The sequence below is a fragment of the Aythya ferina genome (genome assembly GCF_964211825.1).
Source record: "Aythya ferina genome assembly, chromosome: 3".
Taxonomy (NCBI): domain Eukaryota; kingdom Metazoa; phylum Chordata; class Aves; order Anseriformes; family Anatidae; genus Aythya; species Aythya ferina.
The window spans coordinates 39366259-39501751 of NC_140298.1; the positions used below are offsets into that span (position 1 = coordinate 39366259).

At 40.3% G+C, this 135493-nt stretch overlaps 2 long non-coding RNA genes across 7 annotated transcripts; both read left to right on the forward strand.

Annotated features, from left to right (window-relative positions):
• Nucleotides 1-40056: 40056 nt before the first annotated feature.
• On the forward strand, nt 40057-54332 carry LOC311434361. 6 transcript variants are annotated; one of them, XR_014691424.1, is made up of 8 exons: nt 40057-41271; nt 46156-46397; nt 46513-47916; nt 51130-51253; nt 51586-51635; nt 52235-52279; nt 52674-53583; nt 53750-54332. It is a non-coding gene; the product is annotated as an uncharacterized lncRNA (long non-coding RNA). The 6 variants fall into 6 exon arrangements; XR_014691423.1 differs by having other exon boundaries at nt 52674-54332; XR_014691422.1 differs by lacking the exons at nt 46513-47916; nt 51130-51253; nt 51586-51635; nt 52235-52279 and adding an exon at nt 42969-43621.
• Nucleotides 54333-72639: 18307 nt separating this feature from the next.
• On the forward strand, nt 72640-86680 carry LOC311434362. The gene is made up of 5 exons (XR_014691428.1): nt 72640-72857; nt 78633-79138; nt 80677-80764; nt 81757-81973; nt 84243-86680. It is a non-coding gene; the product is annotated as an uncharacterized lncRNA (long non-coding RNA).
• Nucleotides 86681-135493: the final 48813 nt, after the last annotated feature.

Here is a 135493-nt window from a genome sequence, read left to right on the forward strand (position 1 = left end):
GCCAGAATTTAGTGACTTCTAATGCTTTTCCTTTAACCCCCAGAAGGCTCAGTGTTACAGTGAGTCCATCATGCCAGCTAATGGCTGGTGTTTTGAGATTCGGAAACTAGCGGCAGAACTAATGTCTGAGACATTTGTAATTTTCTCTAGGGCGGGAAAAAAGGAAAAGATCATTTATAACTTAGGTGAGTCACTGATGATATTCTAAACCATGTCCTGTAAGTGTTTCTATTTAAGAAAAGTTTATATCTGTTCCCCAGGAGCACTGCAGGCCATCTAGCAGCAAAAACAGTATTTCCGCCATGGAGACGGAGGCTCTCCTCCCTGAGAAGCCTTTCTTTCTCCTCCCACAGTATGCATAAAGGATATACAAAGCCAGCTGGTCAGATGGATTAGAAAGCACTGCACCACGTCAATGGGCACCCTTGTTTGTGTTCTTGAGGAGAGATTCTTAGTTCAGAAAGAAAGAAATGCCTCCTCTGTAATCGCCACTAACGAGGAGACCCCAGTGAAGTTTTTGTGTTTTAAAAGGCTTTGGCAAAAGACATTTTGGACTCTCGGATTAGTTTATGTTCCCTCCCCCTCCCCACTTGATCCTTAAGGATTTGCCTGAGTCATGGATTTTTACTGGGCTTGTTAACTCTGTTGTTATTTTTTTTTTCAGCCAGCAGAATAAAGAAATCCTTTAGCGAGAGGCACTCACCGGGGATTAGCTGTGAGTGGACTGAACAACTCGGTGGCTCCCCGGCGGGGTGACCTCTGACTCTTAGGTCGGATGGCGACTCATCTCGTGCCTCCTGGCTGAAGCAAGCTGAGAGCTCCCAACAAGTGTTTTCTCCGTCCTCACTGGTTTCCCTCCATGCAGCAATGGGCAGTGCTGAAGATGAGCTCTGTGTTATCACAGCTGCTATTCCACAAAAGCGGGGGAAAATGATAAAGTATATAGAATATCAAAGGCTACGGTAACTGCTATTGGAAGGAAACCATAACCTCTTTTACCACCTAAAGGGACCTGTCTGCTTTCCTCCTCTGTAACTTCAGAGATGCTTTTCCAGCAGGGGTTTTCCCCGCATAGCAGCAGTGCTTCAATGCACTGAGGAGTTAAAAGGCGGCAAGAGTGGCTTTTGGAAACCTTTCTGCTATGGATGGTAACTCTACCCAGGCCTGATGGTATCACGGATGCTGTGGTGGTGGCAGAGAAAGGTTTCAAGGGAGCCACTTGCACAAACTCTAGATGCTATGTCTGAATTGAACCCATTTACTTCAGCTAGGAAGTTAAAGCAATGTGATTGGGAGGCAAAACACAGTAAGAAGAGAAGCCAAAAATTAAACTGAAACCTTACATGTAACAGAGGTCAGATTTTGTGTGTAAGGCTAATATGTAGATGAGTATCACTGAACAAATGAGTTATGCAGATTAACTCTGCCTTTGAGAAAATTGGTTAAATGCTATGCTATCCACTGTTTTACACAGTCTTTGAAATCCTGGCTGTTTTACAAAGCAGTCAACTGCATCTTTTATCAGGTTATCAAGGGCTTGGATCAATTCATGATGAATAAGTGTCCAACCTACTCTATTGAAAGCTCTGTCAGTCATTGAAGTATACCGGTAGGTTTTCAAGAAACAGCTGTGGAAAAGGAACCTTTCCCTTGTAGCTATTGTTGGAGAAAAAGTAACAAATCGCTTTCATTGTTGGAAGGGAGTGCTGGCTCACACAAAGTCAGGTTAAGTGATGTGTGTTATTTTTTATGTGAATAAACTGGATGGAGTTAGGCAAACCTCCAGTGTATTAAAGCATTGCACCTTAAAATGAGATTTCCAAACAATTCAAAGGAATTAAGCTCCAGTGCAGTTTAGATTGATGCCCTGGCATGCAATGAATGGGGGAGGAAGAAAACAGTGGTATTAAATATATACTATGCATATTTAGGTAAGTATGCATTTGATACATGTTCATGTACAAATACAAACATAATTATGTAAGTGTTAGCTTTTTGCTACTCAGCCCTTAATTAATAGTTGATTTCTTGTAAACACATGGCAGAAGAATGCTTTTGGAGGCTTTATAAAAGGAATAGGCTGAAGCAGCTGTAGAGATATTTAGGGAGGTCTCTGTGCATGAGGAGGTAGGCAAATAGGAGGAAGTTGTGTAGAAGGCTGGCAAGGAGCAGGAGTAGTCAAGGAAGGGCAGGCAATCTGCAATAGGCATAAAAAGAGGAAGACCTTTAGGATGAAGAATATGGCAAACTTTGTACCTTCCTATTAGCTCCTTTGTCCATCACTCTGAACAGACCATTTTTTTTTTATTATTTTTTTTCCCAGTTGGTTGCAGGTGATGATATGGCTTGAAATTGTTAGCCATTAGAAAACAGTCAAAAAGCCGTGATGTGCATTTCTTGAGCAACAGCATCTGTTGTGGGTGCATCAACTTTACTTTGCCCTGGCTTTCCGTAGGGTATTAGATTAGGTTTGAAGTCTCCCTGTTGGTTGTCAGGGTCCGTAATGGCCTGGAGTAAGGGTTTGTGAAAGGCTGCTGAGAGCTTGAGGAGGAGAGCTGCAGCTGGTGGTTTCACTCCTCAGCTGCCATGAAACCTTCTTCAGTCAGGGTCAGATTGCTGAAGGTAAAGCAGCGTGTAACAGCTGGTCATATCTCTGCACTGGGGACATCCTGCACCCCATCCTCATTGCTCCTCTTCTCTGCTCCTGGCTGCCAGCTCCCCCTGGCCTGCAGCAAGTCTAGTGCCTGTCAGGCCCTGAGCAAGACAGATTCAATTCACTGGCCTGGAAGAAAACTAACATGACAAAAAAAGTGAATTGTTTGCTCCTGAGTTAATGAACTGAATCAGCTCAGTGAAGGCTCAGATGAACATTAGAGTCTGATGTAAGAGAAAGGGTGCGTTAGCATGACTGGGACAGAGAGGAAAGGGCAGGGCTGGAATGCAGGACATGCTCCTTTTGGTGGTGATGAACTGCGAGAGTGATTCAACCCTGACATGCAACTTCCCCAGGAGGGTCTTAATGCTGCACCATGAAACAGGAACTGCTTTTAGCACAAGCTGCACCGGTGCCTGCCATTATCATAAATAACCAGTCATATGTAAAACAAATTCATTCACAGGAAGAGCAAAGCACACATGGTAGAGGTTGACCACACCACAATGCACTGCTGCAAGTCACTCTGGCATTGTAATGGTGAAGGGCATATTGGAACTTACTGGGGGAGGGGGCAATAAGTAATCAAGATGAAGGGAGATTCATTCCCAGTCTCCCAAAAACCATTATGAAGGCACAATCCTCCCAAAGAAGAAATGTTGTGCCTACAGAGCATGATGAAAAAGTGTTAATGATAGAGTAATTTCCTTAGGCTGGACATTCAGGGTACTCCGGGATTCTCATTTATTTCAGTTCTGAGAAGCATTTATCGTGGCTTTATTAAAGCTCATGTGACAAGCATTTTGGAAGCTCTGTTTCACATCAGCTAGCCAAGTTCAATTTAGTTGTGTTGTGCTGGAGGTCAGGACTGAGACCTTTGTCTTGGTGTGTCCCAGGAATCTGGGCAGAGAATTCAGTTCTAATTTCTTTAAAATGTGAAGGGGAAAGCTTGCATTTCATGGTGTGTTCACAGCTTCAGTGAGTACAAACAATCTTTAATTAATATCAGCAGTAAAGGAACGGAAAAAGGGTCGGAGGTTTTCTCCATTAATTTTTCTGACCTTTCTGTGTCTTTCTCTTGTCTTTTCATCCCCATCTTGCATGCTTTTTTCTTGACATCCCCTTTTATTCAGAAGATATAGGTAAAACTAACAGAGAATGAATGTTAGAAAGTTTTCTTTGCTTGCAGCGTAAAGTAGTAAAGCATCTTCCAAGTAGTAAACTCTGTAGATCGTGAATTGTGGGAATTCAGATGCTTCATTTACAACTCTGGTCTTTGGCCGACCAGATACGAGTGCTTCAATGCTGGGCTTGCTGCATAGAGAAGCGCAGTACTCATGCTACCCTGCCTTGAAAAGGTTCTGGTACCACATGACATGAATATGATGGGATAGTCTGTGGGCTAGGGAAAGCTCTGTCTGGAGAAACTGCGCCTGTTTGCATGAACTTGCAATCTAGGACTGAAATGGCAGTTGAAGAAGATACAAGTCGCAGCTCCATACTTCAGGCAGATGAAAGGGACATCACACAAAGGTCACTCAGCCTGGAATGGATCAGGGAAGGTATGAACCCCACATCTTTGCATTGGTCACACGTCAAGGGATAGCCCTTACACTTCAAAAATTAAGCATGCACTTTTGTTCATTGTAATACACCAGCCCATCTTCATTACTCTTTCAATTTGATTGTAACTTGTATTAGACTGAATAACTGGAGCAATTAGGGTAAAGACATCAGAAAGAGCCAGATACCATACAGTTGTCCTGATATAGTCATTTGTGGCAACTTCAGGATTTAAGTCTCATCAGATACTGCTGTGGCTTTAGGAAACCTTTGTCTTTGCCAAAGTTGAAAGGCTTTGCCAAACATTTGAAAAGTTCATCAAGCCTCAGAAAGTATTCTGCTCTGACCTGAGCTGGAAGTTAGTTTTCACATGGTGTTGGTATTAGCATTTTGATCTCTCCTGTCTTCAAAAGAAGCAATAGCTTTTACTCACAGAAAGGAGGACTCTATGGAAATTATAAGACTCTCATTTCAGGTTTTTCCTCTTTTAGTTATAAATGCCCTTTGAAATAAATCTGCAAATGTAGGATATAATTCAGATCAGCTGGAGCAATACATTTGGTGGGTCATGCACAGAAAATTGTAGGTGTTCCTCATATGTCATCCAGATTTTTTTTTTAATGTTCTTGGCAAAAACATGATGTTTGTGTGTGGACAGCATTACCAATGTCCCATTGACTGCCCCCAACCCACCGCTAACAACCTGGAATGAAGTTATTTTTATAACTGGCAGACTTTCTATAAGCAAAATGTTTCAGATATAGCAGCTGAATGGAAATGCCTGGCATGCTTTCTGTGGTCATCCTTGTTTGCTAACGTTACAGGGTAAGGCAAATGTGCTACAGAATTGTGGTATGTTTGCATCTTTGCAAAGGGATTGATGACTAGCCTAGCTAAAATACACAGGCATAGGCCACCTGGTCTCCGCAATTAAGCCCTCCCAAAAGATGGGTGTGCTCTAAAGCTGGAAATTGGGTAAATCTGTATTAAATTGGGAGTATCCACAAAATCTGAACTTGGAGCCCAATGGGACTAAGTCTAGCTCATCAGTTTTAACCAAGAATTGCTATGAAATATGTGATGTATGCTGATACTCTTTCCCAAATCCCCTGATGATGTTCTTCCTCAGCTTTGCTAGAGTGGACTTCAGAGTGACAGTCTATATGGGGACCCTTTAGCATTTCCCTCTTTGCAGATGCAAAAATGATCTGTTCTCCTTTTCTGTTTTACATGTTTCTTCCCTCCCTCCCCCCCCCCCCCCATTTTTTTGTTGTTGTTGTTTCACTTGAGCTAAGGGAAACTAAATAGAGAGCATTGTAGTTACCTTCCCCTGGTCCTGCATGCTTTCAGTGACATTATCTAGGTTGTCACCCTTAGGTTTCTATAGGAGGAGAGCAAATTGTGGCTGACTGAAGTACAAGAAAGAAAACCATATAAATATGTACATGTGTGTGTGTTTAACAGTCCACAAAGAATAAGAGAACTTTCACTGCTTTTCTTGATACAAGAAATAAAATCTTGAAAAGAGCTAAGTGCCAACAATATCATCAGTTGTCAGCCTTTTGCAGAGTCCTATGACGGCTTTGCATGAGGTACAGGCCCTTGCAGAGCCTATAGACCTAAATGTCTCAGCCTCGTGGCATTTTACTGCGTATTATTTATGTTAGTCTAGGCCAGGCTTAAATAGTTTTCCTTGCTTCTCTGCATACAGCCAAAATTGTGTGCACAGTCCTGTTTTTGTGAAAAGCCCTGGCAGGCCTTTGAGCATGGGTGCCGTTAATGTGACAGGGCTGGGATTTCACCCCAGGCACTTTTGCATCTGCATATGTAATCTGCTCACAGCAGCTTCAGACAGCACTGTGATTAAAAATGCCTGGGCAGGTCTCCACAAGTGCTGTCCCTGTGCCGCATTTCTCAGTGCTTTACTGGTGTTTTACACAGGAGGCAGGGTGGGGAGAAGGGCGACTTTCAGAGCAGGTATTGAGCAGGGCCTCAGGGCCGCAGGAGCTCCCTTCAGATCATCATTTTAAGTGGTTAAAGAGGGTGTTTGTTGCTTACTGGCCGATGCAGTAGCCGCCTGCCAAAGGCTCCCAACACCTCTTTGATGCATTGCAATCCCCATACAGGCAGTTTTCCCTCCAGCTATCTGCCCTCACTGGTTCTCTGGGCTGCTTCTTTCTTTTCCTTCCCAGTTCCCCCAAGTCCTGCTGGTTGTTGTTCTGTATCCATGCTGCACTGCTGTATCATCCTGCTATGCTAGGAAACACCTAAGCCCTTACCTTCAAGAAATGTACATGGTAGGAAAGATGTTAGTTTCCAAAAACAAACAAACAAACAAAAAACCAGCACAGAGATCCAGACTTGTTCATTCCTTGGGTTTTAGGTCTGGGGCTCCGCTTTGATCCAGCCCCACAAATGTGAGGTCTGAACTTGTGCCAGTGTCTGATCTGACAATGTTTTGATTTGAAGAAACATGTCAGTGTTTCTTTGATTCTGTTTTTTTTTTTTTTTTTTTTTTTTTTTTTTTTTTTTTTTTTTTTTTTTTTTTCCTATGGGAGAAATTAAACTTGAGGGGTTAGAGGGGGAATTTTTTAACTATTTGGAATTGTCTCTGTAGTACAAAAATCACGTGATCGATAGCTGTTGAAATATGACTGGCGGCCAAACTCTGGGCCTTTTGTCCCTGTGATCAGAAAAGGATGTGAGCCAAAGCCAGCTGGGGAATCCTCCCAGGGTTTATAAACAGCTTTGGCTAAGTTCATTATCAAGTAGAACAAATGTAAATCAGTTTAAATAGAAAGCTAGGTTAAGGTTTAAGGTAGTTCCAGAGGCACCCAGGAGAAAGGCATCACAGTCCTTTGGCACTGACCAGAGTTGGTTCCCTATCTCCAGAGCATTCCTGCTGAACCTTGGGCTTTCCACCTTCCACTGATGGAAAGTGCTCAGACTACCGGGAGCAAGGAGACCAGCCACTTGTCTGTAGAGACTCTTGTTCTGGTTGTGGGACTTTAGATATGTTTTGGGCAGATTTTCTAACCTCTTGAAGTGTTGGTTAGGCCCAGCTCTCTGCAGAGGAGGAATTACTTGTACCTGAGTTTTTCCTTAAATAGCTCCAAGTGTTTTGGTGAATATAAATTGTAGCCCAGTATTACTTACAGCTTTTCATTACTGTCTACTCTTGATGGCCATTTCTGTTGAGAGGTACATTTTGAGAATGAAAGGGTTTATGTATATCTGAAAAATGAAAAGCTTCTCTGAGCAGAGAAGTCTATCAGTAAAATTATAAGCAATTTTCTTTTTGGGCAGCTGGTGTGCTTGGGCCGTGTGAAGGCTCTGCAGACAAGAGTTGTACTTGGAGGCTGGAGTAGCAGCAAAATGAGTTGCTGAAAATGTCTGAGATAAATCTGTTTCCCTTGGTTTCTTGCTGATCAGTTTTGTATGCAATGGGAACCTCTGAAGATGAGGGGGTTATCAGAGACCTCTCAACTATAATTTGTTTTTAGGGGCCAAACACAGGTGTTTGGAAGGACTCCTCTTGTGCATAGCAGTTAATTTCTGGCAGTTTTGTTGCTTTGTAATTGCCTGGGGTTGTCACAGTCTGCCAAGTATATGCCCACTGGAGGTCTCTGATCTGCTTGTCTCCCCACAGCCTGGTTCTACATTTTTTTTCTATGTTTTTTTTTTTTTTTTTTTTTTTTTTTTTTTTTCAGAGAAATTCAGTATGGGAGTCTCTGAGGCTGGGACTATGCAATTCTGTGGTTTATAAAACCCCCTTTGGTTCACAATGCCCACAGCCTTCTCTTTTAATCAAGCTTTAGGACACACTCCGTGTCAGGTCTCATCCTTTCTTTACTTCCCCTCTGCAGTAATTCACGATTATCACTTCTTTTGCACCAGCCCCAATGCTCATGTGACTATTGCACTTTTCTGGGAGATGATCCAGCCAAAAAGTAACATGAAAAAGAAGAGCTGAGCTCTGTGAACCTGCCCTGTAGGATCATGTAAGTGATTGTGGGAGAGGGTGAGAACACACATGGTGAGGAAGAGTGCTATAGTTTTTTTTGTCAGAAGAGTTTATACTACCATGCAACCTCAGTGATTTGGATGGGGAATTTATATCTGTGAGAGCCTTATCTGAGTCACTGACTAATTGTTAATATTACCATGTTTGCCCTGCAGTAATATCAGGAGGCTGCAATCATGATAGGACCACTGCTGTGCCTAGCTCTGTGTACGCACCAGAGGAAAATTGCCCAGTGTTTGCAGTCTCCATAGATGTGACAGCCAAACACAAGCAATGACAATACAAATGTACTTCAGTCAGAAAAGCCATGCTATTCCTGACCAAAAGTCCATCTCACTCCTCTTACCCTGTACTTTGTCTTATGGGGGCAACAGCTTTGTGAGGGTGCAGAAGTGGTGTGCACAGTGCTGCTCTTATGAGGTACGCTCTCACAGCTGCAGGAAAACAGGACTTTGGTGCTGTGGGTTGCATCCAAATGGTAGTGGTTACCAGGGGACTTATCCTACAAGGGGATTGACGAAGTCCCATCTTGAATGTCTCTGCAATAACCCATTACAGAGGCTTTTGGTCTTATCCGGTGTTATTTTAAATGTGCTCTTTTAAAAATTAATTAGGTGTACCTTATTTCTTGTATCCAAGATGAAGTGAATGGTTGCTTCTCATTCATCTTCTCTGTAGCCTTTATAAATTTGTGAACCAGTGCTGAGCCATATTAAATTTTTCAAGTGAGAGAGGACCCAGACTGGGCTGTTAGAAGGGGAAAACTGCAGCTGTAGGGGTGGGAACTGTGTACACTCCTTTATAAGAGGGCTGAGTCCTCTTCACCCCTGTGGTATGAGCTGCTTTTGGCACCTCTGAGAGTTGAGATATGTTTGCAGTTTTACACTGCAAGCTGAAGGAAGCGTTCCTCTGCATGGTGCTGCAGGTTTAGCTCTATGACTCTGGAGGAATGCAGCATCACATGGGGAAAAAAACAGGAAGCGTATCAGGAACTGGCAAGTTTGAGAAGGTTAAATCTGTTATGATCAGTTGGCTACCAGGAATCATTTAAGGAGCAATTCCTTGATTTCTGTACAGAGCAGAATTTGAAAGTTTATATATGTCCATGTCATGTTTCCTGGGTAAGTATGAGCAATATAGATCTTTTCTTGAAGACTAATTATTATTTCCTTCCCTCCTTCTTTGGTAACTTTGAGGATGTAATGAGACATTAAATAAACTGGATTTGACGTGAGACAAATTCTAAGAAGTTCCCACTTTCCACCCGTGATGCTTGTTGCTGTTCCTGCACTACTCTGGTTGTGCTGATGCAGTCATTTGCAGGGCTGTGCTGAAGTGATCCAGGTTAAACATCAAGCACAGAAAATCCAGCAGCAAAAACTTTGTTTTCTTATCAGCTGAGATCTGCAAATCCAATCTGTTTTATTGATAACCCATGAAGACGCACTGATACAAGTGAGGCAGCACTGGAACGTGGCATGGAGTAGAGGTGGGTGGCCTTGCACCTGGGGAAACTGAGTGGCAGAACAGGAGACTGAACAGAAGCATGTTAACCAGTGATACTGGTAATTCCTGATGCACTCTGTGGCCTGAACCAGCTTCTGCTTTCAGTTCATATACACGCAGTGACTCCAGATGGAAGTGGCCCTAGCTGTCGAACGACTACCTGTCAGCATGGTAACATTCACCAAACATCACATTTAGGAGATCAACTTCATTTTGAGATGTTTTTATACCTGTTTTATGTTTAGTGAGAAAGCATTTGTGGTCTCTCACAGACTTTTTAAGTGGAAGCAACTGTGTTATATATATATAATCATATATATATATATAATCATATATTATATATATGATTATATATATATAATGCATTGCAGTTCTTTACAGCGACTGGAAGGGAAATGTGAAGTTGAAAAACCAGGCTACTGACTTCAGCTCCATTTCTTTGTATTTAGTTGACTGAGTTCTCCATGTGTGCCACAGCAGCAATGCTAACTTAGATTTTGGAAAGGACTATAGCCTCTGCAGGTAAAAGACACCACATCATATGGAATGCTATTATAAGATAGAGGCAGCTACTTCTGAAGCATTTTCCTGCCCTTTGCTTATTAGTATAGGAAATATGGAATGATCTTAAAGGCATAATGTTTTTTCTCCCAGGCTGTGTAGTTCCTGTCTCTAGTACAGTAAGGTTTGGCTGAAGATGAGAAGCTGGAACACTGCACGCTGGTCCGAGCCTCTGATACTTTGAATTCTGTACTGACATTTGGCCATCAGACTATTGAGGTGGGTTTGGGGCTTTAAATGCAAGGCCATGAAAAGGTGCTAAGTGTCTGCACATTGATGGATTGCATCCTAGTACCCTGGGCCTGCCTGGGAGAGACTTTTACTTTTCCTCTAAACTCCACAGGATCACGTAACTCAGGATAACTCCAGATTTTGTCTCTTCTGAGCAAGCCGGTTAGAATTGATATGTAAAACCTTAAACACTCTGGAGCTCAACCAATTAAGAACAATAATTACGAACTGGGTTGTAGTGAACTCTTATTCACTTGCAGCATTCTGCAGCCTAAAGTTTCTTCAGAGCAGATGCAGGGATAACACACCGGGGTGGGAACACTTCCTTTTTAAATTACTAAGCAGCATTATTGTCTTAAATGTAAATTAGATAATTAGTGAGGTCAAGAGACCACACAAAAGATTTTATTGGTTTGAATAAAATGCAGACTGGCATCAACTTGTATAGTAACAACCAGGTTTTCTGAGTAAGTATGAATCAGCAGATTAGATGTAATTTCACCTTGTGTCTCACTCATGAATCTACTGCGTTTCCAATTTATTATAGGGCTGTAATTATTTAAATGCATCTTTGCTTGCTATAGATACTGTATTACCTATCCCATTTCTACATAAGGGTTTGGTTTGGTTTTCATTTCTGCTCCGTCTTCATTCTATGCCTGATTTTTCTTTGACTTTTCTCTCCTTAGTGCTTTGTTTCTTCTTTTCTCATGGGGGTTTGCTTGGAAGTTATTCAGACTCTTAAACAATGTAAAGACATGAATTTAACAGATTGTAAATTACAAAGCTTGAGTTGCCTTTTTGGCTATTGCCCATGTGTTTTGGCTTTTACTACCTGTTTGGCATGCACTACTTTTTCATTCAGATGTAAGCAGCACTACTGAAGTGAAAAGGCTGTGGCTGTGTGTTAATAGTAATGCTTCAGGTGTTCACTCACTGAATTCTTGCGGTAGGGGCTGTAGATCCTCTCAGCAAAAAGAAACTATTACTTTCCCGATTATATTCAGAGTAGATAAGACAGATGATGAGAGTAAAGATGATCCGGATCGTGCACAAGGGGAGCATGGGTATTGGGAAGATGAGGTGATAACATGTGCAAAGTTTATAGTGAGTTGGAAATTGAACCCAAGTCACCTCGTTCCCGTTTCAGCACATTACAAGTTAGGATTACCTCCCATTGCCATGGCAGGTATATTCCTTCAGGTTTCCCCACCCTCCATTTTGTATTGGCAGGGTTGCTGCAGACTACTTTAAATAACAGTATGTAAATTTTTACCTGAAGAGATCATGGAAAATTTTAAATAGATCCTTATTTTCTGGGCAATGTGGTTAGAAAAGCATTGTCTCTCCTTTATTTACACATGAGAGACAGGGCTCCTGCCAGCCAGCCATGGGAGCAGCGCCTCTCGCAAGCGCAGTGCCCGGTCAGGTGTGTAAAGCAGCAGAGCTGGGAGAGAAGGCAGGGAGGACTGGCTCTGCCAGTAGGGAGAGGCAGCTGAATAAACCGAGTGCTTTGTGCCATGGCAGGACTTGAATCATGGGCCAGGCAAAGCAGACAGCAGGCACAGAGCGCAGTTAGCACCCACCGGTTATTAAGAAATATCTGCCCACAGATACGAGGGGGGGGCAGAGTTGGTTTTTGTTTCATTCTTCCCAGTCCGTGAGGTTGCAGCCTCCTGCTCTTACTTGGACCATGCCCCTCTCAGGCTAGACGCGTGGCACGAGGCTGATGTGAAGCCTCAGCTGTTTTCATGCCTCTCCAGAGCAGTACAGCACCTAGCTCTAGCAGGTGTGCGGGGTGTCCTTGTCACAGTGGGTGTTTGGTGCACTTGATGAGATAGGCAAATGTTATTATCTTGCATTTTATAGACAGTTATTGCAGCACAGAGTAAACAAGCGCCAGAGCCTCCAAGGTACTTTGATGCCTGACTCTAAATGGTTTCAGGGTCATGCAGGCCCAGCATATTTCTGTGGCTCGAGGCCGAGGTGCATCTGTGCATTGACACTGGCTGCGTAGACTGTCACAGGCAGTGCAGGGATTGCTGGTCCCTGGCTGGTGGCTTAACCGCTGGACCAGGCTGCCTTTCCTAATCTTTTGTTCAGATCTCTGCTTCCAACCTGTCTGTTCTGCAGGATGAAAACCACTGTGGTTTTATGCTGAAGCAGTGCCTCCAAGCCTCAAAAGATTCAGTGCTCCTTGGGTACGGGAGATCTGCCTTGTTGAACCTAAGCCTTGTGGGAACATGAAGCCCGAGTTACAGTGCTAGGTGAGCAATATTCAGCACACAGCCACCCCAAACCACTTCACTGCCTAAATACTGTGCTGTGGGATTGCAGTGTAAATAGCACAAATAGCCAGCAAATGTGGCATTTTCAGGCGATGTTTTGCAGGAAGATCTTCAGGAAAGGACTGACACATTAAATACTGAAGTAAAGACAGAAGTGTTTCTACCAACTGTTTCATCATTAATACATGCACATATTACATATGAATATATATATATATATGTATTTGTGTGTGTATGTGTGTGTAAAACCAGAGTTTAATAAGGGCAAAGATGAATTCTAGGTAATTAGCAGACCAGATTTTGCCTGGGTTAGAGAATTCTTATGAAGATGTGTGCTAAATTTTCTGCTTGTTGCCATGTGATTGACTTTAAAAAGTGAGCAAAGTTATCCTTCCCTCACTTTGACTCTGCCTGTGAATTAGAAAAGACAAATGGTAGATATTTTTGTTGAGGATTTAGAAAAAAAAAAAAAAAGCCAACAGGGCACAGAGTATCTCTGTTCCCTCCCACTGCAAGGTTTATTGATGCTGTCTGCAGATTTGTGTTTGCTTTACTGCTGGTAGTTAGAGCTGGTGATCAAAGGCTAGTATAGCCGAACCCATGAAGGGACATAATTGGTTGGACTCTTTGAGTCCTCTGTAACAATACTCAGTTTTGTTGTGTTAGGCAGGGCTCCACAAAGTATAAAACATTGTATGATTGCTGGGGCAGTCGCTCAAATGTTTTCTTCTCGTCTCAATTCCTTTTATACAGGAAACCAATATAGCTGGGAGCCCAGGGATGAAAGCTTTAAACCTGGAGGGTGCCTGGTGCTTCCTGAGAATCTCACGGGGGAAATGTTCAGTCCCAAAACAGCTTCGCTGACAGATATATTTTTATAGCCTATTATTTTCTCTCCTCATTCTTTGTTTCATTTGAATATAATAGGCTCTTTATTTTTAACTGCTCGTCTGTTCCTGCTGTTTATATCCTCACCCAAAAATCATAATTCTTATTTCTTTTGTTTTGTTTTGTTTTTGACATCACATTTGGTTACTGTTGAACATATGTGCTACAATGCCTGTATAGAAGGGACATTGTTTATTTTTCTGAGTAATAAATTTTCCATTTTCCTCTCTGTCTTTTCAAAAGAATCCCATATTTCAATTTGAACCAAAGGATATAGCCCTATTTATAGGTTTTGAATTTTGGCAGTGATGTAAGTGTGTTATGTGGTTGTATGACTTCATGAGAGGGAAGAAAAAAAGGAGTTGCAGATGAATATGTAAAAGTGTCATTTTCCTTTTTATTTCTCTAATACATGAGGTGGAGAAAATAGTTATGATGCTGCTTCTCCTGGCTGTAGCTGGTGTATTCTCAGGGGACCGCTCCAGGGTTCCAGCAAAGAAGCTGGCCGTGTCCTTGAGCTACTGATGCAATTTTACAGTGGATTCAAACATGAGCAGACTCAAATGTTAATTAGACAAAATGTACTGAGTGGTTTCACTGTTTGGAACTGGATACATGCATAATATGAGGCCCATGCTAGTAAAGTTACTTTTTTTCTTTTATACTTTCCAAAATCATATTTTGTTTGGTCATTTAAAAAGAATAGATGCACAACTTCCTGGCATGATAGATTTTAATTTGGACAAATAAGCACGATAAGGTACTTGCTTTCATCTTATACTTGCATTCATCATATAAAATCCATGTTAGGGTGCTGTCTGTGAGAGCCAGTCCCCACGTCGCCCCCCTTCTTACTCCCCTGCACAAACCCACGTCCGCCAGCCACGGGGGACGAAGCAGCAGTGTTTGCTCAAACAGCCTGTGCACGCAGGCGGCTCTGCACAATGCCAGGTCAGCATGACATGAATGCACCACCTCTGACACTTCGCAGGAGACCTCCTTATGAGTTCCAGCCCTGTTGCAGCAAAGCAAGCTGGAGAGCCAGTCAGGCTTTGCCCTCTGTGCTGCCACTGACTCTCGGACAAGTTCTTAAATCTGGGTCTCAGTTTACTCATCTGTAAATTAACAACTGCAGTGCTTGTCTCTGGGAGTGTCTGAGAATAGAACTGGTGGGAAAAATGATTTTTGTCCCAGAAAACCTGTGGAGATTAAAATGTTATACATATGTGAATATAATTATTTAATAGAGAATGTAACTTTATAGATGTATGTAAATATGTAATCTTAGCCTCCAATTTAATCATAATGAAAAAACAAATAATTAAAAATTTCATTACAGAATATTTCCTCTTCTAGAGATCTGTTAATGCTCAGTCATAAAACATCTGATGTATTATGTAAAATGCTTCATTTGGGGTTTTGCTATTCTGTGGAAAAAAAAAAAAGTTTTGCTGAAATGGGATTTGCTGCTGAAAAGCTGTTTCAAGAATGCCTTTCAGTTGCACAACTTAATGTAGTACCTGGAAATGATTTTAAGCTCCTTGCAAAAGAACAGCCAAGGATCTATTACATTATAATTATTAATTATAATGCAATTAATAATTGCTGTTATGATTACTTAACTCTTTTAAGTATGATGTTCTTTTTATGTGCTTTCCTTCTTACAGATTGATCACCTTAATTATGGTATGTCTGTTTGCATGTACTTAGCACCTATTAAAATGAAACCTAAAGTGCATTCTCAAACAAATTAGAAACTGCTTTGTATGTTTGGAGGCCATCTCAGTGGGAACAAACTGCATTTTTCATCTCCCTGAGTTAATGGGGCTTGGACTTTGCAACTGTGTTATTTTCCCAGACCTTTGACAGAAAATACTAGCTCTCTTCTCGGTATTTTGACCATTACTGGTAATAGTCTAATGATTAACTCTTGGAGCAATGGGGAAGTGAGTGTATGCCATCACCCCAATATACTGAATTCTGCCAGCTCCTGAAAGAAAGAAGCCTCTAGAAGTTTGTAGAATGACATGTTTTGTAACTGGATAATATGATTTGTTTTTCATGTTTCAGTCAATATTAAGGTTTTTAGACTCCTCTTTGCTGTTTGCAACCCCTTGGCAATTAGAGAATCCTAAAATCCTCAGTGGATAGAGGTCTGTATGCAAGTCCCCACAGGAAATGTCTGCAAGACTAAGTAGATTACAGATATGGTTTTAGAGATACCTAAAAATGATTATTCTCCAAATTAAGTAATAACTTAAAAGGATAAAACCATCTATATGAGTGGCCTCCAAAATATGGTGAGATTAGGCCTGAGTATGAACATCACTTTGTTGAAGCCCTGCATTACTTGCAAAGTCCTGTCTACACAAGAAAGACTAGTTAAGTTTGTTTGTTTGTTTGTTTGCCTCTTTCCTTTCCTTGGCTGCAGCAGGGTCATCTGAGGCAGTCACTACCCACGCTTACACAGATGACGTTTTGGGCAGAGTGTGCATCACGTCAGCATTTGGGGCAGTGTGCATCCCTGCAGAAGTGGTGCAGGTCTGTTGAGCTGCCCAGCTGGCGTGGCTCTGCCAGGAGAGTCGTGGGTCTGAAGCATCATGCAGCTCTTCCTCTCCATCACGTAAGGCAGGGGCCTTGCCAGCTCTGTTTACGCTGGCATCTCCTGGGCAGTTTTTCCATTCTGCTTCAGCTGCTTCCCTCAGCACAGTCTATTATGGGTAGGTCTCAACACTTTTCCTCTTGGATTCAGATCTATGTTACTGGGGAAGGACAGCAAAGGCTTTGGGATTCAGAAGACCTAAATATTTATTTATTTATTTATTTTCTAGGCTTACTTCTGCACTGAAGTAAAGTATAAAGAGGAATGATAACATTTAGCTGCCCCACTGGTTCGTGCGCTGGTGTTCACAACAGCTTTTGAGGTACTTGAGGAGAGTGTCGTTGGAAAGTAAAATGCTGTTGTTGGTGGTAGTGTGATATTATAATCATGCGTGAATCTTCCATCATCTAAACACAAGCTTTTTAAGTTTTCTGCACCTCAGAAGTGGAATCACTTCTAATATTATCATTGGGGCTCTATGTAAACCAGTGATCTACCGGTTATTTGTGCCTTTTATAGGCTGAAGAACAACAAATAAAAGCAACAGATGAAGGTTTCTGTCCTGGATCAGGGCTGATATTGACCAGGAATTGCTTTCCTCCCCTCACTTTGATAAGCTTTTCCAGTTTCTTCAGTCTAGTTGCTTTTATGTGGCCATATCTATCATTATACGGTTGGGTTTTTTTTTATTGCTGATAATAGCTTATTGAGACTTAAGGAACTTTATTTGCTTAACCTTGGATCTCTGAGAGAGAAGCTCGTTACTTTGAACCTTTCAGCCTCCTGCTATTAAAAGTGTTGAAAGAAGCAACTCTAAATTAGGGCTTTTATTGCAATTTTAAACACACAAATAGATGCCTTCATTCTTACAATCAACATCAAAAGGCCAGAGAGTCTGGAGTGAATCAACCATGTTGGTCATTCACTATTGATCAACATACACGTGCCTATCTCTCCATCAGGATCCCTCCTCCTTCAGATGTGTTCACTCAGTCACGCTGTTGGAGAATTATGAAGTTGGGAGGAATCTTGGTAGTCCTCTGTTGTTACGTGCTGTAAGGATGGACAACTTGGCCTACTGGCATTCTTTGGTATGAACATCGTGTTTTGTGGCATGGATGAGTCTGTGTTTATTTATATGCAATGCATTGTACTTCGACCATGGAGTCTGAATTTTCTGTTCTGCACTTCTCATGAGGATTGCTTAAAATAACAGACGCTAACTGTTGCAGACAGATTAGTTAATTTTATAACTGATAAAAACAATAAACTAATAAACATCAAAGTGCTTAGGTCCAAGGTCCAAGAATGTAAAGAAGGAACAAATATCTAAATGTCTGACAATTAATTTCCAGCCCCTTTGTGTATTTGTATGCTATGACCCTTCCCTTTTGTGTAGTACAGTCTGTGCGTCATCACTGCTTAACTCCAATATGTGTGTTGTGCAATTTGTTTGGGCTTGCATCTTACAAGTCAATATATTGGTTTTTGTCAGTGCTGTGGTTCTGTGAAGTTAGTTCTTTCTTTGGATGGGAAATACATCAAAAGAACAGAGGGGACTGTTGCTTTAGAGGGACAATGTTCTTATTTTATGCATAGGAACAATTTAACATAGGTGTATATTGGACTGCATGCCTTTTTTGTGTTTGCTAAAATACGATTTGATTGCATGTGTAAAACATGAGAGAACTATTTTAGAAGTATGTCTCCACATAAAGCAATGGAATTAAAACATGCTTTCCTCTTCCAATTCTGATATTTCCTCCCAGCCCAGCTATTTTTTGCACTATAGATGAGCAAACTACAGACGAGCCCAACTACTTTTATGCACTACAGATGAGCCCACTCCTAAAATAAATCTACTGAGAAGCAAACTCTGCCCTGAAAAGCTTATGTTAAAGTACAAGAGATCGTATTCTCTCTAGACAAGCCAATTATGTAGAAAAGGAAAAAAAAAAATAGATCACATGTGATCTGCAGTCATACAGGGTGCAAGAAAGAAACACAGAGAATAGCCCAGATCTCCCAAATACCAATCAGTACTTTAATCAAAGAGCATCTTCCATCTATTCTTCCATCTCTCTTGCTCTCATCTTGGATATACGCTTTATTGTGAGAGTCTCCCCAGAAATGCATGGCATCAAGTTAATATATAGAATATCTGGTGAGAAAATGTAAACTCTGTTGTTATTGTTCTGCCAGCAGTCTTTATGGTGGCAGAGGGGCAGAAACTGCTGGGTGCTTTGGCTCAGGAGTGTAACTGAGTGGATCTAGTGGCTTATTTTTGAGAAATTGTTCCTATCCCTCCCTTTCCCTGTTGCTGGCTCTGGTGTACACAGGACACTGTCTTACAGTCATTCAGTTGACGGGTATGGCAGAAGATGAGTCCTTTTTTGGCAGGTTACTGAACCAAACCATTAAGGTGATGGGGTCTACAAGTGCCAAGACAACCCTAGGGTATTTTCTTTCTGATCCACTTTTCTGATTTGCTGCCTTTATTTGTCTCTGGAAACAACCAAGGAACAATTTGTGAGAAATCATTCCATGGTGATAAACGTGGCACAAATGTTCTGTAATTTTGCTGTTTTTCACTAGATACAGATCACTGTTTTTCTTGTCTCCTGTAGTCTCCTTTATGTTGGTGGATTGTCTAATGACAAGCTTTCAAAGGACAGAAACAATATTCTTACGCACATGGAAGACTTCCATTGTTTCCCCTGCTGCTCCTTTGGCCTAATGCTGTATTCAAGGAGTAATTGTAGGAAATCAGTGCTCCTCTTCCTAAACATAAACTAGGTTGAACTCCATTCTTCCTGTCTGCTATTGTTAGCAAGAACATTAGAAAATTTTTGTGCAGCAAGTCAGTCATGAAGGAGAAAAAGTGGGACAATTTGCATTTTGTTTCACAGCTGAATGTAATATGTACCTTTTCACCTGCTGTAAATAGGATTATTTGTGGTATGAATTATGTCAAATAATCTTCATGAGAAGGGTCATTTCATGATCTTCAATGAAATTATATGGTGAAATAAAGCAAGCAAGTTTAGATTTTATTTTTTTTTTCCTCTCAGCATTGACATTCTCTTTCAGACCAGTGTAAGACAATGAAGGCAACAGTTGTATGCTTGCTCAGTAAGCAGGGTAAGAACTTTTTCAAACCTTTATAGTCCCACTGGCTAAGATGATTATTTATGTGTCAGTGAAATATAGTCAAATTTAGAACCAGGTAAGTAGCTTGTTTCTCTTTGCCTCAGTATATTTTATGTTTCATATTGAAATTGTTAAGTGAAAGTATGAGCAAGGAAAAAAGGAAATCTGAGTATTTCTGGGTATATTTATTTGCAACAGTTAGTACAGAATGTATGTCAGGGGAATGCATTACATGGTTGCATACTAGTAAGAAGAACCTTAAATTTGTTCTCCTCAAGCCTGGATAGTTGATATGAAGCTCTCTCTGCTGTAAACATTTCTCCATTGATGTCTCCTGTGGATTTTGTTATTCACAATATTTTTTCCAATTCAAGGAATTTTCACTGAGGGCATAAAAGGTATTGTTTAGGGCAAGTGTGAAATATCGTATGGAAATCCCTAATATGGATGAAATAATTAATTCTGAGTTTGGAATTGAGTCTAAGCTTCTGTTTTAGTTTAGAAGATGCTTCAAGAGCAATAGGAATTTTCAGAGCAACGCGCCTAGTTGCCAAATGTTTTGAAGACTGTCAACTTCTAAGGCATTTATCTTGTGACAGAGTAGTAACATTTTAAAGTCTTAGATAAGGCTGATTTGTGCCCAAGACACTAGTCAATCCAATTTAAAAGTTTTTTTTTTTTTTTTTTTTTTTTTTTTTTTTTTTTTTTTCCCTGCTTCTAATAAGGAAGAAGACTTTTAAGGCATCCTTATAAGGTGGAGGCATGTATCGTGTAATAAAATGATTCAGAGGAGCATTTCATCACTTTGATTAGGGTAAGAAAACTTTCCTTTAAAGCACAAAGGCAGTGTATGATGATAAGTGCGCTGGTAGGATTTTTAGGTTAATGAGGCGTGAGTAAGTGTAAGCTTTCCATGATGAAATGAATAAGTGATTGTATTTACTGTGGCTAAACATTGTATGTATTACTATCTAGTACTGCTATTCAAAAGTGTTCTTTTAATAAGCTTTTTGTGCAGGTGACCTGAGGCCCATGTGAATATCACAGTCAAAAATAAGGAGGCCTTTTCTGCATAGAAGTGCCCAGTGTTAGAACCAGTTTTGAAACAGCAAGACTTCTGCAAAAGAAAGGGAAGACAAGGGTTTGTTTGGCAGAGAAGTGAAAAAGTGTAGTTCTTTAAATGCGAAATGTGAATTAAAGGCTTGTGCTACAACAAAATTTACTGACCTACATGCTCAGTTGACAAGTCTGAATGGATTTGGGATAGATGCCTATCTTAATGTATACTTTCATGTCCTTGTATTCCAGAAAAGTCATTGTGTTGGGATGAAAAATGGTTTAAAAAGTGAAATAAAAAATGTGAAATTAGATTGAATTTACTAAGTGCTAGTACTAGCAAAACCCGTTACAATTTTCTGTCAAGGCAGACAGTTATCAGGTTTCAATCTAGAGAAATCAAAGCCCCATTCAAACTCAAGCATTGAAATTCAGTAAAAGTTTTGAAGCAGAGTCACTCTAAAATACTCTGGCCACTGTGTATGAGGTCAGCAATGTGTTAGAGTGATGCTTGAGAGTCCAGGTTTCATTTTAATCATTCTCATAACAAAACATTCTCATAACAAAACACCAGTCTCTTTCTTATCACTTGTGCTCTGGGGATGCCATTTGGTTTTGCCTATCATTATCACCAAATGTATGATAGGATCTAAAATAAGTATTCAGTGGTTCTGTAGGGGTAAGGAGAAAAATCCTGGCCAAGCTGAAGTCAAAGGTTATATGTCATATATACAATCCATATGTATTGGTGGCATAAATAATTGCTACAGTCTTTCCAAGGTGGTTAAAAAGTCTGTAAACTGAGCTGGAAAAATATTTCTTGACATGGAATGAAGTGCCATCTAGATTTCCTGGCCAAACTGAAAAAAACACGCCATGATAAGCTCTGTGGCTAATGTGGTGCTTCCTGTGGTGCTAAAGTAACACCACGTTTACAGCTATTGGACACATGGGATTACTTGTGAAATCGTCCTGTCATTGGAAGATTTCAACATTATGTAGGTCAAATTTGCATGAGAGCATGGTTTATGTATGATGCCTGTTGTTTTAAAGCACAGGGTAATGAGTCGCCCATTGCCCAGCTGAGGGCTCTTTTTTAATGTTAAACACCCATGCAACTACGGTGGAAGCAGCCTCAGTTGGTCACATTTTTACAAAAAGTGCATTACAATAGCACATTAGTCATCCTTGCTTGATAAAAACAAGAAGTATGAATGAAAAAGCATAGCACAATGTAGTGCTCTCAAGAGCAGCTTATATTGGAAGACTTTTTTTTTTTTTTTTTTTTTTTTTTAAGTGTGTTGAGGGGGAAAACACTGCTGCTACTTGAAAGCCTCTTTGGGATTGCAGGTCTTGTGTAGCAATAGTTGACTCAACCCTTTATTCTTTGGAAGAAGAGAAGCAAAGTTCTGGGTTCTGCTATGGCATAGGGCATTCTGATGAGTCCCTGAGAACAACAACAACAACAACAAAAAGAAAAGGTCTGCCTGTTCTCTATGTAAACACTCAGGATCATATAGCATTTTCTGGATGAGCTGGGTTTTTGCACTGGGTCACTACCTTCTTCCTTCTCCACAACTGTGCAGTTAGCTGCTGACTTCCAGCACATCACACAGCACAGTTGCACTGCATATGAACAGTGTTCAGAGCACATGAAAGACTTTAAATAACAGTGGCCATTGGCACTATATTGCATAAGTGCTGTTAGGCTTTCTCTGTTTCAGGGTTCAATAAAGGACAGTTTGCACCATTTAATCAATTCCTGAAATGCCAGACTTTAGGATCTGTTTGGGTTGTAGTTAGATCTCAGGAAATAGCAGATTTTCTGATTTATGTGAATACTTTTGCTCATAAAAGAAAAATAGAAATGGTTTTATAGTCTCATAGGTTTTGGCAGAACAAATAGAAGGAACTGGAGGATGATTTGAACACTGTATGTTAGCTGGGCCATCAGGTTGAAAATGTTATATTATTTTACAAGCAGAAACAGAAGTCACTCAGATGTTAGCCAGCATTACAGGATAGTGGCAAGAATGTGGTAGGGAAGACGAGACCAGTCTACCTACCAGGTGATGCTTAAAACGTGAAAGGCACCATGCTCACACCTGTTAATTCAAGAGTTTAACACTTGGTCCTTCTTTCCCATGCTGTTCATACAGCCTCTTTGGTTCTGTGGGCAAAGTTTCGTGGTGGTAGTTACTTAAAATTGCCTCACAAATTCATTAAGATATCAGGAGTTCAAGAATACAAAACATTTTTGTATGTAATATGATTTATAAGTTTGCTTTTTGCTGTATGACAACTTCATTATAATTTCAAGCTGTGATGTTTCACAACAGAGAGAATCACCCTCTGCTGTTATAGTCCCTTTGATTCTCTGCTTCTCATTTGGTTTGCCATTGAAACTTTGGGACAAATGCCCCAAGAAATGGTGCAATAGCCTCTCTATGGCTTTAGGCCTGGACAAAGCAATGGAGAGAAAATGCAACATGCAACTTATGCACTAGGGAATCATGAAGAAGACATTCAGTTATTGCTTTTTGTTTTCTGAGTAAAAATACGATTGTAATTAAGTTAAACTGCAGAACTGGGGCTTATGAGGTGTTCAGCACTCTCTTCTCCTTCTGACAGCAGTAGGTCTGAAGAATGGCAGTTCAGAATTTTTTTTCCTCCCCTCCCATGACTTTATACCATAGTGACATTTGTTCCAAGCCTGAGGTTGCATTTAGATTAAACGTTTAGGATGGAAGACTCTAACTCTGCTTAAAAGACTAACTCCAGGAAAGATAATAAGGGTATGAGGATAAGTTGCTGCTTCAAATGAGTGGAAATGTTGTTTTAAAGATACGTAAAGGAATGTTGTTTTATGTGTGTCAAAGAGAATCAGGACTAGATTTGGAGCTTTTTTAACTTCACTTTTACTATTACTGGGTCTATTGGGCATGATCTGTGTTTGTGTTGCGCTTAAATATAATGGACTATAAATGAATTTTGACACATCATTCTTTTTAGGGGGTCACTCCTCTTTAAAGAAAAACATTATTCAGTAAGTTACAAATGATGTATCCTAAAATATAAACTCCCAAGTATGGATTAGACTTTATGTTATAAAATAATTCGTTTTTTGCTCAAGCAAATAAGTTCACTTGTCTAATATTAGGCGTTAAAGTAGGATCAACTTAAGGTGTCTTTTTTTAAAAAAAGGAAAAAAGTAGAAAAAAGGAGTTTTTGAATATAATTTCAGAGGGACAAGGTTTTATACTTTGTGTATGCTTTCTAGAGATTGGATTTTAGATGAGTGACAGTGCAAGAGCAGATTTTGAGAATGTTTAGAGGGACATGTCAAAATTCTGTTCACTTAATTTTGAGAAGACACAAGTCTTAGTTGTGTGTCTTCAGTATGTTAAAATTAGAATGCAGTTGGCTCTGGAATGGAGTTGACAACAAAGAGAGCAATTAGGCAGTATCATTGACCAATTCTTTATGCATCTCACCTTAAAAGTCCATAAGGAGCAAGATAACCTCACCAAGAGTCTGGTCTGAGGCACCCTCTTACAAGAAATGTCATGAATGCAATTTCTTTTTCAGAGGAAATTGAAGGTGAGCCTGGTGCTAGCTGAACAATAGTGTCGCTGGAGGCACCTCTTTACTGCTTTTTATGCCTCTAGCACTGAAAGTGAAAAAGAAGAAAATGGGGGGAAAAAGACTTTTGTCTCACTGCTCTTTGTACTACATTACTTTTCAATACGGATGCTCAGAAAGCTGCAGAAAGACACCAAGACACCATTGCTCAAGCTGGTTTTGTTCTTGGATTCTTCCTCTACTTGGAAACAGCTTTCAGATGAAGAAGAAAACAACTTCCACTAAAATTTAGTAGAATGGAGATAATTGATGATGCAGGTAAAACTACAGAAATCTACTTAATGGAATATACCTGAGTTTCTATGTCCTGTTCAGAAATGAGAAACAAACAAAAAAAAGTGGATATCAAGGTATAGTGATTTGAATATAGGTAATTGATTCCAGAGAATGACTGGCATTTGGGGGGAAGGAAGATTTTTTTTTTTTTTAACCTGAATTGAAATATGAGTGCACTTGCAAAGTTATGTTATATATAATGAAACAAAATGTGGGAACCAAAATCTGGTAGACAACAATGGAAAGAGCAACAATTTGCGACACAAGTACCCTCTGTTGAGAGACCTAAGCATCACAGATGCTTAGATGGATCTTCTCTTGTTTGAAAGGGTAGGCTTTTATATGCCTCTGCAAAATACACAAAAATGGGCTCTCAGAATTTCAGTACTTTGACAAAGCCTTAAAAAGAGCTGAAAATGAGGGAGTCCTCGCTCTAAACGTCAGTGACTTGGCAAGGCTGGGGACAGTTGGCATTAACATCAATGCTAGTATTCAGCTGACATCCTTGTTCAATGTATCTTTCTCACTGCAACTGGCAAGGAACAAGAGCTATTGTGACTGAAACTTTGAAAGTAACATTTAATTAAGTAAATTGATGTGCCCATTGGGAAACTGCAAATCATTTTTATGTGGCCTTTTTTCTCTTTATTAAGGCTCTTGAAGGGATGTTCTTTGCATTCAACAAAGTTGTGTTTTTACAGTAAGTACATAGAGATATGAATGCTTCAGCTTTCTGCCCAGTGGTATCAATGGTGGAGCTTTTCCCTTAATTCTCTGCATTCTCTGTACTTTAAGAAAGAAATACAGCATTAGGTGGTGTTTGGCTTGTGCTCTAGGTACAAATCATCCTTATTGAAGTCTGAAAAATCGATCAGTTCTGCCTGAGGATCTGAATCAGGAAAAAATTACGTTTCAGTGGATCACTTCCCCCCCTGTTTCCAAAAATACTTTTACATACACTCTGCTTGTGGAAATGAAATGGAGAAAAATACTAACATTTTGGAGGGAAAGCAATTCGGAGGGAAAGCCGCTTGTGCAGGGATGGAAATGTAATTAATCATTATCCTCTGCTTGGGGCTCACAGAGAAGAGGGAGAAACCAAAATGTGAACTCTGAAGGGTTAACCACAACATTGAAGGCAATTTGTCTATTTTTTCTCTATTAATATCATTCACCAGCTTACCACTCATCACCTTTTCCAAGTAGTCTCCCTATAGCAACAAATGGCGCCATAGACAAGCCAGATGCAATCTCGTCTCTGTTTTCTTTTCATAAACATTTGAAAATTTGTTTAAAAGAAAAGAAAAGGAAAGTGGGAGGAAAATGTTTATTTTGTAGAAGCTGCATTTAGAACAGGAGACCCTGTTTTTTTCTGTAACTCTCACTGCTATCTGAAGGGCCTCCAAATTTCTGCAATGTGATTTCACTTCCTTAACAGAGTTGTTCCATGCCATTGAAGCAATCCTAGATTCCCTTCACAGCAATCTTGATGATCCTGAGCTTGTATTCTGAGTATTGAAAGCATGCTGTCAGAGCTCTACATACAAAACTGGCTTCAGTTCCTCCCCACCTTTAGCTGGTAGCTAATTTTAATTTCTCTATTTAATTCTATAATAGTTTTTCTCAGTGACATAGCTACACAGAACTGCTACATACATGATGCTTATCTGTCTGCAGTATGATGGGATGAATAGGTAGATGGCTTATTTTCTGAAAATAACTGCTCAAAGTCATTAAATTTTAATCATTCATTTACTAGATAAAGCCATTATTTTTCCTTAAAAAGAAATCCATTGCTTTTCTCCTTTTTTGGTCTCTAAACGCCTTTCAGTTCTAGCTGACTTTAAGAGATGGAAAGCATTTCTCTTTCTTTACATGGAAAACAATCGTGCTTAATTTGTATGTAGCTTATTTCAGTAAAAAATAAAACAAAACAAACAAACAAACAAAAATCCTGCCCCGAAACCAAACTCATGAAAACAAAGTCTCCACAAGAGGCATTTGTATCTTTTTATACAGTTCAACCTGAGATGAGCATAAAGTACCAACTGTCCTTATTATAATAGCAGACTTGTAGGTTTTAACAGGCATGAACAATTGCTTTGTTTACATGAGTTACTTATTTTTTCTTTGATATATATATATTTTTCTGATTTGTGAAATATTTAATGAGCTGCACAGACCAGCCTGTCATACTGTGGGCAAGTGCTCCGTGGCAGACTAGGTAGGATGTCTGGAGTCTGGTAACGTGAAGTCATCTTCCTCCATTCAGCCACTGAACTGTGGCAAAGGTTAGTCAAAATGGATGAAAAACAGTTTTTCTCTGGAGGAGCAATTGCTGAAGTTGTTACAAAGAAAGTTATACGGTCACAAATGGGGAGAAGATAAATCCAGTAACTGAGAATCTTTGCTGTCAATCATTTCTCAGTGTGGAGCCTTGCATGAATGGAATTAACTTGTATTTCTTCAGAAAATAAATTTGGGGCAATATTTTACATTTACCACCAAGATGCAGCAAAACTTGTTAGTAAAAAGAAAATCACTAATGGTCCTATCCTGTCAATTACAAAACAGTTATATCGAAGTTTTTGCCATCTCATTTGATGATTTGAATATATGCATATGCATATAGTCTGTTTGACTTATGTATGTTGTAATGGTGAGACCTGAAAAGTTGATGGCACAATGTGTCAGATTTTTGGAGAAATGCTGTCACCTCTTTGAGCAGTGGGGAGCTTTGTCATTGGTGCTACTGGACTGAGATTTTGTCTTGTGTTGCTAGCCCCTAGCACTGCAAATCTTCCAAAAAGACAGCCTTGTTTCCTGGTTGAAGTTGCATTTGAGGTATCTGTGGCTCTTGGTGTTGAACAGGAGAGAAAACTTACGCTTGGATGGATTTTTCTGACTTTTGAAGAGCATCTTGTCTCCTTATCTGTGGCAGACTGCACTGTAAACACTTCTTTAACTACTTCCAGAGCTTGCTTCCACAGGCACAACATTTGGCCACGCCATCTGATTACCACCAAAACAGAGGAAAACAGCCTTCCACCACCACTTTGTAGCTGGCGTTACACTCTGTTATCGTCCAGCCAGTGTTTACAGAATGCCACAGTTAACGTTGCCCAGATGCTCTATCTGTGGGAAACCCAGACACCAGGCATCAGTGACCGCCTATGTTTTCCAAATTCAACCGTCTTATCCGAGGCCTAGCCTGCCTGTGCAGGCCGGGGTCACCCTGCAGCCCGGCTGTGCTGCCAGTTAGCCTGACGGCAGATAGCGCTGCTGGAGATGGTGATGTTCCTCTTGTTTAGGCCACTTACAGCTTTTCAGCAAGCGTTTTAGAGCAAAGTGATGTGGTTTTGCTGGTCGCTTGTGTACTGAAGAGAATTTTTAATGTAAGAATGTGGTAGGACTACAGCCTCAAACTACAGCAGTGTTTTATGCAGTTAGCAGCAAACCGTATGGATATAGCAAGAGCTGCATGGTTTCCAGGACCTGGAATATCAGTGGTATTTTGCCTGTATTTTACTTTGGTCATCACTTAGTGTGTTGGCATACATTTTTTTCCTTTTTAATGTTTGACACACAAGCTGACAATCACTAAAACCCCTCATGTCAACTTTTTGAGGGTATGTCAATTTCTGAGAAATGTACATAGCTTTTCTAGGGTAGCTTGCTCTTGAGGAACACATGAAGTAACATTTTCTTGTGACAGCTTTTTTAGTGCCTAGCCACTGATCCAAAGAATTGAAGAAGTAAAACCATTTTCAGCTGTGCTTTGGGAATATTTGAGATAAAAAATACAATCAAACTCTGTAGTGTCGTTATAGAATCATGTCCAAGATATGTTAGTGAAAAGAAATACTATTTTTCATAAAATAAACACTTCAAAAGTGATCACATTCCACCAAGCACACATCTGTAGCACCTCCATTCATTTCCCACAAGCTGTGTAAGAGGTACAGAAATTTCTGGCCTAGACAACTTTTAAAAATTGTATAAGTGCTTCTTTTTTTTTTTTTGAAACTTTATTATTATTATTATTATTATTATTATTAAACCACAACTTTGGAGTTCTGTATTTCTTTTTAAGAAAGTTTTCATTTTCTGAGGAATTCATATTTCAGTTCCTATGCATTTTGCCCTTCCCATACAAGGAACTTTTGTGTACACCACACAAACGGCCCCACTACCTGAGGTACTACTCTGCTGTTAAAAGCATGAATAGACATTTCTTCTTTAAGGGCTGGAGGTGAGGTTCTTTTAACTGCTTCATATCCACATTCCTAAACCTATTTAAAAACCTGAGCCCAAAGTCCAGCTGACAATGAACTCTATTTTCAGCTAAAATCCCCTCCTCCCCTGCTTCACCACACGCTGTTTCTGCTGCTGGTCCACTTGTGATAAAGACCAAAACTGTTGTTTGGCTGACATGCAGAAGGAGTTGTTTATCAAAAGGAGGCTATTCTAGGAGGATATGCTCTTTAAACAGAACAATGGGGATTTTGAAGATAACCAAATCAGTACTACATAGGTGTTAGATCTGTTTTAAATTGTTTCTGTGTTGGAAAGTAGGAGGGGGCCCGGTTTTGTCTTTGAATCCCTGGCTTGCAAGTGTGAAATGGTTAAGTCAAAATTAGCTACCAGCTGTGCTTTGTGCTGCAGCTCCAGAGGATCTGTAGGGCATGAGCTACAGATGCTACCAGGGGGCACAGCCCTGGGCGTAAGGGGAAAGGGGCCACACAAAATCCAATTTCACTTTATCCAGCCATCCAGCTATGTGTTTGCTTCACCAGGTCTTTTTTTTTTTAATCCATCCATCCTTGGTGCTGGCGAACTGAACTGCACTTCCTAAAAGCAGATCTACAGAGTCCTCCTTTTTTACTAGTGAGACCCGGTTACAGATATGGACCCACTTGAATGATACAAATCACTTGGCTTTTAGACATGTAGAAAAGTACCAATAGTTGTTCGATAGGTGGGAGGAAAACTGGGAAACCTTATGGAAGAGTTAGTTTCATATAGGAGTTCCACAGACGTATGTGTCTTTTTCGTTGTTTGTGCCTTCTGTAGAGAGAGAACCTCACCAAATAGAAAGGTGACCTTCAAAGAGAAGGGAGGAATGTTATATTTTCTGCTTAGCCCTTAGAAGGCTGCTTCTCTTCTTTCTGAGCTATGACATGCCCTTATATTCTGTAATGAATGCTTTTTCTGTTATTTTTAATTGTGTTATTTTGGTATAACACCCTAATACCTGTCACTATAGGTCCAAGCGAAAATTCCCCTTTATCATTTACTTGTAGTGACCTTTTGTGATACAGTGATCTTATTTAAAACTCTTTCTTTCAAAACTAGGAAAATGAAGATTCTCTATAAATAACCAACTTTTTTTTCTTTTCCTTCCTCCTGGCTAGCAGCCAATACTTCTGCCTGTTTTCATATAATGCCTCTATACATGAAAAGAAAAGGAACAGAAAACCCTTTTCCCCTCTAGTGCTGATCACATGTAAGTGATTTATTTAAGGCCACACAGTGAATTGCTTGCAGGGTGATTCTGCCAGCCATGTGGTTGAAGCTTGGCCTAAACATGCTTGGATATTTGCAGGTTGTTCGGGAGAACATCTGGAGGTGCCCACTTTTCCTGGAATGCCTGTTTTAATTGTTTAAGGAAGGGGGGGGGGGGGGGGGGAGAGAAGTCTTTCCTTTTCAGCTGGTAGACATCTACTGGCCTCAAAATTCAGGAACAATCTGTTTTCAGCTGTAATATTCCTACCTTCTGGGAGCCTTCTTCCTCCTCCAATGCAAATACAAACTTAAATTCTTCTGAGCATGGAAGGAGTATCTCAATGACCTATGCCTAACACCACTGACACAGTTTGGCATCCTGACATGAAGCCTGGATTTGTTTTCTTAAAGACTCCCACTAGGTAAACCCCATGGAAAAACCAACCCTTGACAGCTATTACTGTTTGGCCATCACCTTTTACAGCAAAGTGTGATGGTGTGGAGACTAGGAGGGGCAGTTCTTTTGTTTGTGATGGAGCCAGCCTTGCTGCCTGTTTTTTTTTTTTCTTTTTTTTCTTTTTTTCTTTTTTTCCCTTGATTATTTTATATGTGTATATATATATATATATTGTTCCTGTCCTGAAGTGATATATTTTCAGAAGCTGTATCACACAACTGGGAAGAAAAGGTGACTCCATGGTTATTCAGACAGATGTAGAGATCCACTTTACACAGCAAAGTAGGCAGTGTAGGCTGATTATTGCAGTAAGATTTGCCAGAGGCAGCCCTGGCAAGAGTGGCAAAGAATGAACCCTTTTCACAGGGTGATTATGTCTCAAGGGGACCCAGCTATAGCTCAGCCAACAGTGAGAGCCCTGTCGCTTACTGTGGGGTGCAGTCCTGGTGGAACTATGTGCTGTGCTCCGCTCTTCGAGGTTAGCAGACTGCTTCGTAGTTATGTTCTTGGGATTTAAGCAACATAGATCTTCTGAAACCGAAATGATCCTCTTTAACTGAAATAGATTCCTGACGAGGGACTGGGCTTTAATTAGCATGTCCAAATAGAGATTTAGGGGCCTATTGTTTGCCCTTTTGTTTGAAAATGATGCCCTTTACTTTTTTTATCTTATCCAAGTCCAGAAACCATACTTGCATTTGGCTGTGCGTTTTCTGGCTTTGTTCTAATAATGCTTGACCTGCCCACGTAACTTAACTGACTGGGTATGAGGGTTGTGCCTAGTCATCGCAATAACTCACATGCATTGACAAAGGTGACAGAAACAAGTTTTAATGACAATGTAGAGGGTAGAAACCCTATTCAAGAGGAAATATGTTTCCATATGTCAAACGCCGAGCAATTTAACAGAGGAAGCAATTATACCTTGCAGTGCTGCTGGAGTCCGGCGAGCGCTTCTCTGTTTTGTGGGTACCCACACACCGACGTTCGCCAGCGTATGAACTCGGCGCATTGATTGCTGCCGCTTGAACTCTGGACTTGCCTTTCTCATTGGTTGTTTGCTTTAACCACAGCGCTGAATGGAGCCTTTGGAGACTATCACAATGTAAATAAATACATGTGTGTTTGTTTCTGGCCTGAAAAAAAAGTGTGTGTCAAAGAAGGGGGAAAAGCTGTCAAGCATGCATTTGCATGCCTTTGAGATGCAGGAGGTACAGGAAGCGATGGGTTTAAGGGAGGGCTAGGAAAATCATTCAATAGGGGTATAACAATAGGGAAACAGAGTGGTTAGGTGTTGTTAGATTAGATTAGGGCAGATTTATTTAGAAAGTGCTATTCATTTTGCTATTAATCATGTAGAGGTACTTAAAGCTTACAAAAAAAAAAGTCTTATTCTGCAAATGAGCATGGTTACTTCTTTTTTGTTGTGTTATCATCCATTGAAAGAGATTACATTTATTTATTTATTTATTTTAATTTTCTTTTTGGAAAAAAGGCTAGACTGGAACTAGAAAATGAAAGGTGGCAGTAAAATAGTTCAGTCATACTAAATTGCTCTGCTGCCATGATTGTCCCTAGGCTGGATTTCTGTTCATCTTTTGCATTAGCGATATTTTTCTTTGTGCTTTTGCCCTTGTTGTTATAATTTTAAATGTGATGAAATATGCTGACTCTACAAAGTTTTATGTTTCAGCAAAGGAGAGACTGCAAATAGAAAAGAACAAATGAATTCACAGTTGGCAGGGGCTAATTTTGTGTAGTTACTAGCTTACATCATGGGTTTCTCTGCCAGTTAGCTGTTCGAAAGTAAAATAGGAGGCATGGCATGGCCTGAAACTGAGGGAAAGGTTGGAGTTTCAGAGACAGCCTCTTCACACCATTGCCAAATCACCTCTCATTTACATTACATTTGCAGGCATAAAATAGGACAAGTCTGATGGCTGCAAACAATCCTTCTCGATACTAGTGCTTTCCCTTCAAAGATTTTACTTACTGTAAACTTCTTGAAATTTGCTGTGAGGGAAAAACCTGGCATAAGATGTGGCTGTGAAGCATCACAAAGTCTGACAAAATGTCCTGTGATGAAAGCTCCTCACCTGTCTAATGTACCCACAGCTGCTCGCAGTGCTCCCTAAGAGAGCCTGGTTCTGAAAAGCCACACTGCAGGGTGGTGGGGGTGCCATAGCCAGCAGACACCCTTCTGCTACTTGCTTCTGGTACCTCTCTTTTATTCTAATTTTCTCCTGGGTTAGCTATTCCTTCCTGTCTGAGCACTAAATAGGTGCATGATTGCATCTTGCTTACAGTCTGTTAATCCAGCTGTGTGTGAGGACTTCTTTGCTCCCTTGTACTGCAACTAAAGCCACCATCAGCATAATCTGAAGGCGCAGGAGGTGGTTCGTCATCAGAGCTTCTCCTGGTATCCAGCCTGAGCTGGCCCTGCACACTGTCAGTCACCTCTCTTTAACCTGTACCATTAGTGGACAAACAGAAAAGAGGCTCCTGCATTTCTCAAAACAGGTCTGTCTTGCTGGAAATGGACCTATTTATGATCTTTGGTAAATACAAGTGCTTGTCAATATATTATTTTATTAGCATAGTTTTTCCTTGAGTCCTAAATGCTGGCCTATTAATCCACATTAGTTGACTGTTCTGCTTTCTGTCTATTGATTTCTAAACCAAATTTGAGCCATCTATTAAGTGCTATAAAACTGTGTGAAGACTGGTACTTACTGGCTTAAGTTAAACTTCAGGATGGATTTCTACTTCCCAGCATTTCCTTTGTCCCACTTTGCTGGATCAGTTTCCAGCTTCCCTGAAAAAGAATGTCTTGTCTCCCTTCTGGTTTTGCTATTTCCTTTTGTTGGCTGAAACATTTAATAAAAATGTTACAGCAAGTGAGAGCCATACACAAAAGTGTAAGTGGAGGGTGTTTCTCTGGCTGAACAATACAGAAGGTCAGATTTGGCAACCTTCATTTCTGAATGTATTTTCAGATCTACCTCAATTCTTAGCAGAATACAATCATCAAGATTTTTTTTCCCCCTTTATTTGATTGAATAACTTATTTTAGGCAAGATGAAGAAAAATCCTTTTTGTATTTTTTTTTTCTTTTTTGATTTTTGTGCTGATGTCATCTTATTTGCTCTTTGGTCACCCACAGAGTATTTTGTGGTAGAAACATGGTCGCATGGTAACAAGCCAGTGGACGCCCTGTCCCTGGATTGCTTTTCAAGAGCAGAAAAAGGCAATTCTCCCATCATCATTGTGCACTCCACCTCGCTTTAAAGACGGAAGAGGGGAAAATGAGACGAATGCTCTTCCTGCCCCTTCACAGTCAGTCATCTCTAAGCATGAGGTGCTGGCCTGAGAAAGTTGCTGGCCCAGCAGGGCTGCAGCATGCGTGGAGCTGCCGCTCCTCCTCGCCTGTGCTTGCAGTAGTTCTGAATCATTTAGGCGGGATAGTCCTGAAAATGTGGCACGGTCAGGTACCGGGTTCTGCTCTCCCGAAGGACTTGCCTGTGCTGGTAGGATGGGTGCATGAGAAGGGCGCAGGAGGTGGCTGTGTCAGGTTTTGGTCTCTTTGGGCTTGCTGGAGCTGTGTCAGCGCAAGCTGTGTGTAGGAGGCTAGGACAAGTGTGGTGAAAGCCACAACAGAGGATCCCTCTCATCTCAGCGCGAGGCACCTCTACCAGGGCTTTGTGGTATTGCAGCTACGTAAGTGTGGTTCAAGCAACATGAAGCAAAACCCTTTCAGATATCACAGATCATCCTCGTTTTGAAAGTTCCTTATCACTTCAATCCTCCCCCATCTCCCAGCCTCAAAATCCTCAGCATCACGCTCAAGGCTAAGCATGACAAATCTCACCCTCGTTTTTACTCTTGTTGCACACATGTCCCATGCTATAGAGGCTGTGGCATTCCTTTTGTACCAATTTCCTGCTTTCAGGGTATGGCCACTGTTTAGTGCTCCCCTCATTCATATAGTTACTTGAAAACTGCACCTTTCTCTATTTTGCGTGAATTTGACAAAGTGTGAAACGTGTGCCCCAGAAACCTAACTGTAACCACCTGCCGTTTTCTCCATAGTTACGTGTAAGCAAACCCATTACAAGTATTTGTATCTCTGCATTGGGTGCCAAGGAGACATTGAGCCTTTCTGAGCCAATCCTCTGTTATTCTAGCATGAAAAAAAAGCCGCACTGATGTAGGAACCCTGCCCTCTTGTCTTTCTACTGTGTCAAGAATTCATATTGTAGCTATGACAGTTTGTAAATCACACCACTGTTGGTAGAGATAGATACCCAAATTTGTCCTAGTTCTAGGTCTGGAAGGGGCTTAATTTCATAGACTTAGCAGCTGTAGCTATTTTTGAAAATGTTTAAAGTCTGCATGTACCTGGATAAACTTTAGAGGACCTTTTTTAGCCCTTATTTGAGATGTGTGTTTCAATGGTTATGCTAGTGACCTTTTCCATTACAAGAATTCATGTTAATTCATGGCAAGCCAGAACATTATTATAAACCTCTTGACTGTTCCGTTTTTTAGGGCTTTGAAATGTAATCAGAAGTGGATTTATCTGATACTAGGAGATGAAACAGTTACCAGCCTTAGGTTTCCTCCCTTTTATTTTTCTAGGAGGTTACTGCCAGAGTAAACTGAAATTGGAGGTGGTTTATGTTAATGCTGCAGCCTGCAGACTGCACTTGCTCAGGAGTTTATCCAGCAGGATCAGCTGATCCTGCTACAGGATGGTGACCTCTGGCAGAGACACAGGACAGAGACAGCTGCTTCAGCTCTCCCAGCTAAACCTGCTTAAGGCGGTGAGTGGGAGTTGTTAATACCACTATTTGTTTAATTGTAGGGCTGATAGAATTTTTGTGTGTTTTATTACAATAAAATGCATGAAGTGGAAACAGAGGTAAAATTGAGTGTGCTACTTGGGAGCTGGTTCTCAATTATGATTCCTCTTTGTTAACCAGGCCCTAAAATTAAAAGTAACCAGAAGCATATTTGGCTTCAAATTTTGCAGTGGTGTAACAATGCAGCCCACCCTGAAAGGTCTGGTGCCACTGGAGTGCACAGTGCTTTTAGGAATACAGGGCAAGGGTGAGTTTTTTATTAGCTTAGTCTTCTTATTTTCCTCCAAATATAGATAGGCACTTCTCAGCTTTAGTACTTGAGAAGACACAGCCAAGAGTGCCCTGGAAGCTATTTGCTAGGGAATTCTGTTAGAAAAATGGGAATCCAGAAGACACTTCTACTTTAATGAAGAGAGGATAAAGTTTTTAATGATGATAGCTTTATGGAAGTGGAGACCCTTCCCTTCCTCTCTCTTCCCCCATAGCTCCCATTATAAACAAAACAGAGATAAACCAAATACTCATTTCAAAAGCTACTGCAGGGATCCCATTGGCGTCACGTGCTGACATGTGAAGTGCTGCATCCTTGTTTCAATGCGCCCAAGCCCTGAAACTCCTAGAGACAAACACGTGTGCTGTGGGAGCTCCATCCTGTGCTCAGGCTCACTGCAAATCTGCAAGTAATGGTCCACCAGACAGAGAAGCTGGGGGCACTTGGCAGTGGAAAGTACCTTGCCCATACTGGAGATGGTGACAGAATTGGCAATGAGGAGGTGACTAGTCATTCTGTGAGCCCTGGTCTGGGGCCAGTTTTCATTTTCGTCTTGTTCTCTTTCTGTTTTTCTTTCTCTCTCACTTTTGTTATTTATACCAATGAGCAAATGTTGCTTATTTTTAGCAGCCTTTCCATTTTGCTCAGGCACTGATCCTCAGTAATGGAATGCCTGTGGCCCTCCCCAGGGCACCATCCCATGTCTAATAAGAGCAGACAAATGCAAGCTTTGGTGTAGGGAGTTATTGATTTGCTTCCAGGCAAGTAGGTGTGTGTGATACATGTAAAAGGTGCCCATGCATACTTTATATTAGCAGTCTAACATCTTAGTAAATGGCCTTGCATGATCTGCCTTGGGCTGTTGATGATAAATTATTTCTTTATGTTATATATTTCCATAAAGCAAGCAGACTTGCAACTTGCTTATTTTAAAGCGTGTAAAACCAATAATAAAAAAACAAACACGCCCAAATACCCACACCTATTTCCACAACCAGAGCAAAAGCAAAGTCTCCCTCAAGTGTGGACAGTTTCAGTTCTGGGAGGAGCAAAGGAGGTGGACCAATTCATCAAAACAGATGTAAGAGTTACTTAGACAGGGGTATATGATGTAAGCCCTCCCTTTATTTTTCTGCTTCTCTTCTAGATCTAGTGTCACAGAGTTATTGCAGAGATGCTGACACAAAGGGCTATAGAGGAAGCAGTTATGGGAGGAGTTCCTCTGAGGTGTGCCCAAGGAACCCTTGCCTCACAGATTAGCAGCTGACCAGCAGCACCTTTCAGTTTCCACTGAATGGCCTAGCGGTTTATGTCTACTTTTCTGCTGTGCTCTGGCTGCTGCCTATTGCGGTTCAGGCTGGGAAGAAACCAGGTGGAGAGGTTGTCCCATGCCCTCATGTCACTGGGATCCCACCCAGCCTGAAGGCATGGCTGCACAAGTGCTTGGATCCCTCAGTAGGGCTTAGACTAAATACTTTCCATAGGTTTTTTTTTTTTATTCCTCATTTTCAGGCCTGACTCATCTTGATAGGCTTAGATGCCTACATCATGTGTGCTTAATGCTGGCAGCAGAAACTAATTTGCTGCTGACAGGGGAAGGCTACGATAGAGGGACATTGCTCAGGTACAGCCAGATCAGCGGATGGCCCAGTGCTTAAATTGCTAATGCTGTGTCTACACAACTGCTCTCACTTTTGCCACTGCTAGGGAATTACCACAAAGTGCAATTGAAACATATTGCAGACAGCAGGAGGAGACCAAAGCTTGTTCAGGGAAAAAGATATGCTGCCTTTGAGAGGGACCTGAATACCTTTTCTGCTGTAGGTCTTTGTGGTCTTTCCTTCTTTTGCCTTGCTCCAGTTGCTGCCGGTTTTAGCCTCGCTCTGGTGGATCTTTGTGGCATAGCAGCTCTGTTCTCTGCCTACCCCGTCTTGTTGCTGTCATTCAGGATCCAGCTCTTATTAAATATTCTGAACCTGGTGGAAGTGGGAAGGTATCTTTTCTAAAGCTGCTCTTTTTAAAATTCAGCCCTATTTGTATGCTATGATGTGCATGTCTCTCTGCCCCCAAATTATTAAAATTGCAGCACACTTGTCCGAAGTTTATTTTTCAGTAAATGACTCTTATAACTGGCATTCAGATTGACTACCATCTTAGTCTGAAATGCAGCAAGACATTTAACATGAGTGGGATACGATACCCATCTCAAATACATTCAATACTGCGTCAGGAGATGTTTTCATATTTTCAGGTAAGCTGGCTGGTGTTGGGGAAAAAGGTTAGTCTATTAACACCTCTGCTCAAAGCAAGCCAACTTCCTTTCTACATGGAATAATTATTTTTTCACATAAGCCCTGTAGTGCCTCTGCTGTGTTTGCACTTGTAAGTCTCAAACATTGCAGTACAGATTGCCCTTTATGAGCGGAGTCTGAGGTCATGTGTCTGCGTTTAAAATTCACTTTGCGTGGGATATCAAGCACTGGCCTGCGGATTCTGTAGGTGCAGGGTCTACAGGAGCCTGTATTTCAGGTGTGAAGAAAGCAGAGCCCTTTTTAGTATTTAAAGAACCCACGTGTGCAACTCACAGCTATGCGTACCTTTGGCAAAGCTTTACAAATTCTGTTGATTCATAGCTGGCATCTCGCTGCCTGTAAGGGAAGGATTACATGTAGGTATAGTTGACCTGTACATAATAGGACCATTTAGAGCATCACTAGAGCATAAAGGTAAAGTGAACTTGGGCACAGAAATCATTATGCCTCTGTGGAAGAGAGGAAGACTTGTTGGCAAGAATATTGAAAGGCTTTTTGTCTGCTGTAGCCTAGGGCTCACAAGTGATTTTAGGTGTCTGGTGATCCATGCTGCTGTTTATTCTGTTCCAGCAAGGATTATGAACCCTAAGGTGGTTCAGAAATAGGCGATGGTGGGAGAAGTGGTTGTAACCAGCATGCCAAAGAAATATCAGAGATAGGAAGGCTTCTATCCTGGATTATGAATCCTGGGGCTTTCATGGATAAAAAGTTGCAGCTAGAGTTGAAGAGGGTATAGTGACACACAGATCTTTGGTCTAATAATTTTCTAAAGATTTAGCCAGGGTTGGCTTGCAGAAAGATGAAAAAAAGCTGATGATCCCCGAGGAGGACTGGTCTGCAGCCATCCTCAGTAGCCTTCGTGAAGGAGGTATATTTTTTTCATTGCATTGAAAACTGTAACTGCTGCATGTCAGTGGTTTGAGCAGTGGTGTCGTGGCTACTCCGATATGTTCATTGCTGGAACTCTCTCTTAAAACACTGTGCAGCACCTGAAGAAATATTATTTAAGATGCCATTAGCAGCTAGGCTCCAGCCACAGTTTTGTGCTGCGCACACTACAATGAAGATGTGAGAGCCCATACCCTAGAAAGCTTTTTTTTTTTCTGCCTGCAGACACTTAACTTTGAAAGAGGAAATGGGTAAAGGTTATCTAGCATTTTTAATCCCATATGAGCTGGCTAGACCAGTGATATTCTTAACGGGTGTGAGATTGCAGTAAGATTGGGGCAGGCTGAGCTACAGGAAAATGTGATTAAACAGGAAAATTTTATTTCAAAAAAAAAAATGTTGTCAATCCACACTCAGTAGCTGGGCCTCAGTAGAAGGACCTCAGGAACAAAAGGTAAGACTGAATTTCAGTTTTTCTTACTATCTTTGCCACCAAATTCTTGTGTACCAATATACAAAACCTTTCAATGCTGTGTTAGAGCCAGAATTTACATGTCGTGCTGCTGTGTGCCAGAATCCATTAATCTTGCACTGGTAGCACAACTGGCAAGGGACAAACCCAAGGGTAATAGAGTGACTGTACTGTGCTGGTGCAAGAAGTCCCCGTGTAAGGTGAGTTCTGAGTCATGCAGAGTATGGATCTGTAGGAGCAGATTGTCATCATAACATTGAGAGAAGGAAAAAAAAATAAAAAAGGAATAAATTGAGGTAATATATCCAGCGGCACAGCATGGCAAAAACCAAATGGCTATTCTGCAGTGAGGAAGGCAGTCCACCAGCTTCTGAAATATAACAAGGTCTGAAAGGTGCCTGTCTTTGCTCAGAGGATTTTTTTTTTTTTTTTTTTTTGGTTCCCCCACATTTTTCCAGCACTTTAAAATCAGGAATGTTTACTATGGGAAACTATTAATGAAGCCCAGTGGAATGGTGACAGGAGGGGTAAGTGCATATAAATTCAGGAATTGAACAGGCATATTCACTAGGAAGAAAGGTGCATTACCAACATCTGTTAACTAAAATATGGTAACGAGTTGGAGGTAAGAGTTTAAGGCTGTCCTCTGTGCTAACAGGCCCATGTGGGGAAACTGAGAGAGCCCTGGGGTGAAATTGCAAGCTGTCTGAATGCGGTGCTTAATACTATGGCTGTGTTTTTTTAAAGTACTATAAGAAAGATGCCTTTTTGTCCTAGCAAGGATAAAGCATTAAATGAGATGCTTTGCAAATGTTTAAATGTGGGCTATTTTTTTAATGTATTATTGGCCAGTTAATGTTTTGAGTAAAACTAATCATTGTGAAAGCCGTAAAACTTAACTCCTTGCAACTGATAATTTAATCGTAATTAAAAGGCAGCAAAGGAAACCTGAAACGTTTGGTAGTTTCACCTGAAAAGCTGAAGAAGCTATCTACTGAAACTCTCTTTCTGATGCAAGAAGAGAGGCAAGGACTTTTATTTTAAGAAATTGCTTTTGGAAAAAACATCTTTGCTACTCATTTCCTTTTTTCATTCAAGGGACACCCAGAAGACGGGAAACTGTGTGTGTGTGTGGAAACAAACAACAGAACTGTGTCTCTCTGTAAAGGCGTAAACACGATGCTACTGAGCCGTGGCCTTTCTAAGGAGTAGCTGGCAGTGCTAACACCCATCTGTGCCGAGTGGGATGTGCAGGCAGAAGCCAGGGCTGAAAAGCCCTCCACCTGTTTTCGGAAAGTGCGTGCACGCAGCATGAAGTTACTCAGCGTATTCGTTTCATCTTCGGCAGTCAGGGTGATGTTGTTACTACGACTTTTCTGCTGTCTCATATCTCCCGCGACATGTGCCAGCTGATACGGGAGCTGTGACATACCACACCCCCACGGCCGTGCCGGGGCTCACGTGGTCGGGGCTCATCCAGAGCACTTTAAAGAAACTGATAAGCTCTATCTCGTTTAACTTGGCCTTTGGAAGATGTTTGTGGAAATTTCTGCAAAGGAGGTGACATCAGTTGTTGTCACAGCTGCTGTGCAGGTCTGCAAGTCTGTGTCTGCTTAGTATCTGGCCGGGGTGTGTATGTGTGTGCAAGCAGATATTGTTAATAGATTGTGTTCAAATCAAAAGCCAATTCATGTTGAGTAGGTGAGGAGGTTCGATTGCTCAGAATAGGTGCATTATCATCCAAACTTGAAGCAATGATGGAGAACGTAAATTTAACGAAGCAGAAAGAGGACCAGATTTGGAGGGCCGACGTTGTGTTTGAAACAAACCTTCTCCCGGGGGAATTCCAAGTGTTAGCATGTGGGACATGCTCCAGCTGCTAGCTGCTCAGACTTAAAATAAACCAAGCAAAATCCCACACTCAGCCTCTACCAACTGAGGCAAGCTGCCGTTGCAAACTTTTCATCTCCCTTTTTCCTCCAGTTGGAACACATCTGACTTTTTTCTGAACATATTGAAGAGAAAATAATCTGTCTGTGGAACACACCATAGCAATATTTCAAGGTAGAAGATGGCTGGGAGGTATATGGTAGTTTGTCTGACAACTGAAGTATGAATACCTTTGGGGAGTGCTGAAAAAATGACTACAACAATGTTTGCTTTGTTTTGTGGTTTGAGATTGACTTTTTTTTTTTTTTTTAGATTTTAATAACTCTCTGGCTATAATTTATTTCTAAGGTACTCAGATGCTTGGGAGGGGTGGGAAACAAGCAACCTAGTGCAATCTATGCAAATAATGTCTAAGTTTTTTTTTTTTAACATTTTCCTATGTGAAACTTCATTCATCAAGACTACTCAGTTTTTCTGTGATAAAACCTGTTGAGCAACGTAGTACACAGCATTTAGGAATTTAATGCTCTTATTAGTGTCAAAGCACAGATATCAAACTATACCAGTCAGCTTGAAAAGCGCGCAAGTGGCTGCCAGAACCTACCTGCCTGCTGCAGAGAGAGACAAACACACACAAAAATTTGTGTTCAAATCAGCAAGCGTATCTAGAATTTATTTATAAGAGTGAACTCTGCCATGCTATGGTTAATCACATACAGTGCCAGGAATATCTTCTGAAGGTATCCTGAGTACTGTGACAGAAATATTTGTCACTCAAACTATTTATAATTCTAGAAGTTTGGAGGGCAGACGTGTTTATTTTTTTATATGAAATAGCAGCTCTTCCTTTGTCAAAAAAAAAAAATAAAAATAAAAAAATAAAAAAAAGGCTATCTGTATGGATGTGCCAGGCAGATTTTAAGGACGCTGTTTTCAAAAATGCCATATTTTCACCCTAGCTGCACTGCTGCTTGGCCCATTAGCCTCTCTGTTCCACAGATGACTTTGTAGCTTCATGGTACTCAGCCTGTTGCATGCTGAACTGCTATTATTTGTGAGCTCTTGGAAGAGGTCCGTCCAGGGTGACTCAAGAAATGTAAAGCTGTTGTCCATAGACTTCAGTTTTCCATGTAGCACCTCCACAGAAATATTTCAAGGGCTTCCAAATTGAAACAAGCTGTAAGCCTCTGTTCTACTGTTAACCACATTTTTTCCCCAGAAGGTGTGCAAAACTATACTAAGCCCAATCGGTCTTTGAGAAATAGGAAGAATATTGCCATGGTTGTCAGTCTTATCTTCCTTGCCACCTCAAGCACTTGGTTCTGAGGACTTTTTTGCTGGGGTTTATATCCAGCTCATCTTTCCTTCCTGTTCCTTGTTCCATGTCTTGAATTATTCCATATATTCCATATCTTGAAATATTCTATTTCTGGGAATTTTGGGCAATGTATAGACTCTGTGCTGTAGCAGGCACGCGAGGAATGTTATGAGGGTAGCAAGCTTCCCGTTTCCATGGTCACTCAGAAGATTTATGTGCCAGTATAATGAGAATATATGATGAGCTGCTGTTCACTGATGGGGACCTTATGGGCCGGCCTGTGCTGAAGAGGTTCTGGAAGTTGATAACCTTTGTGCATCAGGTTTCGTTCTGCATAGATAGAAGAGGGGAAAAGAGTTGTTGGTAGATGTGAAAGTGGATGGACAAAGTAAAGAGTGTTAGCCAAGCTCGGGCAGCAAAGCTGAAAATCTGAACTATTTATACAGTTGGAAAGAGAGTTGGGGTATTTTTGTTATTTTGGCACACAGTATTAGTATTGACATTTATAGAGCCAGGAGATGCTCCTGCCTAGAATTCGCCTCCTATTTTTTAGGTCTCTGTGAGACGACGTAATGTATTGCAGATTTGGCCTGAGCACTGTCCGAGTATAACTGAAGGGGCAGATGTCACACTGAAACTGAAAAGTCTCTGGGTCACTCTAAACTTGCTTGGAGACAAGGCACGTAAAAGATTTTCTTTTTTCTTTTCCCTGTTCAAGAGCAAGATAAAATGTCCATAGGCAGAACCACTATTACTACTATATAAGTTATTCACTTCAACACCTTTCTCATATCATATCAGGTTAATGACTATTTTGTGCATCTGGTATACATCCAGAGCCCCTGTTGTAAAGTCAAAGTTGCGTGAGATATCCCAGTTTGTATTAGTAAATGCTATAGCACAGTATTTTATTTTGACAAGTATCATAAAGCTACATAAACAGAAACCATACTTTTAAGATTTTTTTTCCTAAAAGATATGAAGTAAAGATTAAATAGTATACTTTTATTTTTCAGATATATTACCTCTTTCCCCTTCCCCAACCCTCCATATTCTACATAGTAAATTTGTGTGTACCTAAAAGATAATGGAGCCTGATTTTATTTTTGCTTTTATACACCTAAAATGTAGACATCTTGAACAGAATTCTAAGTATTATCTCTACTGGAACGACATTAATTCCAGAAGAAATCTCTGTCTCCTCAGGTATTTATCATTTCATATATCTGCTCTAAAAATTTTGTTTGTCTCAAATGTTCCAACAGTTCCATGTTATAAGCTCTTAAGGCTGATTTAAAATTTCGCCGTGTATTTTTGCAGAAAACTGAAGCCAGGACTTAAGGGCTTAGGTGCTATTCAGAGGTTACCCATGTGCAAAAACATTTTTCTGAAACATATGGGAAAGAACTGGGTGCTCTTTGGCACACGCCTCAGAGATAATTGGAAATAACTGCGCTCCATTTTTCATAAGCAAGTGCCATAAAAAAAGCAAACAAACAAAAAAACAAAACCCAAAAACTTCCTGGAATGACACGAAGCATGCACATTTTCCTTTTGAAAGGCATTAGCGCAATGATTTACGTGTGTCTACGCTGTGGTGTTTGGGATGGAATTTGGAAACGCTGCTCAGCAGTGGGCCCATCGCTGTACTCGTGCTTGCTGCAGTGGAGGCAGGTTGCTATTTGCCCACGCATTGTCCTGAAGCAACCAGGGAAGTTAGAGGCACAACTGCCTACGTTGCTTCACTTTGGCAGCTTGTTCAGGCCAGATAATGGCAGTGGTGGGGAGAGCCTCCTGAATTCTGTGCAAAGCTGTGGGCAGGGACCTTTGTGGGGGCAGAAGGAGCAGCCAGAGTGGCCCTGATCTCTTCCATGAGCAACAGGGGGAGAAAGAATGGGGCAATGCTGCTCCCTTGGGAGTTCCGTCCTTCCTAGGTGCCAGTCTGTGCTTAAGTGATTTCATTCAGCCCTGAGCTCATAATGGAAAATCTTGCAAGATTACAACTTAATATACCACGGTCTGTATTTATGGCTGAGTTGGCTTGAGTTAACAGTACCTGTAGAGATACACTGCTTGCAAAATGCTCCTCACTAGCCAAAGCATGCCTTTTATCAAGATGGGTTAGGAATATCCAGTGCTTCCCTACAGGCGTGTTGCTACCTGTAGCTGTATTTAATAATATGTATATTACGAGATTATTGCAGTGTGGTTTACGCTGGCTTTTTACTTCATTCTTTTGAATCTATTTATTTACACATTTTTCCTGCCATGAAGAATATGCATACTTGGAAAAGCAGGGTCAGATAGTGAGACTGGACTGAAAGGATGTATTTAAGTTCTTAGGACAGTGTTCAAAAAAGGCCTGTGGGCTCAGCTATGCTACACAGCCACGCATGCTATAGAGCTAAAACTGTGATCGGAAGCTCTGTAAATGTTGTTGTGTTCTCCCTGGGCTAATTAACAGGGGTGCCTCTCAGCATACCTAATTAGCCCCATTTCTGCAGCATCCTCAGGGGCCAGGCTAATTAGCGTGGGTGCTTTGCTATACAGACACAGCTATATTGCCTCTGGGATCTAAGCTAGCATCGGTGCATGGCATTGCAATGTGCCGTGTAGACAAGCCAGTTTCCTCAAAGCTACCTCAGGATCTCTAACAGCCCTTTGCTGTGTAGACTTGCCCGGTGTGTTAATGAGACCCCAAAAGTTTATGCAGGGAGAAGGATAACAACTTGGGATATGGGCCAGAGGGTAACATTTCGAGAGACAGATGTTTTAGGGTGAGTCCAGAATTCATTTGCATTTACTTTACCTCTGCATCTACTTGTTACCTTTGGATTAAAGATGGTATTAAAAGTGAGCAGCAGCTACAGTGAGGCAAAAAAAAAAAAAGGCCTGTATTGAGGTGTATGAAGTCTGAACCTGCTACCTTGCATCTTGCTGGTTTTTACTTTTAGGTTCTCAGCTAAATTTGTAACTGCTAAAAGGTAGTCATGAACCAAAGCATTTTAAAAGGATATTTTTCCATTGCTGTGGTCAAATAATAATGGTAACGAATCATCCTGTATGGTTTTACAGACCCTGCTTTCTCTGATCTTGAAGCACTTTGCAAGCATGAGTAAGCACAGCTCCACATGAGCCCTGTGATGAGGCAATACAGCGGTTCCCATAGTACGAGCGGTAAATCTGAGATGCAAAGACCTGCCAAAAGTCAGTTTCATTTATTAGAAGGAACATGTCCTCTCTGGTTTAACTTATTCTTGCACTGTACTCCTTAGAATTTTCTTGTACTGACATTTTCTTATCAGCACTGTTTTAACTTACTGATATCAGGTGATTGCAGGTTCAGTTTAGCTGAGCTGAGCTGAAAACGTTGCACTACACTATACAAGAGCTGCAGAAAGGTGGCTTATTATTCACAAAAGGGCTGTACACTGTGGGGAGCTGATAAACAAAAGATCCACTGTTTCTGTCTTCTTTTACGGTATCAGTAGCAACAGGCTGCACCGATACCTTCCCTGATAGCTCAGCCATGCACAAAAAACAGCACCATTTGTGGCAGCAAATACCAGCCTCTGCATGGAGTCCCCAGCAGCTCTGTGGGACTTTTCCCGCTGAGTGGAAAAGATCCGTCCAAAATGTCCTGATACACCTCTTAATCTTGCTTCACTTTATTCTCATCGTGCTAACAGCCCCACAGATACATAACATACAGCTATCCAATTTTCTCTCCTTCCCACAAGGGAAGCCTGTGGCTACATCTGCATCGTATCTGAACTGATCTTGGGAGCGGTCTGCAGTCTGCAGTGCTCGTCATGGCTTTGCTGCACTGAGTACAGGTTACCTGTGAGTTTTACTTCCTGCAAGCTATGGTGACAACAGTTTATGAAAGACCCTTCCTTTGCTGCAAGGACAGATGGGATATGTGGAAATGAACATACCAGGTGATGAGAGGTCATGGCTGCCGGAGGGAGCCCCTCTGCAGGTATGTATGCTCTGCAGTGCCCTGACATGCACAGGTCAGCCCAGAGCCAGCCCAGAATACTTACCAGCAGGTAAAATAAAATCTAGGCAGTCCCTGAATACATCCTTAATTGCAGGCTCAAGGATGAATGCTACCTAAAACAGAGAGCAGAGGTAGCTTCTGCTGCTTTCCCCTGTTGGAAGGATACTGTGAGCAATGCTGAGCCTTTGCAGCATTTCTTGAGTGCTGCAGGCAGGACGGGGGCTCTTGCAACCAAGTCACCTTGTGGCTGGTTCTACATCCACATGCTGAAAGCAGCAACCTACCAAACCATGCTGTGGTGTGAAAGGGCCTGTCTTCCTATCTTCCTGCTTTGATTATTTATAGTTAGACACAGCAGGTGAGCTCTCAAGCAAGAGGTAAGACCTCCTACTTAGAGGTCTTTACAATACCTGCTTCAGAGAAAAGATTTCTGGTTTTGATATGTGATCACATGCAGCACGAAAACAGCATTGTTTGCATGTGTGAATCCTCCTTCATTGAAATCCAAGAACCATTCTTGCTTGAACTATGTGCAAAAGAAATCTGGGATTAAAAAAGGCCTCGAGCAAAGAGGAACAAGGGACACTGAGAGATGTATGTCTCAGCAAGGCTTCCACAGAGAAGCCTCAACATGTGTGAAAGGTGAAAAAGAATAACGGGATGACTTCAGCATTGGCTTGTGATGGGCAAGGGAGGGCCCTTTTCATCATGGTCTGGCAGAGAAACCTGTAGCCTCAGAAGAGAAAGAAACTATAGACCTTACTTCAGAAATACAAGTCCTTTTCTAATAAATGACTGACAATGTAGGAGTTCCTAAAGAAAGTCAGCATTCCTGATCCTTGTATCTTTAACTCTTTTCCTGCCTGACAGAGTGCTGCTATTGCTTTAACTCTGCTGCTTTACTCAACCTCCTGTACATTTCAGGGACGGGGAGAGCAAGCAATGTTACCTTACACAGAAAGGTCAAAAAACAACTTCACAACCTGTTCCAGCAATAGTGGAAAGCTAGGGCAGTTGCAGAGCTTTCTGTTGCTGGATGACACCAGTGTGAGAGAAGAGCAGGGTAGGGCTGCTGGTGTTAAAGGTGCACACATTCTGAATGAAGCTTTTTTACTGAGGCTTGGTTCCAGTAACAGATGCATCTTGCCTATCTTGAGCAATGCATCTAGTCACCTAAGCCCTGTTTATAGTCAGTGAGGATAAATAAGCATGTCTGGAGGGCAGTTCATCCCACCTGTGCTAATTTGGGGGAGGTGAGAGTGGAGGTGGTGGAAATAAGTGCCCCTGGGAAGGGCCTGCCCATTGCTGCTGACCACACAGGGAGCCCAGGGAACTTTCTGGGGCTGCTTTTTGTCCATGGGAGAAGTCTGAGTAAAGTAGTGCTGCCTATGGTTTTGATTAGTCTGAAACAAGGAAGTACTGGAAAAAACATGAAAGAAGCTGATGCCTTGTTGTTCTCAGGCTGAAGCCCTGAATATTAACCAGATATTGCAAAAGTGTAAGTAAGGGTCCATCCCTTTGAATGAAGGACGCAGGTATAAAGAGAAACACTTGAAACTCACATGTGCTTGTACCAGAATGATTGCTGGCAGGATCTGAACTCAAAAAATGAAGTCAGTAATTGCATGCTGGTTTTGTTCTGGTACAAATTGTGATCAGGTTTTAGAAGCTGTAATAATTTACAGAGACTGTGATACCCTTGAAAGTGATTTTGCAGCATAGATAAATGTAATGAATTGCCTAGTACCGTAGTACAAAATTTTCCATTCCCCTGCTTATGTTCTATTCAGATATCTGCAATCCACTAGTTTAAACAAAACAATTGCTTTTGATTTACTTTGCAAAGTCAAGGCTAATTTTTGCAGAAATATTTAATTTTAGTATCAAGATAAGAGTGGCCAGCCCAGATTCTGACAGACAATTTTATCAGCCTAGCCTAATGTATAACTTTTGTTGCAGTGATGCTTGCCCTGAATAAAGGCAGGTATGCTAGCAGGGATGAGAGCTTTCCCAGCCTAATGTATCCCAGATGACTCTTGTCTGGGCGTATTGTGTATCTCTATAATCTGAGTGAGGCTGGCAGCTGCATCTTGCTCTCCGCTGCAAGTTCTCTGCCTCTTTTGTCAGAGCCAGTGTCCAGATGAGGTGCTCAGCACCCCAATGAGATAGAGTCTGCTGGGCTCTGGGGCAGTGCAGAATTTGGCTGAAAATTAAAAAACAAGCAAACAAAAAAATCACATGAGAGTGACTTGGTTCTGTGCTTTTCCATCAGGGGATTGCTATGCTGATTTTAGCAAAACTGTCCTTAGCAGGTGTGTGTGGGAGGGCAGGCAGTTCCTCTTTAAATCACTCTGCTTTGTGTAAAGCCACATCCAGAGCAGTGATTTTTCTATCCCTTCTCTCTTTTCTAATGTCTGGTGCCCCATGGGGGAAAAAGTAATACTTAAAGAAATCTGGGGCTTATGTGAAGGAGCAAATATAAATAGGAAGCAGGTTAGCAGAAAGTTTCTTGCTGAAACTTGAAACTATACTGAAACATTAGGTCTAATATCCCAGAGTTGTTGTCTCTTTGTGACCTGATTTGTCAATTTACATGTGCCTAACCAGTATAGACCAGGCCTGGGACGTGTATTTTGGTTCAGATGCTAAAGCCTTCATGTCTCCTCTCCCACTGCTCCTGTTCCACATGGCCCAGAAAAATTAGGACATGTTTGTAAAGGTGCTGTTTTCTTCCTTGGCCCATGTGCTGGCTGGATGATTCATAAACCAAACATTGATAGTATCAGTTGGCAGTTACTTAAACCTGAGGTTTCAGGTTAAGGAGCAACAATGAATGCAAATATAGCTGGCGAGAGACTGTGATGCATGCACTAGAGCTTGAAACTTTTTAAGGATTGGTATCAGAAAGCCCTATAAGACAAAATCTTAAGATGCTCTGCAGAGAGTCTGTTCTAGGGTGTCTGTTTTGATGATGCAGAAGTGTATCTACTTCTCAGGTACCTCACTCCTAAAACTGCAGCCTCTCCCTGGGCTCAGCAGAGAGGACTCCTATCATTTTCCTTGTAGATACCACTTGCTAACAGCAGAGGATTGCCAGTCACTTGTGACAGCTTCATAAGGCTCCACGTGTAGATGTAAAGTAGAATATGCCCCAGAGAGTAAAGTATTTGTATAGTAGTTTAAAAAGACAGTGCTGCATATGTATGATGAGTTAATTCCCATTTCCTGGGAATGTTCCCATGTGCTGGGACATTGTCATCTGACTGTGGCCCATTAGAGCACCCACTGGAGGTAGGGCATCCCACAGACCATCTCCAAGAGACAGGTTGTGCACAGCCACCCAGTCTCATGGGCTGAGAGGTTACTGATGTAGGCATGGACCATTTGGAGGACAATTGGCCACAGCTCTCAGAAATGTCCACTGACAGATTTCATTCACTGATACAGATGTAGTCTAACAGCTGGTCTCATAGTCAATATTGCTGTGTTGAAGCAATGATTTGGTCAGAAATATTTTAATTTAGACAATGCCCTCCTTATTCTATTAGGGGAAAATTGCAAATGGTCCCTTACACTGTTTTTTTCGCTGTGTATGGGTAGGTGTCTTGAGATTTTCTGGCACCCATTCCTTTTCCTTTTCTCCCCTGCTGAAAGAACTGCCTTGCTGCTGGTGATTCATTTCTTTGTGGTGTTAACTGATAATAACCAATATGGAGACCTGAGCAGGAAAGCTCTTACTGAGCCCTACACTGAAGTAATGAAATAGCAGTGAATGCACAAAGTAAGCCAGCAGCAGACAGGAGCTGTCTTAGTACTTGTCCTTTCCTAAAGTGGTGGCAGGAAATATAAGACCCTCTGGGATGCATCCATACTCTTCTTATGTTTATGGCAAAGTCTCTGTATCTGTTTCCAACAGTTGTTCACACCCCACGGTCCCAGAAATTTAGAAATACTTTTTTTTCCCCCTCCCCTCCTCCCCCCCCAGAGAAACCTGAAAGAATATAGCCTAGATAGTTTTAAACTGTTAGCAAGACAGCTTAATTTAAATATTGAAATACTTTTTTTGGATGCTTTATGGTGAGAGGTGTTTTTTTTTTTTCTTCCTAGAAGATCCATCTGTAATATTGATACTAATAATGCTACTGTGGACAAGAAAAAAATGAGAAACAACAAAAAAACAAACCTAATATAAAGTGGGATTCTGCTTATGTAGCCGGGTAGGCTCCTTTGTGCAACAGAGGGGCTGGGGATTTTATTTTTTAGTTTTGGGAAATTCTGGTCAGATGTGCAGGATGATATTGGGAAGAACAGCTGGGTCTTCTACCTGTGGGCCTTCTCTTGGGTTTGTGATTTGTTGGCTTACACCACTTGACAGAGCTGATTTCATTGTGTTAGTTATATAGCACTGAGTTGTATATTCATTCAGGAAGAGAGACTTTTTATCACATCAACATGTATTGCCTTTAGGCTTAGTCTTTAGTGGGGATATTAAACTACTTAAAATCCTTAAGTAACATTTGTGAACGAGGCATATAAACACATTAAAACATCCTAGAACAATTTACAAATAGTTTAATTAGTGTTTAGAGTAGCTTACCTTTAGCAGATTTAATGGCCAGCTGAAACTTTAGTGTTTGATACTGAGCTTTAAGTGCCAAACTGGACAAAGGAATTAATTTTGATCACCTATTCTGTCACTATGTGCTCACAGTTCCTCAGAAGCCTCATGGAAGATTCATAATTCCCAGGAATTGGAATTTCTTAGAAAAAGATGGGGCTGAATATTGGAAGTTATATGACAAAACTTAAATTTCATCATGTCTTGTTTACACAAGGTCAGTTCAGCCGATTCAATTGCAAACCATTCATTCCTGTTGTGTAAGCATGACCCAACTCAGATATGAGAGTGGAGTTATTTTTCTGAAACCCCATCCCACCGTATATCACAGCTGCATCTTTTTATCTTTCTATGTGGTTTTGGACAACCATAAATAGAAAGCATACAGACCTCCATCTCTGCTTGCTAGCTATAACCTAGCAAAGGCTGTAAAGGGGTGCAAAACCTGTGTACAGCTGAATCTGAGTTCCTCCATATTATCTACTTTACGTTGTGTTTTCACAATGTTTTCTAGTTTTTGAAACTGATCCTGTTAGTGTCACCTTGCAGGAAAAAAGCCACAACACCTGAAAGCAGGGAGGCAAAGTTTCTCATGGAAGGTAATTGCACCTTTTTTGAAAATGAAATGTTTTGTGTGTCTTTAAAACTTGTGAGGAAAAGCTCTTCCCAATGACTTCATAAAATTCTGCAGTTCTCAGTCTGCATAATGATCAATAGAAGGGGGGTAAACTTTATTGACCTGGAGGTCATCAAAGTTCTTTATCCAAATAAAGATCAGCTGGCTGAGTTGTTACATGGAATAAAAGATAAGAATGGTGTGTTCAGCCCAGGTGCTTTGAACAAGTGAAATTATGTCTTCTCCCCCCTGCAGCATCAAACAGTTATGCTGTAATCCTCGCTTCCTCTTCCAAAGTGCTCTGTTTTTGTGTGCCATGCAATTAATTGGTAGGGCATTCTGTCTCTGTGGTGGGAAGGAAGTTTTTTGTATAACTCATGCTTTCTTCACAGGAGTTTAGGCTGTGTGTAAAGTCTGTGAGACTGTGGCAACAGCACACAGTATTAGTAGAGTATTCATACTGGATTTCAGAGACTCTGTGTAAATGTGTTCAGATAGAGAAGGATTTACTCAAACTAGGAGGTGTTTTTTTCTTCAGAAGATTAAAAAAAAAAATAAAAAAAGTTTTCCATTCATATACAGCCGAGCATGCAAATACAGAAAAAGAAGTGGAGAAGTCTAGATAAGGTGAGAAGGTTCAGTGCTTATGTCTGGTTTGACAGATACAATATGTTCTTGTAAGCTTAATTTCTAAACCAAAGGAAACTGCAGACATTTGGATAAACAACTGATGATATCTGAAGCTTCATTAACCCTGTTCATTAACCTGTTTCTGTACCTCTGATGCAACTACCTCTGCATGCTCTTCTAAAATATGTCTACTGTCTCCTTTTCAAGAGCTACTTCTTCAGAAATACCCTTAAGAAGTGAGTCAGTAAAGTATTTACCAAAACACCCCTAAACAGCTATCATCTCTTGGTGTGTAAATACCATTGCTCAATGTCTGTGCGATGTTACTGATGATAACTTGTTTTATTTCACTGTTTCAAACTTTTTCTTGTCTTTTTGTTGCATTCTTTAGGACTCAGATCATGAAGCCTTCCTAGCAAGATCCATATGCGAGTTCCTGGGAATTGCTCTTTTTCATTATTCCAGTTCTTTGACGGGGAGAGTCTTTCTGTGTGACTTTGAGCCTCTTAACTTTCTTCACTGAAGGCTAGCAGGGATGCTAAAACAGGGGTGTAACTATTCATATGTTTAAATGGGGAAAAAAAAAAGTTTAATTTTTAATAAATCTCCTCAAAAACTGCTACTCCTCTGCCTAGCCAATGTGTTAACACAAGTGGTAGGCTTTCCCCAGAAATGGTAGCTCTTCCAAGGTAATGGTAGGGTTATTGTGATAATGTGGGGCTGGATTCAGAGTAGCCTCTGGACAGAATCCTGCTGGTGCTAGTGGAATCGGCTCCTTTTTCTGCATGGGAGGCAAGGAGGAGAAGGAAAGGGCATGGGATCAAGGACAAAGCAGGAGGAGTCAAGTAGCACATAACAGGACTGAACTTGGCCCAGAAACAGAAATGTGAACCAGGACTCTCCTAAACACTCTGTCAATGTTGTTTACGTGTGTAGGAGCTCAGGTACAGGAGCAGTGTCCTTTCTGTACAGGGGGCTAGAATATACTTCCTATAACAGTTGAGGTAGAAATGAAAGTGTAGTTTGCCCACACTAGTGCTAAAATAACTCTGCAATAAAAGAGTCAGGGGGGCAAGGAGGACCTGAATGAAAATGAGCTGGTTGTTGATTAGAACGTAAGACGTGGGATGTAAATAAACCAGAATGCTGCATAAAACAGTGAATGCCACCAAGCGCACAAGAAAGACTTCAGTGTTGATGGCACAACACAACTGCATTGTGTCTAGCAGATGCCTGCTATCCTACCACCTGTAAATTTGCCACTGATGTAAAATCTGAGAAGAGATGAAAGGATGGTGTCCGTAAGTGTTCTTTTTAGGAAAGTAAGACTAACACTGAGTTATTTACATCTATTTAATGTAGTTTCCAAAATATATTGTGTGTCTTGTAAGATGATATGAGACAAAAGAATAAATCCAGCTTTTAAGCCTAAAAGATTAAAATGCTGTTTCTTCTGACCTTTTCTAGCTCTTCAACATGTATGTTACATCGCTGAACACCAGGACCTGACCAAATCCTGTTCATGTCAGTCAGGGTGACTTTTGTTGACTTGACTGAAGTTTCTACAGGAGTGTGCCTTGTACCTGATAGGAATCAAGACATTACCCATCAACTTTTAAACATTCATGTATCAACCTGAATTCTGATCCTCGTTTTTATCCTTTCATGTCACATACAATAATGCTGAGTGACTACTGTATGCCCCATCTGCAAGTGCTGTAGTTTGTTCTTAATGGTTCTTCTAGTCTGTGCAATGATTTATTAAGGTATGTTCCACATTGGAGAGATTACAGATCAGAAGTAGTCTGATTAAAATATTTGGCAGGCTATGTTTGCTTGAAGATATATTAAGAGAATGATCTAAAACCCAAAAATCACAACTCACTGTAATGAGTAAAGTAGTTTTTCTTCTGAAGTTTCTAAGAACTTTGTCTAAGTTATCCATTTAACATCTTCAAAGATTTAAGAAATTACATAAACTCCTGGGTATTTTCCCTTACAGCAAATTCTATGGTAAATGAATTCCAAATAAATCCTTCCTGTTTTTCCATATTTCGTTGTGTGTTAAGATGATAGCTAGCATATAATGATGCATAGTTTGCTCTGTGGCTCGTTTACCTCTAAGAGATAAGCTGGCATGAAATTAAAACCGTAGCAAAACCTGATAACCCAGATGCAAAATACTGCTCTTCAAAAAATTATGAAAGGTGCTAATAACTTGGTCTGTATCTGTATGTATATCTGTATCCACCTGAATTTAGGTGGCATCAAGGCCACCTAAAATTATAAAGAGCTCTGAGTTGACTCAAGATATTTACCCAACTGCCCTTAAACTTGCGTTGCCTAGATTCAGTGCAACAAACCTTGGAGCATATGGTCATAGTTTAAAAGACTTCTGCAGTTCATCAAGAAGCCAGGGCTTTGGCCATGTGTCCTCAGATGACTGATTAGTCATATTTGTACACCTCTACAGAAAAAAAATATGAGTTTGTATAGAGCACTTTGTAAATATTAAGTTTTATGGTTATTATCTTTTCCTGACCAAAGTAATCTGTTAAATTGTTAAATTTACTGTTGAATGTATTTAGCAGGCACTCTAGATCAGTGCTTGGGGGGTCCCCTCCTCTGCAGCATCTGAGGTCTTCACGTTACTTTAGAGATCCTTCAAATCTGGAACATGGTATGGTCCTTTTTTAAGGGAAAAGCTGAGATTCGGTGTGCATGCTAACCCAGCATTAGTGCTGCTGTTTTATGCTTTGCAGCGGGTACCTGGAGCTGCCCTGGGGTCCCTGTGCTGCACCCTGGTCTCCAGCAGGGCTGGCTGTAGGTGAATTGCCCATGGTTGCACAGGGGCACTGGGTGGGGAATGCTTGTGGGGAAGCTTTGATCTTTTCTCCTGAAGTATGGCATGGACTGACCCCACTAGGCATCCACCAAGCCTGGAGGAGAGTCTGCCAGGTTAAACATGGCTTACAAACTTGGTTTTGTTTGGGCTGGTAGCAAGGTTGGGATGTTGTGGGCTGCCTGCCTGCATGGGCTAAGAGGGCCTGGGGTGTGTCTGTTGGCCATGTACCTCCTCCCTGGCTGCTGGGGGCTTTTCAGGGAGTGATACTCCCAGCAGAGCCTCTCTTGCACCTGCCTTGCCCTGGAACCAGGCATTTCTGTCCTGTGTCAATAGTCCTTAGTTTAATATGGTTGGCAAGTGTTTACAGATTATACCCTCTTCTTAATAAGGCTTCTGTGACAGCTGTTTTGTCCAGCTATCGTCCCGATGTAAATGTTTTCACCCAATGATCCTTGGATACCTACTAATATACTACACTTTCTCATGTGTTTGATGATTGCTGTTTATTTGCCTGAGAAACTTGCTGGATTCATAAAGCATATTTTTTCCACTCTGCTTCTGTTTCAGGGTAATGTTTAATCCCTTACCTGAAACAGCTTTTTCATTCTCTTTGCTATAATAAATTACTAAATGGAAAGAAATGGATCTAAGCTCCGTTAGCTTAAACTCGACGAGCTTTTGTTTCGAGGCTGAACAGTGAATCTTAGAAAGCTTGTTTTTCACTTGTCCTGAAACCTTCCCCTCCTGCCTCCCCCCTTTCATGCCAATAAAAGGTAACCAGAGACAGCTGGGGGCTCGCTCTCTGCCTCCTTTGAATGGGAGCGTCTTCTCAATGCCTCTTTCATGTACCTGCAGAGACCCCGCTCTGCTCCCTGCAGCGACCGAGGTTCTCAGAGGTTGAATAGGTTTTCATTGCCCGCATTTCTGGTCTGAAGCAGACTGAGAGAAATGAGTGCTAAGTAAACACGGTGGCAGCCGTGCCCGTGTCAGCATTCCTGCCCGCCGCTGCTCGTGCCGGCAGTGTAGCACTGTCGACATGGGCTTCTGCACAGCCAGCTGTGTGGGGTGTTTCATGTGCCAGCAGCTGAGGAGGGGTGTGAAGCAAAGCAAGGAGTGGAGAGTCTAATTTTTATGAGGCTGTTTATTCTTTCTGTAACAAGTGTGTGGTGCCTGACTGATGTTGAATGGGAATTTAATGCAGTGATAAAGTAAAACTATAAACTTACCAAGTCTGCTTTCAGCTGTCTTTGTTCTGTATCTCTAAGCGTTTGCAAAAAATATGTTCAACAGCGCTCAGACACTTCTGTGAAAGTACATGTGATCGTATTCAGCACCTCTACAGAGCACTGATCATCCTGCTGCAGCTGATTGAAGTTGATAGAAAATGAACATGTCTCTCTCTTTTACCAGGCCTTTCTCATATGAAGTCAGTGTCTGTAGGCTTTTAGGTTTCTTTTCATTTTTCTATCACGAGTGTTCTACAAATACTCTATTGTGGTCTAAAAACTGAGTTTCAGGAAACACTAATGTTTGATAACAGAATTTTGCACTTGCCATTTTATTTGTCAGGGCAAACTCCAAGCACCATAAATGCCCAGCTTGCAGTGGAAGTTACACGTGGAAGGATTGTGCATTCATAACTTGCTAATAACAGCATCAGAGCATTGTCTGTTGTAGCAGGCGAAAGAATCTGAATGACATGAATTAGGGCTTTGTTTCCACGAACACCTAGGCATTGTGTAGACAGGAAAGTTTCCCCTTTCTACCAGAATAACCCTATTCCTTACCACACGTAGGCACTCTTATACCAATTCAAGACCTTCCTAAGTAAAGACAGCTTTATTCAGGCATGGTAACTGTGTGATCAAGGATTTATCTTCTGTAAATATAGCATGGGTTATGCCGATCCTTCTAGTTTGCTTTCTTCCAGTTGCCACTTCCTGAGATAGAGGTGTTACTCCCATCCCAGCTGCTTGTTTAAGGTCTTTTGCTGATGATACTATTCATTCAAACTGTTGGGTGATACTATTCCCTTATCTCAGCCATGTAAATAACTCGTAAGCTAATTTGGGAGATATTCCCCTTCCTGTTTCAGTTCCAGTGAGCTGGTGGCTATAACCATGTTCAGGGCTTCTTGAGACATCTCATCATTTGCTGATTAAGGTACCTAGTGTGGATATACTAACAATGGCCAGAGTAGTGCTGTGGTGATGTTAGCGTTGACTTTTCAACACTGACTGTTGGATGCTCAGTAACATGAGCTGGAGTACTTCACCCTAATAATTTTGAACGATGAATTCCTGTGAGCATCTGAAATCACTTTTGCAGAAATGTGCCCGGAGTGTCTTCGGTTGTTAGTCCCAGAGGAAAATTCATGTGCTGGCTTAAAAGTAACTACTGATACAGAATGCTTTGACTTCTTTCCTGGAAATTGGGTGTAAAACATCTTCAGAAGGGCATTCTCTCTGTATGCTCAGAATCAGGCCTGATGCACCTTAGATTTAAGGTAATGTCAACTACAGGTTCTTGGAAATGAAGACCCTCTCCTCCTCTTTTTCCCCCTTTCTGTTGTTGCGAATACATGTTACCACTGTCATTAGTTTATTTTTAATCGTGATTGATAGCACTGTGTAATTTCCATAGTAATTATTCTCAGGAGTTTTGTAGGTAGCAGTTTGTCAATTCATTGAAATGAAGGGCTATCCACACACCCTGTTCAAAGCAAAAAGCATGAAATCCCACGCGTTGCACTTTTGAGAGCATCAACAATGAAGCCAAACTTTCACCCTTGACTTTCTGGTAACGTAATTTTGAAAGACAGTAGCAAACAATTCAGCTACCTTCTTAAGTGCAAAAATATTCAAGCTAGCTCGATTGTAATGCGATGTCCTTTTCAAGTGAGTGGGAGAGCTTGGAGTGATGCATACAAATCTAGAGGCTGGTAAGTTCATTACTTTAGAGTTTCTGGTGTGGCAACAGCAGTGAACTGGTTAAAAGGTTGGCTTTAAAGTGGTCACAATTAGGCTTCAAAGTTAACACCCCACCCCACTGAGATGAATGGGAGCCGTTGACATTTCTTAGTGCTATTGTTTCAGTCTGGCTTGCTACAGCTTCTAAAATAAGACAACAGTACATCTGTTTACATTCTGCTTCCGCAAACCCAGATGGGCTAGAAACTTCATTGTTTTTTAAGTGGAAGCTCAGATTCTGGAGAATACAGCAATATCCACGGGGTATCTGTAGGAAGAAGAGCTGAAAGCCTTCTTAATCACAGACATCTCTCCCTTCCCTGTAAACTTCTATTGTCCTGGGACAAATCTGTAAGCCACTGGGGTGAAAAATAAAGCTATGTATATTTGAAGTACTTTTTACTTGCTACATGACATGCACACAATAGCTGCTCAGCAAGTCTTTAACGTGTAGATTTTCATAAATGGGTGTGGAGTTTTGAACTTTTTTCTTTTTGTCGATAGTATGTGCCATAAAGGTCTTGGTTTTGCTGAACGCTGGTAGCTTCACTTAACCTCTCCTAACTAAAAAAACTTGTCTCCAGAGAAGCCAGGGCTTCTTCTCAAAGCATTTGGGACCATGTGGTACTCTATGTTCACATGAGTAGAATCCTTTAATTTTGCTCTGAGAGTGATGGAAAAAGTCATAGGATTCTTGAAAGGTATGTTTTGTGTTTTCCTGGTACTCTAACACAGCAGTTACATTAACTTCAGTAAGATCTTAGGAGTTGGGGTGGATTAATAAAGGTTCAAGAGGGGCCAAAATTTGTAGCAGATGGTCTCTATTACCCCATGCCTCAGTTCGTGTCGCGAGTACACAGTGTCCTCTCTGACTTTTGTTGAGGGGTCTGCACGGTGGCAAACTGCCCTCGGTAGCAGCCAGAACCCTATGAGAGCTTCTCTGATAAAGGCGGCCCATTAGATATGCTTAAGCTGTGGATTGAAACCAGCTGTGAATCTGTCGGAAAGATTTTCCTCATTGTGCTTTCATCAGGGTGGAAAGTTTGTTGCTCCTTCTGCATATACGTATTTTGGGCTTTGTTGCTCTGACTTTGCAAGTCCAGGAGTCTGCCAGTGATAAGGGCTCTCATGCATGCAGGCTCCTTTTGTACATTGGCAATCAGAGACCCTGTCTGCCTGCCTTTTGCCCACGGACAACACAGCTTGTGCTTCAGAAGGGACATTGTGGGCTCTTCCAACTGGGCTCTCCCAGATTTCAGCCGTATCATGCAGGCAAGCATGCCATCTGTGCTTTGGGCTCGTGAAGCTCCCTGCCTGTTGTACAGGAAAATGAAAAATTTCTGTTTGTTAGGAGGAGCAAGTACATAAGGGAACAAGTTTGCATGGTGTATATGCCATAGGCAAGTCGAATGAAGTTTTCCTTTTTCTGCCGTTTGTGACAGAGGAGCATGCTGTGGGGAAATGTTGAGTGAAGGGAAGGGCTGTTCCACTGCCATAACTGTGATTTTTGGGGTGATGCTAGGGAACAGGATGCTAGTTATACCCATCCATGCCTGCTCACTTCTCCTTCCCTAATACAAAATGCAAAACTGGAGCACGTCTAGCTTGTTTCCTGCCCAGCTTCAAGCAGCATTTTCATCTGACTGAAAAACAGAGCAGCCCTGAGCCTCAACAGGCCTGCAGATTGTTTGAAACAACCGTGGGCATTTCAGTGGTGTAAGCTGGCTCCTCTCATGTCCATCACTTCAGTTCCTGTGCTGAGTGGGGGCGTGCAGCAATCTGGTCCCTCTGAAGAAAACAACAAGAAAACCCAAGAGGAATACTTATTTTGAAAATTTCCCTCATGAGTTTGTTTTGTCTTTGTATTTAAAAACATTGCTTTACAACTGAAATAATGTTAAAATGCGCTGGAGAATAGCAAGTCAAATGTGATGGAACTGCTACAGTGTGCAGCAAGAGCCACTCAGTATAGTTGCAGGAGGAAGAAGGGCATGCTATTTAATAAAACAGAGGGTTAAAGAATGGGATCAAATATGTATTTGTAATATATGCTTCCACTTTCCATTTCCCTTGGCCATTTCTGACTCTAACGAGGATCTCTGAAGTATTATGCAGACATAAGTTACACATCTTGTTCAAAGGAGCAGATATCCTATTACACCTTTCAAAGACAGTCAAATGACTTCTGCAAAGCTGCAATGGGTCAGTGGCAGAGCTTGGCAAAGAAGTTAGGAGACCTGTTGGCCAGTTCTGCACATTAATTGGCAAACTCCTCTGTTTCCCTGCATTGCAGCAGCATTGTGATAACTGTGTTAAGGAGTCCAAGCTCCACATTTTTCCCTAATACAGAGTTTCCTGAATAAGGAAGAAAATCTGAAGAAAATATTACTAGATCTTTTCCACTACGGTGCCCTAACCTTCTTTATGCCTCATATTAAAATGTGATTTTGATAATAGTATTATCTTTTAGAGTATATAAAACACAGGGGATTCAAAAAGCTCTAGTCAGGACAGGAATCTGCCATCAGGATGACATTATAATGCAACTTCTGGAAAATTTAATATGTTATGAAAAAGAAGGAAAAAGTTGTCTTAATTTTTCAACATTGTGGGTTTTAGTTTTTGTTGTTTTGAGAGAAGAAAATGGAGCCTTCTATTTTGGGGCTGTTTAGTTTTTGTGTCAATTCTGCATTTCCAGTTTGTGGTGTATTTTCTTAGACAATTTATAGTTTGTGCTTGCTGCTCCCAGTCTCCTTGCTGGTCTGACCTTGCTTGCTAACTGGTATTTTGCCACTAAGTAGCAGAGCCTTAGTTCTCTGAGCAGCTTGGTACATTATGGCTGTCATTATCCCCTAGAAGAGGATGAGTGATGCAGACAGTCCCTTATGAGAACTGGCCGGCAATACAAAAAGAACACAGCAAATAGAAACAAAATTTTTCAATTAATGGATAGTAAAAAATGTATTTTCTTCCCAAAATACTCTCAAGGCTTTATTTTTTTTTAAATCTGAAAAAAAAATACCTATTTCTAGTTTATGAAAAAAATGGTATTATGTAGGATTAAAATCTCATATTTTTTCACCATCTTTTATGATAATAACATAAAAGGAATTTCTTTTTCTTCTTTTTCTCCTTCCTTTTTCCACCCTAGACAATGAAAATAGATTAATCTAACAGCTTTTTACATTGTGTTCTGTGGACCAGAGCTTGCTTGTAAAACTTTTTCTTTCAGCAGTTTTATTGTTCAAGAACTGACGCTTCCTGCTACTTCTGGCCACGCTTTTTGGTTTTGTGAACAAGTACGCTTAAAGAAAAGAAGAATACTAATTGAGTGTATACCTTTTGTGTACAGCTTTACATTCGCATTAGAACAAAAATGATGCCAGAACTGCAAAGGTAACAACTCCTCCGGAAGGTAAAGCCACTTGAGAAAGACAGAAATGGCAGCAGTCAGTGAAAGAAATCTGGGATTTCTATGCTTCAGGGATTCGGTAAGGACAAGGAAGCAGCTCAGGTAAAACCTAACACAGAATATTGGCTCTGACTGCACATATTTTAAACTCAGTGGCGTAGGAACTGTGTTTTGGTTTGCTGTTCAAGTTGCTGGGGTTCTGGTTCATAGCAGGGGCTAACAAACCAAGTAATGAACAATTATGATTGAAGTAGATAAATGAGAGCTACATGATCTTAGCTACTGCATCTTACTGAACTTTTTGTTTCCATATTGTCTGTCGTGGTTTTAGCATTTTAATGCTTCATTTTTGTGTAGCTTGAAGGTGGTTGTGTACGTGACTAGATTCACTCCCTACTGGGATATAGGCCAAGATTTTCAAAGTGATTGTTTATTTTGAGTGCCTCCATTTTTTTTTTTAACTGAGAAATTTTAGAGAAGGGTGGCTTTAAAGGAGCACAGAGCATGTGTTTCTAAAACTTGGCTGTCTGTGGTGTGTCAATATGGGAAGGAAAAAATTGAAGGAAAAAAAGGAGGCAATGAAAATCCTTATTCATTCTCCATAATTTCAATGCCTGGCCTTCAGTTTGCAGAACTGAGGCTAGCAGATTTAGGCACGGTGATGTGGGAGCCCTGAGCACGTACCCTGCTGTGGAGCAGGCTGCAGGCAACAGCAAAGTGACTTCTCTGCTGTCACCTCCCCCTGGTTCTGTGGCTTTATCTAAGTTTTGTGTGGTCTTACAATGGTGGCAAGATGAGTGCTGGCTGCATTAGATGGGAATAGATATGACAGATATAAAATATGTATTATACTACATACTTTATGCATTCCATCTTTATGTCCATCAAGCAGGTGAATCAGGCCAATGCAGGGTAACAAGAGGACAGGGTTTTTACAAGGGCAGCATGAGCATGGGTGCTGTCAGGACAGTTGGCTTAGACTTACCTTTTTCCCTCACATTCCTTCTTGCTAGTACAGAGCAGTACTGTTTGTGTTGCAGAATAAAGAATAAATACTTCTTCTTAAAAGAAGTACTGGTGTTGAATTAAAAAAAAAAAAAAAAAAAAAAAAAAAGAAGAAGAAAAAAGAAAAAGAAAAGAAACTCCTGGAAGCATGCCTATAGGTTTTAGCTTTTTGAATGCCTATTTTTAAGACTAGATGTCAGCTGACATGGCTCCTTTAAAAATGCACTTTAGATTCAAGGAAAGAAAATACTGAAGCATAAGCTGTGAAGTCTTAATTGTTAAAAGTGCAACAATAGCTTAAAAACAGGCTGCAAAGCCTGCTCTCACAGCTGGAGGAAGGGACACTATTAATAGTTGCAAGGAACGGGTGGATAGGGCCTGAAAGAGGCAGCAGGGGATATAAAAAGAAGCCTTGTAACATGAAACCATTGCCAAAAACCCCTTTACTAAACAACTTAGGGCAGAGCCTGCCTCACAGAAGCATCACAGTACCCCAGTACCCCAGGACGAGCAGGGCAGACCTCACCAGAAGCTGAGGTGTGCCAGTGCTGCTCCCCAGCCCTGCTGCTATTGATGGCCAAGCAGGCTGCGGAGGAGCATGAGAGGCTTGCTTGGCAGCAGCCCTGCTCTGCAGGCCTTGCAGTTTCTGCTATGTCCCTCAGACATCCACAGCAGCTGGTAGGCAAGCTGCTCTGCTGCTGAGACCAGGGACAAATAACTCCTGCTACCTGCTACCTGCTGGTGGGCAGGATGCCTCTCTGTGGAGATTTCACTTAGTGGTAACTCCCCCACCCCACAGCCCAATTTAGGCACGACTGCATGCTTTCTGTGGCCAAGAGCTGACTGCATGGGAGGCAAGAGGACTGTAAAACCCCTCCTGTTGCTCCATCCCCCAGCAGAGCAGTGTCCCACGTTTGACAGTGACCGGTTTTTTATGACAGATCCAGGCTGCGGTAGTTTTCAAGTTACCCTTTAAAAGATGTCCTTAGACAACTGCCAACAACCCCCAGAAGCTGTGAGAGCCTTGGGAGCTGCAGAAAGGCTGCAACACTGGGGACGTTTTGATTTCATTTGAAAGCATATGTCCATAAAATCGCTTTAGCACTGACTCCCCTTCTTGTGCTGTGCTGGCTCTAGTCTCTGCATGAGATCTGACATTGTTCTCAACTCTTTAATAATGACAGCTCTGCTGGGGAGGGGGTAGAAGTAAAAGCAAAACTCCGAGCTTGATTTTACTTATTTATTTATTTATTTTAACCATCATACGGATTTAATCCAAGTTGCCTGTGCCAGTCATAATCCCTCCTTTCAGGTTTGTCCTGTCCATGTGGGTCAATGGCAACTCAATGCCTGATGCATCAAATCCACAAACTTGCTGAGGCTGCCAGTATCCCTGGCAGTGTCACAGAGTGCAGATGACACTTATTTTGACTGTGGTACATGGCAGTCTATTCTCAGGGCAGGTCTTTGCAGCGGGCATGTATTGGTGTGTCTTCCCTGCTTCACTACTGCTCCCCTCTGTTGTAGGTGTTGCACAGGCAGAAAGCATGTTTGCCTTCACCTAAGTTTTAACCATGTTATCAAGTTGGTTTGTTTGCTGTTTTGCTTTTCCTATGAAGGAAGTTTTCCTTTTTCATTTACCAGTGATCTTAGCCAGCTTCACTGGAGTTAATGGGAATCTCTGCTCCTACTATGCTGTTGCAATTGTCCCTTCTAATTTTTTTTTTTTTTCTTTCTGTTTACTGGACAAAGTATGTATAACCTTTAATAGCTACTGTTTGTTTGCAAGGGAAATTAACAAGGTAGGTATTTCCTTGAAGCTTTCCCTGTACATAATTTATTTTGTCCATCATTATTGCCCTCTCTGGGCAGCACCAGAGAGCAACAGAGGGAGTGTGAGGACACAAGCTGTCCTGTTGTTTAGATCTGTTTTGGGACACATAAGCAGTTAGGTAGTTAGAAAACCAGTCCTCCATTCATACAATTATTTCTGGGGTTATATGTGAAGTAGAAACACAAAGGTGGTGTTGCTTGTGGCACTGCTGAGGAGAGTAGGTGTTACTAAGGTGGGAGAGGAGTTGTGTTCTCTGAAGATGCTCAGGATTTTGTCTGCTGAATTCTTAACTTTTCCTGCACTGTGCCAGAGAAATGTTTAAGAGATTACCCTTTTACACACTGTGTAAGAACTTGTCCAGTCTAGTCATAAAAAGGTGGGTGATTGCAACTTCATTAATAATTTCCAGGTTAAGAATCCATTGTGTTGGACTTTGAAGAACATGACCAGATGGAAAGGCAAAGACAAAGGCTCTTTGTTGCAACCACTGATAGGATGAATACCTATGGTTTTCTTGTCAAAGCCAAGCTGGCATGTGACAGAAGGAGGGAGAACCCCACTCCTCTTCCTGTCCAAATGGTTATGCATGATTTTTTTTTTTTTCTATTAGCACAGCCCACAGTGTGGTTAGGTTGGCTCCCTCTGCTCAGGTATGCTTTTGGAAAGAAGGAGCTCCCTTTATTTTGTCCATCCCAGCTGTAACAGCAAAATCAGGGTTTGATTCCATGTTTCAGCTGCTACATACTCAAATATGCCCATCAGAAGTTTCAGTTCAGTCCCAAGGAAGACTTATTTCTAGTTTTCTAAGTGATTGAAAATTGATATTAGAAATACTGCTAGTCATGCATCTGATCCATAAAAAATGTCATTTATGTTAAAGGAAATCACATAAACTCCTTTGTTCTTTTTGGTCTCTGGCTTGAAGAGCATCAAGCATCCTAGCTATATTAGAACACATTATTTGCCATTGTATCTCATTAATGTTCTGTTGCAGGGGAAATGCATTGCTTCAGGACCTACTCCTTATTAGATAATCTCTAGGGACAAGAAGGCTGATGGGGTTGAAAATTGTAGCCCAGCTGTTGGGAGAATGCTTGCTGCTATGGGAGAGGCATGGTGATGCCGTGCTTCCTAAAACAGCAAGGCTATTTCTTCCAGGGGCTGAGGCACATTCCCAGTGTGCAGGGGCCCACACCATCATTCGTGAGGTAGGCAACTTTGGAAGCAAGTTTCTCTCTCTGCCTTTCCTTTACTGGCTTCCTTTACCCCCTTTCAGGCATCGGTTGCCTTCATGAGCCATTTTTTTTTTTTTTTTTTTGTGATAAGTTACTAAAAAATGTAACTAGTTTGGGTTCCCCACCTAAATACCTTAACAGAGATCCTGTGATACTTGCCTTTCTCCCTCTTCTGCAAAGCTTTGCCGTGATTAATGAAAAGTTCAAGTGATTAATGAAAAGTTCAAGTTTAATGACTATTATTTTTTTTCTGAGATTCTTTTCTCTTCACCCTCTCAGCATGTGCGACCTATGCAGTTTCCTTGTGCTTTGTTTCTTTAGACATTCTTCAGAATAAAAAATAACTTTGCTCCTGACTTGGACTTTGAACCCTTTGCAATGAAATCAAGTTAGTTTGCCTGTACTTAACTGGTTGGGATCTTAGGAGCTTCTACTGTTTTCCATGTAGGACATACCATAGCTGATTAAAATAGATTTGATATTTTTTGAGGGGGTCTAATCCTTGAGATCAGCAGTTTAATTTTGATCTCTGATCTATAGCAGTATCACAAAGTTGTAAGGTATCAGTGCAGTCTGACACTCAGAGGAAAAATTGTAACTACACTGGGGGGTTTAACTGGGGTTTATAAATCATAGTGTTTTATATAAAATATATCTGAACATAGAGTCTATGAATGCAGCTAAGCTATTCACTCTCATCAGTTTTAGAGAAAGGGAGAAGATAGAAAAATACAATTTAATGATATTCTGTCACTGTTTCCAGAACCAGGACTAAACATGATCACACACACACACAACTATATATATGGCACATACATATGTATTTATGCAATTCTGGATGTGTTCTCTGGCCTCAATTCATTAGGTTATTAATATGCATGCCATATACTGCATATCTATACATGCACCTATTTAACATATGATAAAAATTATACATGAGCAAAAATGCCTTGCACAATTTGTGGTCTGAGTTACAAGATTTATGCCATGTGAATGTCTGCAGTGTGGTAATTTAAGTTTCTCCATTCCTCTGCTGTCCTAGTAAGAGGTGGCTGCTCTAGAAAGCTCTCTAAGCTTTCCACATTGAGACATGCCTCTAGTAATCTCCCCAAAATGTGATGTCAATGGAGATACAGCTGGTTAAAGGGCTACACAGGGCAAAAAGTGGTATTAGTGGCTAATAAAAGCTAATTCTTTTGCAAGCAAAATTATCTCGCTTCACTTGCTTGTTATGACTTGAAGTGTCTGGCCATTGAACTATGCATCTGGCTCATTTGTTGCTCTCAAAGAGTTAGCGCCCTGACTGACAGCTGTACTGGACTGGAAGAAAGTATCCCAAATGAATAAGAACAAGAGGACTTCAGTATGTGTGACTTTAGGACAGTAGCAACCCATGCAAACAGCCTTAATAAGCAAAAGAGATGAACCTGACAAAGACTGTGTGTGATATGGATTCTGGCTCAGGGCAGCAATTTTCCTTAAATGATGCTTAACTTTGTTGTCTGCAGATGCTACATCCCACTCCCAGTATACACAACTACCAAAAAGACACAAATGTCCAATAGCTGGTCAGAGCAACCCTAAATAATTTCCAGAAGACTAATTTCAGGCAAGTCCCAGATCTTTTTGTGATGCTCTAAAGTGATTTAAGCTGCACCAGAATAGCTAAAGCTCTGTGGGTGTGTGTGTATTTTTACTCAGTGATGTTTTGGGGTAAATGCCACATCAGAGTTTTTATTATCAAGTTCCTTTTCCTGCACAACGCAGCTGTACCTATTCTAAACTCCTTCATCAAAGGGCATAACTTCCTTTTTTTTCCTCAATCTCAGATCAGTTTATCCAGAGCAGTTGTCCCTGACTTCCTTAAACTTGCCCTGCATCAAAGCTTTTAAAAAGAGTCTTCCATGTATCCCTTCTTTCCTTAGCACTTACTTAAAAATGTGTGAGTACACGCACACACACGTCCATGCATATTTCTATCAGTTTCTGCTTTAGTCCTGCAGCCTTGTGCCTGATCGGACTGGCAAAAGACCTATGGAAAAGATTGTTGCCAGCAAGCAGTGAAGTATGTGTTCCCCCATGTACTTTGAGTGCTTCAGAATGGTTTTAATGCTTTCTTTATGTGTGAGAAAGTTGTTCAAACTTCAAAAGTGTCTGATAATACCGCACAGACAAATGTGCATTACGATCAGGACTGGTTACTTTTTCACCATGATATTGTTTTTGCAGGTGATTTGAGACTCCGTGTTAATGCAGATCATCGAGAGTGAAAGGCTGGTGATGTTGTCTTTCATGCTGTTAAACCCTTGAATGTTGTTCCTGGATTACAAGAGTGTAGAAACCACATGGAAATACTGGTTTATGTTCATAAGTAAATTCTGGTCTCAAACTTCTCTTCATCATCAAACATTATTTGAGGTAAAAGGAGACCTTGGACTAATGAATGAATTTGGCTCCTGTAGCCAAATGTTTCATTACATTCTGTAGCCTGTGATGTTTCTTTCTTTGGACTGCAGGCCCCTGTGAAGTGCTGCCACCAATGCTTTGGCAGAGGCTGGAACAAGAAAGGAAATCTCCCAAAAGGAGACTCATAGGTCCAACTCATTAGCCCCAAAGTGACATAGGAAAGAACTACTACCATGTATAGAAATATGATGCCTGCAATTGGGCTTTTGCATCTACATTGTTTTGTTCCCTTGTGAAATTTTTTAGGATTAGCAATGGTTGGGTACAGCCTTGATGCCCAACCCTGTAAGAGGCTGAGATGGTGAGACAAGGGTATGAAGGCTCTTTGCTTACTGAGGATCTCAGGAAATCACGCAAGATGAAACTCCCAGTATTTTCTTCTCACACCAGAAGAGACTATTCTCACAGAGAGAATGTAAAGGCTTTTTGATCCAATGCTAGACATAAAGGTATACCTAACTAACGTGGAGAGGAGTTGATCTTAGTCTTTATAAACTACAACTTTGCACATTTGAATAATAAGAATTGAAAAAGAGAGATCTTGTAACAACCAGGATAGTAGAGATGAGAACTGGAGCTAATGTTAGATCCAGAACAAAACTAACCAAGTAAGAAAGCATTTGGTGAGATGAGTTGCTTGCCAGGTTACAAGAAAAGTTCCTGCTGAAGAGCACCCCTCTGTTTAGGTGCTGCTACAATTACAATGGCAGAAATGCACCAACACTGCTGACCATGCTGAGATTGCAGGCAACAGCTGCATCTGCTCTGAGTATTGAGTATGGAAGTATGAGGACCAGGTATTACCAGCAAAGACTGGTGGAGAACTTCTGAAGATATTTTGACCTCACTAAAAAGTCATAATAGTCTGTTTCTTGTTGGATCAGACAGTTTCTCTGAAAGGAATCAAAAATACTGAAATAATGTCGGTGTTCACCTGTTCTTGTGTCTGCTCCCATTAGCTTTTACCATTCATCCTTCTCAATTTGTGTCACCTAGTAAACTAAATCTTAATTTTGAATCCAGTACAGGATGTTAGAGGTTGGAATCCTGTTCATCTTTTTCTCCCTATGGGGTATACTGTGGCCAGTGCTACTACCTTTCCCTCTGCTTTGCCTGCTGAAGAAATTCAGCTCTATATAAATACTCTGGATTGTGTTCTACTCTTACCATTGTACCTCACTGCTCCCAGTTCTTCTTGGTGCCTCCTTATGAAAGGCAAAAGCCATGTTCAAACCTCTCTTGCTTCTACAATATCCACACTTTCTCCTGCTCTAACTCGACACTTGAACCTTTTTTTCCCCCTTGCTTTTCAGTCCTTGGCTGGGGGGGAACATACCCACCGCCACCACTCACACCAAAACCAAACCACCATGCTATACCAACAGCTGGCAGTGGTGCAGTTGTCTCAGTGCTCAGCTGATAAAACCAACAATGCTGAAGCATTTCTGGTTTTGCTCTTTGAACTCCTTCTCAGAGATGGTTTCCTTATTTGTCTCATCAGCACTGATTTGCTTTGTGCTCTGAGCACAATTGTGGCAGCTAGATCTCAATTTTTACCTAGCATAGGCAAGGCAGCAATGATGACTGCCTCTCCCTGTTTATTTATTTATTTATTTATTTATTTATTCTTCTTGGCAAACTTCCCAGAAGCATGTGTACTTAATTGTAATTTACTCTCTGTGGTCATCAGCAATATCTCAGCTTTTAGTATCTCAACAGCGTCTCTGCATTTAACTCGGTATGTGTCTAAGGCCTCACCTGCTCTCATACAGAGCAATTCACTCTTACAATTAGGTTGAATATATGCAGCAGCAATGATGGCACTTAGTGTGCATGCAGTTAATTCCCTCCTCATTTGCTGCATGATGTGACTTAAGAAGAAAAAAAAAAAAAGTGAAAGACAAAAACAAACCAACAAAACCCCAATCACCTTGTTTTAGTAAAATAGTATTACTTTCTGGGTAAGGCTTCCTTTCCTTTCTTATGAAGAACCATGATGCCTGTACATCTAGTATATCACATTAGAGCTATTATTGAGTTTTAGGCAGAGAAGTGGTTGTCTGTCAAAATGCTTCAAAAGAAACCATGAAATGAGCAGGTTGTAAATCCAGGAGCAGCACAAGAGTGGGAATATGAGAACTGCAATATGTAATATGAGTCTTTTAGTCCAACCTCCCCTATTTCCACCCTGGTGCTAAATATACTGCTGATGTCCTTGCAAGAAAACAAATGCACTGAGCTTGGAAAGGCAGTGGGCACTGTTAGTTTAGGGGTTGTTTTCATTTCTGTAAGTTTCATGGATGATACATGAAAGAGAGGCCAAATTCTTGTAATCATGTGTTTGGTGACTATGGTGGTGAAGTTTTGCAAATATCAGGTCATCTTATTCAAATGTCTATTTTTTAATCTAGCATTTCATTTTTAAAATATATTTTCAATTAAAAAAGAATGACAAATTTTAATCCAGGTACATGTCTTGCTCTTCAGAAACTTCGATTTTAGATTAAGATAACTAAAATCTGCATTTGAAGTGCATGAATAACTGTTGTAAAGTAGGAAAGTTATTTCAAAATGTTTAACTTGCCTGCAGCATTTGTTTTAGATAAGTCAGCAGTAGCTTGCTAGCCACTGTTGCGTTGTATTTTACACAGGAGAGAGATAACCATCCTTGTGAGTCCTGGAACGAGCCTTTCCCTACTGTTGGTGAGGTGGTGGCTTGAGCTTTCTTACTTCTAACATCAGAGGGAAGTGTTGAAAAATACAGATTCAGATCAACTTGAAATTAATTTAAAAAAATCATTGTGAATTCTCTTTGTGTGGATGTAAAAATAGTGGATCAACTTTGAAATATAATTATCAGCTTTTTCAGATTTCATGTTTTTCACCCATCACCATTTTTTCTGTCCAGTTTAATCATTTTGCTTAGGAAAAAGTGTGATTTGCTACTTTGTACTCTTAGCGCTACTGATGCAGAACAAAAAGCCCATCTAGGGTTGTGATCAGCACCTCTTTAGGATTTTTCAGCTGCTTCTGACTGATGACAGCAACTTGTTTTGAACTTTCATATGAAACTCTCACTTGGTGCATAATAATAGCTAAGCTGGGATGGTTTCCCTACGCACTTTGATATAGCTTTGTCACAAGCTTCCCAAGACCTCTCTCTCGCCACTCAATTAATAGTACAAGTCACTTCGTACAGCTTTTATCTCAGAATTTTCTAGTTAATCCATTGGTAAATGAAGTATTTAATGGCTTCTAAAATATTAAATGTTGGATACAAGTTTCTTATAAAGTCGGGTAGATTTTGTGATATATTTCAATGTTTTGTATAAACTGTAGGTTTCCCTAAATAATAGTGATTGTCTCACAGACATGTAATACTTTTTGTAGTGTGTTAGTAAGAGGCTTAGCGCCCCATCCTAGAGCATGTGGATTCCTAATGTCTAAATCTGATGCAAATCACTTGCACGTGCCACATGGCTTGTCATGGCTTGTGTGCAGGAGCACCCACACCAGGTTGTGCTTTGCCGTGCCCCTTCCTCTCCAGGGCCACAGTATCAAGTGACAGTGGAAGGACCATGGCATGCATTTCCAGTGGAGCATCCCTCTCCCTGCTCACTGTGGGGGACGAGTTTTGCTTATGAAACCAGATAGGCTCTACAAAGTTTGAGGTGTTTTGCTTTTTGCTGATTTTCCAATCTAGGCCCTACAATGAGCTTACTGCTGGCTGAATGCAGAGAGTCTCCTCATATTTCCGAGTTGTAGTTCCTCAATCTACAAAACTGTGAGGTAAGGATCAAACTATTTTGAGATATTGGTATGGAAAGAACCATGGCTATTATGATTGTACAGTTTGCTGTTAATATCAGAAAGGGAGATGCTATGTTCTCAGAACAAAATCAAATGCTGTGAAACTAGTGGAATTGTAACAATAGCATAAGGAATGTTGGTAAAATACCACCATGGCATGGCTTGAATTAGAAATATTGTATATTTGCCACATGTTAGGAACCACTAACTCCAGTGGCTACTGTAACTGATTAAGAATTGTATGGGAATCTGTTTTCAATATCTGTGCTTTAAAAATATCTTGGAATGTAACACTGGAAGAGAAAATATATTTCCTGAAATCTGCCTCAGCACCATTTTGTCACTGTCTATTTTCTGTTTCTGTTCTTTTTTTAAAAAAAAAAAAACTATTGTTTTTGATGCAGATTCTTCATTTGTCCAAAGAACTGACATTTATCAGAGGTCAGAACTGACATTTATCAGAGGTCACATGCTGAAAATCAGCTGTGTAGTTTTAAATACACTTTTTTTTTTTTTTTTTTTTTTTTTTTTTTTTTTCAGAGCGAATGTAAGCATTTAAGGAAGAAGAATCTATTTGCCTTTTTGATTTCTACAGCATAAAATACAAAGCAAACATGTAACATTTTTGGTATACTTCTATTGCATCCATTAATTTTTGCCTTAAATATTTAACCATGACAGTTGAAAAGGATCTGATGAAACATGTTTGTTTTTTTTTTTTGTTTGTTTGTTTGTTTTTATATTTCCTATGGTCTATACTTAAGGTGTGTTGAGAGCTAAAACTGACTAAGCCTGAATGGATCCTTTAAAGCATTACCTTCTGCTTTGTATTAAGGAAATGAAATCTGTAGAGCTACAAGTATTATCATGACCGCTTTTCTTCAGTAAGGACTCGAACAGCTTTAACTAACTGATAGTGTCATTTCTGCCTTGTGGACTTGAAAGCTCAATGAGAAGACTTTCCCATGCCACAGAGAAGAACAGAATAGCAACAGTTCTGTGAGTACAAATTCTAACTCTGACATATTTCTTCTGTGGTGTGGAACAAATTATTTCTTCCCCATATGCTTTAGTTTACTCGCCAGCTATATAAAACCTCTAAGGTGTATATGTTTGCAAAATGCTTTAAAGCAGTGAGGTGAAAGCATAAAGATTCTTAAAAATAAATAAAAAAATAAAATTCTGTGAGGTCTCAGCCTGCCTCTGCAATTATCGGTAGTTTTACCATAGACTTAAATGGTTTGGAGTTAGGTTTAGACTAAGTCCTGTTAAAATCCCAGCTCTAAAGAGCTTTGTAATTCAAAGTACTGTTGTCAATGATTGCTTTCACTTAAATTTCTGACTTTATATATTCACATTAACAAGTTTTCTAGTTTCTGTGACACTTCATTCAAATCAGAACTTGATCCTCCAGAGATGTATTAGGAAGTATTTGGACAATTTAGTTGGTCTGATTCCTCATCTACCTAAAAAACATACCTTCCATCATTCTTAAAGCCGTATCAGAAAAGCAGCTGATGCCTGAAATATCACTATATTTAACTGCTTTGGTCTTGAAGTGGCAAGGTCCATAGTCCTTGAACCTCAAAAAGCATTTTAATAGTCTCCCATATTTTCTTCAATAAAGGATTCTGGCTTCAGAGTCCTGACTGCCCTGAAATGTGGTATAGAAGTAGGAGTGAGTGCTCTTCAGATACCAACCACAGGATATAAGATTAATGGCCTCAAGTTGCATCAGGGGAGGTTTATAGTGGATGTTAGAAATAATTTCTTCATGGAGAGGGTTGTCAAGCATGGGAATGGGCAGACCACGGAAGTGGTGGACTCCTCATTCCTGGAGTTATTTAGGAGACATGGGCATGTGGCACTAAGGGACATCGTTTAGTGAGGGGTCTATGTAGGTCAGGTTGATGATCTTGAAAGTTTCTTCCAACTTAGGTTATTCTATGATTCTGATTAAACAAGTAAGACTTGAGGATTGTCTGTCCCAGCTCCAGAGCACTATAATCCTCCCTGCAAGGTGTCCTGGTCAGTAAGTGAAGAACAGCATTGCATACTAGCACCCATATCTTCTGCTGAGGTTAGTATTGCCAGGTTGTTCCAGGACCTGTGGCTCATTCAACATCTATACATCTGTATATGGACCAGTGATGAGCTGATTATAGAAGCACAGAATATCCCAAGTTGGAAGGGGCCCATAAGGATCATTGAGTCCAACTCATGGCACCACACATGTCTACCCAAAAGTTCAGACCATGTGACTAAGTGCACAGTCCAAATGTTTCTTAAACTCCAACAGGCTTGGGTGCAGTGACTATGTCTCTGGGGAGCCTGTTCCAGTGTGCGAGCACCCTCTCAGTGAACAACCTCTTCCTGATGTCTAGCCTGAACGTCCCTTGTTTCAGCTTGATACGGGTCCTATTGCTGGTCACTAAAGAGAATAGATCAGCGCCTGCCCCTCCACTCTCCCTTATGAGGATGGTGTAGACTGTGAGGAGGTCTTCCCTCAACCTCCTCTTTTCCAGGCTGAACAGGCCTAGTGACCTCTGTTGCTCCTGGTACATCTTCCCCTCTAGGCCCTTCACCATCTTTGTAGCCCTTCTCTGGACACTCCCCAATAGTTAAATGTTTGCACATCGACGAGGATGGGATTCGAACCCATGCGTGCAGAGCACAATGGATTAGCAGTCCATCGCCTTAACCACTCGGCCACCTCGTCCCATTATCTCCTCTTGCTAATTGATTATGGATCTCCCGTAAATCTGTTGGTTTCCTAAGGGGTGTAGTAGAACTTTTCTCTAAGTCAGATTAAATCTAGCGGTTCTTCAGCTTGGAAGCCGTGCTGCCAAAGGGTTTGTATAGAATACGAACATTACAATACAGTAGTAATGTTTGGTAGCAAATTAGTGGCTTGATTGCTTACAAACTTTGATTTTAATGAAGTTATTTTGGATGTCAGAGCTGCAAAAGCTGAAATGATGTAAGTTGTTGGAATAAACGTGTATGTAGAGTTTAGCCTTCGTGGCTTTACAGAATTACTCAGACTTCCTTTATTTAAAAAAGGAACCACATTTCCCACGTACTAAAAGCGACAGTCCTATGGTAAAAAGAAGAACGTGGTAATCCACAGCTTGATGATAGGGGACAGTGTGATGCAGAAATGAGCATTGCTTCAATATGCTGATCCAGATGCACATGCATGGGTTGAAGGGTTCACAGCTCAGAGGAAATGGTGTAGTGGTTAAAAGCTACCTGGCAAATGAGGTCAGACCTGAGCCTTTTGGGAGTTATCTACTCAGTGGCCACAACATTCCTACTTTAAAACAACTTATTTAATTATCACTACAAGTAGCAGATGCCCAGATGAAGCTTTTTTTTTTATATATATATATAATTTGAATTGTCTGAGTTACTTTTTATGGTTGGAACTGAGCTAGCAAAATAGTCAAAAGCATTTGAATGGCCACGGCACATTTCATACTATATAACTACTGACAAAATATAAATGATTACATGGTACCTAGAAACATGCATGCCAGGTTTGTAGTGTGAGAATGTCTTGGGAAATGAGATTACTGTCTACATGGGAGATGCTCTGGTAAAGCTCTCATTAGTTATATGAGCATGCTTGATGAGGATGAAATGTGTCTGGAAGCTTGAGCAAACAGTGTCTGAACCAAGTTGTCATCCTGTTAATAAAAAAGACTCCCAGAGTTATACTGTTGTGATCCCTCTCTCTGTGTGTGTTCACGCATCCTGTTGTTGGATCCTTGAAGCTGTAATGGCCAATTGGAGCACTTGAAGCCAGCTGTTCAATGACACAAATAGGTGTCTGATAGGATTGCCAGAGTGATAAGGTACTTACTTCTTCTGATTTATGTTGATTTTGTGAAACTCTGAGCGCTAGGTCCACCAAAAGACTTGTGCGTTTTAATGCACATAATAGGATTTGTCCAGGAAAGATGTACGGGATTCTATAATGCACCTAGGAACAAGCCTGGGTTCCTTGGGAGGGAATGCACAAAACTCGGGCACACACTAAGGAAAAAACTGCTAGAAGGTAGGAAATGTTCAGTGGAAAGATAGGACTTGGTTTACTGCACCTTTCTCTGCATTCATGACACAGTTCATCCCCCTTGCTCCCAGGATCCACAGCCATGAGTTGCTCTTGAGTGACACTGCTTTGCATGGCATGGCTGACATAATCTTCCGCAGTTTTCCAATTTAAAAACAAGTCCCCAAAACTTTTTATCCAGTTTTTAGTCCCTTCTTCAGATCCTAGAAATGTCTCCTTTTCAGCAGCTTTTCATTGTGCTAATTCAGATCCCACCACTCCTTTTCTCACATTGTCTTTACTCCCTCTAAAGATAAATCTCTCCTTCTCTGGCCTTGCTTAACTGTCTTGCAGCAGTTACAGAGACATCAGCCTCCCAATTTGGTGGCATTAACACTGATACTGACCTACTGTTTTATTTCTTTTCTAATGAGATTTAGTTTCTCCAACTGTTGTCTCAACTATGAGCGTCATTCTTTTTGCAGTATTGATATTTTTCAGCTCTAGAAACTTGTACATTTTTGGTATGAATCCACAGAATCGGCTAGTCTAACCTTTTATATGAGAAAAATCGATGAAAAATATATAATGAGGAGGGAGAACTTCAGTGTTGCTTATGGTCATTTATGGTCACGAGCTGAAGAGCTGTAGGTGGTTTTAGATATTTTGTGTAACAAAAAATGGATGAATCTTGAGATATGGAAGAATAGTGATGGTAGTCTTGCAAAATAAGACCCACAGTATGATGTTGAGAGAATTAATCATGTTAATTCCAGGATGTTTAAAGTGACATCTTTTATTGTTCACAATAGAAAGGGAACTAAAAAGAGGCAATGTTCAATTATTCTCATTAATTAATAACAAAGAAGGAAAGAAAGAAAAGTAGCCTAAGCATTGTGAGGGTAAAATTAGGATTATATATCAGGGAAAAGTTTATAAATATAAGGACTCTTAGCCAAGGAAAGCAGCTGCCAACTGAAGTTTTGGAATCAGTGCCACTGAAGATATTCAGGGATAGGCTAGACGTCTATCTATCAAAAAAGGATAAAGAAATCAGTCCAAACACAATGCAGGGATAAGCTAGCAGAGTTCCCTGCCAAATTTCTACCCCAAATAGTATACGATTTAGTTGGAATAGAAAAGGAAGACACTTTGGCCTGCTAAATCTTTCACTGTTGTAATCTTAAAAGCATAGATCCTTTAAAAAAAAAAAAAAAAACAAAAAACAAAAAACAACCACAACAACAAAAAACAACCACAACATATCATTAGTAACTATTTTATTTTTTAATTTGTTTATTGTAACTGGAGTGTGTAAACTTTGCTGTAGTTTCCAGACACATCAATCCAAGCTTAGACTGCTGTTGCATTTTCTTGAAATTAGTGAATTTGTGTGTGTGTGTAATCAAAAATAGCTTTTAGAATGAAAAATTGTTTCACAACATCTTTTCATAGCAGTTTTCTGGACATTCTCAGGTCACTCATACCAAGCCTGAGAAAAGACTGTCAGGAAAACATTTATTTTTTTGCACATTTAATTAGAGGTACACAGGATAGTAAGAGTGGAGGGCTAGGATGGTTATAATGGTATGCGTAGCTGTTCAGTCTGTCACAGGTTCAAACAGGAGCCAAGAGGGATATTTCTCATTCACTACTACTGAGTTAGTTTTCAGATGTGTGGTGATGGCCTACTCCTCGTGTGTAGGTAGGCAACAATGCATTGTTCAAGACTGAAGTGAGCTGGTAGGCTAACACTATTGATCATCAAGAACTAGTGTCCAGATTTTTGCTGTATGTAATCCTTTAGCATGCAAGTAGCTGCTTATTGCCGTTCTGAGGAGTGTGAGGGTGCTCACCTTAAGCTGGAGTTAAGTGGAGTTCAGGTGTTTAAGTTCAGCACAGAAAGCTAAGTAGACATTTATCTGGAACATTGAACACCTTTAAAATTGCAGCCTAGTGTCCTCAACACATTTTCAACGAAATTCTGATTCACCACTTTTTAATGCAGCCTCAGTAAGCCCCTGGTTTCCCCATTGTTTATCCCAGCGCATACTGTATAATGAAGATGGATGACAGTTTATTAGCTTTCAAGTGCACTGCTGTAAGCGTAGTCTCCTTTCACGGCAATGTCTTCCAAAGCATCAGTCATATCAGAGGGAGCAGGCTAGCACAGAGATGAAGCAGATAACACAGTTTTAAAGAGGCTCTTTCAGACATGAATTATCCTCAGACTGAGTGAATACCAATTTTCTGCAGAAATGTAACACAGAATTTAATATTTGCACAGTCTTCACCTTGCATTTCCTAATTTATACTGTAAAAATTAGTGCTAGTTTCTAAAAAATACCATAGAGTAGATCAAGGATAATTTGCAAAAATAAGCCTGCCATGTTGTCACTCTGCATTATGAAAATGTGTCATATGATGGGAGGGAAGTACAAATATCTGCTATCTGATGTATACAATTGAAAAGGGAAAACACAGAGTGAAATCATCAAGCCACATTAGCCAAAGTGAACAGATAAGAGAGGGTATAACGCTGGAATTGTAAACAATCAAGCAAAGATTACACCTCCATGTGGAGTACTGCGTGCCTTTAGATGTGAAAACAGAGATGTTAATAGTAGTGTTGTATCACAGAAAATGTTCAAAATGCTGTATGGATGGGGCTATAATAGTTATAGTGCAAAAACCTCTGCTACTTTTGTGTATTGTTTTAGGTTGTTCTGCAAGTGACATGAACAGGGAAATTAAATGCCTCTGACCTCCATTGGGTCTCATGCACGTATGTACCCCCCTACCCTGCTTCGTGCCACCACTTCTCTGCCATCAGCACCCGACGTCACCTCTGGTGGGTCACAGCTCTGCCTGCTGTCCCACTGGCCAGGCCTGGCATCCAGCACCCCCTGCTCAGCCACTGCAGGGAACAGGCCATGCTTGTGCTGCTGTCTTCCCCTCTGAACATTTCTTTGGAACCACATGTGCTCAAGTTTGTAACTACGGATGTCAGATAAAGTGCAAGAAGGCCTCGGCGCTGGAAGCATTTGCTTTTGAATGTGGCAATCTGTGTTTCCCTCGTTCCTTCCCCTCCACCACCGAGAGAGGAAACCGCGACGACAGGAAGAGCACACCATTTCCTCTTGAAGAGACTCACTGCTGCTGTCAGTAGCTCACGTTTACCAGATTTTGCTCTTTTGGTGTTGATGCACATTCAGCTGCACAAAAGGCAAGACTTACCTGTACGTTTTATGTCACTTAAATAGGACATTTTGGTAGAGGAAACAGTTGAGTCAGGCTATCACAGCTGACCATTCAGGCAGTGCTGCTGGTTTCTAGTTGTGCTCCTTCTGTGCTATTTTTGTGCTATTTTTTACCTGTTTGGAGTAACTGATTTATGTATAGGTATATATCACATGACAAGAATTTGGGGGGATTTTCTGGAGCTAATAATATTCTCACAAGACTTGCATTGAGAAGGCAGAAGGAAAGCCTCACCAAAAGAAGCTCTGAGGGAACTTTAGAAAAAAGGTCCAAACACATTTGACGTTCTTCTCGAAACACGTTTCTTCCTGTAGAGAGCACACTTCATTACCCTTGTTGTGCCACTTCATAACTTCTTGTTAACTTTTTATATTTTACCCACTAGTCCAGTTCAGTGGTTTTTATTCCCTAGTTTTCAGCCACTACCCTTCTCCAGTTTTCACTCTTTCTAGCTTGCATGCAGACACCATCTGGCTTTACCCCTGGGGTTTCCTAGACAAGGGCAATCTAGTTAGCCTTGTGAAATCCAAACCCCAGGCAAAACAAAAACTGCACAAAACCTCACAAGATAGGTTTTCTCACTTCTGTGTGAGAAGCATTCACATTACCCAGAGCAACTGTAAGAAAAGAAATCACATCTTGAACAGTGAGTTATCATCTCAACCAACCTACTCTTTTCCCCATTTTTTTTTTTTCTTTCAGTTTACTGGAGTTAGTACAATCCTTTTCCAGTCAAGAGAAAGTTTGACCAGCATGTGTGTAATTACAGAGTGTCACAGTAGAATATCATGTAAGGAACTCTCTATAAAGAAGCTTGGAATAAAGTAGATTGAGAACAGATTTAGTAAAGAAATCAGGAAGTCATTCCAGTGTTCTTTTCTTTTCTAAATAACATATTGCAAATAAAATCTCTGAGGCAAGATTCTGGACAAAGACATTCCTTTGAAAAGAGACCACAAGATTCCTGGTCTTCTTAATGGATAAAACAGAAAGAATTGGTCTCAGTCTGGGACAGTCAAAATGCTGATCCTTTTGAACAATGTGGACAAGTACAGAATATTGTCCAATGTATTCATCCTTGAGCAGAAATAAACTAAATTTCTCTGTGCTCTGTCTGTCTCATAGGAGCTGAAAAGAACCCCTCCCTTTCTTTTTTATGTTTGCATGTTTCCAGAGTTTCCAGAGGAATTCACTTAGGCAAGGCATTTCAAGCTGTATATCTGATTTTCCCTAAGAAATGATGATCTAGTTGCAAAGTTCAGAGGTTTGGTGCCAGAGATTCTTTTATTTATGGTTTTAGGAATCTAAAGTCAGTAGGGAACTGTGTACCTACATAGGTGTAATTCCGTAGTGTGGGTCACAGAGTGAGGACTGAGGTGAGCTCGCAACAATGCAGGCTTCCCAGCTTCCGAACTATAAATACTTGATTTTTATTTTTCATCAAATTTGTTGTATTTTGCTGTCTTCTCTGACTTTATAGTTATTCTTGTTTGTTTTCACAAGAATGACACAAGTCATGACCCTCCTCTGATGGCATAGGTGCAGTGAAATGAGGATGAGCAAGTTTTCTTCTGGTGTACGCTATGAAAAGGTAAAGTATAATCACCTACTTCCTTGTGTCACAAGTCTGTAAAAAGGAGGTGTATGTAGCAGTAGTCGGGGACCACTGATAAAGACAGCAAATTTCAATGTTATATGTCCTCTGAGAAGCAGTGTATATTGCTTCTTGTTCCCAATATGACTAAGGGTGTATGACATTTAGATGATAAAAGCTGCTCTTATAGGAAGTAGGTGACATATCAGATGTGCTATCATTGCATTGCAGTATTCCCCAGTGAAAACCATAATTTCACTTTGGTTTAATGAGTCTGCCCTGATGACATTGGTAGGTTTATATTTTGACATGAACAGGAGAGTAGAAGTAGACAAGCTAATGTTAGCAGGGAAGGCAGTGTCTGAAATTAATTACACAACTAGAATTTTGCAGCCTGGAACTGAGCTTTTGTTGCTCTGTGAGCTTTCTTCTAAAATGGTGGCCTTTTCAATGGTGTACAGAGAAATATCTTGCTGGTTTAAGTTCTTGTGTCATTCAATAGACTCAGTTATTTAGCAACAGTCTCAGAATGGTGACTTTAAAAGGGTGTGAGATGTAAATCAGCAATCTCTGTTTTTAATTACAGTACATGCATGGCTTCCTTTTCAGTCCTAATGAAGGAGTTTGGAGCTGGAGACCACAACATGTTTGAATTAATTTTGATGTTCCTTTTGCACATTTCCAAGGTATCTAAGATGTGGCTAATAATAATAGCAGGTGTTGTCTATTTCTCTCCGCGTGTGGCATGAAAGTAGTGTGGCCACAGAGCTATGTATTATTTACATGGTGTCAACATGTCAGCAAGTGGGATGGCAGAAAGCCAGATTAAATCACTTCTGATTTTAAATACAGGACACTGAATAATAACGCTGTGTCACACTTGAGGACACTGGAATCTGGCAAATCAGCAGTAGCTCAGTGTGCCAAGTTCATTTGAATGGCTTTTTTTTTTTCTTTCTTTTTTTTTTTTTTTTTTCTTCTTTCCACAGAATGATGAAGGAATCAAAATTGAGACAAGGAAACTGTGTAAAATCAGCTCCCTCTCTCCCCAATCAGAAAATTGTATCCAGCAAAAGGGCATTCTTTGATTGCTTAATATGAAGATGCACAGATCTCTGCCCTCATCTAGCACTGCCTGCTCCTGGGAATGCATAACCACCCTATGGTGCATCTGTTGGCCTCTTTGTTGGCATCTTTCTTGTCTCTGTAAGTGGCAAATCTGTTTGGTATGATTACTTTCTTCCATTACCTTTTTGCAGAAGGTAGTGTAACAGGTCCACAATCTCCAGTGGGTCCTGTAAGTGTATATGTAGGAAGCAATCACGTTATTTAGAATGGGTGTTTTAAGGGTTTGAGGTTTCCTGGGCATACTGAGCAGATCTAGGAGGGCTGCTCTTAGCCATTTTTTTCTGCAAGAGCTCTGGTATCTGTGTCACCCCTAGGGCTGGTTCACCTTGCCAGCTGGTAGAAAACTAACTCAGCAAAATAAATAAAAAAAAAGGATAGTGTTGTGTTGGTTTAGTAATCCAAACGGGCTTATTGAAGGGCCACATGAAAGTCAGAGAGGGTGGAAGGGAAGCAATAGGCCTGCATGCCAGGAAAGGGAGTATGCAGGGAGAAATGTAAGGAGCAGGACTGTTAGATGAATTCAGCCATACTGTGAAACCTCACCCTAGAACGCTTAATGCACAAGGAGGGAGCAGTTGGAAGGTTAAAAGAAGCATCCAAAATACTGGGATTCATTTTACCTCATCACCATAATACTCTTTTTATGAAACTAGAGCTATATACACTCATAAAACCCTTTTGCTTTTCTTATTTTAAAGGATAATGCAGCCAATGGAATCTGTGCGCAGTTCTTTCAAGTTAAATGTTTAGTTCAACATTCCACTTCCATTTCCTGGTAGAAAAAGTTTTATATGAAAGCAACTTTAACCTTTCAAAAGGGTTCATTTACTGTTACGTTTGGTATCAGCTTTCCAAAAAATGCAGTCTGCATTTGGCATGTTATAGTTTCTGGTTTTAATATTGGTTTAGAAAAAAACGGTCATGTGCCATAAGTCAGAAATAAAATATTGCGCCAGAATTCTCTCTGTACATGAATTCACCCCAGGAGTGAGTGGTTTGAAGTAAGTCTGATCACTTAAAGCCAAGACTTGGGCTCATTCTAACCATGAACCAGCTGGTAACAAATAACACATTCAACTCTCGGCCACAGGAAACTGTTAGGTTGCCTTTTTATAGATGACTACAGCCCTAAAGCTCCTGAAGCACAAGGAGTATCGTACGGACTTGGAAAGTGTTGAACACCTACCATATGCACATAAAGAAGGGTAATAAAGATGAAAGGCCTGAACTGAGCTTTAATTCCCGATTTTCTGCTTTTGATTTATCAGCTGCTTCTGCATTGCTGTGATTTTCTTTGGCCTAAAATTAGGTAGAAGATGCTTCAATTGCTTAGTTTGATCAAATCAGTCAAACTTTAGCTTTTCTCTGTCAGTGTAACAGATGATAAATATAAAACTTGTGAGAACTTTCTTGCTTTCTTTAGAGCATTTTTCTGCAATCATTTCTAAACTGCTGTGGACAGTTCCTGCTGGTCTGTCACTACTAGTGCTGCAGTCATGGTGAGAGGGGCACTGAGTTAGTTGGTCTGGATCAGGATGACTGTGAACTTGAGCTAGGGCTGGCTTGGTTGGGTGAAGTGCCATAAAAAAATGGCTGAGGTGCTCTGGGGACCTTAACAGCTTCTCTGCGTAATGCTGAAGTGTGCAGTGAGACCATCTCAGCTGTCAGTTTCAGTCAGGAGTCTCTGCACTGTGGTCCACTGCCATGTGTGGATGTATTCTGGGAATTACCCTCCACAGGACTTCTGCCATCAATAAGCACCTCTCGCAGAAAAAAAGGGCCTTCAGACAGGCCTGGCCATGAGTGAGACAATAAAGGCTAATCCTCTGTGCTGCTGAGCCTCAGCTTCTAATAAAGGACTCAGAACTTGTAAGGGTAAAGCTTCAAAGTGAGTACAGATTTACAGGGGGAGGGCAGATAAGAGGGTTGTAGCCCACCCATTAAGACCACCTGGTCTTAATATATGGTAGCAGTCAGTCTTCATGTGACACACTCTTTCCGTATCTTAACCCCGTTCCAGGGAGTGAGATTTCCAAGAATTCTGCTGGTGATGTACTTGTCAAAGTTGGGTACGCTACAGAACCTAAGTCTGTCAGTCATACATAGTAGTTTTATCATCCCTTGAACTGTGGCAGCTAAACCTGACAGTGATGGTGAAGCAGAACCTTAGAAAAATAATGTTTATGGCATTTAATATCACTAATCTTTTTGGATCATGAATGCATGCCCAATACTTGGAAGATGTAAAGGTCTGCAAAAATGCAAACTATCAATTTATCTGGAAATGTGTTTTGTGGCATCTCAAAAAGTACTCTCATTTTTTATTCATTTTTTTGTACATGTGCAGGAGTTCTCATGAATTTTCAGCAATGAGTCCATCTGGGAATAATTTCATTGTGAGAAGAAGGCTTCCATTCTATCAAGAAAAAAGGCTGCATGGAAATCACGGAAAGCTACAGAAGAAAGTATCGGCCATTGTTTGAAAGCATTGTGGCCTGTGAAGATGGAAACCAGAAAGGGGATTTGCCTCCAAATTTTATAAGCTTCTAGAAACTCAAATGATGAGAAACAAATGTGAAAAAAAATCACAAAAGTAGTGGTTACTAAAAAGAAATAATTCTTAAAGCCCTGTTGCTTTTATGGTGAACAGACCTGGTTAGAAGGATATTAATTATCTGGAATACCATCGTTTAAACAGGTGGAGATATTCCCAGTATTTTTTGGTTGCTTCCTAGATTAGTATTAAACTTCTCAGTTGCTAAAAATGAAGTTATCAGCCACTGGAACAAATTATTAAGAGGAACAGTGAGCTTACCATTTCTTGAAGTCTTCAAACAGAGTGGATGGTATACTTTAGCAAACAATGGAGACACACAGCTGGATGAAATTATATGGTTGTACTAAAAAACAGGGAACATGAGATATTCTATGTGGTCCTTTCTAGCCTTAACAGCTATGGATCTATAATTTCACAAATACCATTACAAAGAACTCCTCAGATGTAGTGATGACCATGGCAACAATCTGAGTGCAACTCCTGATTTGGGGTAGATTATTCTAAAGTATTTTGAGAAATTACAGACCTATAATAGAGTTTCTACGTGGTACTGTCACTACACAGTCATTTTACTATCATAAAGGAGCACTGTAATTTTATATTAGAAATCCCTTTTTGAGGACTAAAGAGACTCATGCTCTCCCCAAAACCGCTCATTGTACTTCAGTTCATTAATGAGCATATAAACAAGTAAGCATGCATACTGCTGCTTTCTTGATATATATTTCAGCCATTACAATGAGAAATAAGTATGCACAATTCACTCAGTGAAATAAAAAGCAATCCACACAAGAAATTCTAAGATATTTCTCATTAATGTAGACCATTTCTAAGCTAAACTAATTTTCTCCTCCTTGTAGTGTGATTTGGCATACTGATTAAAAGAGAATAATTTTCCATAACTAGTCCTGCAGTTGAGAACAGCTAAACCATTTTTCCTCAGATTTCTAACACCTTTGGGCATTGTTCACTGTCAAAATTTAAATACAGTGTGATAGTTGGAAGTTTGGGAAAGGTATACCTGACTGAGCAGTTGGGCATGAACTGAAATAGTTCTTCAACTTTGAGAAGTATTTTATTTTCTATAAAGAAAGAAGGAATGTATTGACTGCATGCTTAGAAGGAAGACTGTGCCATTTCATGATAGCTCTCGAACATCATATTTAAAACTTCATTTTTAACTTTGTCTGATTTAAAAAAGAGAAAAAAAAAGAAAAAAAAAAAACACAACAAAACAAAACAGTAGCCACCACTAAAAAAGACTTCAAGTTATATGTATAGCATATTCTATTATCATCATCACCATGGCGGCCACAAAACGGTATTCCTTCAATATGGTTAAACCATCTCATTAATCTTAAAACAAAATTACTGTGGTGCCAGCATGACTTCCACCCAGAAAGGTGAGTTTGACAGTATAGTTATGACACTTGGGATAGTAAGACTAACTTGGAATAGTAAGACTAACACTAGATTTGTCAAAACATAATGGTGTAGTTTTTCAGTTACTACAGGGAAAGGTGATAGTTTAGTGTCCAGGATGGATATGCATAACTCCAGATACGGATTTGGGGGGGGATGGTTACATTGTAGTTAATGGATAGTTACTTTTTTTTTTTTTTTTTAAAATGGTTTCTCAAACTCTCTTTCTTGCTCATTTCTTTTATACTTGCACATTGTGCCTAAATATCTCCACAATTTCTCAGCTGGAGGGCTGTCTCCAAGACATGCTTTAGCCAAACGCATAGCGTGTGCCTTTCATATATTAGGAACTGAGCACAGCATGAGAGCCCAGTAAAATCTGACTGCTTGTCATATGCGGGAATTCAGATTGCTTTATCAAGCAGTCTTTTCTGATCTTAAGTTCCATAAATTTATGACTTGTGCTTATTCAGATAAGTTATTTTTTTTTTCTTGCTACTCTGTTTTGTACTTTGGGGAAAAGATGATTGGAAAAGCTGGATGCTGCAAAAGGGAAGTTGCCCCTGACTTCTCTTAAGCTTTTCAAATATGGTATCCTTTAATTTTTATTTATTTTTTATTATTAAATTTTTATCTAGTTTCTCATAACAGTCTCAGCATGAACAGTGACTAATTTATTTGTCAGGTAAAGGCCATAATAAAATATAGGTATGTATGTTTAACACACCAATTTCGTGAATCTACTAGAATTTTGTGTTGACTTGGTTGAAGGAGCTCCTAATTTTTAGTCCCTTAAGGTCATCTGCATAGCTCTTTTTTAGAAGTATAATAATATATATTATATTTATTAAATATATTATATATTAAATATATTTATAGTTATATAGTAAATATATTATATTTATTAATATATATTATATTTATTAAAATTATATTTATTAAAATTTATTAAAATAAGGAGATAATTGTACATTTGAAAGTTTGGAGGTCTAGACTATGTTTCTATTCACCAAGGTAGTTCTCAAAGGTCACTTCTGAGCCACAGTAGTAGGAAACTGGGAAGAACTTGAACTCCTAATGTGTTCCCTTTGTTGTGTGGATATACAGAAAACAGTTTTCTTATCCCACAATGATGCTGTTGATTTTGAAATTTTAGGACTGGCATGGGGCTCAGTGAATATATGAGTGACTTAAGAAACAAACAAACATACTTCATTTTAATGATGACCTTTTTTTTTTTTTTTTCCCTTTTTTTAAAAAAAAACAAAAACAAACTTTTAATATAAACTAAATTAAGTTTCATCAGGAGAAGATGATTTTAACCACAAAAAGAAGACTTTTTGTATTAAAAATGTTGTAATGGCACATTTCTAGAATTTCAAAACCTTTTTCTCAGATTTTTTTGAGGACAGGAAGTTCTTCTGGGAATAATTTCAGTTATGATGAATTGTTGGTAGTGACCATCTCTTCTTCTTCCTTTTGAAAGCCCTGTTCTCACTTCCTGCTCTAAACCCAGGCTTCCAATACTTTCCAGAAATCTAATGTATGATTGCCTTAATTGCAGTGTTGATGCATTCAGGTGAAACATAGGTTCTGGGCAACTTGCTTTATCTACTGGTGCAATGACACAAAGGCAAAAGTATTGTGACAGTCTTAATTGGGTTTCTTTTTTCTCCACAAGTACTTTGGATTGCAATAGTTTTGTGTTTTGTTTTTCTACATTTCATGTACTGTTTTAATTTTAATTATTGGTTCACAGTTTGCAAACAAGTAGGGGTGAGTTACATGTATGTTAGAAATTAATTTTGTTAATGCACTGAACCTTTTGCTTTATATCTGTCTGGAAGGATAATGTACTGTCACTAATGACAATGGTTGTGTTGGTGGGACAAAATCTGATGCTTTCAACAAAGGATTATTAACGAACCTTATTTTAAAAAGTCTTCATGACCCCTATACCTGGGGAAGAATGCAAGATTTTTTTCAGTTTTGATGGCAATATTTGCACTACTCCCGGAAATAAATGCATTTCACGATTTGACTGAACAGGCAATCTATTCTGCTAGGAAGAAACTAAGGCACACATTACCTTGCAGCCAGAGACTGAGGAGGCCTCAATGGTGAAACAGAAGCACCAAGGCTGGGTAAATTCTGCCCGAATACTGCCAAATGATTCTAGTGAAAATCTTCATGTTTCTCTCCAGTGTGAGAAGAGGAATGCAAATCAAGATGTTCAGAGCTCTGAAAAGCAGGTTGATTCATAAGTTTTGAGTAAGGAAGAAGAGGAAGTTATCACATAAGTGAGTTTTTTTCCTTACTGAAACCAAAACTGCCTGTGTTTCAGCAGTTTCTTCCCTTCCCTGTTCCAGCTGAGCTGTTCAAGGTCTACTGATTTAGAAAACAAATATTACCTTATATATGAACAGTGTATTGACAGTTTTAATAGCTTTAAAGCTCACAAGCCTGCTATCACAATCCTACTCATAAAAAATACACAATCTACTCAGCTATATTTCCACAGGCATTGTTAATGAATGCGGCTTTAGAGTGTCAAGGCCCTGGGGGCACCAACAGGCCCTGGTGTCCCTGCCTGGTCCCCTGGGGCTCTCCCTGTCTGCCCCAGCCCCCACACCAGCCCTGGGCCTCAGCTCCTGCCCCAGAGAGGTGCAGCAGGGCAGGGCTCCAGCTCCTCACAGCCCTGCCCTTCCTGGCCATGGGACCTGCTGAGTTGGGCCCATGTCCTATCCCCAGGGAGATGCCCAGGGCTGGGGCTGCCCCTTGCCCTGCTCCTATCTGGGGTGGTGGGACATGGGACAGGCCGTGGTGGACTTGTAGGGAGTCCCCACCACCACCAGTGTCCCCGCACCAGAAAGCTGAGAGCACATGTAGCACCCTGATGTCAAATTATGTGGTAAGCCCTGCCACCCAAATTATCCGCAGGTGGTGTTGTGTCCAGATACAGCGGGCACTGTCATATTTCTAAAAATATTTGTGAGGCAGTATTGGCCTCCAAAAGGGAAGGTCTCCTCATGGCAGAGTTGCTGTGCTTTATTCACAGGAAAGAACAGTGCTCATGATGAAAACAAGTTTAGGAAACCTTCTGTTACCTGACCTTCACTGCAATTATGTTCCCTTGAGGTAAGTGACACGGTGACATGTTGTATTGCAATAACTCAGGTGAAAAAAAGGTGAAATTTTCAATAATCAGTTTTCTAAAATTAAGTACACGTTCATAGCTTTTCAGCCCTGAAAATAATTCTCCTCTTTTGTTTCACGCTTAGCTGAGAAAGAGCTGAGATCTCCCAATACAGATGTTACCTTTACATAATAGCTTATATCACAACTTTTCCGTCAAAAACAGTGTAAGTTGTGTGGGGATTCCTGGTTTTACTGGGGCTTCCAGCACGGTACTTACAGAAAGTTCCAGCACAACTTATTCTGAAGCACAGACGACAGATATATGTAGTTGTCTCTGTGCTCTCTCTGTATGCTCTCTTTCTCTCTCTCTCTCTCTCTCCCTCTCTCCTTTTTAAAGCAAGGTTTTGAAATAAGAGCAAGGAGTCTAAAGTCCAACTGGAAACTGATTAACACTGTCTCTGGGATCAAGACATCCTCATTGCTAGGCAGCTGAAGGGAAATAGGTATTTTCCATTTCAGTGTGTCTATATATACTACATATTACCAGTAGCACTTCTGTGAGCAGGAGGAATTAGCAGCAGCCTTAGCAAAGGATCAGCACTTCTCTATAGTCTCACAGAGACTCACCATGCTTCATGATGCATTATTTTCTAATAGTTCTGAAAGAAGCAACGTCTTATCCTTCCAGCCTAGGAAACCAGAGTTCTTTTCAATTTCCTGTGTGAAGACGTCCTTAGCATTCATTCATGTTGCAAACTTGGCAGCCCATAAATTGCAGCTAGCAGAATATCCAATTAGCCAAATGTATTATGAAAATTAAATGCCATACTTGAATATTAGCCTTCATGTAACAGAGCAGTCTTGGGTTTCATCTGTTACTGTCTGTACTAATCAGTAGCACTCTTTTGCTGTCTGGTTCATTTTATGTTGTTTCAAATCCTAAATTTCATGCATAGCACTACTGTTATTTCTGGGCTGACATGGTACCAGTGCATTGTAGAAGATCAGCAGAGAGTTTTTGGCAGTGCAGTAGGGACTGACAGGGACTTGTGGTGCTGCCCTTTGCTCTTGGGATTGAGGCAGGAACAGAGGCTTGTGATGGGGAACAGGACTGCATGCTGCTTTCTCTTAGGCACAAGCAGTTTGCAGCTGAAGGCAGAGGAGGTTTGGTTTCTGTGCACCTCTTGTGCACTGTGAAAGTGACTAACTGCTCTTTCATTTTGAAACTGAAAAGGAAGCACATCAGCTTGTGGTTCTGATGCTAAAATCATTTGTTTAAATGGTAATTCTTGTTTCTGAATCCTGATGATTTGATTTTACTAATTGTGAATTTGGAGCATTTGCAGACTGAAGAATATTTCAGCAGTTTCTATCTGACATCAGTTTTAATGTCTTTCCTCATGACTATGGGGATAAGTATTTCTCTATAAAAAGAATAATGCTTCTTGTGTACAGTTATATGGCAACTAAAAAATATGATTATTTGGAGGTTAATGGTAATAGCAGTTAACTGCATTATCTACTTGGCCTGCTTACAGCTGACTCATGGCAGCATCCTGAACCTACAGCTCCATAAAATGAATAGTAGGCATTATAGTACATAGAAACCTTGTTGAAAATAATATTGAAATTTAGATAATCTCTTAGGAGCCCTGTCTGTACTAAACTGTTACTCTGATCATATTTACGGCTTGAATTCTCACTATCTATTCATTCAGAAGTAGGTTTATGTTCTGCAACCTCATCTTGACATCGCATTGTAAAATACTTAAATAGTATTTTACACATGGTATAAATACATGGATGTTGTCAATAGATAATACATGTCATTGAAAATGAAAATATAACTGATCTTTTGAATCATAAATGACCTTATGAATCAGGAAGGTGTGTATTTTGCAATGTTGATTTAAACACCAGCCAGAAGAAGGGACAGTGCAGATAATTAATATCAATAGATAGGTTTATTTCATTTTAAGGACAAAACAGAAGTACTGGATTCACAACTCTGCTATTGGCTGCATCAACTAAGAAATGATACTCATGACTTTTTCAGGTACTTGAACAAGTTTATATACACTACAAGCTGACCATGAGCCCTTTCTGTTTATTAGGAAATTGTATACTTAATACTTGAAGAAAGAGATTTTTTCCTTTCCACCTTTGCAACACAACTTCTGTATCATCCAGCTCAGAATAATCGTTGCAACTTATGTTATCCATACAAAGCTACTTGCTATCATATGTTGGTGTTGACCTGACTTCATCATACCCCCAGCTCCTGCCTTTAGCGTAAACTCCTGCAAGGCCAGTTTAGTAGTGTGAATGAACCTGTTACCTGTAATACAGGTATGAAGAGCAGCACTTCATAGAAGTGCTAAAACATAGACTTGCAAGAAGAAAAGATTTATTCTCGACTTAGGAGATGTTACTTTATGTATATTTTGGAAAATTGAAGGGAAATAAGTAGCCTTCCATTCCTTTCCCTCACCAGGCAAAGAAATGAAGGCATTTTGGAGGTGGATATTTGAGTTGTGCAGCATGGATGGGATTATTTAATAAGTATTCTTTCTTTTTCTTTCATTACATGAGGTTTTGCTTTTCTTGGATCACACAAATTCTTGTAAAAATGTAACAAGCTACTATTCTAATATGCCAAATAAGAAACAGATGGATCTCCTTAAAGAATAGTTTATCAGTAATATCAATGGGATCTCATGTTTAGGGACCAGGCACCTCTCTTTCCTCATGCCAGCCTTCTTAGCCTGAACAAAGAGGCACTTCTAGCAATGACTTGCACATGACAGAGGAGAAAAAGGAGGGTTTATTAGCTTCAAAATAAAGCACAGCATTTCTTCTCTTTTCACAATGTATTCTTAACGTGCTATAGCCTTGACTATTATATGCAAAGTTTTCTGTGGTCAACTGATTTAAACAAAAAGTTTTACCCTGTTCCTTCACACTAACAATTCAACTGGTGTAACTCCATTTCTTCAGTAGAATTCCTCTGACTTACGTGTGTGCCTTCCCACTTCATACCAAGTAGAGCTATGTTCATGTGACTACAAAAGAGCCTTTTGAATTAAGAAAATAAGAGTTGGTATAGTGTACAATAGGGTGTACGAAGCACTCCTTAGATACCAATGTATGCATTTTAGATTAGACCTGGGTAAAAGCAAACATGAGACGGACTCTGTGATTCTTGACTGCTCCCAAAGGTATTACAGCAATACATGTGAGCTGAACAAAAGATGCTCTTCTGAAAAATCAAATAAAACTGAGATGTTCCTTTACTACTGGTATTTTCTTTTATTTGGGGTATTTCCAAAGTTGGACGGGTGGGATGTACAGTACTTGTTTGTTGATGGAATGATTACTTAACCTAGATAAAGCACATACATACTGTTATTTTAATAAAAGAAAGTAGGCTCGTGTTTAGAAAGGAAATATAATACAGTAAACATCCTTTTGTACTGGTCTAGTTATTTTTCTAAACTTGTGTCAAGCTTGAGATATTTGCCTTCCAAAATAGATTTTTTTGCAAGAGTCTGCAAGTTCTGTAATACCTTTTCCAGTATCTGTTGAGTGAGCCAAAGGTCTGTGGTCAAGTGGGCATCTCAGTTACAACTCTTTATTGAGCATCTAATGCATTAGGCTTTAACTTGCAGAAACCTTTCTCTTCCAGAGCAAAGCTGTTGAGCCTTTCATTTTCAGCTTCACCCTAGATCCAAGGAAAACACCAGAAAATGATCCAGTCTCCCACTGATGATATCTACAAGCCTTGGATGTCCATGATGTTTTGGTGTAACTATTCAAAGTGAACAGGAAGATTTTTTTGTTGTTTTGTTTTAAATTTGATTTTAGAGCAACCTGGAAACACATGGAAAGAATTTATAAAGTTAAAACTGAGAACATTTCCCTTAGAGCTTGATTACTTCTTGGGAGTTATTGAAGTCCTATTAGGATGTCTTATATAGATTTTCTCACCTTTTTGTGCATCCCTCCCTTATACATCTTAGAATGACTTTTAACTAAGAAATTTGTTATGTCTACTTGTGTTCTGTAGATGTTATTACAGAATCACAGAATTTCTAGGTTGGAAGAGACCTCAAGATCATCGAGTCCAACCTCTGACCTAACACTAACAAGTCCTCCACTAAACCATATCACTAAGTTCAACATCTAAATGTCTTTTAAAGACCTCCAGGGATGGTGACTCAGCCGCTTCTCTGGGCAGCCTGTTCCAATGCCTAACAGTCCTTTCAGTAAAGAAGTTCTTCTTAACATCCAACTTAAAACTCCCCTGGCGCAACTTAAGCCCGTTCCCCCTCATCCTGTCACCAGGCACGTGGGAGAACAGACCAACCCCCACCTCGCTACAGCCTCCGTTAAGGTACCTGTAGAGAGCACTTCTCCAGGCTGAACAAGCCCAGCTCCCTCAGCTGCTCCTTGTAAGACTTATTCTCCAGACCCCTCACCAGCTTCGTCGCCCTTCTCTGGACATGTGCCAGAGCCTTGATGTCCTTCTTGTAGTGAGGGGCCCAAAACTGAACTCAGTACTCGAGGTGCGGCCTCACCAGAGCTGAGTACAGGGGGACAATCACTTCCCTAGACCTGCTGGCCACACTGCTTCTTATGCAAGCCAGGAAGCCGTTAGTCTTCTTGGCCACCTGAGCACACTGCTGGCTCATCTTCAGACAACTATCCACCAATTACCACTCATCTCAAACTGTAGTAAGGTTACTTGCTTACACAGCAGAGATCAGAATGGAGCTGCATGTAAGTGCTGCTACCCACAGAACTGAGGGTAATAATGCCGAATTATTTACAGTCCTGGGGTGTACCCATTTGGTGATCAGCTCTTGTGAATGCATCTGACTTGTACGTGTTCACTGTTAAAATGAATATATGCCTTTGCTACTTTATGACCCATCACAGGACTCCAGATGGAAACACCCTTCTTAGAGAAAGAGATTAGATTAGGGAGTGAGAAGTGGTGCAAAAATAAGTCATATCGCCTTCATAAAGAGGTTTGTGTTCAGGATCAGTTCAATGTGCAGCTGTAGGAACCTGATGCCATCATCTGTGCTTAGACCTGCCATACAAGCAACCATTACAAGGTACTACAGACCTTCTGCATGTGACAAGAAGATGAGGCAGTCACTCATGTTGCTGGCATCTGTGAGATCCTCCCAGGTGCATTCGAGGGTGTTGACTGGGATGTCAAGATGGGTTCCCCACAGGAGAAATAAGTTTTCTTCCTGTATTGGTGGAGCAGATAAAGAAAGTCCAGCAACTGCTTTGATGCTCAGCTATGATAATGGTGGGCTGAACATGCCCTAAACTGAAGATGTGGTGTCAGTATGGAGGACAGAGCCAAAGTATTTGCCGTATCCTGAAGGGAAGAAAGGGGTGCACATGGAAAATTGCCTGAGTGTTTTGTATTTTGTATTTTCTTTCTTTCTATAACACCAATTGTTCTGTTACTATAAGCTAACTTGCATTTCAAATCTTGTCCTAGAAATATTCAAAACAGTTTGTCTTTTGTAGTAGTTGAAGATTGGTTCAAAAACTGAGCTTCTGCCTGGTGCAGTGTTTGAGGTTGTGGAATATGTAGGTTTTTTGTCTTGAATTAGAATGGAGAGGCATAAGTGTTTGCAGAAAAAAGAAGTGAAATGTTTCTTTTTGGTATGATCAGATCAAATATGAAAACAAGAGTCCTATCTTTTCAGAGAAGAAATGCTGGATATTTGATGATGACAATATTAATGACCTTTGAAAATGCATTTTAAATCCAGGGCAATGTCAACATCGGTATTAGTGTGGATAAGTTTGTTTAAATAGCATTTATAGCAGCTTATTCATGAAACACAATCTTTTGGATGTTTAGAAATGTCTTATTATATTATTATGCTTAGAGCTTATAGTTATTATACTTAAAGCTGACCTGTTGCTCATTTAGCTAGGACTTAAAAGTTGTTCTTGCAGTCTGTCACTTGCTTGGAAGGAGGAAAGGCTGGCAAAAAGAAGCATTGCTAATACTTTGTTTCCAGTGAAGAGGCACCAATGAAGTTCAGGTAGACTACCAAAGCATTGGGCCTTCTCCATCAGAATGGTTTTATGTACCAACATATTTCACTGTCAAATGTAGTCAGAAAAATCCTCGTTTAGTGTCTCTGAACAATGCTGATACTTTTCTTTTTTTTTTAAATTTTTTATTTTTTGCAATGAACAATGCTGGCCACACTTATCCATGGGATAGTCATTAGTAGTTTGATTAGCATTGTTCTGTAATATGTCTTTTCAGCCAAAACCTAACAACCTTCCCCTCAATCACCCTCTGTGAAAAATATGCTAAAACTCTGTAAGGAACAATGAAGTTTTACAATCATTCAGTGAGCACACTTTTGTTCTTCTGCTGTCTTTACAATAAGGGGAAATATGCAAAGTGGTGAGCATCCTCATCCCCCACTAAGTTCAAGAAGAAGCACCAGATTTCAATTATTCTTTAATATCTCTTTCTAAGAACTTTCCATTCAGAATTATCATGATGACCTTAACAGAATGTTCTCTTTCAACAATGAGGGTGTTCATATTTTAAATGAAAGACAGTATGTCATGCTGATTTGCAAAAGCCCCTGGTATTCCATAGGTCTGAGAAATCTCCTGCATGTAAGGTCTTTTGTACAGTCTGGTGAGCAGTTCTGGTGTTAAAAAAAGGACATGTTCAGCTCCTGAAGAGAAGAGGCTTGGTATTACAGCACGAACTTTTTACTGAGACATGCCTGACTCTGAGCTTTGGTAGTGTCTGGTGGAAGAAAAATTCCTTTGCTTTTTGAATTTGGGATTGATAAGCATGATTCCCTCTGCAGCCCAATTTTTGTTTCCACAGTCAGCATGAGAAGAAAACTGGGAAGAAACTAATCTAATAATTTATGTAGATTAGAACTGAGGCTTCCCTGCCTTCAATCTGGGTCACAGACACACTGCCATCATCAGAAGGAGTAGGCCCAACATTTACAGGATGCTTCTTGCTATTTTCCATAACAGACCTGGTTTCTATACCTGCAGACCTGATGTCTTCTTGGAGTCTACAGAAGAAGATGAAGCTTTTTGCCACTGTTGGATAAAAGCATCAGTGTGGATCAATATACTCTGAATATTTATTCATGTCAGGTGAAGATGAATGGGGAAGTTGTAAAGAAAATTAATCTGTTAGTTTTCTTCCATGTTTCAAAACTGGAACAATTACTTAGAATTCACTAAAGAATGCAGAAAGATGTGTGAGGCACCCTACATGGATATCTGTACTAAGATTACTCTGTATCTGCGGTGGTGGTAAGCACTTTGCCCGTGGCACTGACTGCACAGTTGTCACTCAGCAACAAAAGCTAGCAATTCCTGACTTCTAACAATCCGTGGATGTGACTTGATATAAGGACAAGAGCTGGAGCCTGTTGTGAAGTATGGATGGCTGTAAAAGGCAGTCGTCCAGGCTATCTTAAAAACAGTGATGTGTGAAGGTGGCTGGTGGCTTATCTAACTTACCCCATCTGTTCCAGGGGAACTGAAAGTATGCACATCTCCATTCTCTCTATCATAGACCTGGTGAGGTTTTCTATTAATGGGAGAATGTTCCTTTCCATCAGTCTGTGGGTCACTGCCAAACAGCTCTGTTCCTTCTATATAACTCAGTGATATCAAATAGATGACATACATGACATCTTCTGTCTTATTTTTCTGACCAAGGCTGAGAAGCTGTCTTCTCCATGAGGTTAAAAAGGCTTGTTTCTGCTGAAATCCTGCAGAGATGGAAAATGATGGCTGCCTTCCCTGCTGCTGAGAAGAGCTTGCAACCCCTGATAACCAATCTTGCACTGCTTGCTTCAGGGCCAGTGTCTTACTCATGCATCTTGTGTTGGCAGTCACAGACGATTATTTGAGCTGGAAAGCTAGGGCACCAGGCATGAGGTGTCTGTTTTTGTGGTTTAGAACCTGGGTTTTGGCTTGCTGCAATGTTATATTATGTAATAGTAGTCTTTTGAATCTGCTAAAGTGAAAACTTTTAACCAGCTAAGATCTGGGAGTGAAAGACCACATGCTGCTGAGGTTTCACTGGTGCTGCGTGGAGCAGGTGAAGCAGGGAGTTTGCTAAGTGCTGTTGAGTGGTTGAGGGGTGGGGGTGCAGGTCACAGCTATTTATGGAGCCTCACTAGGCTTATGGAGCTGCCATAGGGCAGGTGCAGGCCATGACTAAAGCTCAATAAATAAGAGTGATGTAAACACTCACAACCCTGTAAACATGTCCCCTTTCCTGTTTCTGTCCAGAGAGAGTGCTCTGACTCATCTACATTATGATGAATGCTCATCTGTTTTTGTTTCTGAGATGCCCTTGATCTCTCTAGAGATACACAGAAGTCCTGCATATCAGGACCTGTGGCCCCCTACATGCCTTGGGCATCTATCCTATTCTTGTTTGAAAACTGTATCTGTCTTTGGATATCTGCCATGTCAGCCTGCTTCCTGCAGGTGTGTGTAAATTGAGAGATTTATATGACCATGTCCCTGTGTTATGCATGACCAAGCTCCAAATAGTTTAGGGCATGACATTGTTTTGGCTTGCTGTCGAGCATGTACCCTTCAGTAGCTGTGGTTTGGTCCAATAATGGCCCAGGATCTAGATGGTCCAAATGGCATATACAGCATATAAATGGTACATATAGCCACACTGCTCTCATCCAAGTCCCTGATGCAAAGGAAAAGGAGGTTCCCTTGTGACCACTCTCCCAGTGAGGTGGATCAGACCAGCCCTGGTGCCCACCTTTTTGCGGACCGTGGCCTGTCCCTGGCTGGAGGGACCAGGGTCTGTCCAGCTAAAATCCTTTGTACACTATCACTGTGGCCTAATCATAGTCGCAGGGATGAAGGCATAAATGTGGCCATAAACAGGTAAAAGAATTGAGAGTACTGCAGTATCTGTTTTGCAGGAGAGTTGCACTCTGTAGGTAGTTGAGGGTGGTAGTAGCAGTGTCCAGTGAAGAAAAGCATTTCTTTCTCCCTACAGAATAGTAGGAAAGGGGCCTTGAAGTTACTTACAAAGAAAGTAGGACATCCAGAAACATCATTTCCAAACCTTTCATGACTGGATAAGGGGAAGGAAGGCCTCCAGCTGGGTGCGAAGGCAATTGAGGGCACAGTGAAGTACACAGCTGATCACAAGTTTTTCCAGAAGAAATGGATGTTCTGACTTCATCTGAGATTTAGACTAACTCTGAGCTTCAGATCCAGCCTTGGGTCTGTGTTATGGCTCAGTAACTGCTGTTAGGTCATTTTACTCAGGTTTCTCTCATTTTATGAATCAGAAAATATAATGTTACCTATGTGTGAACATTTACCCCAAACAGAAATCTTTCCAGCGGCTCATGGGCTTGTCAAACTGGGCAGGGGTAGCTGTTGTGATGTCGAAAAGGCACGGCTTTATTAGGCTCTGTTAAAATGGGAAGGGATTCTTTTTCAGCCAATTAGTATTTAAGAAACAGAGCAAAACCCGTGTCTTCCTCAAACACAGCACACCATGTACTTCTTATTAAGGACAATGTGTGTGCTGAGTGTCACATTTCAAACTTCAGCTGTTTTTGCTGTTGCCCTATTCAAAAACAACTATGGTTAGAATTTCATTACAATGGGAAAAGTGTGTGTGTATATTTGTTTCCCACTGTTCCATAGCACAAAAACTGCTCGGAATTTGCTCCCATTTTAGCAAGATGTATTGGTGTTTTGTTTTCTTTTGTTTTTAGCCTAAAGCGTAAAAAAATTCAGCTTCAAACGAGGATAAACGCGTGAAACCAAGAGGCCAACGCAGAAATTATTTTCCAAGTTTAACTGGTATTGGTGCTATTGCTGTGATAGCTGGCTGAATTCTTCAGCTAAGGATCTCAAAGCACAAAAAATGAAAGGTGTAATTAGTGTCTGTGCTTCTGGATGTTCAGCTGAGATTACTTGACATAGTATGTTAATTCTGTAAGTAGCATTGTGGCTTCTGTGTTTCACTGTAGGAACCTTCTTTTTGTGCCTGAATCAGAGGTTCTAGGGCTCTCTGACACTATTCCAACCACATTATGTAGGGTGAAAGGGTTAGTGTACATGTCTAATTTGACAAGATAAATGAAGTGAAGGAACCAGTCTTTATTGTTAAGATAGGGAAATGAGGTGAGGGAGACATATGCCAAAGATCAGATAGATTAGGGCTAAGAACTGAGGCCATGTCCTACAATTCACTTAATGATAAGAGAAAGTATTTCTCCTTGGTTATGGCAAACTAACAGAGGTAATGTGCCATATTATACCAAAGTCCGTTGAGGTCTTTTGGATTTCCCTTCTCTCCTCCCCTGCCTATTCAGAGCAGAATGTATTTTCGCTAACAACGATTTTGCAGTGCGTTTGTATTATATGTACAGGAAGCTGAATGAGTGTCTGGGGACCTTTTAACTGGATCTATAAAAAGTCTGTGTCAATAAAATCCTGTCAGATCTATCCTTCAGTACCCTGATTACAGAGGAGGAAAAAGAAAGCATTGCTCAATGTGACTGCAATATTCCAACGAGTAATCTTCTCCCATGTGGTCATGTTTCCTCAGATAAGAAAAATTACCACTCTGGTGTCAGTGGGGATGGGGTCACTGAATGGGAACAGGAGAGTTCTCATTTTTTTCACAATGGACAGTTGTCCTGTGTGTTTTCCTGACTGGATAAACTATGTCCATGGTTACTGGGCAAAGTTTATTTCTGTAGGAAATAGGTAACCATGTTTGTGCAGAGGGGGTATCGAGACACAGAGGATTTGAAAGGAAGGGTCCAGAGGTCATCAGCAGAGGGGATATGATGAGGAAATGCAATGAGATATATCGTGTGGATTCTGGCATATACTTCATGGGATGCTTCCTTTCAAGCGCTGGTGAGCAGGAGAGGTGAATAGAAGCTCTTTGATAACACAGCAGCAGGGTGAATTCGTTTCAGGGCCAGCTCTTCACCTTGTATAAAACAGTGCAACTGATTTATGCCCACAGAGGATTTGGCCTGAAGCTTTAATTGCTTTTTTGGCTAAGTTCTGTTTTCCTTATGTGTGCTCAGACTATCAAAAGAGTGTTAAATGTTATATTTCACCCAAACCTGTTGCTCCTGCCACCCTCTTTGCTTGTTATATTTGCTATATATTGCTGCAGACTAATTTTATTTCATTTCACTCCAATAAAAAAAATGCGTCCAGAACCAGAAGTGCCTCTATGAATGCCAACAGCATTCCTAAGCCGTCTTTTCTTGTTAAGTGACCAGTGGAATGCTGACGGGCTATAAACGTAGAGTTAATCTTACCAGATAATTTATGCCATTGCTATACTGTTTGTATCCTGTGTTTCCACATTCATCCTCCTTCAGGTAAAACTTGTGCTAAGACCTTGTGTTATGTTATTGCCTAGAGCATCAGTTAAACTGTGGCTGCTGCTCAAGTAGGTATGAGCTGGGTGCTGGGGAGAGGGAGGCGTGTTGCTCAGAGCAGACTAAAGACCCTGCCCCAAAACCAGGATGGAAGCTCCAACAGCTGGTTGTGGTTGAGTACTCTGCCTGAGTTAGAACCTAAGGCACATGGTGCCTTACAAAGGACCATCTACCTGAACTGGATTTACTCTTGCACACTGTGTAGATCTCACAAGGAGAAAATGGTGGTATTTTCCCCAAAGGGATGAAAGTCTAAAAGGACAATGACAAACAAATAGTGGAATGCAAAAGGGATGTTTTAAAATTGTTTCTACAGGTAAGGATCAAATGCATGGAGACACTAAATTATTTGCACAAGATCAGGCTAAAAAATGTGGAGTTAAACTGAAATTTCAGACCAGAACCTTAATGGTAGGATGCTAACTACTTGTTTCATCATTGCCCTGTGCTTCTTTTGGGCATGAGTATATCTTGATTATACTTAAATAATAATCAAATATTCATGGTAGAAAATAAGGCTGTGACAAATTCAGATGTAACTGTATACCTGGCTTCATGTTACCATACTTTTGAAGTGGGTGGTGGAAGGCAATGCAAGAAGTTTCCTCATCTGCCTCAGCACATAAATCATCTGGCTGGCTTAGCAAAGAGCTGGTGACCTTGTGGGCGGGGGACTAGCTTTATGGTGGAGGAACTCAAAAAGCACTCACTGAGACCATTTCCATTGTAATACATACCATGATCTGGTAAAGTAGGCTAGAAAAAATTGTTCTCATTAGAAAACTCATCGTTACATTCCTCTTATCCTTCAAAGGAACTTAAAGGTTTCAGATTGTTGAAATCTCTCTAGAGGGTAGGTAGAAAGGTGTGAAATTATGCTTTACTACACTCATAGTAAAGGATTTTTTTCTGCTTGGGTAAGGTACCTGTCTGAACAGTCTTTCTATCTGTAGCAGCCTCTATGTGTTACCTTTTTTCTTGCCATTTACATATTCTTGGTATTGGGAAGCAGTAATGCAATCTGACACCTGACAGTTTGTGTTGTACAATCAACCTGCTACTCTTACAGCAACAGTAATTCCTCATAGTTGCATGTTTTTATACGGCACAAGACTCATTGGTCCTCAGAGCTTGCCTGAGATGCTGCTGGAGGCTGCAGTCAAACAAGGTGAAACTTTGAGAAACTACAGTCACTTTTCTGTTAATGCAATCTGTCTAAGGGAGCTTACATGTCAGTGGTCAGCCTTCTCCTTGACTGACCCTCTGAGCTAAGGGTAATGTCAGTGGCAGCTCTGTGCCCTGAGTGCAGGAGGTTTTATGACGATTTGCATTACAGGCCGCAGATCTGCTGCATATAAATAAAGGTGATTTGGTACCATACAGGAGCACTGATGATTTGTGTTCCAAAGGTCCTGTCTAGATTAGGAAACTGTGGACCCTCACTTAAACAGTATACATATAAGGATGGAGCATTGATGTATACTCTCCACTATCAGATACATATCTCCACCATCTTGAAGTTCTGAGAAAAGCTATAGACAGTCAATATATACTCTTCCACTCCAAGCTCATTGGAGACAACGGGAAGTTAGCTGCTTATCAATCAGATTTGGAAGACAAACACTCCTTCACCTTATTCTGTCCAGATTGCAAAACTGTGCAAACAAAAGAGTCTCTGGAAGTCTCTGACAGAGAGGGAAAAATCTCTAAACTCTGTTTTGATACTTTTATTTATTTATTTATTTTTTACAATAATAGTGTCTTTGCAGTGGTGGCTGGCAGAGAAAACATATGGTTGGGGTATAAATGTGATTCTTACATCAATCCTTTGGTTTAGGACTATGCAAAGTAGAGCTACATGAGCCCAGAAAGTCATAGAGACTGCCTTTGGGAGAGTGTCCTACTTGCTTTGTGAACACAGAAATTTCCTGCTGAAATATGTGAGCTATGACCTTTTTCTCAAATTGGTTCTGCTATGATGAATGGCGTGCTGGTGAGAACTGTAATGGAAACAGCTGAAGCTCTGCAAACTCTTGGTTGCTTCTCATTTATGCACTGTACAGATACAAAGCTTAAGGAACAGGAAAGATTTCATGTAATTGGTGAGCCATAGTGCATTAGATCTAGTATCCTTACTGGCAGCACCAGAAACTTCTTGGGAAGACCCACATTTGCCCATTGTAGAATACTTTGCATTTATTAGCTACCCATGATGGCTTCACATTTGTGTAAGCATCAGTCCTGAAATATAGTTTCTTTTCCTCTGCCTTCATACTCTGTGCATTAACATGCACCATATTACCATCACAAATATGGGATCCATTTGTTTAGCAAGAGAGAGGGAGTATTGTGGTTATGTACCCTGGTCTTCAGGTGTGGTGGGAGGATGAGAGCCCACAGGCATTTACTGAGAGAGGGCCAAATTGTACGAGGAAGAGCTTTTCCCCCATGAAGGCAGCCAGACAGTGGAGCAAATGCCCAGAGGGGCTGTACAGTCTCTGCCCTTGGAGGTTGTCAAGACCCAGATGGACACAGACTAGAGACATCCTGAGATCCTTTCCAAGTTAAATTATGCTCTGACTCCATGACAATTTACAGCACCAAGCTTTACTGTGTAACTTTTTGGGAGAAGCTCATACATTTCATTGTAGTAGAATCATGTGTCTCTTAGAAATTATTTCAGCTTTGATTAAAGCATTCTACCCTGATTATGACTATTTTATTAATTATTCTTGTGGTTTAAAACCCAGATGACAGCTTAGCTCAAAACTCTCCGTTCCAAAACTAATAGTAAAACCAAAAGCCTCCCACCCATTCTCTGCTTTTCTTCTCCTCCTCCCTCCTCTCCTGAAAAAGTCCCCAGATAGAACTAAAAAATCCCCTGTTTGCTAAGCAGAATATCAACATATGTGACAATACTTTTGCTCTGATATTTGGTTCCATTTTCATGTGTTTAGTTTATGTCCCCTTAAATTCAGGGCAGTATTTTTGGTTCTTATTCCAAGAAGGTTCTGCTAAGTCACTGGGGCAAATCTTGTAGGGTAAGGGGGAAATATGGGCCCCATGTGTAATATCATTTTTCATGCATACATTGAACTGGCAGCTGGAAGTTGCCGTCATCTCATTTTAGTGGTTAATATTTACGAATAACTAATTGTTTGTATCTGCAAAAATCAAAGAGGAAAATATTTTTACATTCTTAATAATGCTGTGTTATACTGAAGTTGCAAAAACTACAAGAGCAGAATAAATAGCATGACATTATTCCAACACATATATGTTAGAAATTCTCTGAATTAAATCCATGCTTTCCAGTGTCAAGGACAGTTTTTGTCTGGATCTTGAAAAGATCTAATAAATGGCTCAGTTTTCAGTTCACCATGTACAAGTTTGGGTGCATTTTCAATTTGGGAGTGAGATAATAAGATTTTGAAATCTTTGGCTTGTTTTTGGCATTTAGCTGCAAGAACATGATAGGAATCCCATTCACGTGGCATTTGAAAAAAGAATAGGGTTATATCATGCTGTCAACTCTGCCAGCATTATTTACCTAACTGTCCACCTAATACCACTGGTATCTCAATAGGACTATTGATTGGGTAAAGTAGGATTGAGGTGGCAAGTGTTGGTGGCAGAAGTAACTCTAAATTTGACTCATTTATCCCTACACCATTGAAGAATTTCCTCTTTAACAAAGGCCCATGTTTGGCCTTTTTTTTCTCATTCTCAGTGGTACTTGGCAGTGAAACACAAGCAATGGTAAGGAATGAGTTAATCTCACCTAGCTTTGCTGCATTTAACATCTGCATTTATCTGAAGCAGTTGCTTTGGCTAATTCTAAAATTCAAAGTAATAGGTATCCTCTCAAAGCTGTTCATCCCTGAATAACTTGTAACAGTTGTCCACCTTTTAGTTAGCTAAGGCTAAGGGAGATGAACCCTGCTATAAGCATGGTAGAATTTCATCCTCTGTTTGCAGAAGTGGTCATATTTTTTATGTATTGACCTTTCTAGGTGGAGCTAAAGTAAATTAAGATGTTGTTCTCATGTTCAAAAATAGCCTGTGAGTCATTACAGCATATTACTTATTCTAAGAAACCTACATTCTCCCAGCTATTAAAAATAATAAGATCTTTATTGTCTAAAGTGGCAATCATCTGTTGCAATTTGTATGTTATGTGGCAAATTCATTCCTGCTCAGCAGCTTTCTGAGCAGTCATTTACTTACTGTGCTACAAAGTGGGATGCTAGCCAGCAACATGAACAACATAAAATAACGATAGTGGGTACAAACTTATCAGTAGCACACCTTCAACTCAAATATTTACTTTATGTAATGCTTTTAGTCCAGCAATGCACAAAGAACCTTTTGTCTGGACAGCCAATAGAAATCATGGAGAATCGCTTCATATTTTGTGCAGAAAGCACTGAGATTAACCAGAGCACAAAAAATTCCAAGTGTCGGTCCTTATTATGCAAACATTAAGTCAGAACAAAGATTTCGCTTTTAAAGCTTCATTTCTTAACAAGTACACTGTTTCTCAGAAATAAGGGAAGATCCCAAATCCAGTTACAGTCCTAAACATGCTTTGGCACTCTTTTCCCTCTTCTATTTGCCATGTATTTAAGGTGAACCTGTTAGCCAGGAATTACTGAGCCCAGCGAAGACAAAGTGCCATTAGATGCCGTAAAGCTACACAGTCAGAATTGCAGCTGCAGTATTAATAAAGCTGGTGTGTTGTTGTTTTGCAGATCAGTCTATATTGTTAGAGTTATATAGTTATAAAATGGGTTGGTGTTTAGTTATAAAGAGTTAGAAAGGGTTAGTTATACAATCTTGCAGTGCTGATTTGATGAATATGCTGCTACAGTGATGCTAGCACTAAGGCAATATTTTTTCCCCCAGAAAATCTGAATTCTCAGTGGGAAGTGTCTGGACCTCGCTCATTTGATGGTCAAGTGGCTGAGAGAAACAAATAACTCACCCTTAATGAAGTAGACTGGTTTAATTAAGTTACTGTTTTTTAACATCTTTCTAACCAACTTTGTGCTCGGAACAAGATAAAGTTCTCTCTTCTATAGGCCCCCCATGTCTGAGTGATGAGGCAGCCATGGGGTTCCTTGGCGTTGCGTTACTTGTGTTTGACTTGTCTGCAGAACTGTCCCCTCTGCTTTGTGTTGCCAGTAGGTCCAGCTTTCAGCAGACCGCGCTGGCTCTTCAGATATTTTAAATGGAACAATGCATTATTCATATGCCATAATATGAATTCACGGCCCTTCCGCAAAGGAAATTGCTTCTACCTACTTCTAAGACTTCTCCCATTCAAGAAAATTAAATGAAGCATTCAGAGATGTTTTTAATTGCTTACGACTCAGTTGAGAAACTTCTAAGAATGAGTTTCTTTTTGTAATGTAACTTGAGAACTCATTCATTGAATGTAATTATGCTGTATGATGGATTTGGAAGTATAAGTGGAGAGCTAAATAAGATGGAGATGACAAAATAATAGTAATAAAAATAATAGCGCTGGGGTTATGTGATACTTCCTCACAGTACATCACCATACTGTCACTGTCTCTGAATAGTAATGTAGCCTTCTGGCTTCCTCCTGTAGCATGTATTTAGCAAACAGCATGCACTGCCTCTCTTCTGGACTTTAATGTACAAATGGCCAGGCTGCACGCTCTGGAGCTCTGTGGAGGAGAGGGAGCAAGGAAGCATTTCATCCTGTCTGTGCAGTGACCACAAAATGGCATCCCCGAGGTCAGTGTGCTCCCCCCACCTGTGAGACCAGGAGAGCATTCTCACAGTGACGGGGCCAGCCAGGCCCCCGCTCCTTCCCTGGCTTGGGGCTAAGCTGGAATCCAAGACAAAGCCTCCCAAGGGCTACAAAGGCCACCAGGTGCAGACTCGTGTGTGCAACACCATAGTGACCCAGATAAGCCACTGAAGTTGTTTACTGCTAATGAAACCTTCACGGCTTTTTTCAATAGCAGCATTAGAAAAGGCTTTTATGGATTCTTTAACACAAAGCAAACACATTTTATCAATCACATGAATGAATGTGTTTGCCTGTCTAAATTGCTCTGTGGTACCAGGGCTGTTCCTGTCAATCTGTAACCAGGAGGCTGGCTGGAGGAGAACCGCTCTGCCACCTTCCTTGTGCTCGCTTGCTGGGGCCTGCAGGGGAGGACAACAGCCTGCACCTTCAAAGAAAGTAACTAACGGAGGTGGCTGAGGTAGAGCTCCAAAGGGAGAAGAGGAACTCTGCTGAGCATGAGATATGTGTGGAGTAATGTCCTGCTGCTGAACATTTTCTTTTTGCTGTGCTAACTTTCGCTGTAACTTAAGTAACCAGACTACATGTGCTTTCCAGACTCCCTGGTTTTGTCTAGTGAGACAAATCCAGCCTTTCCCACTCTTCTGTTTCTCTTTTCCCACCCTCTTCCAGATGTGCAGGCCTGCATAAAACAGCAGGATTCCAATTATAACGATACTTTCCCATTCACTATTCATCCAGTTTTTTCTTGATGTGAAAATGAAATGTGACCCAAAATAACCCAGTTTGGGGGGTGGGGGTGTCTCTATCAATACGTACATTCAATTTGTTTTTCCAGAGTTTTTTTGTTTTATTTTTTTCTCTCTTCTCTCACTTTTTTTTTTTTTTTTCTTTTTTTCTTTTTTCCAAGTACTAAAACAAAACAAAAGCCCACAAACAGGAAAGACAAAATACTGGGTGTATGCAAGAGACTCCTATTCAAACCAATGGCATCTGAGGACAGGAATTAACTTCTAAATGGAACAAATGAGTAAGACACTGATACGTAATGATTATTAATTAATAAAAACAATATCAAGGCCCATAGTGATGAGACTCAGAAAAACAACTAACAACTTCTTCAAACAATACTAATATTCTTGCTAGGATAGGGATGAATAATAAGAAATATAAACAGCAAGACTTCTGACACTAAATAAAGTTAATTTACTTCAATGTAAGTTTTTCCAGAACCACAGAAACATGGAATAGTATAGAAAAATTGAGAAGTGATTATTATATTTGCCTCATTTTTAGTACTGTGAGGGGATTGTAATGCTGTTCTGTTTTTCTTTTTGATGCAAGGTCTGAGAGCAAAAAGAAGGCATTGCTCCTTGTGCAGTTTGTACCTCAGAGCTGGATGTGTGGTGGTTTAGGGGCTAAACAAACAATATCCAGAGGCAAGCTGAAGGCAGGCGTGTAAGTTTCTCTCAGCTGCTCTGAGCCTTCCAGACAGAGCAGCTTTTAAAGAGTGAGTCCAGAAGAAGGTTGAATGAAGGTATGAAGGCTTTGAAAGAAAGGCCAGGAAAAGACCTGAGAGAAGAGAGTAAAGAGCCTGATTAGCTGGTAGTCATTTATGTCCTGAAAAATTGAATCGATCATTTAGCATCAAATTGATGAGAGCATGGCTGGTTTTCTTTTGCTTTCATCTTAATGGCTCAGTGCTTTCAGTGCTTTCCTACAAAAGCTTTTCATGTTTACTGAAGTAGAAATCTTTATTAAACTTGTTATAAAGGGTCAATAGTGAAAGTGATTTGATTTTTGTTGCTAAACAATCCAAGGTTTGAGTTTTTTTGTCTGACTTACTGCTCTGACATGCTCACTGGGATAACAAAAATGTGCTGAACTAATCTGGAGAAACAGTTCTCAAAATCAGGTGTTACTAAAGATTTTGTCTCTCACATGTGGATAGTTCCTGCCTTGTGCCAGAGCAAACTGCTAATCTTGTGTTAGTGCAAAGGTTCAAGGAAATCCAGAGGAGAGTTGTGTCTCGATGTGAAGCCGAATATATCCCACTAACCTCTCAAAAAAAGGTGTTCCAGGCAAAGTTCTCCACCTGATTTTGCCCATTTCAGTACCTCAGGAGGTCCTAGCTCTTACACCATAAGATTAAAGCTCTGTTAAACAAAACTGTCACATAGCCATCAAGTTCAAAATTTCGTTGGCCTTACAAGTTTTAGACACTTTGGTCTCATTCCTCTTTCTATTCCATAACCTGCTGAGGTTTTAATGTGTCCGGCCTCACTAAGACATATCTAGTTGAGTCTTTAGTTACTGTATCCTTCCAGGAACAAGTCCGGTGTAATTCTGTAACAGTGGTGGAAGCTGAGGATGCTTTTCTCTCTTAGGAGAGGTTCAACATCTTGTAAGGTCAGGCCCTGAGTTGTTAGGGGATTATTTTTCCCTTCCTTATTAATCTCTGGCTGTGCTGGTTGCTGTCCTGCCCAAAGGAAGGGCTGGAGCCAGGAGCCTTCAGAACTAAGGACTTGTGCTTGATTTTATGTGCAAAGAAGTTTCATGCCTTTGAGCTTTTGTGGCTTGGAAACAGAAAAGGTGTGTAAGATACAGTGGCTGCTAGTTCACAGCCTGTACTGGGTGTGGTTGGGATAGAGTTAATTTCTTCATGGCAGCCCCCATGGTGCTGTGTTTTAGATTCGTAACCAAATCAGAGTAGGTAACACACCAATGTTTTAGCTGTCACTGAACTGTGCCAGCACCAGCGGAGTCTCTCTCTCTCTCTGTCCCCCATGGAGCAAGCTGAGGGTGAGATAGAGGCTGGGAAGGGACACGGCTGGGACAGCTGACCTGATCGGACCACAGGAATATCTCACACCGTGTAGCATCATGCTCAGCTGTGAAACAGGGTGGGGAGTTTTTCCAAAGTAGTCCTTGCTCAGGGACTGGCTGGGCATTGGGAGGTGGTGAGTGATTCCCTTTGCATTGGTTCTTGTTTTGTTTTTGCTTCACTCATTAAGCTGTCTTTATCTTGGCCCATAAGTTTTTTCTCACTCTTGCCCATCCGACTCTCCCCTGTCCTGCTGCAGGGGGTGAGCAACTGACTGGGTGGGGGTTTAGCTGCTGCTCAGGGTCAACCCACCAGACACTCACAGAACTTTCCACCAGTTTCTGCCAGGAACATCGATTTCTCTGTCTGTTTTCTTTGAGTCTGTTGACGTTTAGTTAGTCACATACTTATTACTTTCAAATCCTATTTCTCAGGCATATCCAATAAAACTCAGTATACTCTTACAATATGGGTGAACCATATAGTTGGCTGCATGTCTGCAGACCTGCTCACAATTTATCAAATGTTTTAATAGGATTGCTGTGCTTTGCTATAATTCTAAATGCAAGACCGTGGGTTCCAAATGACATAATCTTTTAAAGTTTAATTGTAAAATTAGCATTTATTCCTAGAGTATTTTGTTTGCAAAACACTGGAGTATAGTTGGATCTTTCCTTATGCTGCTCTGCTTGACCAGTCTCATAGTCTGAATTAATAATAATCCATGCCTTCAGCACTAAAAATGATTGGAGTTTTGTAGAACCTGAGCAGAGGCACACCCAGGTGTATACATTCTCAAAGACATATGCATATTTTCTAGCTCTTTAATAATAACATAGAAACTTGGCTGAGAAGGCATTATTCATGTGAAAATTCTGGTTTATGCCAAAGGAGATTTCCTAGTATGTGGATAATCTATAATTTGAGATGTAACTGAGATTTGTATTGCAGCACTTGCTCAGGGAACCATGTAGCAAAATGTGCCTTCTGAATTTGTATTAGCCGAAAGAGTTGCCTGTTGATATTATTTCTTAGTTCTTCTCAGTGGAACCCAATATTCTATTTTTTCTCATTTTTATAGATTGGGAAGTTGATATAAAGGGAATATAGGTGAAAACGGAAATGCACAAAGGAAGTCTGTTGGATCTTTGTGGCTGTAGCCTTACTCACCTGATACATCACATTTTCCTGTGCTAGCTGACAGTACCAGACCATGAGTTTGTCCTTTCACAACTGTGTTGAGCTACCTTATGGAGTGAACATAATGTATGTATGTTCTCTCATTCATCCCTCTGAAAACTTTCTTCTGTAGTTAAATGATGGCATTTTTTTTTTGCATGCTGGTTTCAAACTGATGAAACTCTATTGAGTTCATGAGTTTCTGATGGCTGATATCTAGTGGGATAGCAGATGAATCAGTCTCACAAATTCTGCTTTAGAGGTCTGGTAGAAAGAGTCACATTTAAAAGGGCTGAGTACTTGCCTGTGCACTTGACAAGATTTTAAACAATTAGGCAACCAGCAATGGCTTCTGATCCCATGGAAACAGCTCTAGAAAAAAAAAAAAAAGGCTGTCTTCCATTGAAAAGTGATTAGTTTAAAGCATTCTGTCCCATTTTTGGCAGTTTGATGGCAGTTTCCATGGGGATGGGAGTAGCGGATTGCTGAAGTGTTATCATAACTCCTGCAAATGACACAGATGGAGGTTAAAAGATGTAAATTATATTTCAACAGCACCTATAAATGTATTAATTTTGGGAGACGGAGAAGGGAAAGACAACAAAATGTTTTTCCTCTTTCTCCATCTGCAATACATCTCTGATGAATGATGCAACTAGTCACAATAAAATAAAATGATCTTTTTGGCCTCTCACTCATAGTTCTGTGATGCAGTAATATTTACTGCTTTGAGAACATGATGACCAGGGGTGTCAAATTTCTTCAAAAGTAGACATTGTTATGCTCATTTTATAAAGTGGACAGCTGAGCCTAAAAAAAAAAAAAAAAAGTTAGGTTGCCAAAAGACCGGGGATTGGGGATATGGCTAGAAAAACACTTTTTTTTTTTTTTTTAATTATTATTATTATTATTTTTCTTTTTTTTTTTTTTTCTTTCCCCTAATGCCTTAATGTTTTTCAGGATTCCCAGCTCAAGACCTTTGGGGCACCCATGTCCCCTCCACAGGGAGGACATGGGACAGGCCCTGGTGGACCCTCATGGGGAGCTGCTGGCCCACGCAGTGCCCCAAGGTGAGCTCAGGTGGGGGAAGAAGGCTGATGCAAGATTGTCTTGGAGATGGTTTTAGAAGCTTTTCAGCTCCAGCTGTCCTGAAATGCAAAGATAAATTTTGTAGCTTCTGAAAATGACCTGAAACCGAGCACAGTGCTGTCACGTCTGTCTGACATCTCATCTCACCAGTCTTCGATCTGGGGGAATTAGGAGGCTTGAACCCGGTGCTCTCTCTGTTTCAGCTGACAGTTGGGCCTGAAACTTGGAGAGTTTGAATTACTTGTGTTTGTCAGTGTTTGCACTTAATCAGATAGATACCTAAAGGGATTTTTTTTATTATTATTTTTTTTTTTGGAGAGGAGGAGGGGAGATTTAAGATGGGAGGAAGAGAGCTTGTGATTCTTACAGACACCAGCTGAGAAAGGTCTTCTCATCACCCTTTTTTAACTTTGTTTTTCTAGTGTGCTAGCTGGTAACCTTGAGGACACTTAGTGACAGTGAATTTAGCTTGCTCCCCAGTGTGGTGGAGGATCTGCAAATAGATTAACATCTTTTGAAGAGATTCATGATCTGAAAAATAAATTACTATGTGGATTGCTCATGGAAAATCTAATTTTAAACACTGTTGTGTAGTTGACTTGTTAGAGAGCTGCATGGCATCATTCCTCTGGTCTGATGTGATGAACATTGAGGCGCTACTACATGCTCCATAATACTCATGATTTCCTATGAAGGACATAGGACGTACTAAATAATAGATATCTGTCCTTCATTTAATGCTGTCTCAATACTGAATTATGCAAACATAATCTCTGTTTCCCTATATGTAGTTGTGACGAAAACATACTAAAACTATTGCCGGTTCCAGTTTCTTTTTTAAAAGTACATTTGTTGGTTTTAATGCCCTTCAGGATATCTTTACTCTTTTATATTATGTTGTGGACCTTCTTGCAGTTACAGCTGAAATCAGTGTTAATTTCAGGCTGTCTCCTAAGCTAATTAACATTCAACACATCTCTACAGTCTGCCTAAATCTATTTACATGAGGAAAATATTCTTTCCACTATCTTATTTGGGTAGGAACAGGCATCAATCATTTCACAAGTGGTAATAAACTGAGAGAACAAAGGTTTAAAGGTGGACACTATGTAACTTAAGTGCATGGCTTGATGCAAATGATTCATGTCTATTTGTTTTGAAGCTTACATCTGTAGTTTTATGACTCCATCTTTGAAATCATCTTTGTTAGAACTGCTGAATCAGACTGTGGAAGTGTCATTTGCTAAAGTTCAAATGTGAATTTAAATTTTTCTGTTTTTTTTTTTTTTTTTTTTTTTTTTTTATAAGTATTTAAATAATAACAGACCTTATTTTGATCAAGTAATTTCTGTGAATTGCTTAGCTTTGACCTGCAATAAATGGCATCAACAATTACAAAAGAAATGCCCGTTCTCACAAATAAATCCAGAAATTTCAGAAAATCTGTGAAGAGGATCACAGGTAGAAGTGCAGGAACTGTATTAAGAGGAAAATCTGTGTTTGGAAGAGCTACAGAAAGGAAATAAAGCCATTCAATATGTCTGAATGTCTAAAATCAAATGAAAGAAGGGGGTCACCTATCTCTTCTTCATGAATTAGCTTTCATTTCTTTGATTCTCTGTAGGTGTGAGAAGAAAACTTTCAAATCCAGACTGTTAAAAAAGCCCTTTGCACATTGTAAAAACCACAAACCCACTCCATCATCCATTGCTCCCTTCATGTAGAACCTTATAACTGTGATTGTGTATCCTTTCATAATAGTCAGAAGCCATTTCTAAGAGCTAGAAAATATTTTAATATTCTTTCAGTAACTGCGGATGTGCTTCAACATTACAACAATCTCAAGATAAAATGCATATTATACCTAAATCATTTTGACAACGTCTTGCTACATATTGTCCAGGGTTGAAGGATGGATGACTTACTGATAATGCACCTTTGTGGCTATTTAACTGAAAGCAAATATTTATGTTCGTTTTCAGTTAATTTGTAGGCAGAGTGGCATTGCTAACAATAACACCACCAGCTCCAAATGGTGCTGCGTTATCAAGGTTAAAATAAGTTGATTTTTAGTTTGCTATATTTTCAAATCTTATTTAGTTAAGTTTGCTGATGACAAAAAAATATCAAATAGAAAATGAATTACGTCCCTTTCAAGTATGTATTAATAAACAACATTAAAAACGATCTTGAGATTGTCATGACATGCTAGTGACAATACAAAGGTAAGGTCTGTTAAACTAGGATTTTAGTTATTTACATGCTCAAAGAAGAGCTAATGCAATGCTCAGAATAGGAAGCTTTATTCTAATAGGATATAAAATTTAAAATACGGTGAAACTTGGAGAGTTATGTTACTTAATCTACTGTTGCAATCAAGTGGTTTATATGAATGATGTAACACAAAACTGTGGTACATTTACTGCTTTTGTTGCACTTAGCTTTGTTTCATGTAGTGTATCTTTTTTGACAAAAAATAATTTTGTTCTTAGAAGCTATGCTTTTTTTTTTTCTGTGCTTTGTTCTGCTTGTATGTTTGTGTCTGAGAGTCCACTGAGAGTCCAGCTGAGAAACTTGTGCATAAACTGCAGCCCTGTGGCAAATATTTGTCTTTATTGAGCCTTGTGAAATGATCTTCCAAATCACTCTGGAAAGAACATCTTGTCTTTTTAGGGATTGGATGTCAATGGGATGCAATTATTAGAGTCACTAGAGTGTCTCTGATCTGCAAAAAGAATGCAGTGAGCTAAAAATTCTCAGGTAGAGCTAAGCTTTGCTTCTGATCACTTTGCTCTCTATTTTCAGTGTGCTGCACCAGTAGACTCTAGATATTATGCAGAATCTTTCCCACAGAAAGTATTCAGGATAAATCTTGAAATACTAAATGATTAAGCATACAGGAAAATCTTGACTAAACTCATTTTAAGGTAGACTGGAGCTATACTAGAAATATATCTCACTACTTTTTCTTTGCATTGCAGTGATGTTGCTAACATGAGCTCATAAAGTAATATAGAATATTCGGTTTTAAAGTCACTATGAAAGTGTAAACTTATTTTTTAGAATGTTTGAATGGATTTCAGACAACAGTTCTTAGGAGGAGGGGAATGCACCATCAAAGCTAGCTCAGGTTCAGAAACATGGAAGACCTCAAGGGATTTCCCATGTCTTTGTCTCATTCTGGTCAACTTTGTCAGTGTAGACGCAGTAGTCTCTGGATTTATGGGAATTTTCACTGTCTTTTCTTAAAGGTGTTCACCAGATTTACTGTACACAGTTGTTATACAAAGCTGCAGAGGGGACTGATTGTTTTTTAAGAGCTACTAAATGGCTCTGCTGTCCTACTTCATATAATCTCAGCTGCTCAAAGCTCAGCAGCACAGTATAGAAAAAGCATTTTGTAGCCTGGAATCACATTTATGTATAGAGAAAAAATAGGGTTTTATAAATCTTCTAAACCTGGCTTGGTATTTCTAAAAAGCTCTGGTAAGATGTCTGCTTCGAAACTTCCAGGGCCTCTCTGAAGGAGGGGGTTTCCCATTATTTATAAAACCTCACTGTCCATGCATTTTGCGTTACATTTTTGCTGTAAGGCATGCCATAACATATACAGAGCCAATGTGTGCTGTTTACATATCTGTTAACAAACATTTCCAGAAGTTTCCTTTCTCCTTGTATGCTTTTTCTGTACAAAAAGAAAAGTTTGGGGTAACATTGGGGTAATATAATGATTTAATGGGTGAAATCTGAATGATGAAAGGTGATGGTTTTTTCAGTATACAGGTTATAGTATTGATGCAGGTATAGAAACAGGTCATGTACGTTAAATAATTTTAAAAAATCAACTGTTAGTTTTGGTAAACAAACTCCTCCAGTGAAATTCCACACTGAAAATAAGGTTACTTATCGTTTACATTTTGTTTTCATCTGTAAAGACAAAGGAGAACAAGACATTAACAAAATAAGGGTTTGTTCTTAAAATAGGGGATAAGAAGTCATTCTGTGTGATTTTATGTTAACCCTTTCTGACTTCTGAAAGCTCAAATGATTTTATTTTCCCGTTGTAATTCTGTTTCTTGTCCCCTGGTCTTCAGTCTAAGATTATCTTCTTTCTAACCAAAAAAAATATAAAATATGTATGTATATATGTATATATGTATATATATTTTTTTTTCTGAAATTCTTAGACTTCTCTTCACATAAGACAGACTCCATAGAAAGGTAGCATGAGTGGAATCTGCTTTCAGATCCCCTGACTTATTCTGCGAATGTAAAACTTTTATTTGCAAGTAGTATGTTACTCTTCGGTATGATTATTAGTAAAATAAGCAGGAAGTAGTAATGTTTATTGGAAAGGAGACACCTAGAAAGAAAATATTTTTGGTAGAAACTCAGTTTCTGCTTTTGTATGGATTTCTTCTTCCCAGAATTTAGGAAGGATCTTCATTTCCAGAACTTGTTTATTAAGGGAAAGAAGTAGTGCAACAAAAAACTTCTCTGGTGACTTTGTATGATGTATCCTAGCAGTTGGTACAACCTAGCACTTCCACAACCAGTGTGTGAATAGCTGAATGCAACTCTTGGTGCAGTGAAGTGTGTGTATGGAGATTTCTAAATATAAATGTAGTAATTCAGACTCAGTTACTGTCAGTCAAATCAATATAGATCTTAAAAATGTCTGAATCTATTTTTGATGTTGAAAAATGAGAGCAGTTACTGATATTTTAGCACCTCTGTGGTACATTTTTAAGAAACTATGTGGCTATTTATCCATGTCACAGTAGTCTGTGATAGAAGTTGATGTGGCTGTTCTGATATCTGCATCTCTATATTTAATGCATATACCCATACACACAACACATTTTTCTGGTCTAAAAAAGAAAGGTCTGTAGTGGGGAGTGCTATCTATTGCCATGTCCAAGGGTGGTAGGACATTTTGAGCAGCTGACATTTGCCTTCACATGTAGGAATTTCCTTCTTTGGCTGTACACAGCAGTTAAGAGACCTCATATGTATTAACATACATTATATCCCTTTTCCTTTTGGCTTGTTTTAGTGCCACAACAAGCAGCCTGAGTTGGACCAGTGACCGCATTTTATGAACACTGTGATTTTTTTTTTGGCTGAAATTCTGATAACTTTAATGAAATATGATATGACCCCAATCTTCTCATAAAAACTCTACAGACATTTGGTATTAAGAAGAGAATGGGGAAGAAAGGCACAGAAGACAGAGTAGTGTATAATTGCTTTTCATTCCTGATGAATTTCTCCTTAACCATTAGTTGTGTGTTATGTACTGTTCTGTCAGATCAGACTGGCATATGGGATGTGGTAAAAGTCAGGAGAAAGGTTATTCTGCAAGCTGTGAGATGGGTCTACTGTTGCTGGGAAAAGGAAAAACAAGTTTTAGTGTATTTACAGAAGGCTTTCATGCTAGGGAAATGCCCCAGGGTGATTTCATTGTAATATAGACTAATTTCCCTTACACCTGTTTCAATATTTTCTGTAACATTTCTATTAACTATAAAATCTTCATTGCATTAGTGGATTTCAACCTCTATGCTACACCATAGCCCATCTGCTCCACCCACAAAACCATAGTCCAGTGAATCGACCGCATCACATTTGCTACCCCAGGAGCCAAATGTTATCTACAATCAAAATGTTTAACTGTGAGTGGTGTTTTTATCCAGAGAGGCTACCGTCCTTCAGAGAGAATCATCTGAACCTCCCAATCTCCCCTTGGAGTAGCTACAGCTATTGACTGGAAGCATTTGGTTGGTTAAACTGTTATAGTTGAGAGAGGCAAGCTCAAACATACTCAAGTAACTGGAATCCCTTACCAAAAAAAAAAAAAAAAAAGGTCTTAAGTGGCACCAAATCCAAGCATGTTTACTTTAGCAGGAGCATTGTGTTCCTTTTGTGGGCCTTATGTTAGCACAAGTTGTAGTGAAGAGAATCCTTGATGGAGCAACACAGAGGGTTGCAAATATCACTGTGGAGTAAAAGAGAAAGGCCAAATGACACAAGCTCAAAAATCAACTTTTAAGGCTAAAAATTCCAAACAGAAAGATGTGTTACTCTGTATATAACACAGAAGGATTAAGGAGTATAGACTTTTCCATTCCTTTCTCAGCTAAGCATTTTTTTCACTGTCATCAGATGTTTTCCTATGGTTTTTTTTTTTTTTTTTTTTTTTTTTTTCCTGCTGAGGCTGGCATTATCAATTGTTACGTGACCCTTTGTCTGGTAGGACGTCAGGCTTCTAAAATCAATTATTTTCAGTTCCTTCAGAATGGAAATGAAATGAGACAGTTTCTTTAAGCGTAAGAATAAGTAAGGAACAGAGGAGCTCTGCTTAAAGAGCTGTGGGAGTCTGTGCACAAAGCAGCAGAAAAATACACTGAAAAGGGCTGAGCTGCAAGGCAGAGAAGGAGGTAGGTTTTAAGAGGTCTTCTCACCTGTAGCTTGCCACATAATATCTAAATTTACACCTACTTTCATATAATACATTTTATCTGTGATCTCAGTGTTTTTACAAGGTCAGGCAATATCATTGTCATCATTTACAGACAGCAAAGTCAGTCATGAAGTGAACAAATGGGTCCAACATCATCCAAGAGATCATACCAATGGGTCTAATATTGCTGTCTTAGGAGCCATTATGTCTCTGAAATATGACATTTAGAATATGACAAAATATTGCATTTTACTTTAGTGCTCTGTACTTGGTCTTTGTGTGGCAACTCAGTAATGCTCCAGCAAGGCTTGTTCTTTGTGTGCAAAACAGAGGTCTGTTATGCTTTTTTTTTTTTTTATTGAGAGCAGAATAACTTTTAGGAGGTGTCTTGCCATTTTTGTCTTTACCTACCTCCAGGAAGATGCTAGAAACCAGAAAGGAGTTAGATGGTAATGTCACTAGAAATTAGAAAAGGAAGGGCTTATGCAAACTAGAAACTGATAGCTTTAAAAACACCCAAACCTGAATGAATGTGTTCATCTACAACACCAACAGTGCTGATTGAAAAACGCCCTTATCTGCATCCTCCTATCACTTTTTGGACACGTTTTGATGCCTTTTTTTTTTTTTTTTCTCTTGTAAATACTTCACCAACACCTGCTGCTGATGTCTTGGGGAACTTACCTGATATCTCACTATCCTGTTCCACAATATATCTGGTTAGACTCTCGTGTTGTAACTGTGGCATCTCCTTAAATTAAAAAAAAACATGGCCAGGAGGCCTCATGAGAATTTCAATGATGCTTCTAACTTAGCTCCCTGCCTCCCCCCCCCCATGAGGCATTCAGTGTTAGATGAAATGAGTGTCTTTTCCTACTAGGCTCTTGACCCATCTTCTTTGGCATTTCTCCCTTGTGTTCTTCTATCCCCTTTTCCCCTCCTGGTCTTTCCTGTGGCCCTTTCTGGCCCCTGCTGTCTCAATCAATGACTTCTTTTCTTCTGGTTAGGTTAGCCCAAGTAAGATTTCTTAAAAAGTCAGAAATAAGTATGAACATATGGAGAAGATGATCAACTACCCTCATAATGAGTAGATTGTGCTTCTGTAGTGTGTGTACATTCTCTCAGGATATGAGATGCTAAGCAGAAAAAGGCAAAAGATACGTGCCAAGGAGGGAAATCTATCTCAAATAGGTACCTATTTCCTCACCAAAAAATAAAAGTTCAAGAGCTGTGTAACAAAATTTTGTAATTGAACATTACACCAGAAAATTCCACCAGAACAAGACTCCAGGCTCACAGTCACAGGGAGCATTTCCATGTGGTGTGGCCCCAAGTTCAAATTTCAGTTTTTGTTCCACTGCTGTGTAATGAGGAATAAAAGCTGTCTCTTGCTAAGACAGCTTTAGGGGACAAATACTTGATCTTTCTGGAGCTTTAGGACTGCTGTGTTGCCCTGCATATATTCCCTATGAGGAACTCACCTTTCTCTCTTCCCCACGGTGTCTGCAAACAATTCAGGCAAAAATTCATGATATATGTTCCTCTTTTCTAGTGACTATACCTGAGTACAGTATGGGGCATAATAATTACAACATGCCATGGTTGGATTTAGTATTATTTCAGATTTACTTTGTACAAGATGTCATGGATTGGAGAAGGTGATCTAGTCTTTTTATTTCCTTTAACCTTCTTCCTGCTCTTGTTGCTGCCTTCATCTGGAAAAACTATGATATGGGGTTAGGGTATAGAACATACAGTGTTGTGGGTCGAGAGATTTCCTAGTAAGTGAGATTTATTTATTTATTTATTTATTTATTTATTTATTTATTTTTAATGGAAAGAAAGAATGAATTTACTTCAACTACCCTGATTCCAGGGTGCAAATCAACTACATTTCACGTGACACCATTAATTGTAGTTCTCAGCCCAGTGTGTAAAAAGAAAATGTGGATTTATCTGGGTGCTAAGCAGATTCTCCAAATACAGACTACTGTGAATTTAAAAGTTTAAGATCTAAAAAGTGTTTGGCTGCTTGGGTTGTATCTGAATCCTTCCCCCTCCTCAACAGTTGTTCACACAGTGGATTTGTGTTGTACCTCTGTGGTCTTGAAACAGAGGGGGAAATGCAACTGGTAGGAGATGATGTCAGCCTCTCTTATCAAAAGATACAGTGAGTGTGTGTGAATGTGTGCTTGGAAAAAGGGAAAAGATACTGGCTTTGGACCCAAGCTAGACAGCTGTCTGCCATGCCATTACTGCTGTTGGATCAGTCCCTGGAGAGGAAAAAAAAACTAATGCTTTGGTCCCCCTGCTTCTGAAGCTGTCAGACAAAGGTCTGGGCACACACTGGAGACATCATCTCTCAGAGGGTCTAGGCAAAGCTTTATAAAAGAGCAAGAAATGGAGGGCAAACGTTTCCCTCTCCCTTTCTCCCTCCCATCTACAGGGCACTTGTCCACTGGTGTGCTGGGAACGAAATGTTTTTCTGTCTGCTCTGCCTATATAGTCTCATTTCTTGTGCAAATCTGGGCCCAAATCCTCAGCTCTTCCCAAGTCAGCAGAGCTACCCCACTGAGGACCAAGCAGCTGAGGATCCAGCCCTCAGTATTGTTCGTTGGCTTTCTGGCATGTTGGATGCAGACAGGAACATTGTGCTGGTCTGTGCACACCTCGACTAGGCGAGCTGATCACACAGCTACGAGGCTGAGAAGATGTGAGTTTTGGAGAAGGGATGCACTGTTTTTATGGGAACTGAGTTCTTGTTGTTCTGTGTTTACTTCAAGGGTGGAAATGACTTCTGGGACAGAGTTATATCCTTTGGGAAACTGCAGGCTTTATGAGTCTGATAGCCTGAGTTTATGCACTCTCAATTTGTTTAACCCTTTCTTTTCTCTCCTGATAGAAACAAATCTCAAACCTGGATTTTTGTTTTCACTTGTACATTTGTGCCTGAGTTTCTGCCAGATGACACCCTGGAGGGACTTGAACCTTTAGCCACATAATTGGTGAGCGAGATTAAGAAAGTATACATTTTCTGCACCTCAATCATTCTAAGGACCACAAAACTACATTTAGTACATTTGTAAACCAGTCCCATGGGAGGGAAGGTCTGGAAGTATTGAGCAAACTGAAATCACTTGCTGAGTGTTTGGAGAAATTCTTCCACTTTTTAGGTGGAATGTGGCAACTGTTAAACAGTACATGGCGACCACAGAGACAGTCTGGGACAGGATGGGAAACAGGAATACAATATTCTTGTGGGAACTGTGGGGGAAACAGAGGGAGACAGAATGCTGCGTAACATACTCCAGGATCTGTTTGTGCAGAGGAATGCACAATTGGAGGGGTGGGGGGTGGAAGGGAAGAGAGGAATAGGAAAAATAGACTTCCCCTCCGTGAAATGGATATTATTTAAAAACAATAGCTGAGAATTTCTCAAATTACTGAAAAATATGATGCAGAAGAATACTGAGACAAATACACAAGTGAAGAGAGGGAAAGAGAGCAAGAGAAAGCTCTCAAAATCAGCTGGATAGGTCTGGTAATTTCAAGACCCCAGGAGGAACACTTATTCTAATCTGTGAGGCTTCTTGATACTGTCTAATTAAAAAGTACATGGAAGAGAATTTTACCTAAATTATTATCATGGAACATAAAACAGTGGGGATTTCCATGTGGGGACTTCCTAAGCTGAACTTTAAATAGAACCTTATATTTTTTTCTTAAGCCTGTTGCTTTGTGCTTGCAGTTATTTTCAAGGGAAAATGCTATTTTTGAGCCCACAAGCACAGAACTGAAGGCAAATTCAAAAGAATTGTGCTCCTACTTTTATCCTAGGATATGTGACAAACTTTCAAAATCTTTTAGTGTACCTTTTAAAAAAGGCCTAGTCCTAGGTGTCTGGCCTGAAGTTTATGGGTACCAAACACTTTCAAAAAATTGGAGTCTTTCTTAGCTGCCAAGTTAGGCACCACTCGTGAGCGGAGGAGCATATGAAAAATTGCTGTTTGCCCCAAATATCAAAAAGATGCCACTCAACCTCTCTTGGACTCTCTAGGTTCCACTTTGTCTGAGATTGTACATCACAGATGTGGTTTATTGTTGCTTAATTTTCAGGCTTGCTGTGTTCCCAAGGGCTTGACCTGTGACTTTCTGAGCATTGTTGCCAGCTTCTGAAATCCTCTTAGTTTAACTGGAGGGTACTCCATGAGCCACCAGACCAAGTCAAATGGTGGTATTCTGTCCTGTGCTTGTCCTTCTTTCTGGTAGCACGGCAGCATTTTTGTTGTTTTGGTTTGGAAAAGATTTTAAATTCAAATTAATGAATTAAATGTTACTGAATTAAGGTTCTGTAATGAATTCAGAACGAGATTTGACTCCTGATTTTTGCAAGTGTTGCTGTTGATGATGCTAGAAGTTGGGATATGTGGCATAAGTAAACCTGCTCTGGAGAGGGCACGTTTGAAGGATCTTGATCCATGTGGCTGAACTTCTGAGCCCCTGTCAACTTCAATGAGCCAGAAATCTGCTTGTACAGCTCAGGCCCTAATTTCGCAACCAGGACTCTGTTTCGTTTTTCCGTAATACGGCATGTCAGCAGAAACATGAAAGATAGAGCCAAGGGATCCTGGCTCCCAGGCTCCTACACTTTCTCTGGACAGTAGTTTGCCCTTAGAAACCAATAAGTTATGGACTAGAAAGTGCTCCATTTAAAACTATCTTGGTCTTTATGGCTAAGAAGATTTAATATAAGAGGAATGATTACTAAAGTCTGTTACTGCTGAAGGGGGTGAGGATAGTTAAAACTTATGAAAAGGCTTTGCTTGCAGCAGAAAAGTGCAGTAACCACTTAAAAATATCTTTGCTAGTGTTTTTATTTTAAAATGGAAAAAGTGAGTCAGCAATGAAGGCTCTGTATTCACTGCTATGTCCAAACTCAGCTGCTCTGGAGAGTCTCCCCGTTCCCTCCCCCCATGTTGTTGGCACATGAGAATATAGCTACTCCTAATTTAGCAACGTGCAGCCGCTTCCTTTGCATGGGCTCTAACAGTCATCCTGAGAGGTTTGCTGCTGCAGGATTATTATTTTTTTTAACTATTATTATATATATATATTTTTCCTGGGCTATGAGCAGTGCTGACCTCTGGGCACAAACAAAAGGAAAATGTGCAGGAATCTTTTTCAGGTGACGAGTGTGTTCTGCATGATTGCCTCCAGACTACTGGGACAAGAAAATGATGCTGGTGGAGCATAGCTCCAGTAGCAAGAACCCAAGTGGATTTTCCTGTACACTTATCCTCATTTATACTTGGACCAGAGGCTAATTCATTCTGTTTATGGTTCTGGACATACCTCCAGAGCCAAATATTTCCAAATTCTGGGACATATAGCAACTCCCCTCTCAGCTCGATCAGTTCTGATTCTGTACTGTATTTTGCATTTTGAGAAGAGACAGAATTATCTGTGTTAGAGGGTCTCTGGCAGTTGTTGGGTCCATAGGAAATAAATAAGATTGTTTCCTCAGTTAGGACATATATCGTGTGCTGGTGTTGCAGAGGTATGTGTGGGCACGCATGGGACACACCATTTTCTGGTTTCCCACCTCACATGCATCCTCTTTCCTTTTTTTGTAAGTAGAAGTTATATTCCATATTTTTTTGCTTCGGTATCTCCTGTGGGTCCCAGTCTGACGTGGTTCTCAGCGCACACTGCAAGCCTAAGCAAAACGCAGGCAGGGAGTGAAAGAGGTAGGTTACATAAGAGGTCTCCGAGGCTCGCACTGAGCTGGGCTGCAGTACAAACTGTGTCCGCAGTGGATAAAAACCATCTCGCAACCTGGGATTAACACTGATTCTTGTCAGGGGCTCTTGATTTGAGAGAAGAGAAGGAAATTCATGTGTGCTGTTTTAGCGAGTTTTACCAGCTCTATAAACCACAGTTTGAAAGTCTGATGTGTATCTAACCATCAGCATGCCTGAACTGTGTTTGATAAAAGGGGCAATGAGCTCCAGTTATGCTGCCGTCCTGGCCTGTGCTTGCTGCTTCAGCTCTGCAGCCAGAGAACAGTGGGGGCTATTTGCATACAAAGCCTGAGCCTTTGGCAACTTTTGCTGCAGCATGAGAGAAAGGGAAAGAAATGCAAACTCCCCAGAAGTCGGTTTGTCTTTCAGGCACACTACAGATGATTTAGCTTATCCATTGCTTGGCAAGTGATCACAGTGAGGCTGCTGGGGTCTGTCTTCCTGCCTGCAGCTCCCCTACAATAGCCAGATCCCAGTATCCAGAAGAGTGGCTGAACTTCTGGAGTGGAGATAGTGCTTGCAGTTTGACTCCTCTTATACCTCGACTTTCACTTCGTGGAGAGCATGAGTGAGCTTTCCTGGAGGTCGCTCCAAAGCTCTCGAATGCTGCAAGTCCAGTTTCAAAGCACAAAGGGGAATTAAAGAAGGGATTTACAGTGATGGAGGTATAATATCAATGTATTAAACTTACAGGCCCTGTACCTGATCCCCATACCCTATTTTTTCTTTGCATTTCTTACCAGAGATCTGCAGAAAGCTGTTAGATGAAGGCATTGGTAGGGAAATAAAAAAGTAGCCTCCTGAAACACAGTGCTTTTAGAAAGTCTAGAAGCAAACTATAAAGTGCTGCAAAGTGTTTCCTACTGCACATCACAGCCTCATCTCTCAACTTTATGGGATATTTGTGGACTACTGTATTTTACACACACTTGTGCCTTGGGTAAAAGATTTTAAAAATTGTGCCTGCTTTTTGTTCCACATATATCAGGGGCAATGCCTGTTGCTGAGAGCATCTTCCGCGGGACTGCCACCTTGCAGCTCTGTAGGTTTTAGCAAACTGTGGTTTGCTTAGAGCTGCAGATAAAATTGCCAACTGTTTATCAGCCAAACCATCTTCAAAATATGTTCTTTTCCAGGAGAAAGGCCTACACACAAACCTTTTATGGCATGGTGTATTTATAGCTATACAGTTTGTATTGTGAATGAACCCATCACAAAACACAGTGCAGAGGCATCTGACGAGTGTGTCCGCAGTGTGGGAGGCCACTGGGTGGGGAGGCAGCGGCGTGAAGAACCTGCCTGGTTTTCCACTCTTGCACAAGAGAGAGAAGGGAAAGACTTCTTTGAGCTTGGGAATGAGCATGCCACCTCAGGGCTGGCTTTCCCTGAACTGCTGAAGCGCCACGGCTCTGACCCACATCCCTGGGCCTTGCACAACCCCCTGCAGAGGAGTGGGGATAGTGGCGCTGCAGAGGCAGAGCTGTGGCTGGGGCAGACGGTCAGCTGAAACTTTCCAGAGCGTGGTGGGGCTGGAGATCTGGTGCTCCAGCAACCAGCAAGCTCACTGTCCACAGGCCCCAGCAGCACTGGAAATGGCTTACACCCAGAATAGTTATGTCTGTATCATTCAGTGACGTGGTAGCCTATTTCACACCTTTGCCTGCCCCTCCTGTACTCTGCTCACCACATCCCCCTGGGGCTCTTTCTAACATTGCAAACTCGGTGTGGCCTCGGTCAGCAAATGTTTTTTTCTGAATCCATCTGGTTTATTGAATTCCAGTGCCTGGAGGAACATCTGCCCAGTAGTAGAAATAAGGTTGTTATCTCACAAATCTGAAGGATTGGGAAAGATTGCATATTTTACCAGTGGAAAGGGAGATTGAAGTAATTGCTAATGGGAACTGTGACACAAAATATTTCAGTAAATCAGGCGTACCCAAAATACAGTTCTTTAAATAAAGCTGTTACAAGAGAAATATTTAAGCTTAGAAGCATATAACTTTCCATGGAAAATGCAATTTGTCTGTAGCGGAATCTATGATAGTAATTGATTCTGTATGGCTTTGATATTTTCTTATTTAGAACTCAAAACATTTCTAACACTGCATTTCCCTTATTTATTTGATAAGAGCAGTGTGTATGGAATGGTGCTGCACAAAAGCTGGTTAGCAACTGAATGACATGCCTGAGCTGCCTGGAACAAACCAGTTCAGCTAAGATCTCTTCCCCACCATCAATCAGGTATCTGCCATAGAAATGCGTGCATCAAGAGAAATGGAAGTGCATTTTCAGGATTCTGTTCTCACTATTATAGGCAGATTTTCAAAGTCTGTATCTGAGTATTTGTGATAATAAAGGCAAAAACTTCATAAGAGCCCTGTCAGTAGTAGCTTTGCATACAGCTGTGAAAATCTGGCTTGTAGACAATAGCAGTGTGTAGCTCTTCTTCTCAGAAACATCCTCCCCAGTGAATGCCATGTAAAGGTGTCCCTGGAGCTATCTTTGGAGGTGATTTCTGCATGCTGCCTATGCCACTTTCATCTGGCAACTCACTCTTAATTACTGTTGCTTAACAGTAGGGAGAAGCATGATCTCTGTCCCAGTCCCTGCCACAGTGAGCATAAATCCTACCAATATAGAAACTGAAGGACAGGTTCCCTCTCTAGCAGGTGCATGTTCCAGCTGTCAGGTTATGGAGGATTTACCTAATTTATGTGGATTTTATGAAACCAGGCTTTACAAATTGCACTTGTAGGGCTCTCTCCCAGAAGATTGCAACTCCTCTCTGGCTGAGAAAGGTTTTGAACCGGTGTCTCTTGAGAATGCAAATGAGAGCAAAGAGGCAAAATCCGTGCAAGAAAATGTACAGGAGAACCTGTGCAAAGTAGGGCTTAAAGATGTCTAGACTCTGGAATGAAATTATGGGTTTCTGTTTTAATTTCCAGTACTTTTAGCAAATACTGGCAAAACAAGCTGTCCAAATGATCTCAACCCATCAAACTGCCATCAATGCTGAGTATAACTCTGTCCTACTGTTGCCAGTGTCACAAAACATCTTAAAAAATATTTAAAAACTATGATTTTTTTAAAGGAGGATTTTATGAACAAATTGTTTCTTTAAAGAATATTATCATGTCTGTGAAATCAAGCACCTTTTTTGAAAAGATGCCAGAACAAAGATAGTTTTAAAAGAGCCACAAGAAAGCAAGCACTTCTAGATAAGGCAGTTTGGTTACTTTGCAAATGCAGGCAGATTTGCAGGCTGCTGTTGTTAGGGGGCATAAATGACGCAAACGGTAAGCCATAAATGTCTGTTGCCGTGAAAGAGTGGGTGCAGTTTTGGGCGAGCTGTGGTGTGATATTTCCATCTGATACCTAGAGTCAGCCAATGGCAGCAGGTGAAGCGAGGCTGAAGAGCACAACATGTTCCAGTAGCACCTGAGGCTTGATCTCTGTGGCACACTTAGAGCACGCTGCACAGCGAGCCTCTCTCGTTGCTTCCTCGCTGTCTCTGAAGCTGGTGCATGCAAACTGAAAGTGCATTCCTTTTGTGCAGCAATTCAGTTAGAAGGGACCGTTTCCTGAGCGGTCCCGATCCACTGCACCAAGTAGTTCTCTCATGTCATGGTGCAAGCATTGGTGCTTCTCAGGCAAATGTGCATTTACTTCTTTTCTTTCTCCTTTGCAATCAGGAGTTGTGCTTTCTGCAGGACTTCACTCCCCACCCTCTGCAGTAATTAAAAATGATGAGGATTTCATTACTTTGCCATGCTATTTTTTTTCCTTTTTTTTTTTTCCTTTTTTTTTTTTTTTTAATTAATTTATTTATTTTCTCTGCACAATTTAGAAAATCCCCACCTCCATGATCAGGCAAAGGGCAACATGTCTTGTACCATGTGGAATACCAGGAGGGATGGATATTTCTGTTCCCTTTGTGGAAAAAGGGAAGGTGTGAGCAGTGTTCTCACTCTCAGTCTCAGGGACAGTAGATGTGGCTACTCATACTATTGTACAGCTTTTAGCAAGATGCTCTCTGGAATGCATGGGCCGTCCCGAGAATGTGTTTTGGTTTAGGAATAGGATTTAGCTGCCATAAATGAAGGGACTTGAACTAATGGCCACATTTTGCTTTGGGTTCCTTTGCTGGGCAATGTAAATATTTGAGAAACTGGACTGAACTGTTGTAACAACGGTGATGTTATAGTTGAACCCTGAGGCCACAGGGTTCATGGTGCTGTGGTGCAATGCATACTTCACAGTGCTGCCACAGGCAATGGGTAGCACTGAGCTCATTTTGCACATGTAGCTGTAAATCTGGGGGAGACTTTTGTGACTTTCTGTGGACTCGGTGGTCTGGAAATGGGTTGCCTGCCACTGAGTCCAAGCAGAGGTAGTTCAGGGTTTTTAGGTGGTGAAAACTTCAGTGTAAATAAGACATTTCTGTCCCCAAAGGGCAGACAAGAAGTAGAAGACCAAAACTGTCCTGTTTACCTACTCTTGCACATGCTGGGTTTTGCACATTTTGTTGAGTATAAGTATATGGGTGGTTCTTGTCTATCTCTTCTTGGCTTTTTTTTTTTTTTTTTCTTTTTTCTTTTTCTTTTTTTCTTTTCTTTTTTTTTTTTTTCCACTTTTTGTACTAGCAGAATTTGGATCTACACAATGTTTGCACAGTGCAAACCAATCATAAGTAATTAAAGACAATCTTTTTTAATTAACATAAAGAACAAGGTATATATAAGACGATTTTTCAAGTGGTTTCCCTAGATAGAATTTTATGACTGACAAAAAAAATGAAAATTGATTACAGATGAAAAGGCAATGTGATATACTTCTAATGTATGAAATCCTCTGGCTTGTGCCAGGAGAAGGGAGTGTCATACTTAGCGGGAAGGTGCAAAGCTGAAGCGAGCTTTATGTCTTATCTTGTACATACTTCTATGCCATTGTCAGCTGTTTTCCCTACCACACTTCTCTTTTCTGTTTTTTTTTTTTTTTTTTTTTTTTTTTTTGCATATTAGTCTGTTATGTACAGAGAACCACCATTAAAGAAAGAATGTAAGATTATAAATCAGGCTAAGGCTGCACTGTGACAGATTAAGGACAGAATGGGGTTGCTATGTTTTGTGGTTGCCTTATCCCTTTCTTGAAATGTTCTACGTGTATTGAAGAGCTACATATACAGAGCATCTTTTCCATAGGGTGTCCACACTGCTCTGTGAGATGATATCAGTGCTGTGTGCCCTCTTGGAGAAGATCTACTCCTTCATGCCCAGGAGAAGAAAGACCATATTTAAGAGGCACTGGGCAGTGGAAAGCAATGTAACTCCTGCTAGTCTGGGAATGCTGTGAAACCACACAGAGGCCAGTCTTTGCCTTGTTCCGGATGGCTCCAATTGTGTGTTATGTCCAGTTGTGAAGAGGATCTGCTTACACCCATGTCATGAGGCATCCAGCTTTTACACTGCTCTAGGAACCAAACTTCTCACCTTAACCCTTAGCACAGAGGTAGATGTCAAAGAACATTTACTTAGGAATTTAAGTTCAGATAGGTATAGTTTTCCACAGGTTCACAGTACCTATATTTTGTTATTATGATAGTGCTGCAGGAGTAACTTGGTTATGAGTTCTGTGCCTTCTCAGGTGATACCATCCTTGGTTTCATAAAAGACATTTTTTCTATTGTCTTCTACTGGTGGAATCTAAATCCAGAAAAACAGGGTGGAAGAAAAAATATTGAAAATGAGAAGCTAAAATTAATCTCTACTTAAACAATAATAGAAAATATGTAGGGTATTTACCATGTGATGTTATCGTAGTGTTCATAAAAGTTTCAATCATTACTCCAACATATATAACTAATGTGGCTGTATCTTTGAGACTCTTACAGCTAATACCTGTGGAAGCAATGAGTAACGAAAGACACAGAACAGCAGAGAGAATTATCTGGTCATGAAGCATTAAAGGATTGGTGGGACAAAGTCTTTCAGTGGAAAGAATTTCCTTGGTTTCTTACATTGTGAACTAATGGCGTACCTCAGTAAAAGTGAATGGAAACCAGAAATGTGTAGACTGGAAAGCTAATAGGTGCAATACAAAACCTTGTTCTTCTGGAGGGACAGTTTGAGTCCTGGTGGAGTCCAGGAAGCTGAGTTATCCCTAGATAACCAAAACCCATGACCTATGGGGTTTTGAAATAAGGCAGGCTTGGAAAGTGGGCACATTTTATAAAAATGATAGAAGAAGAATAGGAGATTACATGTAACAGCTGGGAGAACACACAAGGTCTTGGGATTCTGTTTTATTTATTATATAAAGTTAAATTGATTTTTCATGCTATGTTTACTGAAAGAAGCTTTGAAATTAGACTGATTTTTAGTGCATAAATAGAAATTGCTGATTTATGAGGTATGCAGAAATGTCTTCATAATATATTTTATGACATCTGAGGTAATGGCTGTCTACCACTTTCCATATTACAGTTTAAAAGAAAGTCAAATTTGTTTTGAGGCTGTGAGTAGTGATATAGATATAAATGTTAGTTTTATTTGCTTGTATATTCTTTTTAAAATTTATTTTATTTAAAATAGTTTTAAAAATGAAAGAAAAGTTTTAAATATTTACTGCTTGCAATATTTTAAAAATGAAATCCAAATTATATGAATCTACATGCAAATTGTTAATGAAATCTGTAGTTAGGTTATTACTAAGGGAGTTGGACTAAAGTAGGAAAATAGATTTAAGATACTTTAATATGTTAAATTTGGAATAAGAAAATAAAATGTCTTTCATTGCTGCTAGACTGTTTGTTATCAACAGGAAAATACTTTTTGTTGTTCTGTGGTAAGAGCAAGGGTGAGAAATGTCCTTACTTGTACCATATTTAAAATAGTTGGAAATTAGAGTTGCATGGTATTAATTTTAATATACAGTACTTGCCTTACGTGGACAAGACCAGTCTTGAATGGTTTTGGTCAGATACTGCTCTGAGTTCATTATGACCATGTTCTAAAGATGTTAGGCACTTTTTTGGATGTGTTCAGGACTTCCTTCTCATTACTACCTCTGTAGTGGCCTCTTAGGCAGAGCCTAGGAAAGCATGTTTTCATAAAGGAGTGCAATTCCCAGAACTTGTGTTAATAGAGCTTATAAGGTACAAGGTCAAAACAGACCTGAGATAATGACCTCTGTCTTTCGGTTGAAGCATCCACAGGACTTTGGTCACAGCACTTGGACAGATCCTACTTCCAGAGCAACTTTGGGGGCTCAAGGATCTCTGTTTTGTGACTGACTGCATGGCAGAGATCTTCTCTGCAGCCACCTACATAGTGGCAGAGCTGTGCTAACAACCGTCTGCTAAACCTGGAGGTAACAAAGCTGCTTGCATCTTGATTATACCTATAGTAAAATTACCCTCATCTGTCCCGAAAAGCTCCTATTGCATCCTGGGTTACATCCGTTCATATGAGCTAGTCTGTTGGCTGGCCTAGATGAAATTACCTCCTATTGGTGTATAACACAGTGTATTTAAGTGAGTATGCATATCCTTCATTTCCTACAAGGTGATGAGAACTCCTACTACACAATAGTTTCAGTGGAAATTCGGGCCCTTGTCACCTTGCAGCATTGTGACAATAAACTAAGACCTTCTGGAGCTACTCTGCTTTATAGTATTTTAAGTGCCCTGCACACTTATACCTCTGTGTAAATAATTGTTGCAATGTTGCCTTGTAATACAAATAAATATAAAATGGGAAACCAGCCTCGATATCCCTCCCCTCAGTGAGGAATAACTAAAGGAGTTTTTTTCCATAGCATTGGGATGACACAGGTTTATTCTCAATCAAAAGAAAGTCTGTCTGTGAACATTTAAGTAGTTTCCTCAAGTTTAGAATTTAATTAATGTTTTTAATGACTTTTTTTTTTTTTTTTTTTTTTTTTTTTTTTTTTTTTTTTGGCTTGCAAAATATTTCTGTAGCTAAAGTAGAAAGCCCTGCACAAATAACAGTAGTAAAAGCAAATGACATTATCTGGCCATGTCAAAACCCACAGCCATAATCAGCGATCCAGCACACAGTGCATGGCAATGGAGAGACTGCAGGGAAGCACTCTGGATGTGGCTCAGCTGGTCCTAGCTTCCCATGTCCAGCCCAGGGCCTATCTGCTGGCTCCACGGCTCTCACCACACGCCTCCCTTCTGGGGACAGCCAGGTAGGAGCAATGACAAGCACGAAGGTGGCGCGCAGACCGGTCCCATCCGAGGACGCAGTCAGGATGTGGTGAAAGGGCATGCCCTACCCTGGGAACTGCGGTGTGCTCCTCTGTCCTACTGCTTAGCTACAGCTTTTGAAGTTCCTTTTCTAAAGAGAGAGGAATGTCAACTCTGAAGGACTGTAGGAACATCAGGAAAACTAATTTTTCATTATTTTTTGGTTACTTACAAACGCAGGGTGTGCATTTACAGTGTGCAACATATTTATTAGTGCCTCAGGATCTGGGGTGATAAATTCTTTTCCCTTTGAGAGGTAGTACATTCTACTTCTAAGCTCCTTTGAGGTAAATATTTCATAGTGTGGCTTTACTGCTACATGGTGTAATATATCACACAGCAGATAGTTCAAGTCCCACAAGGAGAACCATTACTTGGTGGGGTTCTGCAGCTGAGGTGCAGAACAAGGGCTCTGGCAGACCTCACTGCGGGTGTTTAGAAGCTACAGTGCAGTGACTCCAAACTTTGCACTTCAATTGCAGTGCATGTTCCTGCATGACAATAATTTTGTGTTGGGATAGTGCAGGAAGAGAGCTGGCTGATTTTGGTGCAGATAATGCACGTTGTCCTTCAGCTAGCTGTTTGGAGCCAAATGGATTCTATGCCTGGTGTCCCTGATAGCACGGTGGACAGCACACACCTTGTCCTTCACAATGAGAACCCGTCCTTCCCTGAGGCAGGAAGGTTTCTGTCCTCATTCACCAGTAGCTTGTTGAGGCTTCAAATAAATTATACAACTTGCTGCAGAGTTTGTGGCTGAGCTTGGAACTGACCCAGCATCTTTGTGTCCCAGTCTATTGTCCTAGTCACTCTCTGTTCTTTGGGGTCTGAGTCAGCTCTCCTCAAACATCCTTTTTTCAAAGTTTCCATTTTTTTTGGTGATTTTTGTGTTCTTCCCCCCCAGCAAACTTCTGCCTTCCCTTCTATTTTTTCTTCTTGTCACTCTTCATTATTCAATCTTTAAATATTCAGAAAACTCAATCAATGGCAATGTAACACTGTGGCAAAACAGTTACAGTTGGATGATGCTACATAATCTCATTACTTATTGTGTTAGAGATAATTTATTCTGTTTTATCTTCTTCTTGTGAATAGGTTACCCTTTTCCAAACACCAGGATGTCTTTTTTTTTTTTTTAGCTCACAAATAATCCTGTAAATTCAATACTATTTGCTTTAATTTATTAAAATTAGGCTCCTTTCCAGGGGGAAAGAGGATTCTGAGTTCTTCCTGGGTAAATTTATAGATTTTGCCAACGTGCAGACTCTCCAAGTTCAGACTGGAAAAAACATGGAAATGATAAAATGTCATCCAAGATAGAAAAGCAATTGAGGGATTCCTTTCAAACGTGGTCATAAGAGGCAAAATTCTTCTTCAGAGATGTTCTACCCAGCTCTTCATTTTGGGTGGAGGTTATTATAACATAGAAACGAAGCTAATAAACTCCAGTTGTAAACTGTTGGTGAGACCAACATTGAAAGGGGAGAGTTTGTTTTGGAGGGTAATTTCAGGCTCCAAGACATTACTCTCAAAGCACACGATATTACTAGTGAGAGGAAATATTACACCTCACTTGACATCACTGCATTGTTTCATGAGGTGTGCTTTTGTTTTATCTCTGCACTGGTTTGGGAACATCTCTTTACAGGTTAAAATGATACCATTTGGCTGGCATCCTTTTGTTTTCTTTGATTAAAATCATGGTCAGAGCAACTTGCTTTGGAGGAATAGTTTGATTTAATGATACTGACACTAATCTACATATATGTACTAGTAGCTTTTATGCTGCATCTGTACATTTCAGGTTAGTGAGAATTGGCCAATTTTCCATTCGTTCCCATTCAAACATCTCTACAGTCATTTATGGTGCTGTGCATGTATTGCAAATGGAAGAGGGAAGGAGTCTTAACTTTTTTTTTTTTTTTTTTTTTTTTTTTTTTCCTTTTTCCTTTTTGTAGCCTGTTTTATGGACAACATACTGGTTTTACTACAGTGATATCAGTTCTCTATTTTTTCCCTTTCTTTCACTCCCATTTTCTCTTCATGCAAGCTGGACATAGGAAATAGCATTTTTGTTTGTCATTTTTCTAGTCATTTCTACTTTCTAGCTTTGACGGGGAACTGCAATGTTAGTTCTTGCCAGCAACAGTAAAATCTTAATGAAGTATTTGAGAAGTCCAATGAAGTATTTGAGAAGTGGCAGGTCCAATGGAGGACCTGCCACATGTACAGAAAATATAGAATAAATGCAGGAAGTATGCAAGCTAAAGCTTAACTTTATGGATTGTCTTGTCACAAGTAGCACAGAACTGTTCATTTAGTCATTTGTATGACTGACCTTGATGAATGTTTTTCACATAATTATACGTTTCCTAGCAATTCCTCACAGAAAAGTAGGTAGCTGGTTTCATCCAGGCAATTGGTTGGAGTAGCCCTGCCTTTTGAGAAAATTCAGATCCATTTCAGATACTCACACCCACTTCTAACCTGAACAGATCATGGAGTAACTTTTGTTTCAACAGTTTTGCAGAAAGCTTTTCTTTCTGAAGATGCTGCTTCTGTGCCCTGTAGTCAGGACCGACTACTTGGACAGAGAGCAAGGAAGAGCCAAAACCCGAAGCCCTCCTCTCCCCATCATTTTGTTTTGGCACTTTTCCTGTTGCTAATTTCTGGACTTCAACAATGGCTGCACTTTCGGCAAATCAGTGCACGTTAGCACCGTCAAAACAAGAAAAGCAAAGCTAACTTACGCATTTGTAGTGCTTTAGGCAGTCTGAACAGTGACTTACTTTCTATATCAGGGTTATGCTCACACTGCTCTCTGGCAAACTGTGAAGGTAAACGCCCAAAGAGGGGAAGGCAGTGGCCGTGGGGTGAGCTGTAAATACAGCAGTCTGTGAATCAAACCACTCTCTCTCTCCCACCCTTTCTAGAAATCTATCAAGCTGGCAGGCTGCCCCGCTTGAAATAAATGTGGAAAATATTATGTAACTTTGCCCTGTGTGCTGCGCTGACAGCGTAGGCACAGGTTTTAGTTACACTATCTGCTGTGGCTATTTTTGGTGACCAAAGGCTTCTCTCTTTAAATTTATGTCTCTATTTCCTTTCCCCCCACCCTCTAGTTTCATTTTTATTTTATTTTTTTCACTGACAACAGAATGCAGCTCAACATCTGCAAGTGGGAAAACAACATCAGCAAAGCTGTTTAAGTGCAGGCTATTTTTTTTCTTCTTTAAATACTGCCAGAGGAGGCATATACAGCTTCTAACTAGCTGAGCACTGAAACAGCCCGTCTCAGCTCCCCACCCCTGGAGTTATATGCTGTGTCAATACCTCCCTCTGCTGAAAGCTCTACATTCTTTCTCTCTTGCTTGACTATTTTTTCCCTGTGGCAGGACTTACACAGATGAGGAGCAGTCACGATATATAATAGAGCAGCCTGTTTGCTGCAACACAGCCACCCTACCAAGATTACATGCTCTAGGGAGTGCATAAAACGAAACTGCTTGTCCTTCCCCAGTGTGACTGCTTGCAAACTAGGATCTGAGACTAGGAGAAGATGATAATTCAGAGTCAGATGACTTT